This window comes from Miscanthus floridulus, chromosome 13, assembly GCF_019320115.1.
Source record: "Miscanthus floridulus cultivar M001 chromosome 13, ASM1932011v1, whole genome shotgun sequence".
Taxonomy (NCBI): domain Eukaryota; kingdom Viridiplantae; phylum Streptophyta; class Magnoliopsida; order Poales; family Poaceae; genus Miscanthus; species Miscanthus floridulus.
Window position 1 is genome coordinate 6130939 of NC_089592.1, and position 129572 is coordinate 6260510.

General features: G+C 46.3%; 4 protein-coding genes and 1 pseudogene across 9 annotated transcripts; 2 read left to right on the forward strand and 3 right to left on the reverse strand.

Moving 5' to 3' along the window:
• Positions 1 to 66489: 66489 nt before the first annotated feature.
• Positions 66490 to 72718, reverse strand: LOC136499195 (polyadenylate-binding protein-interacting protein 11-like). Of its 2 annotated transcripts, XM_066494893.1 has the most exons (10): positions 71759 to 72711; positions 71509 to 71643; positions 69046 to 69090; positions 68874 to 68946; positions 68676 to 68788; positions 68507 to 68566; positions 68383 to 68430; positions 68194 to 68262; positions 67110 to 67171; positions 66490 to 67019 (listed from the first exon to the last, which is right to left on the reverse strand). In XM_066494893.1, the coding sequence occupies exons 1-10, from the start codon at positions 72113 to 72115 to the stop codon at positions 66962 to 66964; spliced, it is 1020 nt and encodes a 339-aa protein (XP_066350990.1). In that variant the 5' UTR covers positions 72116 to 72711; the 3' UTR covers positions 66490 to 66961. The 2 variants fall into 2 exon arrangements, with proteins under 2 accessions (XP_066350990.1, XP_066350991.1); XM_066494894.1 differs by lacking the exons at positions 66490 to 67019; positions 67110 to 67171; positions 68383 to 68430 and having other exon boundaries at positions 68257 to 68293; positions 68478 to 68566; positions 71759 to 72718.
• Positions 72719 to 80015: 7297 nt separating this feature from the next.
• On the forward strand, positions 80016 to 82499 carry LOC136501507 (uncharacterized). Its single transcript, XM_066497035.1, has 5 exons — positions 80016 to 81301; positions 81399 to 81515; positions 81711 to 81814; positions 82081 to 82171; positions 82249 to 82499. Exon 1 carries the CDS (start codon positions 80175 to 80177, stop codon positions 81120 to 81122), a length of 948 nt encoding a protein of 315 aa, XP_066353132.1. The 5' UTR covers positions 80016 to 80174; the 3' UTR covers positions 81123 to 81301; positions 81399 to 81515; positions 81711 to 81814; positions 82081 to 82171; positions 82249 to 82499.
• A 1524-nt stretch (positions 82500 to 84023) lies between these two features.
• On the reverse strand, positions 84024 to 85268 carry LOC136499334 (uncharacterized; annotated as a pseudogene).
• Positions 85269 to 87236: 1968 nt separating this feature from the next.
• Positions 87237 to 88852, forward strand: LOC136501204 (large ribosomal subunit protein P1). Its single transcript, XM_066496705.1, has 4 exons — positions 87237 to 87333; positions 87443 to 87552; positions 87640 to 87763; positions 88430 to 88852. Exons 2-4 carry the CDS (start codon positions 87484 to 87486, stop codon positions 88564 to 88566), a joined length of 330 nt encoding a protein of 109 aa, XP_066352802.1. The 5' UTR covers positions 87237 to 87333; positions 87443 to 87483; the 3' UTR covers positions 88567 to 88852.
• Positions 88853 to 89410: 558 nt separating this feature from the next.
• LOC136500639 (intermembrane lipid transfer protein VPS13-like) lies at positions 89411 to 120915 on the reverse strand. 5 transcript variants are annotated; one of them, XM_066496042.1, is made up of 48 exons: positions 120529 to 120909; positions 120099 to 120176; positions 119895 to 120007; positions 119695 to 119788; positions 119019 to 119062; positions 118852 to 118920; positions 118231 to 118304; positions 116833 to 117013; positions 116622 to 116687; positions 116426 to 116505; positions 115825 to 115980; positions 115078 to 115141; positions 114499 to 114600; positions 109680 to 109856; positions 109475 to 109599; positions 108393 to 108543; positions 108219 to 108308; positions 108020 to 108121; positions 107549 to 107607; positions 107362 to 107464; positions 106691 to 106882; positions 106492 to 106608; positions 106055 to 106314; positions 104452 to 105971; positions 103207 to 104363; positions 102529 to 102657; positions 102301 to 102453; positions 100990 to 101580; positions 100840 to 100911; positions 100212 to 100673; positions 99942 to 100128; positions 99629 to 99863; positions 99167 to 99541; positions 95070 to 95186; positions 94421 to 94694; positions 94229 to 94342; positions 94069 to 94152; positions 93563 to 93613; positions 93303 to 93479; positions 92899 to 93209; positions 92502 to 92825; positions 92330 to 92411; positions 91579 to 91725; positions 91231 to 91335; positions 91034 to 91144; positions 90847 to 90951; positions 90569 to 90638; positions 89411 to 90497 (listed from the first exon to the last, which is right to left on the reverse strand). In XM_066496042.1, the coding sequence occupies exons 1-48, from the start codon at positions 120623 to 120625 to the stop codon at positions 89836 to 89838; spliced, it is 10209 nt and encodes a 3402-aa protein (XP_066352139.1). In that variant the 5' UTR covers positions 120626 to 120909; the 3' UTR covers positions 89411 to 89835. The 5 variants fall into 5 exon arrangements, with proteins under 5 accessions (XP_066352139.1, XP_066352138.1, XP_066352137.1 ...); XM_066496041.1 differs by having other exon boundaries at positions 114466 to 114600; XM_066496040.1 differs by having other exon boundaries at positions 108020 to 108145; positions 114466 to 114600.
• Positions 120916 to 129572: the final 8657 nt, after the last annotated feature.

Below are 129572 nucleotides of genomic sequence, written 5' to 3' on the forward strand. Positions count from 1 at the left end.
CTAATTCTAAATCTAACACTGTTTGTTTTTTTCAAAACTAACACTTTTGGACACGCCTATTGCCATGGCACGGCGAAACGCCTGTGCCGCGCCATGCATGGTGGCGCGGCGGGAGGCTGACGTGGCAACGACCGGGGCGCTGACCAGTCACGTGGCAGGATCTGTCGCGCCACCGATCTTGGCGCGGCAGTGACGCGCCATATCCCATGACGTGGTAGGACCAGATAAATCACGCCCACGAGCCAGCCTCCCTCCCGCCTGCCCGCGAGCCGCCCACCCTCCCTACCCGCAGCGCCCCCGCCGCCGCCGCCTCGCCTGGCGCCGCCCGCCATGCCTACCGCCGCTGTGCCTACACGCCGACCGCCACGTCTGTCGCGCCACGCACGCCGGCGCGACACAGACGCCCTCACTGCAGTTCAACCCTCATTGAGGTGAAATTTGGTGCCTATTTCTTCATAATCAAAATCCTCATGCCTTCACTACCCCTTTATATTAATCATTAGCCATTAGATTGAGAGATCCTTTTAAAATATACTTTAGCCGTTAATTTATCTTACATTGTATTATTATTTATATACTTTAATTGTTAAATTTCTTACAATGTAATATTAATTATAGCGAAAACAAATGTCTAATTAAAAGGCACGTGGAATATAAATCTATTTATGTGTTTTTTGTGCACTAGACATACATATATATAGCGACAAATTTGGTTGGTTGAGTTTTTATGATTTAAATTGTTATATGCTTGTTTTCTTACATGAAAATATTAATCCAAATGATCATTTTACTCAATCATATATTGAAAGCACTATAACCTCCAAAATCATGCACAACATCGTCGACATCGTACTGCTATGAGTCCATCATAGCATTGTGCGAAAAAAGTAGACAGCTTATATTTTTAAACATATTAGTATAGAGTATAGGACTAAGTATGACACACATGATAGTTCTCAATCAATTCATCTTATACTGGGCTACTCATCCCTAGGTTAAAATTATAATGAGCTGCTCTAGCAGATGCAGACAAGCTATTATAATAATTTAATAAGAAACATCCTTACATAGAAGTTGCTTCTTTTCCTAATGAAGTTGTTTAATATATCTGTTAATGTTACTTTGAATGTATACATGTGCTTTCATATTATATTCGTATTGCATAACAAGTAGTTCAAATTTAGCAATGCTACATAATGTTAATTTGAATACTCTAACCCTTTGTTTAACAATTTGTAATAGGATGGCCCCTCCCACGCAGCACCCGTTGTACCCTCTTTTTGAGGTGGAGTACGACGACCAGCACCGAACACACATCTTGAGTGACATTGACACACAGGTGGCCTTACCTCCTTTGAGGCCCCGCACGCACACCTGGGCGCACCAGTGGGACGACCGTTACGTGATGTACATACGGCGTGCCGGCTTTCTCGAGCTTGTCCGTGTTGTCAACTACGGTCTTCCGCCCCTTGACCCAGCACTACTTACTGCAGCTATAGACAGGTGTGAGTGCCTTCTTTGTACGTAAATATTCTTATAACAAATTTGAGACAACTAACAGTTGTTCTATTCTTATAACAGGTGGACGTCTGAGACCCACACATTCCACCTACCCTGCAGCGAGATGACTGTGGGGGTATGGCTCCTGGTATCCACAAGACAAGACATGGGCCATACCATCAGAGGTGGCCCAGCCCACAAGATCAAGGCATGCACGGCGCTGCTCGGCGTGCACCGTAAGCTATTGTATAATACCAAATAAAATACTTTCCTTGTAACCATGCCCCTCTAGAGTATATAATGAGAGGCAGGGGGTCCCCTAGTGGACCGATCGATACATCTCAATGCAATACATCAGAACATAGGATATAGGTATTACGTCATACTGACGTTCGAACATGTGTAAATCTTGTGTCTTGGTGCTTGTATTACCATCTCGCTCCTGATCTCGCTCACCTCTACGACAAATCTACCATTGTGGGATACCCCTCGGTGGACTGCCGAGCATCTTTTGTTGACAATGACCTTGACCATGCAGGACGTGAAGGCTATTTTTGGCCTTCGGTTGGGGGGACTTCCAGTGATAGGTATAGTTGATAACGATCACTGGAGGGAGCTGGTGGCTCAGTTCACTAGCTTTCTTCCACCGGACGACGAGATTTCCAAAAAAATAAGTGAGCAATTCAAGCCTATTTAATACTTGCATTGCTTTCTTGCAGCCATCGGGTCTCATTTTCTTTGGTGAATTTCAGGAAAAGTTACGGTGTTTCGTCATCCTGGATCACAGAGCGCTTTGATTACTTGGACCCACAGGCTGATGAGGCTGTGATCGACAGGTTCGCTAGAGTGTGGCTCTGGCACTTCCTTGGTGCTTTCCTCTTCCCAAACGCCTCGGACAACACCATCAGCTGGATCTTTCTTGACATACTGTGCCAGCCGTGGGATAACATAGCGGCGTACAGCTGGGGTAGCGCAATTCTGGCATGGACGTATCAATAGCTATGTGTTGTCTGCCGTTGCACTTCAGGGTATATGAACCTTGGGGGTTGCTCCTACCTACTCTAGGTTTGGTGTTGAGAATGATGGCCCGTTGGGAGGCCCCTTAAAACTGGTTTACCGGTAAGTACTTCGGTTCACTATATTCTTCAAGGCAGTTACATATGATGAAATTATTAATGGCTAATTCATTATCGTGTTCAATGCAGCAATGGAACGGACAGGATACACACTACTGGATTCAGACGCTTTGCCGAGTGCCTAATGCACTCGGCAAAGGCTACTTTGCCCTTGGCAAAGCCTTTGCCGAGTGCAGCACTCGGCAAACAGCCTCCGGTAAAAAATCCGTCGGCAAAGAATTCTTGGCCGAGTGCCTTTTATCAGGCACTCGGCAAAGTCTTTGACGAGTGCAATCTCGGCACTCAGTAAAGAAAAGTGACTATCACGGCGCTGGTTCCGTTAGCACATGCTTTGCCGAGTGCCATGTCAGAGGCGCACGGCAAAGATTTTTTTAATTTTTTTTCAAAATTTCTTTACCGAGCGCCCTTCCGGGGAGGCACTCGGCAAAGTTTTTTTTTAAATAATTTCTTTGCCGAGTGCCTTGCTAGGTAGGCACTCGGCAAAGATTTTTTTTATTTTTTTCGTAATTTCTTTGCCAAGTGCCCTGGCCCTAGCACTCGACAAAGCTAGGAATTCTACAAATGCAGAATTCCCAGCTTTGCCGAGTGCTAGGGCCAGGGCACTCGGCAAATAGGCTATTTTTTATTCTATATTCACAAACACAGCATATAACAGATATATATAACATCTGTGACATCACAAACACAATATAGCACATATATATCACATCCATCTCATCACAAAGGCAATACCACATATATATCACATGTCGATCACACAATATCTCACATACACGACATCACAAGCATAATAGGTCCAATATCCATCGAAACAAGTCGATAGTCGATTATAGTGCATCACATGTCCATCAAGCGGTGAAAAAGAGATACAAACTACAGGTGGGGAGGAAACTGAGTGCCTGGTGAAGGAAAAGTGTCATCGCCTGGTTGTGCCTGAGATGGGTTATTTGAACCCGCCGACAGAGGCTGCATAAAGGACAAGAGATTGCATCTGTTAGAGTGGTCATCTAATGAAAGCACTAGTCAAAGCAATTTGGTTTCATACTCATAGGACTAGCTATAACTGGTGACAGCGGTGGAGCGAACTGCGGCACAGCTACACCGTGCATTTGCCCAAAGTTCTGCAGGAACGTCGTAATCTCCGCTAGCTGCTTGGCCTGCCTTTCCCGCTCGGCCCGCTCGGCCTGTCTTTCCTGCTCGGCTTGCTCGGTCCTCGTCGCTAGGTCCCGCAGCTCCTGAGCCATCCTCTCGTTCTCGGCCAACAACATTTCAATCGAATGTTTCAATAATGCAAAGGTAACTAAGTTATTTAAAGATCAATGTATGAAGAGTTAAACAGGACTAACCTGGATTGCGTCGACCCACTGCTGTGAAGGGGACAGCCGTTGGCGTATGGCCGGGCCTCCACTCGGGGTCTGTGCTCGGATCTGGGAGAGGGAGGGAATCTCGCTGGGCTCGAGGGTGCCATCACCAATCCAGTATAGCCCATGCTTCTTGCCTTGTTCGAGCCTCATGACCATCATCCCATCGATGTCGTTGGTGCTCGGATCCCAGTCTGGCCCATGGACTGACCTTGCCTTCGATGCGTATGAACTGATGCGGGTGTGGACGCTTGGGTTGCTGTAGGACTCGGGCAGGTCATCCAGGGTGAAGGTGACAGTGGACATTGCCTTACCCTTGCGGGCCAGACCATATGCCATGAAATTGGAGATGGACTGGCCACCATGCGACGCCGACTGCGAGAAAGACAACAAGATGATTAGAAGAAACATGCAGAATGGAGCGTCAAAATACTAAAAATTCATGTACCCATGCTTGCTTGTACGCGTCGAGGCTGCGGCTGCCTTGATGGTGCGTGGGGCCTGTCGCTGCCATACGCTGCTCTCGCCCTGCCTCGTGGTCCTAGATATAACCCTCCATGAACCACCTGTCCACGATCATCACCCAGCAGTCCTGATACGACTCGCACCACCATGGAATCATCTACAAGTCATAAAGAATTTGAGATGTAAGAAGACCAAATTAAAGCTACTTAATCTCAAAACGAATCAGTATTATTCTTCTTCATTTACCTCAAGGTATTGTTCCCGAGTCAGCGTCCTCTGTCTTGCCTGTGTCTGGGTGATCTTCTCACCAAGGTGTGTGGTGTAGTACTTGATGATGCAAGTGAGGCGCTCCTCATAGTGCATGTCGGTGATTCATTTCCTGGCACTTTTCACCATCACCTTCTCCGCCCTGTCCTCCTGTCCCTCTTCACATCTAAAAAAAGTCTGCAAACAGACACAATGTATCAATTCATTATGTCAAAAAAAGTCAAATGAATGCAATGTATTGATCAATGTTGTGCGAGCGAGACTTACCCAGAACTCTCTCCTCACCCGCTCCTGCTTATCTCCACATGCGTCGGGGGCATCTTTGTAGTGGTCCCATGATTTGGCTGGCTCAGTGTTCCCCTTGTGCGTGACAATGCCGGGGTAAAAGTGCCTACACACAAGACCTAGGATGTGGTTGGGGTTGTGTAAGTCACCAGGCGACACAACCAGCCAGTGTCTGCACAAGTCATTAACAAACATTATTAGTTTCTCTGACAATTTTCAACAGGTTATATGAAGTAGCTATGATAAAATCTAAAGTTACTTACCTGTCCCCCTAGGGGCGGATCGCTGGGTGTAGGGGAAGAAGTGGAGGCCCAGGGAGTTTCGAGGGACCTCGCAAGTAGATCCTGGCCACAACAGAGGAGCCTGAACCAGCTGTGCCTCCAGCCTTGCTGCCCTGCTATGCCTCGTCTCCCTCATCGTCTGTCTGCCGAACTAGCTCCTCCTCGTCCAAGGAGTCCGGGGTACGGCGCTCCTCCTCTGGCACATCACGCGGCCTGACTAGAGGAGGTCTGCCCCTCCTACTGCCGCTGCCGCTACCGCTGCTCCTGGCCCTCTGCCTCCTCCTATCCGACGACCCCTCTTCTACATCCGGATCTGCATTGCGTGCCCTCATGAACCTCGAGTTCATGTTCCTTGGCCCACGACTACCCGCCATCTTTGTTCAATCACCTACAATTAAAAAGAAACATACAAGACATATTAGTACATGTGTTAAAAATAGATGCTAAATAAATAAACAAAACATGATTACAAAATAACATAGTATTACATGTATTAGAAGTAATCGTCATTATTGGGATTATCTGGATCATATGTCTTGTCATCATTATCAAAATTGTCCAAATAAACAACACTGCCCGAAGGTTCAATGTTGCCTTCATCGTCATCGTCTAAATGTAATCGCTCAAGCATTTCTATGTCCTTGGCATTTTTCACCTCATCTCCTTCTTCCTCATCATCGACCCTTTCATTGTCTACTTCCATTCTGATCGTCTCGGTTAAGTCTATCACCAACCTCCCTAGTAGCCCATCTTCTTGATAGAACTCTCCTTCATATGTGTTTGGGTTGAAGTTGTAATCTTCATCATTTGGGACATCTAGTCTACCATGTGGCGATACCTGGTGCACAATAGCCCAACCCTTAAGAGCCTTGTTGCCTTGGCACGCGTATGGCAAATAATAAACCTGCACGGCCTGGTGAGCCACAATAAAGATATCTTTTCCTTGATAGATGAAATCTTGTCGAATCTCAACTTGACCAATATTAGGGCTCCGTTTCGTTAGTCGAGGATTGAACCAGTGGCATTTGAACATGATGAGACGAAGAGGTTTCGAAGCATAAAATGAAAGTTCATATTTCTTCGATTATGCCATGATACTCGAGGCCATCAGTGCCAGGAGTACAAACTCCACTGTTTGTGGTTTTTCGATGGGCCCGAGCTCGCTCGTAGCTTGCTATGTGAAAGCGATATCCATTCACATCATAACCTGAATAAGCTTTCACCTTATTGTTGAAGCCATTTGCAACCTGTCTCAACTCTTCACTCATAGTTGCATCGGTTTGGGCCTGCAAGCTCAAGAATGAAAGATTGCCGAACTAAGTACGCGAAACTTGGAATCCCGAACTAGGTACAAGGTAAATTGGACAAAGCCTTTGTTTTGAACCAAGAAATCAAATCAGGCCTCCCTGCTCCCAGACCCTGTGAAAGAAGGGTATCGGTTTGCCGTGGGGTAGGACCCCTTGGTTGATGCCAGGATACATGAATAAATTTCCTGTCCAAACGATAAAGAATCAGTTGGATGCAGAATAGTGACGGCGTATTGAAACAAGTTCGTTGAGAACTTACTCAATGAACGGCTTCACCTCGGTTATGTTCTTCAACACATATAGCATGATACTGCGCCACTCTTCATTATCCAACCTCTTATTGGTCGATCCACTTGCGCTTCCGAGTTGCCCTTGGAAAAGGATGAGGTTGGATTCATTCTCGTCAGCATTGTAGCGAGGGAGTGGATTATGCACGCTAGGAAGGTTCGTTGTGTAGTATAGTTGTGTGAAGTTTGTCACCTCCTCCAGAATGGAAGCCTCTGCAATGGAAGCCTCAATTTTGGCTTTATTTCTACATTTTTTGCGAACAGCCTTCAGACATCTCTCGATTGGATAGCACCAATGGGCCTACATGGGCCCCCCCAAACGTGCCTCATACGGGAGGTGCACAATCAAATGCTGCATCGACAAGAAGAAGCCGGGTGGAAAGATCTTCTCCAACTTACAAAGCAACTCAGGTGCCACTTTCTCTAAGTTTGCAACCACGGTCCGAGATAGCTCCTTGGCACAAAGCTGGCAGAAGAAATAGCTCAACTCTGCAAGCACTAGCCAGACATGCTCAGGAACATAGCCTCATACCATCGACGGAAGAAGCTGCTCAATCCATATGTGGTAGTCATGACTCTTCATCCCGTTGACTCACATAGTGCCTAAGTTCACTCCCCTGCTCAGGTTCGCTGCATACCCATCAGGGAACATTAACGCCTTGATCCATCGTAGTACTTCCCTCCTTTGTTTGGGTTTCAAGACAAAATCAGCCTTAGGCCTTTTCTAGTTCTTGTCGTTTGTAGGAGGCCGCATCTCTTGCTGTGGTCTATCGCACAACATCGCCAGGTCCACTCTAGCCTTAGGGTTGTCCTTAGACTTGTCAGTGTCCATGAGTGTTGCCCAAAGTGCCTCAGCGATATTCTTTTCAGTGTGCATTACATCAATATTATGGGGCAGTAGGAGGTCATCAAAATAGGGGAGCCTCGTCAAGCTGGACTTATGAGTCCACATGTGTTGCTCACCATATCCCACAAAACCACCTTCTTCATTGGGCACGAGAGCATCTATCTGAGCATGAACCTCGGCACTAGTCTTCAAGTGCGGTCTAGGGTCCGTGACTGCGACACCTTTCCTAAAGTTCTTGGTGTCTTGTCGGAATGGATGGTTGGAATCTAGGAATTGACGATGTTGATCGAACGACGAATACTTGCCACCCTTCTTCAACCAAATAAACCTCATAGCTTCCTAGCATATTGGGCATGGGAACTTCCCCTGAACACGCCAGGCGCTGAATAACCCATATGCTAGGAACTCATGCATGGAGTATTGGTACCAAACGTACATTTTGAAGCTTTGCTTTGTAGCTCGGTCGTATGTCCATACCCCTTCATTCCAAGCTTTGATCAATTCATCAATCACAGGCTCCATGAACACACCCATATTCTTCCCCGGGTGTCCAGGAATTATCAACGTCAAGATCACATTATGTCGTTGAAAGGAGACGCCAGGGGGGAGATTGAGGGGGATAACAAACACGGGCCAACATGTGTAAGGGGCGGCCATCATGCCATAAGGATTAAACCCATCTGTTGCCAGCGTGACACATACATTACGAGCCTCATCAGATTTTAGACGATGTTTGTCATTAAAGCTGGTCCATGCTTCACCATCAGATGGATGTACCATCTTGTTAGGATTGTACCGTTTGCCATTCTTATGCCACGTCATCTGTTTCGCGGTTTCCTCGGTCATGAATAGCCTTTGAAGCCTCGGCACGAAGGGAAGGTGTTGTAAGACTCGGGCGGGTATCTTAAGCTGCCTCTTCTAGCCACCACCATCACCAGACTCTACCTCCAGGAACCTGGAGGCTTTACACTTCAGACAGTACTTTGCCTCCTTGTGTTCTTCCCGAAATAGGACACGCCCATTTGGACAAGCATGTATCTGCTCATACAGCATCTTCTGTGCTTTAAGGAGCTTATGTGCCTTGTACATGGTCTTCGGCAACATGTGGTCCTTTGGAAGCAGGGTGCCAACCATGGCCAACACCTTATCGAAGCCTTCTCGACTCATGTTCAAATCGGACTTCAACCCATCAAGCGACTAATGGCATCCAGCTGAGAGACCTCAGAATGAGCGTGAAGGGGTTTCGCCGCCGAGTCCATCATGTACTTGAATGCATCTACGGTTGTCTACATCTCCGCCTCCTCACGTCTTTCAGCAAACTGTGCTTGGTGAACGTCATCTACCATGTCTGCTACCCCGGCATCAGCATCAACAGCCTCGACGCGTGGTCTCACCACCTCCATACTCATACGATCAGCTTCACCATGGTGGACCCACCAGGTGTAGTTCAACGTAAACCCATTCTTGTGCAGATGTATACCCATGACTTCCTAGTTTTGCATTCTCCTGTTACCACACTTGCTACAGGGACACAAAGCCATTTTCGGGTATCTAGCGGCCTTGCCAAATGCATGTTTCAAGAAATGATCGGTCTTGTTCATCCATTCAATGCTGGCATCACCCTGACTTGTTCGGCCCGTGTACATCCATTGACGGTCCTCCATCCTCTAGCATATATAACATCTCCACAGGTGACCATCAATTGCATCTACGCGGTGTCCCTACTCTCTAATAGGTGAGGATAGGTCCTAATCTCACCCGCGGATGCGTAGATGAGGTTAGTTTCCATGCTCCGCTCCTATCCTAGATAGAATTTTGGCAGCACCACCTCGCTATTCTCCCAATACACGTCCTGTAAGGGACAGTGTGTATTTGGAGAACAACAGGGGGTGATGCCGAAACACCGTCTTGGACCAGAGCAGACCATGGAAAGTAACCCATCTACGCATCCGCGGGCTGTCCAAAAAATGTGGACAATCCAAAATAGATATGGTCGTAGATATGCAAAGATCTGCATACCTCCAAAGATATCTCTTTCGGACAGGAGACGCCTAACTAGGCTACACCGATCTACGACGACAGACAAGCGGAAAAAGAGGTGATTTATACCTAGGGTGTCAGTGAAGTCAGGCTAGCGGGGCAGTGGTGAGTCAACGCAGTGGCGAGGCGACGCAGTGCAGGTAGACCCGTGATGTCGACGAAGACGATCGGGGACCTCCGGGTCACCTCCAACAGGTCTTGCTCTGCAAAAGATGAAACACGACACTATAAGTTCAAAATTTCGGTAGCACCTTCCCTGCACGGGGAGGTTTCCAAAACCTACAAAAAACAATGGCACGAAGGCCGACAATCACAAATGGCACGAAGGCTAATAAGCACAGCGGCACGAAGGCCAACATCACAACGGCACAAAGGCCGATAAGCCGAGAAAGGGTGGATATACCATGCAAAAGCTCGTAGGCGGTTCGGTGACGGTAGGGGCGTCGGTGGGACGGGCATGCAGAGAAGATGGCCGAGGCACCTCCTCCCCTCCACCATGGCTTCCTCCCCCTCTCCCCTTCTCCACCTCCTTCCTCTCCTCCTCCTTCCTTTTTCTTCTCTTTTTTCCTTCTTCTTCTTCCTTTTCCTTCTCTTTCCTTCTCCTCTTTTTTCTTCATTCTTCTTCCTTCATCTCCTCCCTTCTTCTTCTTACTGCTGCTTCCTCCTCCTTCCAAGCTGGCGGCAACACCAGGGGAGCATGGGGCGTGCAGGGCCATCGCGTACAGGGGAGGACGGCCGCGCGCGCTGGCGGTGGCAACATGCGCGGACGGTGGCGGCGGGCCACGCTGACGGCGGTGGGCAGCGCCTGGGAGCCATGCGGTCGAGCGGCGTGGCCAGGCTGGGGGTGCTCGGGGGTAGGGGATGCAGGGGCGGGGGCGAGGGCTCGCCGACGTGGGCGCGCTGACGCGGCGGAGTGGGGGTGGCGGCAGCGCGCGCGTGTGCGAGCTTCGCGTGTGGGCGGCGCTACCGGGCGGCGCTTGCGCAGGCAGGCGGGCGGAGCGGCGTGGGCGGGCGGCCGGGCGGGCGGCGCTGGCAGGTCGGGGATGCGCGGCAGAGCAGCGGCGGCGCTGTGGCGGCAGCGGGCGTCGGGACCGAGCGGGCGGGCGGGCGCAAGGGAGAAGAGGGTTCTGGGGTGGGGGGAGATTTTGGGCTGGCGGCCCATTTTCTATTGGGCCTTTGCCGAGTGCTCCAGAAAGGGGCACTCAGCAAAGAATTTTTTTATTTTTTAAAAAAAATTCTTTGCTGAGTGCCACGTGCCCTAGCAGTCGGCAAAGAATTTTTTATTTTTTTTTTAATTCTTTGCCGAGTGCCACGAGCCCTGGCACTCGGCAAAGGCTTCTTTGCCGAGTGACAAGGGTGGCACTCAGCAAATTAATTTTTTTTGTTTTTTTTGCCCCATATTATCACATGCCTCCGCAAAAAAATATGGGGCCAAAAAAAACAAAAAAAAAATAATTTGCCGAGTGCCAGGGCATGTGGCACTCGGCAAAGAATTTTAAAAAAAATAAAAAAATTCTTTGCCGAGCGCCAAACGGCGAGGCGCTCAGCAAAGGCTGACGGCAGGTGGCCGCCGTCACGCCGGCCACCTTTGCCGACGATCGGAATTTGCCGAGCGCCCGGCTCTCGGCAAAGGCAATTTTTTGCCGACGGCCAATCTTTGCCGAGTGTCCGGCAGTCGACAAAGGCAGATTTGCCGACGGCATTTCTTTACCGAGGGCCGCTGGGTCTGACTCTCGGCAAAGACTGCCTTTGCCGAGTGCCCGATGGAATACACTCGGCAAACTATTTTGCACTCGGCAAAGTAGTTCTCTACGGTAGTGACACTCCCTAAAGCTCTGTATATCTAGACGAAAGCAGAGTTAGTTAGAGGGAATGCGAGGCGCAAGTACAGGGAGTACACGGACGGTCTCGATGTCCTGACACAGCACCAGGTTACGCTCTATTTACTATCATACATGTGTCTTGTTCGATGTACACTATATCACAACCTAACTCAATTACGAAATGTACACTATATCACGGACGGTCTCGACGTCCTAACACAGCGCTAGGGGTTCTCGAGGCTTTTACGGAGGTAAACATAAACTTGCCCGTTCCGAAAATGTATCTTTAGTGTATATGCATTTGGGAAATACACTAACTTTAACGTCTATTTATGTAGAAAGTGAAGCTAAGCTGCATGGACACTCCTTGGGTGAAACCGACAGTCCTAGCGCGGTTGGGTGGCACGTCTTCTAGCTCTTTGAGGACACCAGACGGCTCTTCTCAGCCGATGACAGGTGCCACTTCCGTAGTGTGGACACCACCACATCATAGCGCCGAAAAGGACCCTACAACCGAGGACGACGATGACGACGACGACAACCCTCGGGCTTCCGTAGACAGCACCACCAGTGGACGATTGGCCGTAGGACGAGATCGACATGTCTCAGCTAGGTGGTGCCCCACTTGGTACCCAAGGAGCCTCACAGGTAGTAACAAAGGTAGTTTCTTTAAATATGTAGGCTCCATGAACTAACGATCATAAAGATTATAAGTAATCATGCATATCATATACTTGCAGGGTACGAGCCATACGCACCGGCAACACGACCACATCGACGTTGGCTACACTCTCAATGTGTTGCCAACAAATCCGAAGAGACAGAGGCATCCGAGGGATCCTTACACTCCTGGGTCTTAGTTTGTTAGGTCGAACGAATATTGTTATCCAAAACTTGCAGGCTTAGTTGGTTATGTTATGTCGAACTTATGTCGAAGCAATGAAAATGTTATGTGGCAGCTTGTCAACTTGCGCACGGACTTCATTTATTTGCTTCATATTCGTTTCAATGCGTCGCGGCAGCACTGCCGGCGAGATTAACTAGCAACTAGTTCGGGAACCGGCAGTCCCAGCGTATCTCGTCGCCGGTGGCCGGCGTCTTGACCCTGATCCTCCCAAGCTTCGTCATCGCCGCCACGAAATCGTCGAAGAAGGCAACCTGGTTGGACGTGCGGTAGTCGACCGTGTTGCGCGACCTCATATCGGACTAGCCTAGAGCACCTGCTCGGAGCCCACCGGCGAGGGGTCGAGGAAGGCGAAGGCGAAGGCGTTGGGGTCGGAGCTACAGGTGCCGTTCAGCTGCGACGCGAAGTCGGGGTCTATGGTCGCATCGCTGCCTATCCTCACCGACAGCAGCCGATCTTCTGTCTGCGTTCAGGTCCTGCCGCGCCACGGTACTGGGCGCAGCAGTGCCGCGCCGTGGTTGGTGGCGTGGCAAACCCTACCACATCACCGGTCAGCAGCCATGGTCGTTGCCACGTCAGCCTCCCGCCGCGCCACCATGCATGGTGCGGCACAGGCCAAAAGTGTTAGTTTTGAAGAAAAAAACAAACAGTGTTAGATTTAAATTAGTTTACATAAAGTGTTAAAAAAATCTCGTGGTTCCGCCGCTTCTTTCTGCATCGCCCCTTCTTCATTCGTGGGCAGGCAAGGCCTCAGTCGTATGGTCCCCTCCCTCACTGTTTTCCCGGCCCCTCCCAGATTTGCGGCGTCCTCCACGAAGCAGCATCTCTAGCCATTCTGGATGTGGATGGATTTGAGGTGCTTTTGGAGGCCCAGGGGATGGATGTGGTGGAGCGGGCTGGACGCGGAGGGTGCCGACAGCGGGGGCGCTAGGGAGGCGATGCGGCAGGCGCAGTCGATGGTGCTGGTGCTCGACAACGACAACGCGCGCCTTGGAGGACCATGCGGAGCTGCTGCTTCTCGGTTACTCGCCATGGGGCAAGCGCATCACACATCTCATGACACGGATTGCCGAGGCCGCCACCGCGCTGCGCGACATGGGCAGCACAGTCGCCTTCACAGCTGCCGCCGTCGGGCTCAAGGGCTTCTGCATCGTGCTCTTCGTCTATGGCACAGAGCACGCCTACCATAGTCTCCACACCAAGTGAGGACGCTGCTTTGCTTTATATCTTGTTTCATTATATATTATTACAAATTTATCTTTTGCTGGAGTGAGGAGGACCTGGCCATGCCGCCATGGAGGAGAACGAGCTCCAGCCTCCAGCTGCTGTTGCCGCCACCAAGGGTAGGCAGAGGAGGAGGATCCTGCCGTGGCCGAGGGTACTCCGCCAGAACTAACCGCCAAGAGACTGCATGTTCCTCTAAGTGGACGAAGAGGATCCTACTCTGCATTTGCCAATTGAATCTTGGCCTGCTTTCTCTTCTCATTCGTGTGTGCATCAGTGCATGTGCCTTTGCGGAAACAAATCGTGATCAATAGAGATTGGTATCTTTTTCATTTGTACAAATAATTAGAAGAGATACTCTTCAATATTTGCAGTGGTAATAACTGAATGCCAGAACGGAGTATCTTAACACAGTAAGTAATTATTAAATTGGAATGCGTCAAAAGCAAGCCCAAATCGTTGTAGTTTTTTGGGCTGCATGCAGGCAAGCTCACAGTTGAGCTCAGCTCAGCTATGCTATGCTATGCTTTACACTCTCCCTCACTAACATACATGTTTTGGTTGGCATTAAAAACTAATTAATAAGCATCCATGTTACACACTACTGGAGGCCGCGGCTTTGCCGAGTGTTTTTACACTCGACAAAGAGCCCTTTGCACTCGGCAAAGGCTAAACTCCGCTCGGCAAAAATTTTCTCGACAAAGGGTCTTTGCCGAGTGCTTTTTATCCGGGCACTCGGCAAAATAAAAAAAAATTGTCGAGTGCTTGGGCGGCACTCGGCAAAATATTTTCGGCCGTTGCGGCGCCAGCCGTTAACAGTTATTTTGCAGAGTGCCCGACCCAGCACTCGGCAAAAAAAAAATTATTTTTTAAAAAAATACTTTGCCGAGTGCCCCAGCCCAGGCACTCGGCAAAGTTTTTTTTATTTTTTTAAAAAAGTACTTTGCCGAGTGCCCCTGCCCAGGCACTCGGCAAAGTTTTTTTTATTTTTTTTAAAAAGTACTTTGCCGAGTGCCCCTGCCCAGGCACTCAGCAAAGTTTTTTTTATTTTTTTTTTAAATTACTTTGCCGAGTGCCCCTGCCCAGGTACTCGGCAAAGTTTTTTTTTAAATAATTTTCTTGCCGAGTGCCCCTGTTTAGGCACTCGGCAAAGAATTTCTGAATTTTTAAAAAAATACTTTGCCGAGTGCCTAGGCAAGGCACTCGGCAAAGAAATTTTATTTTTTAAAAAAAAAATCTTTGCCGAGTGCCTTGCCCATGGCACTCGGCAAAGACCCCGAGAATTGCAAAAAAAATTACATTCCATCGTAACAGACAATATATATATATACACACACACACATCAATCATCACATCTATATCTCCAACATGCATTATATATCACAAGCACACGCATATTTAATAAATCCATCGAAAATCCATCACAAATGCACCAAAGTTCAACATCACAAGTTTATTATTACAAGTTCAACGTCACAAAGTTCAACATCCCTACTGCGGCGACGGAGACTGCAAGTGTGGCCCCCCGGACTGCGGTGAAGGACCGGACTACGACGAAGGTTGACGCGATCAGCCGCCGGTGACACGGTAGCGGGATTGTTTGAACCCGCCGACGAAGGCTGCACAAAAGAGAAGAGATTGCATGTGTTAGACTCAAAATTGAAAATTTCGGCAGCACCTCCTCTGCACGGGGAGGTTTCCAACCTGCAAGAAACAACGGCACGAAGGCCGACAATCACAATGGCACGAACGCATTAAACTTTCATACTCACAGGAGTGAAGTGTCGAACCAGAGCTGGAGCTGGCAACTGCACTTGGACACCCGATGCATGCCCGATGGTTTGCATGATCTGATACATGTCCGCCATCTGCTTCTTCGTGGCCTCCAGCTCTGCGGTCAAGTGCGCTTGCGTCTCCCTTATCTCTGCCAGCTCGGCTGTAGTGTTTCAATCACATGTTTCAGTATTGCAAATCTGATCAATGTGTGTAACGTTCAATGTACGACGAGTGAAACCGGAATTACCTGAAGTTCGTCGACCCGCGACAGTGTTGGACTAGGCTGTGCACGTATGGGAAGGCTTCTGGCCATGCTCCGTGCCCTCACATCGGAGAGAGAGGGTGTAGAACTCGAGGAGTCGGCGCCGTCTACAATCCACAACCGCCCGTGCTTTCTGCCTTGCCCCAGCCTCACGATCACCTCTGTCTCAAGGGGCTCAGTGCTCAGATTGTGATATGAGCCATGGAGCGCCCTAACCATCTCCGCATAGTCTCTGACCTTAGCGTGGATGCTCGGGTCAGAGTAAGCCTAGGCAGTGGCATCCAGGTTGAAGACGACACCGGATTTCACTGGGCCCATGTGGGACACAGCCCATGCCCCAAACTCCATCTCGGACCAGAGCAGACCATGGAAACTAACCCCTCTACGCATCCGCGGGCTATCCAAAAAACGTGGACAATCCGAAATAGAAACGCTCGTAGATATGCAAAGACATGCATAACTCCGACCATATCTCTTTCAGACAGGAGACGCCTAACTAGGATCAGCGACCTAAGACCATGATATGGATAGAGGGGTTATACCTAGGGTGCCGGTGAGGTCAGGCTAGCAGGGCTGTGGCGAGTCGGTGCAGTGGCGCCGTGACGCGGTGCAGGCAGACCCGCAACACTGACGAAGACAATTGGGGTCACCGAGGTCCCTCCGCCGGGTCTCCTCCTGCATAAAAAGGCAATACATTAGTGACAATTGAAAATTTCGGCAGAACCTCCCCTGCACGGGGAGGTTTCAAAAACCTGCAAAAAAGATCGGCACGAAGGCCAACATCCACAAACAACAGCTCGATGGTCGAAAACCACATACAACAACTATTACTACTAACAAGGGCTCGATGGCCGACATCCATTGCACGATTTGAATAGAAAGGGAAGGACGAACCTAGTGTGCTTGTCGACGGTGGGCGGAGTCGGGAGTGGGGCGCCGAGGGCACGGCACCGCCGCTAAAAAGGCGTGGACAGCTACTGGGGCTCCTCCTCCCTTCTTCCTCCTCCCTTCTCCTCTCCACCTCCGTTCTCCTTCTTCCTCCTCCCTTCTCCTCTCCTCCCTCCCTTCTCCCTTCTCCCTTCTTCCTCCTCTTCTCCCCTTCCCTTCTCTCCCTCCTCCCCTGCTCCTCCTACCTCCCCTGCTCCTACGGGCGGCACGACCAGGGAAGGCACGGCCGGGACACAGCCACCGCTGCCAGAAATGGCCGGCTGGCACCAGCCAGCCACCTCTGGGCGGCCAAGGCGAGGGGGGCCAGGCCGCGGGGAGCTGCCGGGGCAGGGCGCGGCCGGTGGCTGGGGCGGGGCGCGGCCAGCGATGGCAGCGGGCGTGGCCGGCGGTGGGCGCGGGCGCACGCGGGCGGGGCTCACCGGCGGTGGTGATTCGCCGATGAGGGCGCAGCAGCGGCGGGGGTGGACGCGGCGGCGGCTGGGGTGGGCTCGGGGGAGCGGGCGGGTGGCTAGGGACGTGACTTAGGGTTGGACCACGCGGGGTATGGGCCAGTGGGCTTTTAGTGCCTAGTTTTTTTTATTTCAACTTTGCTGAGTGCCCCCTGGGCCGGCACTCGGCAAAGCCCACTTTACCGAGTGCCTCCATGGCACTCGGCAAAAAAAAATTATTATTTTGGGCCCAAATTTTTCTCTTGGGGCCTTGTGACAGTATTTCAAACTCCATTTTCAAATTTGGGGCAATTTTGACTTTTTTGATATATTTCATTAGTTTATTTCGTTTTGTCGAATTTTTGGGATATTTCAAATTTGAACTGCATGTACATGGAATAATGGACTTTGGTCATCCAAAAATTGATACTCATAATATTTAGGGTATGTTTAGGCCGTATCCAGGAACTCACAAGAAATCTCGAGCATCTCGTTGACGTAACATGTCGAGGTACTTGCCGGAAATGTGATTTTAAATTATATAAAATGCAAACGAAGTTCAAAAATCACGAAACTTGTTGAGGCGTCGTGTTATCGCATGTGGAGGCTATGGTAAAAAATTGAGAAGGTTTTGAGCAAGTTGTGACGTCGGATGCCAAAAACATAGACATCTCCACATGTTCGACGAGTTTCATTATTTTCGGACTTCGTTTGCATTTTATATAATTTAAAATCACATTTCCGGCAAGTACCTCGACATGTTACGTCAACGAGATGCTCGAGATTTCATGTGAGTTCTAGGATACGGCCTAAACATACCCTAAATATCATGAGTATCAATTTTTGGATGACCAAAGTCCATTATTCCATATACCTGCAGTTCAAATTTGAAATATCCCAAAAAATTCGACGAAACGAAATAAACTAATGAAATATATCAAAAAAAGTCAAAATTGCCCCAAATTTTAAAATAGACTTTGAAATACTGTCACAAGGCCCCAGAAAAAAATTTGGGCCCAAAAGCAAAAAAAAATATTTTGCCGAGTGCCATGGGGGGCACTCGGCAAAGTGGGCTTTGCCGAGTGCCGGCCCTGGAGGCACTCGGCCAAATATGATTTTCAAAAATAAAAAAAAATATCGAGTGCCTGGCGCTGGCACTCGGCAAAATAAGTTTTAAAAAATTAAAAAAAATTGCCGAGTGCCCAAGGCTTACACTAGGCAAAATATGTTTTTTAAAAAGAATTTGCCGAATGCCTATCTCAGGCACTCGGCAAAATATTTTTTTAAAAAAATTGCCGAGTGCCATGGGCAGGCACTCGGAAAAATATGTTTTTAAAAAAATTGCCGAGTGCCATGGGCTGGCACTCGGCAAAATAAATTTTTAAAAATAAAAAAAAATTGTCGAGTGCCAGCCGTTAGGCACTCGGTAAAATCTGACGGCAGGTGGCCACCGTCACGAGCTAGCCACCTTTTGCCGAGTGGGATCTTTGTCGAGTGCCGCGGCACTCGGCAAAGCCCAGTTTTGCCGAGAGCCAGGCTTTACCGAGTGCTAGCACTCGGCAAAGCCACCTTTACCGAGTGCTTTATTTTGCCGAGTGCGGCACTCGGCAAAATATTACTTTGCCGAGTGCCCCAATAAAAGGCACTCGGCAAAGTCCAGTTTTCCGGTGGTGACACTGCATCACTGTGTGTGGACAATCTGAGGCCAATTTATTTGCAAGCAACAAGGAGCTCCCAGTTGACTTGTGCTTTATGCTAAGTTTATATGTAGTTTTTCATTCTCTAAGAATTCATACACAGTTAGAAAAAAAAAACTAAATGCCTTAGCCTAGAAGTTTTCTGTGGATTCGTGTACATTATTTCATTCAGCGACACGAATAGCACTTCACTGCCGGTTCAAAATACCCCATCATTGCCAGATTTTGAACCGGCACAACCATACCGGTAGTGATGAGGGTAAGCTATCACTGTCGGTTCTTACAAACCGGCAGTGTTCTTCAACTTCACTGCCGGTTCTTTACACAACCGGTAGTGTTCATTTCCACCAACACTGCCGGTTTATAAAACCACCCGGTAGAGTTCAGTTCCAACAACACTGTCGGTTTGTGTTTCAACCGGCAGTGTTGTAGTAAGAATCACTGTCGGTTTGTGACAAGAACCGGCAATGATGGCTAAGCCAACGCTGCCGGTTTGTGGCTCTACCCGGCAGTGCCATCACTGTCGGTTTTGTTGCTAACCGACAGTGATGTTTACGACAACACTGTCGGTTTTCTGATAACCAGCAGTGATGTCACGTTCGCATTTTATTGTTTTATAATTGGTTTTAATTTATATTTTTTCATAAAATCGGGTTTCACTTTATATACGCTACATAGACGACAGGTCCATCAATATTAAACATTACAAATGTTACGGTTACAATTCAAATATTCTTATCCAGATCTCGATCCCTCAAAATAAAAAAGAAATGTTCTTAGACTTCACAGATTGTGCAATGCTTCTCGGACTTCTTACAATAATCTGGCGAGCTGCTCTGGGCCATACTGGTCCTTATACTTCACGGATTGTGCAATGGAAAATACTCTATCCTTTTCCAATACCTCGGCTAAGATGAATTTTGCCAGCTCCAATTGCAGTACGACGATCTCCATGTCTAACAGCCTTTCGTGGTTATATTTCTTGCGCTGTCATTCAAAAAAGATGATATCCAAAGAGGAACAGGAAATTATTTTGTTGAATTATTAACAGACATAAATGAAGTGGGGATTATACACACCAACTTATCGGCTTCTTCCGATTTCCCACCGATGTAGCGAAGCATTGCCCACATTACATAAAAACTCGCATTCATTGTTTCCCGCCGGTTGTGGTAGGTACTTCCCGTCCATTTCGACAACCTTGAATGGGACCGGCGTCACACCGACATGTCTTCTTCGGACACTGAGCAAAATTAAAGGGGGAAACATTAGAAAGCGGTATGTGTGATTAGAAAATAATATGTTATTAGGATTGCTTACTAATTCAGCACTGCCACCAGTGCATCCAGATGATGAAATGGTATTTTCATCGAGTCCCACACCTCGATCAGATTTTTGGCAAGATTAACACAAATCAAGATGAAATGGTTGCTGCAATCATAGAATCCTAATTATCGAATAATCTTAACGAAAAAAGAAGCATAAAATTAAAAGCCAAGAACACATACTCGCAGTTGTAGGCTACAAGTATGTGGGTTTTGTTCTTCATCGTGAATTCATCGAAAACAACAATCAATCTCTGTTTTAGGTCTTCCACGTCACATCCATGGAGGCCTAGACATATCCTCTCATTGACTCACAAGGGGTCCAAGAAGTCTATGTAATCCTATTTGCTTTTTAGAATGCAAAATTTTGCTATACACCTACATAAAATCATGGGAAGTGCTCAAAAGTTAACAATTTGTGTCTTGAGAGAGTAGTTAATTGTAATATCGTGCGTGTAGGGAACTTACATAGTCCACAGCGTCAACATTTGAACATTGAGAGAATGTTTCTGGTATAGCTAGAACAAGCACTCTCACTCGACATCGAACTTCTCTTCTTCAGGATAATGGAAAACATGTGGCGAACGAATAATAACCTCGAAACCAAAATCATCCGTCTCTGTTGCTTGAGCCATGTAATATTCATGTAACTGGCACATATATGTTGTCAGATTTTTATACTCATGATCTGGAACCAAAGTATTGCCCCTTTCATACTTTATTGCCGGTGTTCCCATCCCTTGTACATCATAATAGATGTTTGCGGCCTCTTCCATGGTTAATCATGGGTTGTCTTTGACGTATTTCTATATGTTCCTTAAATCTTTATTGTGTATTTCTTCGTCTCTTGTTGTAGCGTATTTATTCTGTGTTTGCCTTTTGAATTCGGACTTCAACAAAAATGATGGCAGTGAGGCACAGAGATTGAAGAAACTAACACAATCTTCCTTCAAGATGTGTGCTGTAAATTTTTCTTTCATCAAGGTGGAAACGCTGCCACTGAATGACCTTTTTCTTTTTTGTTGGTCCACTTTGGGAGCATTAGCGACTGAATCCAAGGACCTTTTCTACGACTGCGAGGATGTCCTTGATCTTGTTTTGGGCTGAGGTGGAGGAGGAGGATGACGATGAGAATTCAGTTTTCCCAGCGCTGATAAAGACGGAGGAGGATGAGGAGTCTCTTCTCTTGGGGCTAATGAAGATAGAGTTGGACGAGGAGGAATAGAATGAGACCACTGTCTTCTCGGGGGTGATGGCTCCGGATGAGGAGGCGAGTGATCTCTATTCGAAGATGGTGAGTGATCATCATGGGTGGGCAAAGACTCATAGTCGTCCTCATCATCAGAGGACAATTGATGGTCAAGCTTAATGAAGCACTTGCGCCAGGCCACTTGAGAGCCCTTGTTTTGACCAAGTTTTGGCCTATCTTCCGCTATGAGGTACTCAATGGGTATCTTGTTATACTTCTTATCAAGTATTCTGTCAATGGTGACGCGGGCGTACCCCTATGGAATTGGGCGGCCATTAATTGTCCCGTCTCCTATAGGCCAGGCCTGGCCAAATGCCACCTTATCCTTTGTCTATTCCTGATGGATGTACAACTTGACATTGATGGGTTCAGTGGTGCCATCCACCAGATGAGGCACATTCGTCTCTTCTTCATCAAGTGGGGTCGATCTGTAGCTGCTGCGACCCCTAAATTATGGGCTAAAGGCAGTAGGAGTAGGGATTTGTGGTACTCCTGAGCCCTTGGATAGCAAAATTTGCTTGACTAGCGCTTCAATAGTCGCCTCAATCCGTGCTTCTATTCTGTCTTCCATCTCTTTTAGTCGCCTCAAATACTCTACCTCCTATTCCGCTCTACCCCTCGAGCGGCTTCGGTAAGTGTTAGATTCTTGGGGGAATGCTAGTTTCCAAGGAACAACATCGGTTCCTCTAGTGCGACCAGGGTGCTCCTTAGTTCCAAGTACTTGGGTGAGCACGTCTTTCTCCCTATTAGAACTGTGAGTTCCTTGCCTCACCTCCTCAGTTACCTAGGAGATTCTCTGGATGAGTTCGCTCATGGGTTGATTTGTGGAGCTAAAACTCCCATCCTCAGCATGTCGTACATTCCTCCCCATATAATATATGATAGATCTGAGCTCCCAATCAGCGGTCTCAACCTAAACACCTTCCTCAGCAAGGCGATCCATCTTTTGAAGTTCTACTTCAAATTCTGACATCTTTTTGGCGTAGCCATGAGAGCCAAGATGATGAGGATTCATCACTTTCTATGAGTTCTCCTTATTCTTCCTGCTCAGTCCTAAGTACTCCTCGGATAACCTATATTCCTTGAAATCCTGCCAAAAGTCCTTCTGCTTGCTAAACTGTCCACCATCAAAATCTGGCTCTTTATTTTGGAGGACAAAATTCTTGTACAATGTCCCCTTGAAATTCTTGAAGCATGACCCCATGATTTCTTTTGCTTTTTTCTTGACTAAGTCCCTGTCATACTTCATTGGGAAAGTGAAATACTCTAGGATCTTGACATCCCATATGAAATCCTTCTCACTTTCAGGAACCCTCCATGGGTCATCATCTTTCCCAATCCACTTCCTGTACCTAATTGGGATGAAGTCCCTAACAAGTCACCCAAGGACAGTCTTGTATTTAGTCAAAGCTATAGGCGGTGAGAGTGGATACCTGAATTCATCAAACTCAGTAATGTGCTAGTGTGCATTCCTACCAACAGGAATCTTTGACACGCCTCGCTTGGATCTGGACTTCCTGCTACCCAAACCCTCTAGCTCCTCGACCAATGGGGGCTCCTGCTAGAGACACCAAGTAAGCTATGACCCTCTCAATTGATTAGCATGTGTGGCTACATAGTCACATGATACCAAAGTTACCTAGCCATCTTGGTCATTTTGACCCAGATCGAGCAGGTCGGACGGGTCCATGGCTACTCGTTCTCACCATCCTGATTGACACCATCACCATTTGTCAGATCATGCGGCTCTCCCATCCTAGCGATATCATCCGTGTCTTGTTGTTGATCTATTCTTCAGCGATGGGGTAACAGGCGACAATGAATCATGGTTGTGACACGATCGTGGTTAGTTTTGGCTGTGGACAACTACTAATAGCATGTGTTCATTTATATATACATATATATATAATATGTTTAATGCAAAGTCTAATAATAAGTCCACATACAACAAAGTCAAATAATAGCATATGTTCACCTAGAACAAATTCATTGTTTGATTGACCACAAAAACAAAGTCCACCTACTGTTCTACAAAACTAAGCCTACATCAACTTTCAAATAAGAAAAGCAATGACCATAGCCATAAATAAAAGCATGATATATTTCCAAGACCAAGGAGCAATTCTCCTAATCTTCACATCTCCAATGGCTGGCTTCTCTTCAATCTCCAATGCCAGCGGATGGCCATGGTTTGCATTCATTGGACCATAGTAGGCCAGTTGCCCATGGTTTGCAAGGTAGGCCGGATGACTATAGTAGGGCCTCAAAGCTTCAGCTTCTGTGTTGTACTTTTTGTGCAAATTACCAGGGTAGCGATTGACTTGAGCATATCAATCTTCCCAGGTTCGATAAATCCAAGGTATGTGACCAAGATGCACTACATACCATGCCATGGTTGTCTATACATTTAAGTAAATTAGGCATGTGGTAAGTGGTAATAGTAACTCACTAAACTAGGGAAGCTTAAGAGTAAGAACTTTGTTCGACAATACATTGTCAGTATTGCTCATGTGCAAGATGAATAACCAAATTCTTCATTGCTCCCAATAGTCATATTATACCGATTGGTTTATGAATTTTGGAGGAAGTTAAAATTGACTTATATAGTCATATCTTAATAAAATCCACTTATTCAGGTGTCACCTATCTATGTCATGTTTTACATTGCCATTAGTATCTAAAAAACCTCTCATTGATGCATTGGTAATCCACACACTATTATATCGAAATCTCCATGAAACATGAGGCTATGGATACCACTGCTCTAATGAACAATATTTGTAGGTATGTCAATGGGGCTTTTGCCGTAAAAGGGTTGATGAACAAATAATAGAAAACCACATCTTCCAGGAAATTAAAAAATCAACTAGATGCATTTTTGGGATGCTGGTGCATGTCTGTGCCATTGAAATGTATCATTTCTTCTCCTGACTGACTGAGAGGCGAGAGCACACAAATTTGTACTTTAACATCAAATACGTAGCTACAGTGATTTTATCAAGAGCACACAATACATCATTATCAGTAATCATCTAAAATCTGCTAGAAAAGACTATCTTAGTAAGGATGCTAGAAAGCTCATAAAAACCCAGCAAATGCTCTCCGAAGTCACAAGGCAGTTTTTTATTTTTCGTTCCCTGAACTAATGGTGCAAAAATTGAGGGATGACTCAAATGTTTGGTCGGTGTACTAAGGCATGACAGTCGTGATGAGTTTGGTCGGCGTCCGAGCCCTGGCCAGACAGCTTAATCTAGTCCTAGACATTTAAAATTGGATGCCTGGGATTCTTGCCTGAACAAACAAACATACCCTAACAGCATCATCAATGTGGGCATACACTATCAATTGTCTTAAAAAAACTATAATACACATAGGAGTGGATGTATTAGAACTAATTTTTCCTAACACGGTGTATATTTGTCACTTTCTTCTTGTCCCAACCACTCCATGTTATGCCATCTTGTGACTCGGGCACTTTACTCATCCCGTGCTCTCAAGAAAATGCATGCTAAGCCACAATGCATAGCTCCATATGTGTTTCTGTGATTTGTCAGGTGAGGCACCGACTTCTTCTGCAAGATACTCTATCTAGCAATCCACAAAGCCACCGAGGTCCCTGCTTTTTTCCTTTACCTAGCATCTGAGCCTACGTGGTCTAAGGACACCACTAATACTCATGGAAGATGGAGTTGAGATGACCATGATTATACGTGTGATGTGGGTGATACAAAAAAATCAGCAATGTTACTAGCCATAGGTGGTGGAAGGTAGGAACTAGGAGGGAGAAGCGCTACTATGAGGCGCTAACATCGTGGGGCATTTCATCAAACAAACAGCGGGCAGCGAGCCACTCACTCACCGTGGGGGAGGGAAAGCAGCTGTCCACGAGCTCCTGAAGGCCTCGGCGGTGGGAGTGCTCCTGAATGCACTCACCGGGAAGGAGGAGGGGCACAGCTAGCGTCGTGGACGATGAACGAGGGCATGGACGGTGTGGTGCTTCGGCTTGGGGCAGCGAATGGTGTGGGGTGGTGGACGGCGTGGGGTGGAGCTCCGGCACAGGGTGGTCCTCCGGCGGCACAAGTGGAGGTGTTGGCGCGGGGTTGAAATGATTTTGGATAATTTCAACCCGCGCCTCTTTTATACCAGTATCTCATCACTGCCGGTTGTAAGTCAAAACCGACAGTGATGGGGGTGCATCACTGCCGGGTCACTCCCCAAACCGACAGTGATGGGTGTACATCACTGCTGGCTCATTCCCTAAACCGGCAATGATGTGGTTTAGCAGTTAGGTCTTAAGTAGGATAACTTTTCATTTTCTTTCGAACTCCTCCGAATGTCTCAACGGTTAAAACCCTTCAACCAAGCCCCCAAGACCCGTGTTCGAGTCCCAGGCGGCCTAATTTTTTTTGTTTTTTATAAATTATTTAATTACTTCAAAAAATAGCTCATCACTGCTAGTTCTCAATATAAACCGACAGTGATGAGGGTACATCATGACTGATCATTCCCCAAATCGGCAGTGATGTGGTGTAGCAGTTTTTTTTGAAAAAAATATAGCAGTTAAGTGTTAAGTAGGATAACTTTTCATTTTTTGGAACTCCTCTAACTGGCTCAATGGTTAACACCCCTCAACCTAGCCCTCGAGACCCATGTTTGAGTCCCAGGCGGCCCATATTTTTTTGTTCAATTTTATAAATTATCTATTTAATTCAGAAAATAGCTTATCACTGTCGGTTCGCATTATAAACCGACAGTGATGAGGGTACTTCACTACTAGTTCATTCCCCAAATCAGCAGTGATATTGTGTAGCAGTTTTTTTTTGAAAATGTAGCATTGTACTGTGTTTTTTTTATAAACTAAATAAATAGAAGCATATGTATTCCTATGTCGAAATGGCTTGAATTTTTTTTGGCAAACTTGTAAACCCAAATTAAGACCCCACATAGGATTTGAGGTTTTTTTGATCATTTTTTTATTTATTATATTTTTCTCTGTGTCGAATAAGACAAAAGAGGGTGAATTTCATCTTGGACCCAATAGATTTTGTCATCCACCTCCACAAAATTCTTATCTCTAGGGCACATTAGAGCCTGTGCAAAAAGTTTAGCACCATTCTGGATCTTTTCATGGGTAGACTCAGTTCAACCTATAATTAAACGGTGTCATCGCATGGAAATTCAATTAAACCTCAAAAAGTAGCAAACCATCTCCGAAAAATCCCAAACTTGGTGTTCCTTTACACATGGCATGTGCAAGCCTAAGAAAAAGTTTGAGATGAATACGACACCGGAATGCCTATGAACCAAAGAAATCTTGATAACATGTGTATAGTCATAGTTCGATGAAAAGGCATATGTACCTCTGTGAAGCATGTACACCCAAATTAAGACCCCACACAGGATCTGAGGTCTTTCTGATCATTTTTTTTATTTATTATATTTTTCTCTGTGCCGAATGAGATAAAAGAGGGTGAATTTCATCTTGGACCCAGTAGATTTTGTCATCCACCTCCACAAAATTCTTGTCCCTGGAGCACATTAGAGCCTGTGTAAAAGTTTAGCACCATTCCGAATCTTTTCGAGGGTAGATTCAGTTCAACCTATAATTAAATGTGTCGTCGCGCGGAAATTCAATTAAACCTCAAAAAGTAGCAAACCATCTCCGGAAAATCCCAAACTTGGTGTTTCCTTCACACGTGGCACATGCAAACCTAAGAAAAAGTTTGAGATGAATACAACACTGGAATGTATATTTCTAGTTGCCCAATAAATGTTACACGAATTACATGCATGATAATAATTAAACACACAAAGTCGTACAAATTAAAATTAGAACTCAATTAAACTACGACCTTGAAAACAACCTAATAAACATTAATTACTATTAGAATCACAGCCGGGTTCGATCGGGTCACGCACACTAACATGCCTCTGTTGCCATATATGGTAATTGATGTCATGGATTATGTATCTGCTTGTATCGATGAAGTCCAATGCCCGTATGAGTGCACTCTCTCGTGACTCACAGTACCAAAAGAATGGTTGGCTATAGATGTAACCTACTGAATGACCACTGCCCCTGTTAGTAATCCTTATGCAGTACTGGCATCCTTCTACAGTGAGCTGGCCGAGGTTAACATTGCAAAAGTCACAATCGTACCCGACTTGCTCCGTAGCTTGGTCTAGAACGGCCCACAAGACACATGCAGCATAGGTAAGGTCCTGGAGCGCAATCTGCATGCGGAGAAAAAGAAAAAAAATAGAGAATGTTATTACAATAATAAACAACAAATAACCATGACTCAGGTATAAGTGACCATTTTACCACATCCGCACGGTTGTAGCTCGCAAACCATTTGCTTGCTTGCGGGACGGGAATATCACCAGCATTCAAAGCAAGTGCCTTGAAGTGCGAGAAATCAGGCACATCATAGCAAATACGTCGAAGTGCCTCTAAACAGATGCGTACGGCACTGAATTTGGTGCTTATCATGTTCGGGCTCTGTCTTCCCGTCTCATAGATATGGTTCCGATGATTTGCACCCCTCAAAGGGATGGAAAAACTGAGTTCACACGTCCATAGCCGACCACTTGCATTAGATGTCGTGTCCTCGACGATGTCCAAGATAAAGAACCAGCTAAGTGTTGTTCGCAGCCAATCTATTGGGGATATAGTCTGCGACATATATGTATGCGACAATGATATTAAACTAATTACACTTATTTGTTAGCATAAAAAACAAAAGATGTTGGAAAATATTTCATACAATAGCTAGAACAAGGAACCGTGGAATGGCCATATTAGGAGCGAATGGCTCATCGCCACGGTGGAAACCTGGTTCTTGCGGTATGGGAGGTCCGTTGTTCATACCACCTGATCGATAAAATACCAAAAAAATATGAACATAAAATATATGCACAAAAAAATCTTCCATGTAAAATATGGCAACATAATTAAATATAGATCGAATGCAAGGAATAAGAATATATATAAATGTAGAATGCAAAGAAACATGAATGTAAATATAGATCAAATGAATATAGATAGAATATTGGAGAAGAAAACATATCAATACCATTGAAAAATGCAGGAGCCATGACCAAATCATGTCGAGAGAGAGTGGATTTCTTGAGAAGTGAGAGTGAAACTTGAGAAATGAGACTGTGAGAGTTCGTGGGTGGGTGGGATCGATGTATGTGGACGGTGGTTTGTTTTATATAGGGGGGCATGGACATCACTGTCGGTTTTTAAGTAGAACCGACAGTGAAAGTTAATATCACTGTCGGTTTGTAAGTAGAACCGACAATGAAGGTGCATATATGTAAAGGATATATTTATTTAGATAGTACAGTGAGATAGTTTTAACAACAACGATATATTTATTTAGATAGTAATGAAATACATCAAAAAATAACAAAAATATTAGAAATAAATTACATATACGATAACAAAGACCTTACACTAAAATTCCATATACGATAACAAAGACCTATTTATGTACAGGTCAATGTTACAATCAATGTGTATCAACACATTATAATGTAACCATCTTAGTAGCATTCTTCTGGCACCACAACTAGGGTCAAACAGCAGCACCGAGGTGGTATACGAGCTCTATTGGTTGGAGATGACAAGGTGGCATCGATGAATCCGCCTTGTCTGTACATGGCCTTTTTTCAGATGCACACCGCAGCGGATGGCTCTGTGAACCCCATGGCATCTCCAATCTTTGGCGTTGCTCTATCTTCAGTAGCATTCTTCTAGTACCTCTTGTGTGCACCATTTTGGTGGCGCATAACGATATATATGGTTTGTTGTGAGAGAAAAACATTGTATCATGGCTGATAAGGCCTAGCTGAAATCAACATGCATGGAGAGGCTAGCTCCTGGCCGAGGGCCATTTTATAGGGGCTAGCAGTCATGGTACATTTTTATTTATGAACTAAAGTTGTCAGGGTAGGTGGGAGCAGTGTTCCAACTGTTGTGGTCAGTGGGAGCACTATTGACATGTGAGGAGCATCTACACATCACTGTCGATTTTAGTTTAAAAATCGATTTTAGTTTAAAAATCGACAGTGAATGGAGCCTTCTGTGTCAGTTTGAGCAACCGAAAGTGATAGAAGCTATCACTGTCGGTTTTAAAACCAAAACCGATAGTGATTTGGTGTAGCAGCTTTTTTGAAAAATATAGCAGTTAGGTGTTAAGTAGGACAACTTTTCATTTTCTTTCGAACTCCACCGACTAGCTCAATGGTTAAGACCCCTCAACCTAGTCCCTGAGACCCGTGTTCGAGTTCCTAGGCTGCCCAAATTTTTTTTGTTCAATTTTATAAATTATTTAATTAATTCAGGAAATAGCTCATCACTGCCGGTTCTCATTATAAACCGATAGTGATGAGGGTACATCACTGCCAGTTCATTCCCCAAACCGACAGTGATGTGGTGTAGCAGTTTTTTTTTTTTGAAAAATGTAGCAGTTAGGTGTTAAGTAGGATAACTTTTCATTTTCTTTCGAACTCCTCTGACTAGCTCAACGGTTAAGACCCCTCAACCTAGCACCCGAGACCCGTGTTCGAGTCTCAGGCTGTCCAAATTTTTTTTGTTCAATTTTATAAATTATTTAATTAATTCAGGAAATAGCTCATCACTATCGGTTCTCATTATAAACCGACAGTGATGAGGGTACATCACTGCCGGTTCATTCCCCAAACCGACAGTGATGTGGTGTAGCAGTTTTTTTTTGAAAAATGTAGCAGTTAGGTGTTAAGTAGGATAACTTTTCATTTTCTGTCGAACTCCTCCGAGGCTCCGACTGGCTCAATGGTTAAGACCCCTCAACCTAGCACCCGAGACCCGTGTTCGAGTCCCAGGCTGTCCAAAATTTTTTTGTTCAATTTTATAAATTATTTAATTAATTCAGGAAATAGCTCATCACTGTCAGTTCTCATTATAAACCGACAGTGATGAGGGTACATCAGTGCCGGTTCATTCCCCAAACCGGTAGTGATCCGGTGTAGCAGTTTTTGTTTTTTTGAAAATGTAGCAGTTCGGTGTTAAGTATGATAACTTTTCATTTTCTTTCGAACTCCTCCTACTGGCTCAATGGTTAAGACACCTCAACTTAGCCTCCGAGACCCATGTTCGAGCCCCAGGCGACCCAAAATTTTTGTTTCAATTTTATAAATTATTAAATGAATAGTACACACATAAAGTAAATGGATCACTCAACAGTCAACACACAAGCCATAGGCATTCCCATTCACATCTCCAGGAGCACATACATCAATGATTAACGAAGGTTGGAGCTACTACACCTTTGCTCAATGCCTACTGTGGGCTGGGCTCCTTCGAGTATTGCGAGCAGGGACTATAAACTGGTTGGGGACCAGTGGCGCCGAGGAGCTGTGGATCTCTCACTACTAGTAGTAGCTCGGAAGAGAATGGCCGCCCCAATGTTCTTCTATCGGAAGTCTAGACATATATATTTATATTTATATTTAGCCGGTGTTCAAATTCAAAGAGTAAAGTTTAGAAATGTTATGCCCGGTGTCTAACCGAGTGTTTGAATAGTAATAAGGTCAGTCTCAATGGTAGTTTTAAATAACTTTCATTCTCATTAATTGCTATGATACATCGGCATATTTGCTGAGTTGGCAGAGTATTAACGAGGAGGAGAGAGGAGATGAGAGTTTCATCAGGATCAAACATCCTTCACGGTTATGTGCATAATGATTATATAGTTAACAATAATCTAACTATCTTTACGTGCATCAACAATGAGGGACTCATTGTGATCAAGCCGTACGTAAGCAGGTTCGTCACCCACTTGAAGGATAGGTAGGGGTATGTTCGCCCCGAATGGAGGCATTTCCTGATAGCCCCTGTAGTCTTCTTCGTCCATCACTCCATCGACACCGACAATCTTCCTTTTCCCTTCTAAGACTACTTTTAGCCTTCCTTTTGTCTTGTTGTCCCTTGCATAGAAGACATGCATAACATCTCTTGCAAGGACGAAGGGGTCATCTCTGTATGCGGTCTTAGTGAGATCAACGGTAGTGAACCCATCGTTGTCAGTGTTGATTCTCTCAAGCCAGACCCACTGGCAGCAAAAAAGAGCTGCCTTCAATAGACCATAGGCTAGCTCCCATATCTCCTCTATGAAACCATAGTATGTCGCCTGCACGTTGCTGTTTTCGTTGTGAGCATCAAAACGAACACCACAATTTTGGTATGTGCTCTTTCCATCTTGCTTTTTTGTGTAAAATGTGAATCTATTGATCTCATACCCTTGGTACTTAAGATATGTACTCGAAGGTCCCTTGGCTAAGGCATCCAGTTGATTACCTAACTTTATTCCAAGCAAGCGACGTCGCAACCAGTTGACAAATTCCTCCTTATGTTTTTTTTATCCAGCCAAGCCTGTGACCTGCTCAGATACAGAGTTTGCAGCGATTGCCTAAACTCGTCAATGTATGGCATCACACCCTCGGCTTGCTAGAGAATAGCGAACTGTGCCTGTCTAAAAGAAATAGGGTCGTCTACTGTAACAGATTTCTCCCCCAATCATTCCTTTGCCACGTAGCCTTCCCACGTGACGAGATTCTAGAACTCTGACCCTTTTGATGTCTAGATAATATGTGCAGAACTCAATGGCCTCCTCCGTTGACCATCCTTCAACCATGCCCTCTTTTGGCCTGAATGTGTTCCTAACATACCTCCTGAAAACTTTCATCAATCATTCGAAAGGGAACATTTGATGCAGGTACATTGGGCCAAGGGCTCTAATTTGGTCAACAAGATGAATGAGCAGATGCAATGAGATGTCAAAGTAAGTCGGCGAGAAATGCATCTCAAGCCTAACGAGAGTTTCGGCTATGTCCCGCTGTAGCTGCTCTAGCATGGACACATCAATGACCTTTTTTGAGATCGCGTTGAAGAATGAGCAAAGCTTTATGATTGGGGTGCGGACCTTTGGGGGGAGGATACCACATAGGGCAACAGGGAGCAGCTAAGTCATAATGACATGACAGTCATGGGCCTTCATAGGGCCATAGTTGAACTTGAGTTCTCTCATATTCAATAGCCTCTTTGGGTTCGCACAGTAGCCTGTCAGGACTTTGAGTTCATTGAAGAAAAAAATAAGTGCACGCTTTTCTTCCTTCTTCAATGTCCATGACGCAACCGAAAGTTCGAACTGGCCATTCTGTAGCTCCACGGGATGCAGCTCCTTCCTGATTCCCAAGTGTTGCATGTCCAGGCGTGTGGCTAGTGAATCCTTTGATGTCCCCCCGGTGTCCATCAAGGTGTTAAGAGTGTTAGCGCACATGTTTTCAGTGATGTGCATGGGATCAAGACAGTGGCATACACTCAGAAATGTCCAGTAAGGTAGTTTCTAGAAAACCGATTTTTTCTTCCAAACGCTCCCATCGGGCACTCCTACTGCATTGTCCCCCTTCCCAAGGACAACCTCTAGTTTGTTGAGTTCTCAAAGTATCACAGGCCCATCTCGATATTTTGGAGCTAAGCGTTTCTCAATAGTATCGTTGAAATCTTTTCTATTCCTGCGGTAAGGGTGATCCTTAGGTAGGAACCTACGGTGTCCCATATAAACTATCTTTGAGTTATTTGGTAGATTTACCGCATCGGTGTCATCCAAGCACTCGACACATCCAGTATAGCCTTTTGTCTTCTCTACGGACAACGAATCTCGACCTGGCAGGTCGGTGATTGTAGCGATAAGTACTCCCTTGATCGTGACATGTTCCTTTTTGTACTCGTCCCAAACATCCGACACACCCTTTTTAAACATCTCCACTAGTTCATCGATCACTAGTTTTAGAAACACATCGATGTCATTCCCAGGTTGTCTTGGCCCTTGGATCAGTAGTAGCATCTAGATGTATGACCGCTTCATACAGATCCAAGGTAGAAGGTTGTACATACAGAGCGTCACTGGCCAAGTGCTATGATTGCTTCTAACCTGGTCAAAAGGATTCATCCCATCTATGCTCAAAGCAAACCAAAGGTGCCTTACCTCTCCACCGATGTCCTTATAGAACATAGTATTGACAGTCCTCCAGTCATGCCCATCGGCAGGGTGCCTCATCATTGTCTCTTTCTTACGCTCTTCGTCATGCCAGCGCAACAGCTTGGCTGACTTTACACATGCAAACAACATATGCACCCGGGGAGCTATAGGGAAATACCAAACGACCTTTATGGGACCTCCTCTAGTCTTGGTACCCTCATCTGATAGCCCTTTCTTGTACCGTGGAGCTTCACACTTGGGGCACTTGTCCAAGTCTTTGTATTTTTCTCCATGATACAATATGCAATCATTGGAACACGCGTGGATTTTTTTCAACCTCGAGGTCGATGGGGCAGATCATTTGCTTGGCCAAGTATGTCTTTTCTAGCAACTCATTTTTTCTAGGAGCATTTTCCTTATTATACCTAATAACTGATCGAAGCCTTTATCGCTCAATCCATTTGTCGATTTGAACTCTAACAGCATGATGTCGGCTTCCAGTTTGCTCATTGGACAATCCCTATACAATGGTATTTTGCCATCTTGTCTCATTTCCTCTAGCTTTCTCAGCTGTCTTTCACTAAGACATCCGGTCTCTACAATACGTAGCAGCTGAGAAATGCCATCATTATCCTCGGTGTCATCAGCTAGCGTGTTTCTAAACACATTATTAACTACGGCCATAGGTTCTGTGTTGACACCGAGTTCCTCATCAGCATCGTGGATGGCTACGTCAGGCATGTCCACATCATCATCGTTTTCCTAGAGAACATTCACACCAACCTCACCATGCATAGTCCATATCGTATAGTTTGGCATGAACCCCCTGGTAATCAAGTGCGATCATATAGACTCAATTTGACGAAAGTTCCTATGATTCTTGCAATCTTTGCATGGGCAGAAGATAGGGTTTCCATTCCCAGCATGGGCTTTGGCATCGGTGATAAACTGGCCGACGCCATGCATGTACCGCTTGTCCATTCGGGACAGATGCATCCACTCTCGATCCATCTCTGCACAAAAAAATATTGAGACAGTAATTACAAAGAATTAATAAGAAATCGAGCTTCATGAACAATAATTGTAGCTCGAAAGTACCATTTTTGAAAAAGATTATTGTACACTAATTATTGGAAAATTGAAATTGGTAGCCCCGGCCCTGTAAATTGAAAATCATAGTAAAAAAACAATTATTGCGCAATAATGAAGAACATCTATTCTACTCTACTTCTAAGTACTAATTATAGCATCACATACTAACAATAATGATCTTGACCACCATGGAATAATTAGCTAGGAATTTAAATGTGTTCATAGACACCAACCGTTTGGACGATGGATTCACCACAATTTGAGCCTTGCACAAATGTCCAATTGGAAAAGTGTTCTCTAGAATGGAGAAAGAACTAGAATGAGAATCAAGCAATGTAGCCATCAAAATGAAGCTAATTAAGCAACAAAATCAAAGGAGTGGATGTTTGTTACTAACCTTAAAGCAAAAAGATCAAGCCATTCTTCAAAATCCAAGCACTAGCTTCATGGTGAAGAGCTGCCGCAACAATAGAGGGAAGGGTCCAAACGCGCGCCTCTGTTCTCGGGATGGAAGAGAAGAGGAAGGAGAGGACGGCTGCAGCATTTTTGTGTTATAGGCTTATCACCATCGGTTCTTGGCTAGAACCGACAGTGATAGAACCTAATCATTGTCGGCTCTTGGCTTAAACCGGCAGTGATGAGTGGCCGCCAAAACACTGGCAGTTCAAGCCACAAACCGGCAGTGATGTGGTCTTTCACTGCCGGTTTTAGCCCAACCTCAATCATTTTTTCATTTTCAAACTCATAACCGGCAGTGAAGGTACATCACTGCCGGTTCTTACAAATCCGGTAGTGATGTGCAAATCTGGCGTGGTGTGAGAGACCCCATGATTGTTTTGTTTGTGATCACACATGGGCACTCTCATATTTACTTCTTTGCTTTGTTGCAAATACCAAATAATTATGCTCTATGGAAATTCTTACATGGATTCTATTACCTTTATGAATACAGTGGCTTCCTCTGTTAAAGCAAGGACTCTGTTGTTCAACACTTGACTCTTATTTCCAGGCTACACCACTACAGCGAGCAGGGGTGGATCCAGCGGAGGGGCGGGGGGGGCTCAAGCCCCCCCTACCCAAACCGAATCAGTGCAAATTACTGTAGAGCCCCTATGAATTTTTAGGCAAAGTTCTATAGTGTAGGGAGGCTGAGACTTAAGATCGAGCAGCAGTATTGTTCAGTCCCCCCTAAAATATTTCCTAGATCCGCCGCTGACAGCGAGGAACATTCTCTCAGCTGAAATGCAGAACCTCTAAGTTTTGAGGATGGATCTATGGATGGCTCACTGCTCATATCTGCGTAGTGAGGGTTAGAAAAATCTTGAATTGCTAGAATCTTGCAAATTATTTTTTTACTTGTGGATTAGTAAAATAAGTAGCAAGTAGGCTATCATGCTTTCAGAAATAGAAAGCAGAAGAACTACTCCAGTTACTAAATGTATTCATAAAACAAAGGAAATTCGATCAAGTTAGCTGCAGCCTTGCATAATGTTGTCATGTTTGTAAGAGCACAAGAAAGTAGCACATATCTAACATGAGATGACCTCTTATCATATTGTATCCGTGATTACTATTGTTATGTTTTTTTCACAAATTTAGCCGGTTTGTTGCAAGAAAAGCCATTCTTGACGGAATTTGTTTGGCCATTGATATTAATAGAAAGATGGTTCTGCACTCGGAAATGGCATGGTCAAATGTCAGAACATTCCTGTTGTGAAATGTTGGTTGGGTTTGAATTGAAAAAGAAAAGCAAGTTAAATATGATGGGCTTTCCGGATTTGAGTCGGCATTGGTAAGCTAGAAGCCTATATATACTGATGTGCCTCTCTTATGGTCCGTCTTTGTAAGCTGGTATGCTAGAAGCAAACTACATAACTCAGTGTTGTCCTAAGTTTCGGTTATACTTAGATATCTTTTTATTGCTTTACAGGTAATATGCTTTGGCTCTCCTGCTCTACATCATTTTGGGATCACAAGCTTCAAGGTAGTATTGATAAAGAGAAGATGTCTGAACCCAGTAAACATGGACACCTTAATTGAGCTCCTTTTAATGTATTATCTTTTAGTGAACTGGGCTGACTAAAAGCTACACTCGCTGCACTAAATTTGTTTAAATAACCACATTGTGGTGGTAAATAATGTGTTCACATGAGCGCTTGTAAATAATGTGTTCGCATGAGCTTGACAGCTTTATGTATGTATATCCAGTATGGAGTTTTGCTATGAGGCAGAGGACCTTTCATTGAGTTGTAGCTGCAATATAAAAAGTTGGGAATTATATGTGTGAAATTATGTTAGTTTGTCAGAAAAGTGTCTATATGAAAGTTGTTACATGAATTCGATCGTGTTTTGGGTTTTACCGTGACCTTAGCACGGGCATCCTACTGGTAGTACCTAGGGCTGTACACTGGCACCATGGCCTCAACCGATTTGACTTTGCAGGAATGTAGTGGTTGGCCCGTTGCGTCATGCATGCACGCATGCTTATCCCTCTGCAGGTTGCAGCCTCTTTTTTCTTCAATTTACCCAGCTGATAATCGCCACGGCACCTAATTGGAAACTGATGAAAGTCACGCATGCATATATATGTGCCACTGCACATTGATGATGGATATATATCTCTATCTGTCGATCAGATAGCAGTTTGTTATCACCAGCACTGGATCTGACAGTACATCCATTCATTCATTCAGATGCACGAACCGTGTGTGGTTTGGTCATCGGCCGGATGGATCACTTTCATTCACTGCACACCGGGTTGTTGCCACAGGGAAATAAAAGCTCACGGCACCTGCATTCACTATTTGGCCGTGCACGCACGACACACACACACACACACACACACACACACACACAGATATATATATATATATGACTATGTGTGTGTGTGTGTTTTTTATTGCGACCTTAATTAGCATATATAATATGGTTCATTCGGGGCTGTTGCTTAGAGGTTATAATATGAAATCCGTGGTGCATATGCATGGGAGAAATGGTCATTCATGATGTGCACTTGCTATCTAGAACAGGTAGCGACCGATGCAAATAAGCTTGTGAGGCCAAGATGGAAATGCATGGCACTGTAGAGGGTACCGGTTGTTGGAGCTGAGAAGGCGTCGGCAATTCGCCACGTGATCCACACAAGCTAGTGTCAAGTTAGTGGTAGTGATCGAGTACAGGTAATTAAGCAGTAAGCACCACGTGGTTATCGATCAGCATGCCATGTAGAATATGTATACATATATATAAAGCAGCGGCTAGAATTGACAGGCAGACCTATGCATCCATTCATCAAGCTTAGTGGTGTATCCTTCTCGAAGGAAAAAAAAAAACAAAAGAAAAAAGGGGGGAAAAGGCTAAGTGATGCATTGCATGCGTATCTCATGAACACCATGCAGCTAGCTATAGCTAGTAGCTATAGCAGGGTGCGTGCCTGCAAAAAAGGTGGCCGGATCATCCTGTCGATATGGCGATGCGCACCAGGGGGCAGGCCACATATATACATCGCACGATCGACGACAGATCCATCTATGGATGGGATGGACGTACGTGTACACGTACGCATCATGTGCCGATTGGACAAGCATGCATGCGACCATGCATTGTTGACACTAGATCGTGCATGGGTGATATGATGGGCCATTATTTCCACTTCCAGTTGGCCCCAGAGAGAACTGGAGTGTTTACCATTTTGTTTCCTAAAAGCTTCATTTCATTTACTTTAACGTCTCGTTATGCATGATTCATGGCAGCTCGATTCATGGATATAATCATTGCCGAAAAGCATCGACGTTGATTTCGTCCAACATACCTATACCGATAGAGCGCTAGATCGTCCTGTACATGCGTACACGGCCTAGATACACGGCGAAGGGTGCCCTAGACGACGAGGCCGACTAGTATGTTGACGAGACCAATTTGACACTCGACAAGACCGATTTGACACTCGTTCTTCTTCGTCCTAAAAATCCACGAACGCCTCTCATGAAGACATATCGGGGAGATGCAAAGCGAAAGTGTCCTAAGATCGGCAAAGCCATCTAAAATGCCACCAAATCTCGTCAAGAGAAGTGCTGCACAGCACGAAGTTAGAAGAGCTTAAGGTAGAATATATAAAAAGTAAAGATCGATTGATTTTGATGACTGGATAGATGGATTTCTCAATCGGCCATGATGCTCTCATATAAATAGAGGTGAGTAGTCATATATCCCAGTAGAAAACTTATTCCACATGCAATATACAAGTTTTCCACGAGATCGGATCAGTTTCCAAAGAAAATCACGAGTTAGCTTGGAATCTGCAAAAACCAGCTCAGGACGGTATGTAAAACCGGACATAGACCGGTTTTTTCAAGTCGCCACAGACCTCTTTGGCCAATTTATTATACAGCTAGGGCCACTTTCCTGGGCCGGTTCTTGCAGGGACCACGCAAATTTGCTCAATTTCATCTAAATTCAATTCTTCTTGCTTCTGTGTGATTTTACAGTCCATCTTCAATATTCCGACCCCTTTTGGCTGTCAACGGCATCCATTTATGCATGCATGCAACCTTGGATTACTGACACATAACAGGAGTAGCTTTTGGTGTGGGCAAGGCAACGCTGGCCAGACGATGTCGATGGACCTTGCTGTCGGTTCATGCGGAGTACTCGTCAGTAACTAGTACTCCCTACCCACAAAGAATGCAATTATGAGATTCATAACTGGTGTAAGGCCTTGTTTAGATGTCATCCAAATTCCAAAGTTTTTTACCCTCTCTTCGTCACATCAATTTTTAGCCGCTTACATGGAGTATTAAATGTAGGTAAAAAAATAACTAATTACACAGTTTAGTTGGAAATCACGAGATGAATCTTTTGAGCCTAGTTGGTCCATGATTGGACAATATTTGCCAAATAAGACGAAAATGGTACTATTCATCGGGTTCAAAAAATTTGCAAAGTGAACAAGGCCTAAGTTTAATCAAGTTTATGGTAAATAATATTATTATTTATATCTCAAAATAAACTATTTATTAAAATATATTATGTACCTAATATAATAGTACTTATTTTGTATTATGAATGTTAGTATTTTTTTTATAGAAATTTAGTCAAAATTTATACTATTTGACTTCTCGGAAAACAAGAATTGCATTTTTTCGTGGAGGGAAGGAGTACTACCTAATTCCAGGTTAGTCTAGACTTTAGAGTGATGACGAAATAGTACACAGATCTACCTGAAACTGAAAGGGTCGTTGTCGGTATAGAAAGTGACCAACTAGTGAATATTTATAGTTTTGCGTACGTTGTGATCGGAGGTGGCCTAGCACTCAATGACACAGGGTTTATACTGATTCAGGCAACGTGCCCTACGTCCAGTTTGAGTTGGTTGGTGACTTTATTCCTGAGCCCAGATGCTTGAAGTCTGCAGTGGGGTTACAAACGAGAAGAAGAAAGATGGGGTGTACGAGAGGTCCGGTCGGAAGGGCCGAGAGCGACAGGAGCTCCGCTATGAGCTAAGTGTTCAAGCATGTGCTTGAGATCCAAACCTAGCGGTTCTGTGGTTGTGAGCTAGTGAACTTGATCGATCTAATGAATCTAAAGGGACTGAGCTTGAATCAACTTGGGTTAACTTGGTCTATTGGGAGAGAGCACATCCCCTTTTATAGATGAAGGGGATGGCCTTACAAGTGAGAGGGAGAGAGTACGAATGCTTCTAAGCCTTGTTGCCCACGCCGACGGGTGCAGGATAATGGTAGGCGCCCACAACACTGTTGATGTCACTGCAGAATGTCAGATGCATGTGGGAGGTTATGTCGTCTTGTTCGGGTATGACAGATATCGGTATCTGCTATACTGTTGATGCCTAGAGGCATGTGAGGGGTTTTCACCATGTTTACTCAGCATGGTAATTCCAGCGCCCACAACACTGTCGATGCCCAGGGGCATATGGGGGTCCTTACCGTATGGGAGTCAATGGCGCCCACAACACTATAGAGGAAAAATGTCGGCGCCTATAATACTGTTCATGTCAGGGCGGTTACGGAGTACTGTTCCGTGCAGGGTATGGTCCCTGGTATAGTGATTTTGACTTGTGAGCCTTGCCTTGCTTTTCTCCGCACGTCTCCTGGTCCCTACCTAGCGGGCGTCCCCGGTCGGATGGCTCCAGTCGGCTCTGAGTGCGTCAGTCGAAGAAGAGCGATGAGCAGGGTTTCCGCGAACCCCTGGTCGGAGACATGGGGTCAGAGTCGAAAGTAGTGCTTGGGCCAGGCCTTCCGATCGGAGAGGCCGTACGGAGGCGGCTGGAGTCTGAGCTGAGCGCTCTGGTCGGAGAGGTGGGCCGAAGTAGTCAACGAGCGGGCGTTGTTCCTCTTTGGCCAGACCTCCTGGTCGGTGACCGAACCGCCCTTTTGGCCTTTTGTTTTAGACTCTTGGGTCAGCCCATGTGTTGTGTGCTGTCTGCTCAGGCCGAGCTTTGGCATGGAAGCCGGTCCCCGAGGGACCCCGGGTTTATGAACCCGACAGGAGCCCCCGGGCGATTCGGGCAGAATCATCCGGGGGATTTTTATCTTCACAGTGGGTGTGCGCAAGCGCACCCGCGGGTGTAACCCCCGAGCCCCGAGCAGTTCGGGTAGAACCGTCTGGGGGTTTCCCGTGTCATCAGCAGGAGAGGGTTTTTTTATTTCGTCGGTGGGTGCGCGTGAGCGCACCCACGGGTGTAGCCCCCGAGCCCCTAGGCGATTCGGGTAGAACCGTCTGGGGTGTTTGGTAGCGAGCGTGTGTGCGTGTTTTTAGTTGAGATGGTGTTTGTCAACCAGGGCGTCGTTGCGTAGCCATGGTTTTTAGTCGTTTTAGATATTTGGGTGAGATGGAGTCTACGGATCCTGGCACCGATGCGCGCCTGCGGGATCGAGTGAGGCAGTTGGTTTAGTTAGTTTGGGATCGGGCGAGCCAAAGCTCGTAGATCCTGATGGGGCGAGATCGGGGTCATAGACCCTTGGTTTGTTTTTGGAGCGTAGTCGGAGCGTAGTCGGATGGGGCGAGATCGAGGTCGTAGACCCGGGCGTTTGGAGCATAGTCAGAAGTGTAGCCAGATGGGGCGAGATCGGGGTCACAGACCTAGGCGTTTGGAGCACAGTTGGAGCATAGCCGGATGGGGCGAGATTGGGGTTGCAGACCTGGGCGTTTGGAGCGCAGTCGGAAGGGTAGCCGAATGGGGCGAGATCAGGGTCACAGACCCAGGCGTTTGGAGCATAGTCGGAGCGTAGCTAGATGGGGCGAGATCAGGGTCACAGACTCAGGCGTTTGGAGCGCAGTCGAAGCATAGCCGGATGGGGCGAGATCGGGGTCACAGACCCGGGCGTTTGGAGCATAGTCGGAAGTGTAGCCAGATGGGGCAACATCGGTGTCGCAGACCTAGGCGTTTGGAGCGTCGTCAAAGGGGGCGAGTTCGGGGTCGCCGACCCGGGCTTTTTATGCCTTGAGCCCTTGAGCCTTGCTGGGACTTAGTAGGGGTCGGTGTGAGTTTTGTGCGTTACCCCATCCTTGGTTCCTCACAACTGGAGGGGCTGAGTTTTGTCACTTGTCCCGATTGCTCGAGCTCTAGTGACGTGCTCGGTGAGTTCGCTAACGGGTATGATCGAGCGGAATCCAGGTCCGTCGTTCATGACAGGGTCGGCATAGCCCTCTTGTGACATTCCACTGCTCTTTTACCTTCAACTCGATAGATGCCTGGGTCGTTCTGGAGACCAACCCGGTGGCCTAACGGCCTCCCCTCGATGGAGATTTTGTGGGCTTGGCGAGAGGTTCAGGATCGAACGAGAAGGTTGAGATGACCCTGTCTGCCAGACTGGGCGAGGGCTGCATGGGGCTCATCTGCATTTTTCTCCCATGGCTCTATTGGTTGCTTATGTCGAATGGGGCAACAACAGCTTCGTGATGCAACATGGAGCGTTGTGATGCATTTTGCTGCACGTGTAATGCTTAGTTCCCGAGCCCCCGGGCGGTTCAGGGCCTAAATCGTCCGGGAGGCACGGGCGTATGGAATGAATGCGCGTATGGATGTATGAGATGATTTATAAAGAAATACAGGGGGTTGGTAGTTTTTACCTTGATGACTCGAGTGATGGGGTTTGGAGAGCTCCAGTTGGAAATGTCCGACCGGGACCCGTGCTCGTCGTTCGTGACAGAGTCGGCATGGCCTATATGGGGCCTCCCTTTGCTCCTTACCTATCTCTCGGTGTTTATCTTGAGCGATTCGATCGATTTAGGGGGACCCAATGGTCTCTCCCGGTAGAGATCTCGTTTGGGCTTTTCTAGGTCTACCCTAGGGAAGCAGGGAGCCACCCACGTGCGGTGGCGCTTTGGTTCTTGTGCCCAGCACGCGGTAGTGGTTGGTCGTGCGGTAGTGGTGGGCCATGCCAAGGCCACGTCCTATCTGATCAGGAGCCGTTCCGTCGAGTAGGGCACGTCTCATCGGTCAGGGTGCGTCTTATCTGCATTAAATGGGAAAGAGAGAGAGAGAGAGAGAGAGAGTTTCTTGCTCTGTCATTTTGCCTTCCCCGATCGGCGCGCCCTTCCCTAACTGTTATTCCCTTTTCCTTAAGTAGTAGAAGGGGGAGGGTTTTTTCCCGTTCTTTTGCCTATTCCTCATCTGCCGCCTCTTTTCCTCTTCCTTCTTGTCATGAGCGTTCCTGAGAGCCGCGGTGGTTTCTAAGAAAGAAAGGGGAGAGAGTGAGGGAGGAGGGAAGAACTCACCAATCCTTTTGCGATCTCAGAGTGAAATGTCAGAATGGAGGTCGTCCACCTTGAGGGAGTCGGTGTTGAAAGCCTTCGTTGGGAAGGGGTTCATGCCGCCGAAGGAGGTGGCATACTAGAGGGTTCTTGGGAGGGAGGAGTTCCCGCAACCTCGGCCTGGTGAGGTGGTGTCCTTTCTTACCTTCCATGAGCGCGGGTTAGGGTACCCCGCGCACTGGTTCCTACGTGGGCTCCTCAATGAGTGGGGTCTGGAGCTATAGCACCTTAATCCAATGGGGGTGCTACACATCGCCGGCTTCATCACCGTCTGCGAGGCTTTCCTCGGGATGGAACTGCATGTGGATTTCTTCTGGCGGCTGTTCTCTGGGAGAGCCATAATGATGGGGAATCTAGCCGAGATCACGTCGGTGGGGGGTTTCGCCCTGTAGAGGAAACCGAGCGTGGGTGGCTCGTATCCCGCGTACCTCCCTTGCGACTCCAACTGGGGGTGGCATGGGGAGTGGTTTTACATCAGGAATCCAGTGGAGGCGCTGTTCCCGGCATTCACCGGTGAGCGACTAGAGAAGCAGGAAAGTTGGTCGTGGGGTTGCGCCCGCAAGGAGAGGAAGAAGGTGGAGGTCATCGAGGAGGAGCTCCAAAAGCTTGTGCGGTATGGTCTTGATGGGGTGCGGGTGTTCCACACCCTCTACCGCCACCGTGTTGCGCCGTTGGTGTAGAGGACGCGGCCGATGTGGTTGTACAGCGGCCCATCAGACCTGGACCGCATGTCGTCGGAGGATCTATCGGACGATGAGGTCTAGAGTTGCCTTGGCCGAGTGCTGTAGCTAAAGCCTAATGAGAGGGTCTAAGGGAAGCCCGCGTCCTTCAACTCCACGATCATGTCTAGACTGGTATACTCCCTTCTCCTTAGCCCATACTTCTTCCTCTGCTTTTCCTATTTTTTGATTTGGAGCCACACATCCTATAGGGGCTTAGAATTTATAGGTCCCGGCCGTACCTTTCCAAGGGTCCAGAGGGTGTGGCCCGATAGGCCGCTCAGAACGAGGCGGCAGACGCCAGGAAGAAGAAGAAGGCCAAGGTGCTTCATCAGAAGTACAAGAAGAAGACACCGGGAAGAATAAGAAGGCTGAGGTTGCCCAGCGTGTGAAGGCCGAGGAGAGGAAGAGCGACGTCGAGTCCGAGCTCAAGTCGGAGGATCCCACGGATGTGGACGACATGGTTTTCTCTGAGGAGGAAGAAAGCCGAGAGGTTGTTGTGACCTCGGTGGAGCGTTGTGACCCTGTGGCGACGTCAGCTGGTGATGAGCAGGTGGCCGCACGGTGCGCGGTGGTTCCCACGCTGAGGAAGCATGCAGCGAGCACGGACGCCATCGGTGGACGGGAGGCAAAGCGGATGCGGTCACCGTGCCCCTTGGTGGCGTCGTCGGTCCCGTCCCCGCCTGCCGCGGACGTGGCCGAGCAAACCGGGTGGTTCGAGGAGCGGACTGGCACAAGTGCATCACCAGGTGCGGTGCCAGCACGTGACTCACAACCGGAGGATGCCTCGCCTGCTGCGGATGCAGCTGAGCATGCCGGGCGGTCTGAGGAGCGGACTGGCAATAGTGCGTCGTGTGACTCGTAGCCAGAGGGTGCTCCGCCCACAGCTCTGGTCGGGGAGTCCTGAACCGAGGGTCACGGCGACCGACAGGTCGGGCAGGAGCCGGTTAGGAGGACTCTGCCCCTGGTAGAAGTGAGGGGGCGCGGGTCATAGCCTATGAGCGGTCCTAGCCCTGTAGGCCCATTGACATCGGGTCCTGCCTTTAGAGTCATGCCGCTCACCTCCCGGTATGTTTTCCTTTGTCTCTTTTCAATCTTTTATTGTTGAGTCTTTTGGAGCGTGACTTATCTGCGCCCTCTGTTAGTGGCCGGGCAATGACGGGGTTGAGCATCGCCCCAACTCCCATGTAGGAGGCATGGAGGCCCACCCTACAGCATGTTGTGGCGAGCGGCTAGGGGAACAGGGTGGCAGCGGCGAGCCCTTCCCTTTCGGTGGTGGTTGTTGCTATAGTGACAGCGGCAGCGGTGGCATTAGCGGTGATTTTGGTGCTGACGGCGGAGGTCGCATCGGAGGTAGCCCTTGCGGCCCCTCCTCCGTCGGCTGCGGCGGAAGAGGAGAGGGAGACCGAGCTCCCTGCCTCGCCGGGTGGAGAGCTGCATGGCTCACCTTCATGGTTGGAGCAGAAGGCGCCGAGGGGAGACGTGGTCAGGGTAGAGTCAGAATGCCCGGCGGTGGCCCGCGCAACCATGGTGGTGGACATCCCGTCCGACGACGAGGCTGACGACATGGAGGAGCCGCTGGTGTCGTCGCGGGAGCTGGCGATGGTTCCATCAGAGGCTGGGCCCTCCAGCATGCTGCCGGAGGGTGACTTGGAGTGGCCCTACCCTGAGGACCTGGCAAAGGTGCGGTTTGTCCTTTGGGATTCGCAGGAGCGTCAGCTCTAGGATATCCTTGGGGAGCAAGGACATGCCACGGTGTCCGAACTTGCCAACCTATCCACAAAGCTCGGAGACGCCCAGGAGCGGGTTAAGTCTGCCCAGTAGTTAGTCGAGGTCGACCTGCAGCTTGCTGTGGAGGTGAGTTTCTCATACTTGTTCTTGACCTCTGCATCTTTTGTTGGTTGTCTTAGCATGCTTGTTTTTTCATAGAGTCTGAAGGGGATGTCGTCCCGCTTCCTCCGAATGGAGCACGCCCGGGTGGCTGAGCTTGAGCATCAGCTAAAGTCCGCTCACCATGAGTCTTAGGACCGGGTGGCCGAGGCAACCGTGGCGTGGGCAGAGGGGCAGCGTGTAGCAGAGCGGGCGACCACCGTCGAGCGAGGTCTCGAGGCAGCGAAGGCCCGTTAGGCGGAGACCGAGGCGGGGTTGCGGATGTCCCTGGTGGACACCAAGGCGACGCTCCAAGAGTCCATGGTGGCCCTCGAGTCAGAGCAGAGTGCTTTGGTGTCAGAGCGGAGCGCCCTGGAGTTGACGCAGAAGGCCCTGGAGTCGAAGCGGAAGGCCCGGTCAGAGGCAGACCAGGAGGTGCTCGTGCTTCGGGGCCGGGTGATGGGGACGGAGGAGGTGAGTGCTTAGCTACGCGAGCAGGTGGCCTGGCAGGCAGAGGAATTCTCCACCCTTGAGAACTTCCACATTGGTACATACCTTTTCTATTTTTTGTCGTGTTGGTTTTTCCTTCAGCCTAATTCTGAGCTTGTCGTCCTTCTTTCAGAGCTGGGTGGAAGGGTGAAGACACTGGAGCGGGACCTAGAGATGATCAAGGCGACCTTCAGCCGAAATGCGGAGGAGCTAGCCAAGTCCCATGAAGAGTGACGTACTCTCAAGGGGGGACCTTGACCAGATCTGCAATGTTGTCCAGCTCATCATCTCGGAAGTCTTTGGGTCAGTGCCAAGTACTAGCGCGCCCACCGTCCAGCTGGCGGAGGTCCCAGATGCGGTCCGGGGCCTTATCAGGAGCGGGTTGTTCTACAGAGCGTTGGGGGTGCTAACTTCGGTGGCGATGCACCACCCAAACCTGGACTTCACTACTATCTGCAGTGGGTATGCTGAAGGCTTGAGCTTGGAGGACATCCAATCGATCGGGGAGGGCTTGCTGCCATACACAAGGTCGGTGGTAGAGCAAATCTCTGCCCAGTGGGTGATGGACGCCCGCCGTGAAGACATGGCCAGAAGCATGCGTGGGGAGGACGCTGCCCAGCCTGTGGGTGGCACAGAGCCTGGGTTGGAGGTGGATGTCGCCCCGGTTTCGACCGAGCCAAATGTCGTGCCGCTAGGAAGTGAGCAGCCCGCGCCTTCATCGGTCGCACCGACAGCAGATGCCGCTGAGCCGGTCCAATAGCTTGTAGAATATAAGTAGTTTAGTGAACGTAAAAAGTTTTAAGTTCGTGGGGGAGCCCCTGTGTAAATGTTCCTGTGTGCTTAATGACTACGGTTGGTTTCGTTTTCTATGATAGAGTCATTCCATTCGGGGAAGCTTGTTCCCCTTTTGTTCCTTTTAATTCTCCTTAGCATATTTTGTTTTTTATTCTCTCCTTCCCGTACTTGCCCATTTGTCTCGTAGGCTGTGACCTTGGGAGCCTAGAGCATGGCCCGTGAGGCTCGGCTGCTCATAACCGTAGGGAGAGGCGGGGTGCGGTCGGTCAGAATGTTTTAAAGCAAAGTTACGTAAGGCAAATTAAAGGGACAAACTACCCTTTTGGTTGGGTAGGAAGAAATTTCACCATATGATAGTAAACAAAACAGAGAGGTAGTAGTGTACCCTAGTGGAGCCCCCGAGCGCCTCGAGCCAAAAAGTGTTCAGGTTGGGGTGCTTTTATAGGGGCATATGCTAAGTAAATAATGGTAAGACTGAAACTTAGGGGATGAAAAACGACATAGTTGTTCCAAGCATTTGGAGAGAATGTCATCGTTGTTGTGCTTCAGCCGGTAGGCATCCGATCAGATCACTTCATCCTTTAGTCGTCTAGATCCTTGCCCGCTACGCCCCCTTTCTCGGTTGCTGCTTCTTCGCCTTTCTCTTCCTTTGGCCTGCCGGCCTGCCGCAGAAGGCGCTTGAGGAGCTGGTAGTCCTTGTAGAGGTGTTTGACGGGGTAGTCGTGGTTGGTGCACGGGCTCTCCATGAGTTTGTGGAAGTGGCCCGGAGGGTCCTGCTGGGGCTGCGTGCCCACGTGATCAGCCATGGTGTCCAACGTGAAGTTGGGTGGTCGGTGGCGGTCCTTTCTGTTCTTTTTTCCCCTCTGTGTGGAGGGGCCCTCGTCCTGATCCTGGCGCTTGGCCTTTCCTCTAGCCTAGCCTTCGTTGGAGCGCGGCGGGAGCGGCGCTCGCTAGAGATTTTGGACATAGGTCCACGGTCCCGGGCCATCAGGGCTGGGATTCCAGTTGTTGCTGCGTGTGTCTTGGTTTGGCCTGAGCCACGCGTAAATAGGCGGTCGGTACGGAGCGGTTGTCAAGTCAAGGCGAGGTGCCAATGTGGCCTCCTATGCCGCGCTCGGCGGCCGCCGTGGTGATTGGGTGGAGCGACCCATCTGCTGCATCCCCATTCCTCTAGTGGGGAGTGAGGTCGTGAGTTGGCATCGTGATACGGAGCTCTCCGCTTGTTGCACGGCGGCGGTCTCCACTAGTGCCTAGAGATTCCGGTGGATCGCTTGTTCATGAGGGTCGTTCGGCTCGGACAGGCTATGCAGAAGCATTGCCGCGGCGGTGATGTTCTGACTGGCCTGAGCGAACTGTGGGGGATTGGTCCCCCTATCCATGGTGTTGCGTTGGACCTGACGGGCGTGACCTCGGGCGCCGCTCGCTGGTTTATGCGCACGGGGCATAGTGTAGTGCGCCGAGCGTGCTGGTGCAGTCGGTGGTTGATGCAGCCACTGTTGTTGCAGTGCCTCGTCGTGCTCCCATGTGAGCTCGAGGGTCTCTGCACGAGAGTCTAGTGAGGTGTGAGTCCGTGAGGACTCTGCTTCCGTCGGTGGGTGTCTTGGAGCGTCCGCCATGGCACACTCCCGGGACGGACGGTGGCTAGGCGCCATGTCGCCGATGCTGGAGCCATCACTCTCGCCATCGTCATCCATGAGGTCGAGGAAATAGGTGGGAGCATAGTTCGCCATTCCCATGAATTCGGATGCAAGAGGGGGCAGCGCTGGCATCCTTCGGAGCCTCTGGGCGTATGTGTCCACGGAAGACGCGAGGCTGTGGGGAACCGATCGTATGGCAGTCGCGTCGGGGACAACGGGGTTCCTCCGAGTAATTGGCAGAAGATAGAGAAAAGCAAGTAAATAACAACATGTACATTACTTACAGCGGGGTTTGAGCAGAGAGTTTGCTCGGAATGAAGCACAGATGCCGCGTAGTCGAAGTCGTGCGTCCTGAAGTTGATGGAGGGCGCCTCTCCGATGGGTGCCAGGATGTGAGCCTCCTCGCGGAGGTGTAGTACACCGAGCCGGTCGGCGACGAAGTCCAGGCTTCCAAAGAGGAAGGTCTGGGATGGCTCAAAGATGGGTGGAACCCACATCCCAACAGGTGAGAGTGCGGGAAACTCCAGTGAGCCAAAGCGAATTGTATCGCCAGAGCCCACCACGGCGAGGGTGGTAGAAAAGTGGGCCATCCAATGACCAAAAAATGTTGAACGTACAGCGTCTTTCCCACGGACGGCGCCAACTGTCGGTACAGAAAGTGACCAACTAGTGAATATTTATAGTTTTGCCGTATGTTGTGATCGGAGGTGGCCTAGCACTCAATGACACAGGGTTTATACTAGTTCAGGCAACGTGCCCTATGTCTAGTTTGAGTCGGTTGGTGACTTTATTCCTGAGCCTAGGTGCTCGAAGTCTGCAGTGAGGTTATAAATGAGAAGGAGAAAGATGGGGTGTACGAGAGGTCCAGTCGGCTCTGGTCGGAAGGGCCGAGAGCGACAGGGCTCCGCTATGAGCTAAGTGTTCAAGCGTGTGCTTGATATTCGAACCTGACGGTTCTGTAGTTGTGAGCTAGTGAACTTGATCGATCTAATGAATCTGAAGGGACTAAGCTTGAATCAACTTGGGTTAACTTGGTCTATTGGGAGAGAGCACATCCCCATTTATAGATGAAGGGGATGGCCTTACAAGTGAGAGGGAGAGAGTACGAATGCTTCTAAGCCTTGTTGCCCACGCCGACGGGTGCAGGATAATGGTAGGCGCTCACAACACTGTTGATGTTACTATAGAATGTCAGATGCATGTGGGAATTTATGTCGTCTTGTTCGGGTATGATAGATACCGGTATCTGCTATACTGTTGATGCCTAGAGGCATGTGAGGGGTTTTCACCATGTTTACTCGGTACGGTAATTCTGGCGCCCACAACACTGTCAATGCCCAGGGGCATGTGGGGGCCTTACCGTATGGGAGTCAATGGCGCTCACAACACTGTAGAGGAAAATATCGGCGCCTACAATATTGTTCGTGTCAGGGCGGTTATGGAGTACTATTCCGTGCAGGGTATGGTCCTGGTACAGTGGTTTTGACTTGTGAGCCCTGCCTTGCTTTTCTCCGCACGTCTCCTGATCCCTACCGAGCGGGCGTCCCCGATCGGATGGCTCCAGTCGGCTCTGAGTGCGCCGGTCGGAGAAGAGCGGTGAGCAGGGTTTCCACGAACCCCCGGTCGGAGACGCGGGGTCGGAGTCGAAAGTAGTGCTTGGGCCAAGCCTTCTGATCGGAGAGGTCATCCGGAGGCGGCTGGAGTCCGAAGTGAGCGCTCCGGTCGGAGGGGTGCGCCGAAGTAGTGAACGAGCGGGCGTTGTGACCAGACCGCCCTTTCGGCCTTTTGTTTTAGCATCTTGGGTCAGCCCATGAGCTGCGTGTTGTCTGCTCGGACCGAGCTTTGACGTGGAAGCCGGTCCCCGAGGGACCCCGAATTTATGAACCCAGTCGTGGTCGTTGACAGCTTTTGCTTTGCACGCATGCAGTACGTGTGGCCCAAATCCAAATGGGAACCGGGGTAGATTCCGTTGACAAACAAACGTACGCACGTACGCGCCCGCCTGCATGTGCTCGCTTCATTCTTCTTCACCTTCCCAGTCCCAGATATCTAGTGCCAGGTGTCGCCAAGAACAAACACCAAAGATAGCTCGCGGATAGGGTACCAGATAGATATGGAGCAACTACAGCAGCATGGTCTGCAGCAGTAGAGGGATGGAGAGCGAGTGGAGGACGACGACGATGACACCGATGGATCGATAGTCATCAGCGATCGTCCGGCTTTAGAACAAGGCTAATCTTTTTTCTACACCTAAAAAGACTCTAACATCATCATCTAATGATACCAAATTTTGATCCCTATTCACCCTTCCATGTCCGATACGTCATCCTCCACTCAAAGCTCACGCGTTTGCGTCTGAGTACTAAGGTTTAGTTCAAAAATCGTAACCCCGGTGCAACGCACGGGCATATATCTAGTAATATATAGCCGCTTGGATCACAGCTCGATTATTATAATCTAGATTATGCATGAGAGAATATTATAATCAGGATTATAGTAACCAGAGTGTTTGGGTCTTATATATTATATTATGGTGATTGATTATGGTTGGTTAAAGTGAGAAATTCCTATTTCATCTTTTACAATTTGGCAAGTTGGATAATCAATGGGGGGCAAGGTGGACCTTCAGCACCCATAATCCCTTGTGACCTGGTCTCACCTGAATTATTGGATTACAATAATCAAGAGTTTTAATCTATACCGAATAATAAAGAGACAAAAATTTCTACCACAATTTTTTTTCGTCCAACTTTGACCTCTATTCGGATTCTAGTTTTTTGTCCGGTAATCATCTTTTCAAAATCCTGTTCAGTTTAGATCTTATTTCTATCTATCTACACATAAAACATATCTTCAAACCGTGCTCGATCAAATCAGAAAAAGGACGGAGCCTGGCTACTACTTTGCACGACCAACAGGCAACACGTCGGGATTTGCCAATGGGCAATAGGGCATGCAGCAGCTATTAAAAAAGAAAAGGCAGAAAATCAAGGAGCGGGCCAGAAATTGAAAACTGTGTGTAAAGAAGAAAATGTCTTTTTATAGAAAACTAAAACTCTACTAATTAAAATCATTCCTCTTTAATAACTAATATATAAAAATTCAGAAAAGCAAAAAAAAATCTACACATAAAAAATCACACAAACTAAACTAAAGGCCCGCTGATACTAAAAAAAACGCACGACCAGTATGCCAAGGCGGCCGAAGCCAAGAGGATGCACGCACGCAAGGCCAGCCATGCATGTTCGCCCCCTACCACTCACGCTGGGCGGGGCGGCGACATCAATGCTAGCCAGATCAAGCAATGCCGGCACCGGTGCCGGCGCAAATGACCATTGTGTACGGAGGGCATGCAACAACGTCCTGGCAGACAAGACGACTATCAAGTTATTAATTATTTTTTTCCCCGTTGCAATGTAGGGCCATGATTCTATCTTCAATAATTTTCCTTTCCTTGGTTTGTGTCACCACCTCCAACGTGATGGACTCCCATACGAATTCAATAGGAGAAATCGAATACAATATAGCAACTCAATAAATAAATTAAAATTAAGCACCAATTATTAAACCATATAAGCAAGGCACCATATCGCGCAGGCTAGCCTGCACAAAAAGATATTGAGGTCGAAACGACGATGGCGCGAGGAGCGGAGACGACGGCGTGATCAGGCAATGGAGGGGCAACCTGACGAGACGACGACATGAGCGAGACCAAGACGAGAAGGCAAGGTCGAGGAGAAAGGAGACGGCAATGTGGGCGTGGCTGCCAAGTCATTGGGGGCGTGCGGCCGCCGGTGACGCCGTCGCGTGGTGCTGCCGGGGCATGGTCACGTCGGGGCTCCGTGTGGTTGACAGAACGTTGTGACCGTCAACCCACCAGGGCTCCATGGCCACCTTGGCAAGGCTTCAGACAAACGAAGTTGAAGCCTTGGAGGCCTCGGGTTCGAGGATGAGGCCTCGTGACTCCGAGTCCGAGCTAGGAGATAAGATGAGAAAGAAGAGAAAAAATAAAAAGAAAGAAGAAAAAAGAAAAAAGAAAGAAAATAGAAGATAGAGTAGTATCGACATTTTACAGTTTTCATCTACCATAAGGAGCTGTTTAATCAAATGTTTCACCAAAACAGCTTCATCTCCATAGCTTAAGCTGCTTGTGAAGCTAAAGTCAAAAAAAAGATGCTTCACTAGTGATATTCCTCATTGATTAATTGTATGCTATTGGTCTCGACTTTAACAAAAATTGCACAATAAAGTGTTTATAAACTATGTAAATTCACCGGTATGCAGTATGTTCCGTTACATTTGTTGATTCTTTGATGCTATAATTGGAAGTGGAAGTAAAAATGTGCGCCCCTGGCCCTTCGTGCTTATAAGAGTCCCTGCGCTGTAGCATAGATGCAATTGATTACTTAAGTAGAAGAAAATATATTGAGTCAAAATTATTTATATATATGTTTTTAGCATAATGTCGAGTGCAATAAAAATATAATGATGTAAATAAAAAACTATTGCTTTCAAGACAAAACAAGACATAGATGCTAAAACTTTGGATGACGCTATACCTTTCCTCCCATTGCAACGCACGGGCAATTTTGCTAGTTATAATAATCCATGATATAATCAATCATGTTTGGATCAAAATTTAACTATATATAATCTGATTATTATAATCAGAGAGGTATCCAAACAAGGACTTATTATATATATAGTACTTCTACTTGGTTTTCATCTATGATCTATCTTTTTTCTTGACTACCGTTTTTCTCCTATATATCTCCTTCACCTCAGCGTAAAATCCTACCGTCAGGGAAACATCGGCGTCCATTCCATGCACGCACGGCCGGCGTGGAAACAAGCGAGGTCCCGACAGCGCCTAGTGCGTGTATTTCGTTTCATCCTTTCTCGTCGACGATCGGGTTCGTTCGCAATCACGCTTTATATGAGCTCTGTCGAGTGTGGCGATAAGTCAAAGCATGGACCAATAATCCACGGATGGATGGAGCGGAGCAACTAATCCCCGTCCCAACCGAAAACTAAACCAGACCAAACCAAACCCCTGGAGATAGATTTGCCGGCCGGCCGGCCGGCCGGTCCAGCTATCCCCATGCCATGCACGCATTAGTCTTCGTTATTCATGTTGCTGACAGCGACCACGCCGACGGCGACGACGACACGAGCTGCAGCCATGGACGGACGGACGGACGTCCCAACCGTCATGATGTACGCGCGCGGCCTTACGTATGTAGCATATATGTACAGTTCCTTTGATTTTCACACATTAGAGATCGACACAGCTCCGCAGGTATAGGTAGGTGTTCACAAATTACTAGGCTATAATACTAGCTCGTACTATACGTACTACATATGTCCGATCGATCCTCCTATTCCGGCGCCGGCGACCACGCCCAGCGGCCGGCGGCGCACCCGTCGAGAATAAGGCGGGCGACGTCGCCGTCGCCATCGCCCACGTCGCCTGCGGCCCTGCTGCTACGGACGGCGGCCAGCGCGCGGAACTCGCTGGCGCGCATGCGCACGGTGACCCGCTGGCCCGGCGGCACCTCGGGCGGCGTCCAGGGGTGCACCGCCGCCGCGCCCTGATGCCCCCGCCTCGCCGTCGTCGCTGTGGCCTGCAGCACCTTCTTCGTCATCCAGCACCAGTCGCAGGACTTGGATGCACAGCTCCCCATGGACGATGAGAGCACACCACCGTCCGTCCCCAATTAGCGTAGCTGGTCTTGTACGTGACATGTACTACATGAATCTGTTTCTGTGTATATATAGCGTGGCATGTGGATGAAGATTTGTCGTTGTTGCTGGTCGGAATCGCCGGCACGCAGACGCAGTGAGTAGTCGCAGAAGCAACGCCAGCAGCAAGCAAGGCAAGCAGCAACAGATAGATTGAGCAGCAGAACAGAAGTGCATGAGGTTGGACAAGCGTCAAGAGATTAGTCACACGCACTGACATGTACACACTACACAAGTTGATTGATGGGTCATGGGTGGGTGCAGACGGCAAGAAACACACGACAAGCTAGCTAGCCAAGCTCTGTAGACTGTGTGACTGCTTGCAAGGAATCGACGCACATATCTAGCATAAATCTAGGAATAGAGTGTGCTTAGCATAAGCAAAGTAATACCCTCTCAAGTCAAAGCTGTAGATCGATTCATTAAGCAAGAGATGATGAGAACGTGATCACACGAGCTAGCTTATGGTGGTGGTGGTGCCAGTGCATGTGTGTGTTGCTAGCTGCATCCACAAGGCATTTGTTGGTTGGTGGTATAGGGCCATGCTGAACCAGGATTTGGGCGGCATCAATACTTACTATTGTTTTGTTCAGCAGCTGCATGCTGTTCTGTTGGCCTTCAAGTGCAATGCAACTGCCTGGGAGAGGAGCAAGCAATGCAAGGCGTTGTGTGCAAGCAATGCAAACCTCTGATCTGAAACGCCGGGCAGGCAGCCGGCCTGAGGATATGGGTGATGGCCTGATGGGCCACATTGCTTTTGCCAGGTTTGTGGGATGGCTGTATGGCGACATACGCGTGAGCACATTATCCCCTCCCCTGTTTGCAATTTGCGTTCAGATTGATGGTCCATACATACATATACACCTACCTGTAGGGATCAGTTAAAGCTGGGGTCACTCTTACTTTGGCATGCTTTCAAGAAGGAAGGAAAAAAACTCACTTTTGCACTAGCATGGGGTTTTTTCATTTAAAAGAATCTACTACCTCCGCCCTAAAAAGGACAAAATGAGTCGGACTAAATTTGTAGAAAATAAATAATAACAAATATTTATGATTCAAAATAGATATACTAAAGAAATATAAGTCATAAATAATGACTGTAATAATATTTATTTACTACCGTTGATATAATGTCCGTTTATATTAAAAGAGTTCAGATTTAAGATGTTTTATCATACTCCAGTAAGTACTATTATAGAGTTGCATCCATATTTTCTTGAAGCGCATAGCTGGTTTCTTAGGTCCTCTTTGGCAGCGCTCTTGCGTGCTCCGGGCCTGTCACTGTTCACACACTGTAGCTGGAGCCGCAGAGGTCAGAAGGATGAGCTCCGCCGGCTTCGGTGAACAGTGATCCGTGAATAGTGAGACAGAAAAGTAGGAGAGAGATAAATGCCTTTTAACAAACAGTGTTGCTACAGTGTAACAGAGAGAAAACGGCTCCATGAACCGTGCCGGTGTCAGTGGAAGCCGGAACCGCGGGAGCCGAAACAAACGGGACCTTAGTCCTAGTTATTAGGGAGCTGGTAGCTAGAGCCCTGAGCGTTTGAAGCAGGGTAACTTGTTTTCGTGTGTAGGTGTTTGTTTGTTCGGAAATGCTGTAGGCAGGATATTCGTCTGCCTGGATGCTCCTTTATGGACTTGCGTCCTAGCCCAATAAACCTTCCGCGTCTCTCATTTTTGTTGACCCTGTTGCTTGCCCCTGCTCCGCCGCCTGCCCGGCTCCTCTTGCTCCTGTTCCGCGTGCTGCTCCTATTGCTACTCCGGCTCCGCCGCCCAACCTGCTGCTCCTACCGTTGCTCCTGTTCCTGTTCCGCGCGCTCGCCAAGCTGTTGCTGCTCCTAACGTTACTCTTGCTCTGCCGCCCACCCCGCCCCACGACATTGACAGGCGCCGCCAGCGCAAGGTGAAGCATCAAGCCTGGCGCAGAAGCCCTCTGGCCTCGACTCCTGCTACGGTTGCGGCGCACCGGCACCCCGATGAAGATGGCAGAGGAAGCCGCACCGGGATACGATGCATGTTGCAAATGTACAATTCAAAATGTTTTAGAAGTTTGAGAGGTATGTTGCAAGCGTTGTATATCGATGATGCAAAAGTAAATCAGGATGCTGCACATGTTGTAATGGCTATACACGTATGTTTCAAGTGTATATCATAAATGTTTCATTTGTTTCAGACGAATGTTGCAAGCGGTTTATTTGGATGTTGCAAAACTAGATCTGGATGTTACATATACATGCATGTTGCAAGCATATGTTTCAAGTATTTTCAGGTGTTTCGTACATATGTTTTTGCAAGTGTTTCATCTGAATGTTGTATATGTTTGCAATGGTTTTCAAATATTTTTAGGTATTTTCGTAAGTGTTTCAGACGCTTGTTCAAGTGTTTCATCCCATATGATGCATACGCGTGGGAAGCAGCTGATGGTGCGGACGACGTTCAGGGCGGCATGGGCGATGTTCGGAGCGACGTGGGCCCACTGCTAGTTCGCTCGCCGACGAGCCCGACGCACTAGGCTCTCGCTCGCTCCCTGTACGAGCCACGTCCGGAAGCTAGTGCTCAGGACCGCTAGCAAGTCCGTTGTTTGTTGGGTTTTTTTTCCTCTGCTAATAATAATATAACACGGCAATCCTCCTGCCATTTTTTTATAATGGAGGGTGTATTTGGAAGAAAAGCTTTATATATTATTACTAGCAGATTGAGTGATGTATGTACTGAGAGCATCTCCAGCCATAGCCCCCAAATCAAGGGCCCTATTTTAGATTTGGGTGCTGTCATGTTCAAACAAGTGTACACGAGGCGCCATAGGGCCCGTGACATGCGCCGAGCCCAGGAACGCGCTGCTGCACGCATGGCAAGCACGCAGGGCACGGCCTCCAGCAGTGGCTAGGAGGGAAAGTAGGAGATCTTTTAGCTATTTTTGGTTAGTCCTTAATTAGTGGAGTTTGTTACTCTTTTTGTTGAGCCGGAGGCTATAGATATGCTGTAATCAAACGCTTGGCAATTAAGAAAGATATTACCATCTAATCCCCTCTCTTCTTCTACCTAAGCCGGCGGCAGGGGGAATAACCCACCGACGAAGAACGGCGGCAAGGGGGTATAACCCGGCCGGCCATCACGGGCAGCGGCTACGATCTACGTAGCCGAGGTCCCCCTACCCTCGGGCTCACTGCCCTTGACAACCTGGTATCTCAGTCTTGTCGATCCTCTCCCACCACCTCCACCCAATCTTCCACCGTAGCCTCACCACCATCCCAGCCGCCGCCTCCATCTCCTTCCTCTTCGCCCACGGCAACGTCCGCACCGTCAACCATGGCCGATGGCGATCAACCAACCATGGCCGATGTGATGCAGATGCTCCAGTCCCTGACCACCGACATGTCAAAGATGCAGATCGACATGGCGGGCATGAAGGAAAAGGTCGGCTCGTCAACCGACTCCAGCACCCACCACGACGGCCAGCACCACACGGATCGCCCCCCCGTGGTTCCAGAAGATGGACTTCCCGCGTTTCGACGGCAAGTTCAACCCACTGATTTTCATCAATCGGTGTGAGTCGTATTTCCGCCAGCAACGCACCATGCCGGAGGAGAAGGTGTGGATGGCGTCGTACAACCTGGAGGATGTGGCCCAACTGTGGTTCATCCAACTTCAGGAGGACGAGGGCACGCCGCCATGGGGGCGCTTCAAGGAACTCCTAAACCTACGTTTCGGCCCGGTGCTGTGGTCCGCCCCGCTGTTCGAGCTCTCCGAGTGCCGCCGCACGGGGACGGTCGAGGAGTACTCCAACCGCTTCCAGGCGCTTTCCCCTCGCGCGGGCCGGCTCGAGGAAGGCCAGCGGGTGCAGCTCTACACCGGCGGCTTGCTACCCCCGCTCAGCCACCAGGTGCGCATCCACGCGCCGGAGACCCTCGCGACAGCCATGAGTCTGGCATGGGCGTTGGAACTGGTCGAGCTCGACCGTCTCAACTCCACCCCCGGCAAGGCGGCGCAGCGCGCGCTCGGGCTACCGCCCGCTCCACGTCCAGGCGTCTTGGCGGCCCTCCCTGCGCCCATCCGGCCGGCACCCACGGTCCAGGCGCTGCCAGCACCCCAGGCGCAGCCCCTGGCACTACCGGCGCCACCACCACCACCAAGCAGCGGGGGCAAGCGCCTCTCGACGGAGGAGCAGGCGGAACGGCGCCGCCTCGGCCTCTGTTATAACTACAACGAGCCATACTCACGCGGCCACAACAAAGTCTGCCGCCGCATCTTCTACATCGATGGCGTCGAGCTGGCTGAGGACGCGCCCGCTGAGGAGGCACCCATCTACTCCCTCCATGCAGTCACCGGCGTTCCAGTGTGTGGTACTCTCCAACTCGAGGTGCAGGTGGGCGCGGCCACGTTGATCGCCCTCATCGACACGGGCTCCACCCACTGCTTCATCGGCGAGGTGGCCGCACAGCGGGCTGGCCTGGCCGTCGAGCCTCGGCCCCGGCTGACTATGACCGTGGCCAACGGGGAACGGATCGCCTGCCCGGGCGTTCTGCGCCAGGCGCCCATCGTCATCGACAGCCGGCCGTTCGCGGTCGACTTGTACATCATGCCCCTGGGCGGATATGACCTGGTGCTAGGCAATCAATGGCTAGCTACCTTGGGTGATATTGTCTGGAACGTGGCCACCGGGACCATGGAGTTTAGGGTGGCGGACCAGCAGATCTGCTGGCGCAGCGTCACACCGCCAACACCGTCGCGCATCCACTCTGCCTCGGTGGCGGAGCCCCTCCTCGACGAGCTGCTTGCCTCCTTCGCCGATGTTTTCGCCGAGCCGAAGGGGCTGCCTCCCGCGCGTGGCCGAGCGCACCGCATTATCCTCAAGCCAGACACCGCGCCAATGGCAGTGCGGCCCTACAGATATCCGGCCGCCCACAAGACTGAGCTGGAAAAGCAGTGCGAGACCATGATCGAGAATGGCATCGTCCGGCGCAGCGACTCCGCATTCTCCTCACCGGTCCTTCTCGTCAAGAAACCAGACGGCTCGTGGAGATTCTGCGTCGACTACCGCGCCCTCAACGCGATGACGGTCAAGGATGCATTTCCGATCCCCGTCGTCGACGAGCTCTTGGATGAGCTCCATGGCACCAAGTACTTCACCAAGCTCGACTTGCGCTCGGGATACCACCAAGTGCGCATGAGACCGGAGGATGTTCACAAGACGGCGTTCCGTACACACGACGGCCTCTACAAATTCCTGGTTATGCCGTTCGGACTTTGCAACGCCCCGGCCACATTTCAGGCGCTCATGAACGACGTCTTGCGCCCGTTTCTTCGCCGGTTTGTACTTGTTTTCTTTGACGACATCTTGATCTACAGCAAGTCATGGGCCGACCACCTGCGTCACCTCCGCGCCGTCCTCAGCGCGCTTCGTTGGCACACCCTCTTCGTCAAGCGCTCCAAGTGTGCGTTCAGGGTCGCCTCTGTCGCCTACCTCGGCCACACGATCTCGGAGGCGGGGGTGGCCATGGACTCCGCCAAGGTGCAGGCCATTCACGACTGGCCGGTACCTCGTTCGGCGCGGGCGGTGCGTGGCTTCCTTGGGCTCGCGGGATACTACCGCAAGTTCATCCACAACTATAGCTCCATCGCCGCGCCGCTCACCGCGCTACTCAAGAAGGAGGGCTTCGCATGGGGTCCTGAGGCTGCCTCGGCCTTCCTCACCCTCAAGGAGGCGGTCACCTCGGCACCGGTGCTCGCTATGCCGGACTTCGACAAGCCCTTTGTCGTCGAGTGCGACGCGTCGTCCCACGGGTTTGGTGCTGTCCTCATCCAGGAGGGGCATCCGATCGCCTTTTTCAGTCGACCGGTGGTGCCTCGACATCAAGCCCTAGCAGCCTACGAGCGTGAGCTCATTGGCTTGGTCCAGGCGGTGCGCCACTGGTGGCCATACCTCTGGGGGCGCCGTTTCACCATCAAGACGGATCACTACAGCTTGAAGTACCTGCTGGACCAGCGCTTGGCCACCATTCCGCAGCACCACTGGGTTGGCAAGCTGCTGGGCTTCGACTTCTCCGTCGAGTACAAGCCAGGCGCGACGAACGCCGTCGCCGACACGCTGTCCAGGCGCGACACCGTGGAGGGAGAGCTCCTTGCCCTCTCTGCTCCGTGCTTCGACTTCATCGCCAAGCTCCGGCAGGCCCAGCTAGACCACCCAGCCCTTGTTGCTCTCCATGGCGAGATCACAGCGGGCACCCGACCAACTCCCTGGGCGCGGGTGGATGGCATGGTGCAATTTTCCGGGCGGCTGTACATCCCGGCCGACTCCCCGCTGCTACAAGAAATTATGGGGGCCATCCATGAGGACGGACACGAAGGCGTACAGCGGACGCTCCACCGGCTGCGTCGTGACTTCCATTTTCCTAACATGAAGCAAGTTGTGCAGGAACGGGTGCGCACGTGTGAAGTCTACCAACGCTACAAGTCCGAGCACCAGCATCCTGCGGGTCTCCTTCTTCCACTGCCGGTTCCACAGGGCGTGTGGACTGATGTCGTGCTAGACTTTGTGGAGGCGCTGCCACGGGTCCACGGCAAGTCGGTGATCCTCACCGTGATGGATCGGTTCAGCAAGTACTGCCATTTCATCCCATTGGCACACCCGTACTCCGCTGAATCTGTCGCCCAGGCTTTCTTCAACGACATTGTCTGCCTCCACGGTGTTCCACAGTCCATGGTCTCCGACCGGGACACGGTGTTCACGTCGACGTTCTGGCAGGAGTTGATGCGGCTAATGGGGACCAAGCTGTAGATGACCACGGCGTTTCACCCCCAGTCCGACGGGCAGTCCGAGTCGGCCAACCGCGTCATCCTCATGTACCTGCGGTGCTTGGCAGGAGACAGGCCGCGCGAGTGGCTCCGGTGGCTTCCGTGGGCGGAGTTCCTTTTCAACACGGCCTACCAGACGTCCCTGCGGGACACCCCCTTCCGCGTGGTCTACGGGCGTGATCCTCCTTCCATCCGGTCCTATGAACCCGGGGAAACCAGGGTGCCGGCCGTCGCCAAGAGCATGGAGGAGCGCGCGGAGTTCCTGGAGGACATCCGCTACCGTCTGGAGCAGGCACAGGCGTACCAAAAGCGCCACTACGACCGTGCGCACCGCGACGTCACCTATCAGGTCGGTGATTGGGTGCTGCTTCGCCTACGTCAGCGCGCAGCGTCGTCTCTTCCTCAGGCTGTGGGCGGCAAACTGAAGCCGCGCTTCTTCGGGCCGTACCGCGTCGTCGAACTCATCAACGAGGTCATCGTCCGGCTGGAGCTTCCTTCCCGCGCCCGCATCCACAATGTGTTCCATGTGGGGCTGCTCAAGAAGTATCACGGGCCGCCGCCAACCGCGCCTCCACCATTGCCGCTCCTGCATCATGGCGCCATTAGCCCAGAACCCGAGCGCGCGGTGCAGTACCGCCTGGCTCGCGGCGTACATCAGGTGCTCATCCAATGGAAGGGCACGTCGGCAGCATCAGCAACCTGGGAAGACGTCGCGCCGTTCCGCACCAAGTTCCCCCAATTCCAGCTCGAGGACGAGCTGGCTCTCGACGGGGAGGGAGATGTCATGTTCAAACAAGTGTACACGAGGCGCCATAGGGCCCGTGACATGCGCCGAGCCCAGGAACGCGCTGCTGCACGCATGGCAAGCACGCAGGGCACGGCCTCCAGCAGTGGCTAGGAGGGAAAGTAGGAGATCTTTTAGCTATTTTTGGTTAGTCCTTAATTAGTGGAGTTTGTTACTCTTTTTGTTGAGCCGGAGGCTATAGATATGCTGTAATCAAACGCTTGGCAATTAAGAAAGATATTACCATCTAATCCCCTCTCTTCTTCTACCTAAGCCGGCGGCAGGGGGAATAACCCACCGACGAAGAACGGCGGCAAGGGGGTATAACCCGGCCGGCCATCACGGGCAGCGGCTACGATCTACGTAGCCGAGGTCCCCCTACCCTCGGGCTCACTGCCCTTGACAGGTGCCCGCACCCATTTGTGTTGGGCCAACAAATTTCTTCCACTACAACAACAGTACCCAAACAAAACCCCCAAAATCCATATCAGCGGACAATGACATGGGGGACCCACGCGTCATTGAGGCAGACCTTTCTTCCTCTCCACACAGGGCAGGAGGCCGAGCGGAGCAAGCAGGGTGGCGAGCGGGCCGGCGCTGCTCCCGCACGGCGGAGGGAGGTGGAGGGAGTAGCGAGCAGGTGCCGCTGCGTCCGTGAGCCATCGGGAAGGGAGCAGGCGCCGCCGTGTCCGCGAACCATCGGGATGGGAGCAGGTGTGGCCGCGTCCGCAAACAAGGATTTGCGCCGCTAGCCATCAGGTAGGAGCTGCCGCGCCCGCATGGGCCCTATGCCACCGGAGGGAGGGGTAGAGCAACGTGTGCACGATGGAGGAGCAGCGCGTGTGCATCGGATAGGGGCCGGCCCCCACCATAGGAATGGGGTCTGGAGTGTGGATCTGGGTTCCCACCCTAAATTGGGGGCTCTAATAAAGGTTCTGCTGGAGCTGTGTTTTTTTTTGTTAGGCATTCATATTTAGCTATAGGGATTCAAGTAGTGACCCTGCTGAAATTGCTCTAAGAAGTAAGAACAGTAGCACAGTACTATGTGAGCACAGAAGCAAAGCGTATCGTGTTTACCTTGTGACTGACGGTTAATTAACTGTGAGCTAGCTAGTAGTGTTTTACTGTTGGCAGGGCAGGGGTAGTGGGCGGTAAAACTGTCTCCAACAAGAACATTTATATGGGCATCAAATCTAAAATGGGTAACAAGATCTAAAATTAATTTCCAACAGACTGTCTATACATAGACCCATTTTGAATTACCTGATACACATAACCCAAATATAAACATCCTCTTTTCTGCAAATCCATTTGTAGAAAAGATCATTTTTAGGTCCTATGGTTGAATAAGATGTCGAATAAGTTTTGAACCTTTTGACTGTAACATTACTCATGCATTAAATAGATCTTGTATTTTGGGTGTCCCGTAAGGGCAGGCGTGCAGCTGGGTCTGGGCCTCGGAGCCTGGGAGCGTGGGCTGGCCCCGCGCGTGCCTGCCATTGCTCGAGTGCTGCTACGCCCCACCTGAGGTGACACGCAGGACCAGCAGTACGTACGAGCAAATCTAGCAACCAAAAAGAAGGGATTCATCCTCACCCTCTGTTCTTCCTCATCTCTCACCTGCAGTCACAGAACAAAAGTCAAAAGGGTAGGGCAGTGCAAAAGGAAAGGGAAGAAAAGAAAGAAAGATGATGGACAGTCAGGCAATCAGGCGAGACGACGAGGAGGAAGAAAACAAGCAAGATCATCGTCGCCTCACCTGTGTTTTTTATTTTTACTGCGTGCGTACTTTGACATGCACAAGAGTTTCAGAGTGCCCAACGTCCTAGCATGCACGAGCCATTTCCTTTCAGCTTTTGGATTATTACTGGTACTCCCTCTGTGTTAAAAAAAAATCTATACTTAAAAGTCAAACTTTTTCGGTTTAACTAAGTCTACAGAAAATAATATAATATTTATGTCTCTAATAAATAACTTTACTATGAAAATATGTTCCATAACTAATTGAGTGATATTAATTTTGTATCATTAGTTTTAGTAGTTTTCACATAAATTTGGTTAAACTTTTGACTTCTCGAAAAGTACTTCCTCCATCACTCAAAGAATGCAATTGTGGAACAGTGTCACGTGTTAGTATATCAATCAACTTTGACCAATTATAAATAAAAAAGGATAAATATTTATAATATCAAATAAATATTATTAGATTAATTACGAAATGTATTTTTATAATAAATTAATCTGGAGTCATAAATGTGAATACTATTTACTAGAAACTTGGTCAAACTTAAACCACTATACGTACGTAACCCATAGTTGCACTCTTTTTGGGACGGAGTTAGTAAGAAGGGAATTGCTAAAGCACATGCGTCTGTTTTTAAGTTTTTTTTTCAAGTGACGTATCAGGGACCGTTAGATTTAGATCGGAGGGTTGTTGTTCATCTTCAACCTTGAGTAATTGCACCATTTCTATTTCACGTGCTCACGTTCTGAAACCAGGCATCTGAGAGAGAGCCGTATAGGATGTGTAGTAGATTTTTTTTTTTACGGTGGGAGTACATTATCAACCAAAAAAAAATGAAGGAGACGAGAGAGACCAAAAGCTGAGTCCATCGTCCGATCAGTCTGCACAAAGCTGTGGCTGCCCCCCGGGCGTTCCTTTTTTTTTTTTTTTTTACTTCCCCCGGGCGTTCTGTGGTGGCGACCTGGCATGTGGCATGGGACAGACAGCGAGGCGCTGTGCCTGGCCGCCTGGCCCTGCGAACGTGAGGATGCTCATGCTCCTGCTCCTGCTCCCCCACCGCGTACAGTACGTACCTTACCTGACATAGACATCCGTGTCTGTCGTCTCATCCCGTCGCGGGTCCCATGTCAAACCTCCCTGCCGTGTCTCCGGTAGGTAAGTAGTCGTTGCATTGCATTGCACCCACGCGGATACACCGCCGCAGGTCATCGCGGTCCAGTATACATAGACGCCGGCAGCGGCGGCGAAGATTCCACAGACGCCTGGTAGAGGTTCTGCCGAGGTGTGTGTTCATTCGGTCGAGCTAGGCTCGGGTGGAAGCAGAGCCAGGTGTGCTCGCTGCCGGCGTGAGTTCGATTCCCTGAATCCACTCATGTTTCTCACCGGAATTTATTCGCTACGTCCGTCGTCTATAGAGACATGGATGATCCCGATGATCTCAAAAAGGACACGGTCTTCTAATCTACGTGTTATGGAGCCATGGATGATCTCAATGATCTCAAAAAAGACACGATCTTCTAACCTACGTGTAGAGACATGGATGATCCCGATGATCTCAAAAAGGACACGGTCTTCTAATCTACGTGTTATGGAGCCATGGATGATCTCAATGATCTCAAAAAAGACACGATCTTCTAACCTACGTGTAGTTGTAGATCTAGTTGTATACGTGTGAGGGTGTGCGTGAGTGGTGTGGACCCGTGTGTTCGTGCATGAAGTGTTCGTGTACTATAGCTGTACCCTTCGTGCACTATAGCTGTACCCAGACGAGAGTCTTTAAAGACGTCCCTGACCGGTGGCCGGTGGGCACACGATCCAGATGGATACACGCCAGGCTCTGCTCACTACTCCTACATGTTTATGTACCACCACTGGTCCAGTGCCAAAAGCTGAGCCAATGCAACCCCCGTCCCCGTGCAGGTGCAGGACGCGGCTGGGACTACTATGGACCCGCTCCACCGTGCTGCTGCTACCAGGGTCAAGGTGAGACAGAGACACTCGCTATGACGCTGACAGGGCTGACAGCTGCACGCTGTACCGTGCCACTCTCTACAGCTCCAAGCTATGCAGCCAGAGTCCTGAGTCCTGACAGAACGTCAAGCTTAGGCCAATGATCGAATGAACCAGATGCAGCACTTCAGATTCAAGTTTTTTTTTTCCTTTTCCAAAATATAAATGGCAGGAGCACTAACACCAGGTCCAGGTGGAATTCGGATTCAGGTTCTAGGCGACCGGTGCATGCAAGCATGGTTGCACTTGCGGTTGGTAACAGAGGAGGGCCAGACCTAAAACAGGGCAAGATTAAGAGCAGGTTACCAGAGACCCACAAACTGCTTCTACAATTCTGCAACTGGGAGGATGCAAACTGTATCAACCAACTGGCATCAACTTTGTCCTTTCTCACCACCTCATGTCGTACAGTACAGGTCTGCACCATAAGATGTACTCCTACAAACTACACAACCTATGGCAGCAGCCAGCAGAAACACCACATGATCAGGTCTCAAAACTACTACAAACAACACTGCACATAGACAAAGCCAGGAACATGGAAGATGGAACCAGCCACCACAGAGGGATCGGAAAAACACAACAGCATGCGCCACAAGAACAAGAAAACATAGTAACATGTAAGCAACCAAAAGGTATGTAGAGCATATAACGGTAAGCGTTCATAGTCTCCAATACCCAAGTTTTTTGTTTTTTTTTTTCAGTAGCAACCAGGACACAGCAAACAACTGAACACAGGGTAAAAGTCCAGGAGTTTCGCCTTTGTTGCATCAAGGACAAGAGCATCAGGCAGACCGACCCCTGCTTCCTTCTAGTAAGATAAGAAGCTCTCCTCTATGTGCAAGGTAAAAAAAAGGACCCAGCCTCGACCCGGGATTTCCCCATCTCTCTGGCTCCGGGCATAGGCACTTTACTCACGGTGGAACGGTGAAGCAAGAAAAAAAAAAAGGCCGAGCCCATAACTTAAAAACAAAAGACACATGTCGCGACTTCTTTCCTCCCCTTTTCATATATGTCTATCTCTATTATATATAAGCAGTGCCATCAGCACCTCCTGTACCTACGATATCTAGTGCATCAGCTGGCGAGGCGAGCGGGGACGCACGGGAGTCTTCGACGGGCTCACCCTGAAAATAAAATACCACAGTAGACAAGCTCTGTTATCCACTCCCAGCTCCTCTATATCACTGCAAAGCGTCAAAAGATTAGAGTTTTACCTTATTGGCAAGGATCCCAGTATCACACCACTGCAGTTGAGCGCAGCAGTAGCGCTTTCAGCCTGGAAATTATAAAACAAATGGATCTTATTGAGATGGGGGTTTATTTCTTGAAAAAAGAGGAGAAACAACAATTACTCCTATGTTACAACAAAAGCACCATCTAAAGGACCCAGCTTTTACAAATATATTGAATTAAGCATTGCCTTCAACAAATAATCAGCACGAGAAGGCTCGAGAAAGTAAGGCAGTGCAAAGGAACAGATCAGTTATATACTAGCACAGAGTAGTGATGATATCTCAAAATAATAATAAGAAAAAAAAACAGGTCACGAGCGCTGAACAAAACATGATGACAAGGCGCAGGTATTAACAGTTCTACTAGAGTTAGGACCCACTTATAGTACTCAAAGTCTCAGTCTTAAACAGTCAGCGTAGATTAGCACGCAAAATTACACATTTGAACAGCAGACCTTAACTCGGAGGCACTGACCAATCAAATCACTCAAACCAGCAACAAGTAAAGCTTTGTTTGAGAAAACAAAGATCCAACGCTTGGCTGATAAGCCATGGTTGAAAGTGTTGTTGGCTGATTTGTTGTGAGAGAAAAATATTGTTCGTTGGCTGAAAAGTACGGCTTATAAGCCAAGCGAACAGAGCACAAATTCATTGTTCTAATGTTCTCCAGTTTTGGCTCAAAAATGATAGGTTGTGAAACTGTTCTCTACCTAATTAATTTGGGTGATGAGAGCTAAGCTCAGTACATAGGACAAATCCACTTGCACATCCATTTCCACCTCAATTAATTTGGGTTTCTAAAGCTGAAACACTACCTGTCTAGAAACTAAAATCAGTGATGCAAATTTCTTCTTTGTGAACAGCACAGGAATATTCTACTGCAATGAAACTTACTTGCATGCTTCTCAAGCATATTCTTAGCATTTTAGTATTTGGAGACGATATAATGTGTCCTCACCCATCAAACAATGCTAAAAACATATTTAAAATGCACACTGCAGGCAATTTTTGCGCAAAATATTTCCCTAAAAAATTGCACAAATATGAAGAAGGTATGTTAGCTAACCATCACAAATTCCACAAAAGCGATGCGAGTAGAATGATGGTAGTCACCAAGCAACCTCAGTCGAAAGACCTGTAGCAGTCATTGCAATGAGTCAATGATACTGTGCTGGTTGAATTGTCATTTCTGCAAACATTTAGCAACACAAACTGTACAGAAGGGAAATTATGTTTGAAGTAAAGAATGACCAACCTCTCCACATATAGACTCAAAGAATAATTTCAGATCTGCCTGAGTGACCTGCAGTAAGTGCATATATTAAAATAGAACAATGACAGAATGAATACCTAGTGGTAGCATGAGTGTAGGTAGCAACCTTCTTGTCAATGTTTGTGCAGTAAATAGTCCTTGCACACATTTCACGTTCATCATCAGACTGCGGATAACAGAAAAATGGCAAACTTTTTAGAGACCATACCAGATACAAGCATGAACCTTGAGCCATGAACTTAAGACAAGCATGTTAATTCCTGAAGGTTGCATACCCTGGGTAGGAATGTTGGGTTGACTGGTGCAATGGCAGTTTTAGATGGCAGAACCCTGACAGGATAATATCCAAGTACAGTTCCTGACAGATTCAGAGCAGCCCTTGCACCCTCTGGAACACGGATGTTGATCACCCAATGAACAGTAGATTCATTACACAAAGCAAACTGAAATATGGTTGGATATGGATATATTACCCTCATCAGTGAACTCTATGAAAGCAAACCGAAGGACTGAATTTGGGTCCCCACATATGCGACAGTCCACAACCTTCAGAGAGCATATCCAAGATTATGCACAATTGCATCAAAATAAAATGGGGAACTAAATATATGTAAGGGGGTTTACAACTGTAACATAAATTTGTACCTGTCCGCAATTTATAAATAGTGCTGCCAGGTTTTCTTCAGTAACCTGAACAACAAAAGAGAAATTAGCACCAGAACTACATATAATTGCTAGCAACTCAAACATTATGTATCACACTACAACCATCAATATAGTGTACTACAGAAGCTAACATATAGAATACAACAGTTAGATAAAGATTGCCCTGATACATCACCCAACTTTTTGAACTTCGACTGGCAAAAAAGTAACACTATCAGGTACTGAAAAGAAAGAAAAGGGCACAGCCATACAAAGCTATGGCAACAACTACATGTATTAAGAAACGTTAACTATTCACAATTACTTTCTATTTTACATGAATCAGCAGTATAATTAACTACATCAGCAAACAATATCTTAGTAGCCATAGCAGTGGGCCACACTTAAATATGTGCATTGCAATTTTGCAAAAGGTTTCTGTGTTTTGCATCTACAACAACGTCAAAAGCCTTTTGTCCCAAACTCCCAATCCAAGGTAGGGTAGGCCTCTTCCTTTTCCATATTAAGAAAGAACAGGGCATATGCTTGTTAACGCTTTACACCAGGAGCAATACCGTGGGTTGAAAACTAAAGACAAGACATGGTCTTGATCATTTAAGTGGCCCCTTGGACCCAAGGGAAACAAGAAATCAATATACTATTAGGCCTTAACAATGACTTCAAAACAGCATTAGAGAACCAGAATTTGCATCAGGTACAAACTAAAGCTCAAGCAAAGCTACGAACAGGTTGTAGAAAACAAGACAGTACTGTTTCCATACATCGTGAAGCAACAGGGGATGGTGAACACAGGGCATGCCATGCTAGTACCAAACAACTTTTGTCCAACATAATCACAACCAAATACAGCCTAGTCATGACAATGAAGAAGACAATCACTTATACCAACTTGCATTGTATACATTTTTCTCAACAGAATTAATTTAAGACTGAAATGGTCACCATGCTTCAGCAAAGTTGCTGCATGTGTACAATGGAGTATGTAACAACTGACAGCTATTCTGATAATGCAAATCCATTGTACACATGCAATACTGCATTGTACACAGCTATTCTGATAATACAAAATTACTTCGCGCGGTGTTGCACTTGCTGTACTGTAATGCCAAAGAGAAAGTAAGTTTATTTGGTCTATAGAAACTACCACGCATATGCCAGATTGCATTCTGCAATATAGAAGTGCTGCTGTTCTAGAACATACATGCACCAAAGACCATGACACTGCATCTATACCTTGCAACAGCAATACTCATGCACAACTAAGCATATAGACATTCCTTCCCAACACGCAAATACTAAATGTTCACTCAAAGCTTATGACTGTAAGCACTGATGCCAACTACAAATAGTCAAACAGATATAAAGTGTACAACGACAAGCAGGAGTGTCAACATGACTGGCATACTTGTAAAGTCAAGACCACCCCCCCCCCCCCCCCCCCCCCCCAATAGCATACATGAAAGGAATGGAGACAAATGTGCGTGGAGTTTGACAGGAATCAACCAAACATGGTCCCCTAGGTATTTCACAAAATAGAACTTGTTCTTTGCAATCAAGGATGTATGGAATTCTGAGATAAATTAAGGAATTCAGAAAGCAGAGGCACAGGCACCTAGTATTTCTAGCAGTCTCTACAGCAGAGCATGGGACAGCTACTGATTGTCCTTTCCTGGTGGCACTCCACAAAAGGAACATCAAAACAGAGCTCTTCAAGGTCACACTTCCTAGTAAAGAACCCTTGCTACATAGGTGATCAGACAGTACATAAACATCTTAAGACAAAACCAGCAACATGATATTATAGATCCTAATCTAACAAGAGATGTCATGACACAAACCACATGAACAAAAGCAGATATGCCACACTGCCGCAGACAGAAGCACATGGCAAGTGAAATGCAACAAAGAAAGATGAACCACATCATCAGAGAAGAACAATACTAAAGGCTCGCTGCAGCACACACAGGGCAGCCAAGCACATAAAAGGCAAAACAGAACAGAGCATACAGCTTTCTAGATTCCGCACGGAACAAATAGCCAAGCAGCAGCGAGAGATAAACTAGCAGAAAGTGGCATCCAAATCTACCAAAGCAGCAGCACAAAAAGGATGGTTCATACTCGGGGGCAGCAACGCCTACGCCTCTACTGCGTAGTGGCGTATCCTACATCCCAACCTGTGCTCCCCGAGTGATCCCGCTCATGAGTCGTAACAAAACATCATCCGATCTCGTGATATCACCATTTTGCCCAGGAGCACGCACGGACAGAACCCAAAATCTAACCGAGTAATCATCACAGATAGTGCGACGAACAAGAAAATAACAAATTGGCATCGGAAGTCGATCGATCGAGAGATATCGGTAGGTAGGCCGCTAGTGGAAGAGGAAAAATTCCCAATTGGCGCGACTAGACGCCGAAATGGGAGGAAGGAATGGATCGGACCTGATGATCGATGTCGGAGACGTATACGGTGCGGCGGATGACCTCGTCGCGCTGCGCCATGCTGGTGCGGCTGTTGGTCCGCCGCCTGCCGGGGTGGCCGTGGCCGCCGAACCCTCCACCGGCTCCTCCCTTCTTCTGCACAGCAGCGAGAAGACCGGATCACGACGATCATCATCAGCGGGAGACATCGGAAATGGAATCGATGCAAGCAGGGGGGGCAGAGGAGAGGCCAATTAAGGACGATCCTTACCCTGCCGCGTCCGGCGTGAGTGGCGTCGGCGACGGCCGGGAAGCCGACGACGCCGCGGTGGCCCGCCGGCGAGGCAACCGCGAAGCCGGCGTTGGCCGGGTAGAAGCCGTAGGCGGCGGGTGAGAGCGGCGCGGGCGTGAGGGGCCCCGGCCCGGGCCCGGCGCCGGCGGGGATGGCGACGGGGGAGGCGAGGGAGGGCGGGACGAACTCCTCGGCCATGGGGTTGAGCTTGGAGAGGAGGTCCTCCAGATCCCGCATCTCGCGCTCCCCGGCGGCGGCGCCGGCGCCCGGCGCCTCCTCCTCCTCCTGGCGCGGCGGCGCCGCGTGGTCCACGGCGGCGGCCTCGACGACTGCCATCGGAGTCGTCGGTCGGGGAGGGGAGCGGAGGAGGAGAGTGGAGGTGAGGAGGAGGGTTCTGGAAGGTTCTGTGGCGGGGTCGGAGAAGACGAGGCGGGGGCTGGCGGGCGTATATATAGAGGCAGGCGTCCCAGCGGAGGTGGATCGGGGGCAGGGGTGGTGCGCAGCAGAAGAACCGGGAGGGAGAGGGGATGCAGGGATGCAGCAGCGGGTGGGTGGTGGGTCGTCGCGGGGATGATGCCTAGGCGCGCATCGGCGGGTTGTTGGTGGCGCGCCTCCGACAGCAGCAGCAGCGGCAGAGCGGAGCAGAGCCGACCGGCGCAGAGCAGCAGCAGGGGGGACGGCCGGGCGGCAAGGGGAGGGGGAGATGCGCGCCTGCGCCTCTCTCTCCTCTCTCCTCTTCCTCTTCCTCGGTCTCTCTCTCTACGGAGACGGACAGGCAGGCTCCCCTTTGCCTTTTTTGGGCGCTGCCCCCCCTTCCGGTACGGTGGTGGTGCACTGTGCTGCCTTTCTTCTCTCTCCCGTGCGTGCACCTGTTCCCTTCCGCCCGCCGGGCTGCCTCTTTCGCCAAAAGCCCCTCGTCAGTCGTCACACCTCCATTTCTGATTTCTCACAACGCCTACCAACGGCCACGGCTTCCTTGCGAGCGATTAATGCCCGCTAATCCAGTCCAGCCAGTAGTAGCGTCACGTCGGTGTCTCGTGGATAATCTTAACGTGTGTGCTTAACTTTGTTTTTTCGGTGTGATTTGCCAATCTTTATCGGATAATAATAAGGTCATAAAGGAAAGGAAAACCATTTTCTCGGATATGGATCATATCTCCTGCTAGCTAGCTAGGAAACGGCTGTTGCGACGGTGATGATAGAATTATTATAAAAAGAAATGGATCACGGTTTATTTGGACATGTATCTCCTGCGAGGAAAGCACGTTTGTGTAAGCCATTTTTTTGGTGTTATTAATTAGTGAACCTTATTGGTGGCGGTGACGATAAAGTTTTATAGAAAGAAATTAAGATTTATCTGAAAACGGACTGTATCTCGTGCGAGGGAGGCAAGCGTTAATGTTTTCCTCCTGGTGAGTCGTTGCGGAGTTTGTCGATGTTGCAAAACAATTCCCCCCGTCTTAATGAAATACGGGTACATGTACCTGTTCGTGAAAAAAAAATTGTGAGTCACGACGACATGCGGCCTTTAGTGCATACCAAACTTATATATATATATATATATATATTAAGAAGTTACTATAATCTCGTAAATTAATATAGTAATTATCGTAACTCAAAGTGGCTATAAAATATAAAATATGTTATTTTATAGCCAGCTACACGATAGTAGTTATATAGGGAGAGGCTATTCAGTAGCCGGCTACAAAATAAGTTATTCTGTAGCCACCTCCATTTACCATAATTTTATATACTAATGTACCATAATGTCAATACATATTTACGATAGTTGGGTTACTATAACATATGGGGATATTTACCATAACGTTATAGTAAACTACTTTGTAAGGAGTTACTATAATCTCGTAAATTAACATAGTAATTATTGTAACTCAAAGTGGCTACAGAATAAGTTATTTTGTAGCCAGCTATAGGATAGTAGTTCTATATATATATATATATATATATATATATATATATATATATATATAATGGAGGCCTATCTTGTCCGTTGTAAGAAACTATAAATGTCTTGTACATTGCCTTATCCTGACCTATTATGTCTACGTGTAACGCTTTGTTCGCTTTAACTTATCAGCCCGACTTATCGGTCATGGTACAGTGTTTTTCTCTAACAACAAAACAACATCAACCGACTTATCAGCTGTAAAAATCTTCAGCCGAACAGCTATATATGATATATCCCACATCACCGAAAAGGATAATATAAGAATATTGCATTTAATTCGTATTATCTATAGTAAAGGACTAAAGGTGTCACGAGATTAGTGGGCATTTAACTTCTTGCCAATGTGAGGGATCACGCTTAATTAGCCCCTCTTGTATTCACCCATGTTACAAAAGTGGCAAATCATTTGCCACTCGTCCTTTCATAAATGGCAATAAGTTAACTATTATGTTTTAGTCTAACGTCACATTGTCTCTTTGTTGTAGTGATGAATCTAGCCCTCGGTAAGCACTTTAAGTGCAGCATGTGGTTAGACTCTCGGAATGCATAATATAACGTGCGGGCTATTATTCCAAGTGTGACTTTGTAGTTTTACTCTTATTGTCAACACAGGCGATGCATGGTAAACTCAAAACGTGAAGACGCCCTACCTTTTGACGATAAGAAACCATTAATGCTCACCCTATGATTGCCTCGATACAAATGTGAGTTTAGAATGTATGCCATATTGCCATACATGGGGCATAAATGTTTCTTATTGTAAGTTTCCTTGTGACGACATTTGTTGCATCAACGACTAAATTGATCGGACATGTCTTCTATATCTATATCTAATAATAAAGAGGCAAAATTTCTTCTATAATTTTTCTCGTCCAACTCCGATCTCTACTCGAATTCTGATTTCTTGTCCGATAATCCTCTTTTCAAAGTGTCATTCAGTTTGGATCTAATCTTTAATAATTTTTCTATCCATAATTTTTCTTTCCTTGATTTGTGTCCCCACCTCCAACGTGATGGACTCCCTATTTGAATCCAATAGGAGAAATCGAGTACAGTACAATGACTCAATAAATATATATATATATATATATATATATATATATATATATATATATATATATATATATATATACACGGATGCAATAGGAGAAATCGAATACAATTAAACAACTCAATAAATAAACTTAATACAAATGGGGTTAAATTGAACACCAATTAAACCAAATATGCGAGGCACCGTATCAGCGCAAACGAGGTGGCTCGAAAAGATGCTGAGACCGAAACGACAATGGCGTGAGGTCTGGAGACTATGTCTTGGGCAACGGAGGGGCAACCTAACGAGACAAGGATGTGAGCAAGACCGAGGCGAGGATGGGAGACGACGCAGGGTGAGGTCGAGGAGAGAGGAGACTGCGACGCGGGCGAGGCTACCAAGTTGTTGGGACCTGCGGCCACTGGGGCTCCGTCGCATGCTGCCAGGGTGTGGGGACTTTGCTCCGGTTTGGTTTCTATTTTCGTGCTTGGACTTTGCTTGATATCTTGGGTCTTCTCTTGTGCTTCTAGGGTCTTGCTTACGGTGTTGATCATCGGATCATCACGTTGCCTTCGTCCAAGTCACGTCTTGCACCCTATTGTACTACAAAATAATCACTTGCAAATTCATTAGTCTAATTTAGTTGTGTTGGACATCAAACACCAAAATCCAAAGTAAATGGGCCTAGGGTCCATTTTCCTTACAGTTACAAGACCCGAAAGTATGTTACCTTATTTTTGTTTGGGTAACTATATGGCCCTATTTGGATATCCGTGATTATGACAATATGTAATCAAATTTGTATCCAAACATGATTAATTATGTGATGGATTACTATAATCAAAACCCCGTATTACCATGAATCCCATAATCCATGTGAGATCAGGTTTTAGATGATTATGTATGCTGAAAGTCTAACTTGCCCCCTAATCGATTGTCCAACCTGCCAAACTAAATGATAAGATAGAAATTTCTCACTTTAACCAACTATAATGAAGAATCATAATCTAGGGAAGACTCTAATTCTAATAATTATAATCTTGATTACAATAATCCTATGGATAATCCAGATTATAACAATCCAGTTATGAACTTATGATTTAAACGGGTGCTGAAATGCCCACCTACATGCACGGGATAGCTCTCTCTCGTGGGTGTCGTCTTTTGCTCGAGGAGAAGATAATGTGCGCGCAGCCGATTTCGATTTGTATTCCATTTTCATCCTTAGAAGGTACCACTGATGTTTGCAATTTGAAAAGAATTTTGTACACGTTATTTGGACGCGCTGATGCTTGCAATGAATCGAGTGGAGCGAGCGAGAAAGAATTGGGACACGGAACGTTTCGGTTTCGGGTGGAACATATGCATATTCGCTGGGTCGTACTCGTACTGCTGCCATGGCTTATCTTGTCCAGGTCCAGCTTTCTGCTTTCGGTTGCTGGGGTGTGAGCCCTGACGACGCGAAAAGGCTCTTTTCCTCTGCCGGGGAACTGGGGAAGGGCACGGGCAGGCAGGCGTCGTACGAATTTTTTTAAATAATATTTTTAATGATTCATTTCAAATGTAGCATTTGATTAAAAAGAATTACAAGTCCTATTGGCTTTTGGAGTGCCGACATACCCCTATCGGCAGTCCAGGAGCCGGCAAGGCTCCGGAGCGGGCTGCGTTGGGCAACCTTATGAGACAACGATGTGAGCAAGACCGAGGCGAGGATGGGCGATGACGCGGGGCGAGGTTGAGGAGAGAGGAGACTGCAACGTGGGCGAGGCTGCCAAGTTGTTGGGGCCTGCGGCCACTGGGGCTCCGTCGCATGCTGCCAGGCTGTGGGGATGCCGTCACGTGGAGCTACCGGGGCATGGCCGCATTGGGGCTCCGTGGCCGCCGGGGTGCTGTGTCCGTCAGCCCGTCAGGGCTCCATGGCCGCCTTGGCAAGGTTTCAGCCAGACGAAGTTGGAGGCCTCGGGGTGTGAATGGATGGGGCCACGTGACTCCAACTCTGAGCTAGCAGATAATGATGACGAAGAAGAGAAAAAGAAAGAAGAGAAAAAAATAAAAAGAAAGAAAAGAAAAGATAGGTTACTATGTTTTCCATTGATTAATTATGTGCTATTGGTCTTGACTTTAACAAAATTTGCACGATGAAGTGTATGCACTATATATTTTACTGGTATGCAGTACTCTCCATTATATTTGTTGATCTTTGATGGTATAATTGGAAGTGGAAGTGATTCGTGATCTCCTTGCGCTATGGCATAGATGCAATTGATTACTTAAGTAGAAGAAAACATATTGAGTCAAAATTATGTATATACGTTTTTAGCATAACGTCGAGTGCAATAAAAATATAATGATGTAAATGAAAAACTATAGCTTTTGAGACAAAACAACACATAGATATCAAAACTTCAGATGACGCTATACCTTTCCTACTGTTGCAATGTACGGGCACTTTTGCTAGTCTATATATAAAAAATAAATAAGAGTATGGCACTCTATTATCATTATTGTCTCTGGAAAAAAGTTATCATGTGTCAATAATATGTTACGTGCATGGAAAATGGACAAACAAAGCTATTGCCTCATTTTGCCATGCTTGCAATTTTAGACATTGCTAAATCTAGGCATCGCGTGTTTTAGATTTTTTATAAATTCTCATCCACTTCATATGAATCGCATGATTCATCCGAGAGGAAGTAAACTGTTTGCGCCCAAGCAAAGTTACAAACTACTTGGCAGGCTTGGTGACAACCAAACCTTAAGACATATCTCCTTGGTCTTAAAATAGTTGCATACCTTGTTTCAAAAAAATTAAAAAGTTTTGAACTCAGAAAGTTTTTCCAAGACATGCATGCTAAAAATCGTTTCAATCTCTCACCAAAACAGATAAGAAGTATATCACTGGAAATTACTATCCAGCCATATGGGTATATAAAGAGCGCAAATTCCTTTATACCCCACTCATTTAGAATTAGGGGAAATAAAACATACATGTAGAAAGTTCTCATCGTAAGATCAGCCAATAGTAGAAAAAAGGAGCCAACTATTTTTTAAAAAATAAGTAGATTTATATAAAAATTACTTTATTTGTATCTTCTAAAGTTTTAATATATTTAATAAAAATATATTTCTATTAATAATGGTACTTATTATCCACGTAAATATCAGTATATTCTTTATATTGTACTACCTCCGTCCTCAAATAAACGCAATTCTAGCACAGTGTCACGTTTTATTACCTTAATTTTGACCAATTATATATAAAAAAGTATTCATATTTATGATACCAAATAAATATCATCAGATTAATTACGAAATGTATTTTTATAATAACTTAATTTAAAGATACCTACGAAGATCTCGTGTCATAGGTGTATCAGAAGAGCAGCACAGAGGCGTTCAGTGCAAAAACAAGATGCCACAAGGCCCTTTCTTTACACGAAAGAAAAGATGACGACGAACGTTGTTGCGTTCCGTTCCCAGTTCCACGCGTGGTCTGACGGGCTCTCGTTCTATCCATCCATCAGCAGCAGCAGCCAGCAGCACAGTTTGTTGGTTGGTTCGCCTGGCCTGGCCCGCGCCCTCACGCCGGCGGCCCAAAACCAGATGACGCACGCAAGCACAGAAGGACTCGGCCCTGCGTGGACCGTGGTCGCGACGGCCACGCTCTCCCACGTCGTGTTCCCCGGCGCACGTAGACCCGGAGCGTGGGCGCACGGATGGGTGGCCGTGCCATGCTGGCCGACGCGTGGCGGGGACACGTGGAATGTTTTTTTGGAGCGTTTGTGCGGGTAATTAGGTGTGTATGTGTGTGGTGGGGGATCCGTTTTTTGAATTTCAACTATTTTTTTCCGAACGGGAGAGCTTTATTGGAAGAACACTATGGTACCTGATAAAAGGAGCGTTACTGTAGGGGACCGTGACGCCTAAAAGGGAGGTAAATTAGATAACTTAAAGTTCGACTCTAAACTATGGCCTCTTTTTCTACCCTTAGCAAAACATATGCAAAAGATAAACTATCTAAATATGCAACTATGGTTTTGCTAGTGTGTTGCTATCTCTACCGTAAAAAGAAGTAAGACAAATAATGTAAATGCGGAAGCTAAAGAGCAAGATAGAGATATGTAAACTCCCGTCGACGACTCCGATATTTTTACCGATGTATCGAGAAGCGCGTAAGCTTTCCCCTTGTCCTCGTTGGAGCCCCTCGTAAGGGCAAGCTTCCGATCGGGTAACTCCGTGGATAACTCCGGGCATTCCCCACGCGCAAGCGGGTCTCCGATTAAGCCACTCGTGGCAAAGCCTCTCCCGGACCGCTCTCCGCCATCTTCACTATCAAGCTTTCGGTCGAGACACCACGGGTCTTGTTCCCTCCGGTACACGGTGTGATCTCGCAAGACTACAAGCCCCTCCGATGTACAACAATGGTGTGCGCAAGCACCGAGTGGTAAGAGGTATGCAAATCTCACTAAACACTAGGCCTAAATCTAGAGCAAGCGTATAACAGTGGTTTAATCAACCTAAGCACTTCGAAAAGCACCTATGCTAATTACCTAATTAATCACATATTTTTGAACAGGTAAACTCTTCCTACATTTTCATCATTACATGTTGAAAATCTTGTTTCTACTTTCCAGTGTGTTTGTCCCTCTTTTTCTTGATGGACTTTGATTCTCGAGCAATTTGAATTTGGGATACCTTTTATGTGCTTGCAATAGAATTTTGACATTCTTATATCAGATTATTAAAGTGCTCTTGTGAATATGAGGTCCAAAAACACAAACTAGGAATAGGATTCAATACACAAGTTTATTCATGGACGTAATTGGAAGCTTTCCTCAGAATTCTAAATATATTTAGACGGATCAGGAGTTAACTGAAGGGTGATAATTTTTTGCTCATCTTGCATCACCTACCCTCATTGTCAATTATAACATAATGCTATAGAGAAACTAGATGATAGGCAAGTTAATTTCTGGGACAGATGCAAAGGGTTTGACCATTTTATGTATAATAATACTGTGGTAACAGTGGAACTTAACCTTGTTATTTTTAGTTCACTTACAGAGGCATGTATAATGCTGTGGTAACAGTGGAACCTAACCTTTGTTATTTTTAGTTCACTGTCTCCAACCAACGGACCTAAAAACGAGAGGCATACCGAGGTTTGGTACAGCCCAGCGAAGGATCACGGACCCCCCCCCCCCCCCCCCCCCCCCCCACACACACAAAAAAAAAATGACCTTTTCCAACAGCCGACGCAAACGAGAAAAGCTCCCGTCGCCTCATCTTGCCGGAGCCGAGCTGTCCGCCCGGCCAGCCCGCGGCCGGAAGCGCTGCAAGCTCCCCATCCCCTCTTGGATCTCGCCGCGTGCTCGAAGGCAAGCGGGGCCGCGATGCCTGCGGCGGCCGTTCCCGGAGGCGTCGGCGAGCTGTTCCGCACCAAGCGCATCCCAGAGATTCGCGCGGCTGAGGGCGCCACCCGACGCGAGATCTCCGCCAAGGAGGAGGAGCTCCGGCAGCTCGTCGGGCGCAGCTACCGCGACCTGCTCGACTCCGCGGACTCCATCCTCCTCATCAAGCAGTCCTCTGATGCCATATCCGACAACCTCGCCCGCATCTCCGGCTCCTTGTCGTCGCTCTCGCCGCCCCCTGAACCCTCTCCCACCGTAAGCGCCGCCTCGCCGTCCCCATCAGCTGGAGGGCGCGCGAGGCTGTACGCGCTGTCCGCGCGCGCCAAGTACCTGGTTGACACTCCGGAGCACATCTGGGGCCGGCTCGACGAGGGCCTGCTCCTGGAGGCGGCGGGTCGGTACCTGCGGGCTCAGGTCGTGCACGGGCGGCTCTCCCGCGACGCAGTGGCCGCCGACGCCCTGTGCCCAAGCACCACCCGCGCTCGCCATCAACAGTCGCCGGAGCCGGGCACCACCAGGGCTGCTGCCAGTCGCCGAGCTCTGCTCTCCCTCTGTTCCGCCCTCTCTTCCCCGCGCTCTCTCTCTGAATCCGCTCTGCCCTCGCACTGGAGCCGAGCGCAGCTAGCAGCCGAGGGCCCGCCGCGCCGAAGCCCCTTCCTCGGCCGGTGGCGCTACGGCGAGCGCGCCCCCTGGCGGCGGCCCTGGGCGAGCGCCCCCTCCCCTGGCGCGGCGGCGCCCACCACCACGGGCGCAAGAGCGGACGCCAGACGAGCGCACGCGGCGCCCGAGAGCGGACGAGCGGGGCCGGCGGCGCGGCCGGTGCGGGAGCGGGCCACCTCGGACGCGAGCGGTGCCGACGCGAGCGAGCGTGGACGATTTGCGCAGCGAGCAGAGAGCGATGCTTTTTTTGCGTATCGTTCGGTGCGGTAGGCAAAATGCGTCACATGTTTGGGTCAGCCGTTGGAGGTTGTTAGCACCGTGGGAGACGTATTTTGGGTTTGCGTCTCGACGTTGGAGACAGTCTTACAGAGGCATTTTGCATAGCCATTCTAGAAACAGCAAGCTGTGGACTGTTGACAGTGAGCACTAGAGTTGGCGGTGTCCCTGAGGTATGCTGTTATGAGCTCAAGTTTCCCTTCTACAGAAAATCCCAACCTTGGTTAGATGATTTTCGAGTTTCATGCAATTCATTATTTCTTTTTACAGGTTCTTCCAGATGACGTGATAGTGCTTGCAGAACCAGCTCCTGGAGATATGGTAAGAGCTGTCAAGAAAGCCATTGACATGCTACCTGGCATAGACCCGCAAATTATGCATCTTCGGGTGAGCCTGAACTCTCAACATTCCACAGCTTATTTGAACTCAGGATTAGACCCTTTCTATTGACATTCCACACCTTATTTGAACTTAGGATTGGACCCTTTCTATTGTGTTCATTTTTCATTAGCTTCTATTTAGTTTCAGTTTCGTATGCAAGCTCCTTGGTCTTGATTCAGCTTCTTCTGTTTTGCATCCTAGATGAAAAAACTTTATAGTTGGGATGATGTGGCCAAAAGAGCTGAGATTGTTTATGATTGTGCAATGCAGTCTCCAACAACAAATTTACTAAATTGCCTTCCCCGGTGAGTAAACATAAGACGTTGACAACTCATCTTGTTTCTTCAGTAGATTTTGTTAATGAAACAATGCATATCTGATTTTTTTGTCTATCATTTACTATAGCAAAATTTATTTCATCATCCTCTCATGTTCTTGTGCTAAATCAATTTATACATTATTTGTGCCAGATAATGTTTAGATCTTAGTCAATTTATGATCAATGTCTCCACATTTTCACCGACATCCAAATTGAAATACATTAGTTCATTTGGTGCCTCTGCTGATGTAGATATCTTACTTGCGGATCTTGGGCTCGAAAACTGTTTTGCCTAGTTATGATCATCAACTACCTACTATGGCGCCTTTTAGAATTCATACAGGTATGTGTATCAATGCATTCTCTCTCCTTTTACCTGCTTTGAGATTGAATGGACTCCTTACACCAGTTCTCCCTCAGCCTGCTGAAGGTATTGAAGAAGTCCCAGAGACCCAGATATAGGGCCACTGCATGCTCATTTTGGTTCAAGCAATGGTTTGTGTGAAGCTCAAGAGAAGTGAATTTTAGATTTTTGACAGTTTTGAAATGGTTGTGTCAGCATTCGTTCTTATCCACATACAGGGTATACCACAGCATTTTCTCTGGAAGCTTCCTGTTTCTGAACTGTAATGGCAACTGATAGAGTGGAGCGCCCCTGTTTTCCAAGTCTCTGTCATTCTAGATTGTAATGCTTATTATTTAATTAATTTCACAAAATACAGTAAGACGCATAAGTTAGACAGTTTTTTATAAAAAAAATCTAACACCTCTTTGCAGGACACGTTGCTGGCCACACACCAGAAAGCAGAATGGTGAAAAGGAAATAGCAGAAATAGCACAAAGCCGCAGCGATTGGAATAGGTCCGACAACATAGGCATTGAGACAGACACCGGATCACATCATGGCACAAGACACCACAATGTATCATGGCAACATGCCACCAAGGAACAGTACAGGTCAAAACCGAGATTTGTGGATGAGAACACTCCAATCTGGTGACAAAAGAGAGTACCATTGCTCCAGTGGATACTTTGTTTGTTGATTAGTGGGCCGGAGACCATGACACGGCCCATCAACTCACTACGCAGAGAGAAAAACGAAAGAGCTGGCAATGATGTGATCCGGTGTCTGTCTCTCATGTCGCAGCAGCAGTGCCTATGTTGTCGGACCTATTCCAATCGCTGCGGCTTTGTGCTATTTCCTTTTCACCATTCTGCTTTTCTGGTGTGTGGCCAGCAACGTGTCCTGCAAAGAGGTGTTAGATTTTTTTATAAAAAACTGTCTAACTTATGCGTCTTACTGTATTTTGTGAAATTAATTAAATAATAAGCATTACAATCTAGAATGATAAAAAATCTGTCTAACTTATGCGTCTTACTGTCTTGGAGATGCTGGTGCAGATCAGAACCCAATTTTTATTTGAAGATACGGAAAAGACAATTATTTCACAAAATCTAAAAAACAGTGTGAGTATGACTACCTTGGGGCTTATTTGGCACGGCTCTTGCTCCGGCAGCAGCTTTTTCCAGAGGAGACATATCAAACGCTTTAGGAGGAGCTGTTTTCTGGTGAGGAGTTAGACCCTTTAGGAGGAGCAAAAAAAAAAAAAGGTCCTCAAGCGAGCTTCTCTAAAGGAGCACTTGAGAATGAGCCCTGCCAGGTGTTGCTCATTGGCAACTCTGATATGGGAAAGTCACCTAGAGCTTGTTTGGATAGCAACCTGACAACTCCGATATAGGAAAGTCACCTAGGACTTGTTTGGATAGCGGGGCTTGCCGGCCAAACAGCGATTCCAGCTGCCAAGCGCTTAAAATCAACGGCCTAGAAAGCCGCCTGGCCAGGCAACCTTGCACGGGTGCTAAACCAAACAACCCCCCTACTCTCCTACCTCAGCGAGGACTTTATGTACTGTGAACGCGGAATTTTTTTCCTATATATGAACTTAGATTATAATTTTTCTTGAGTGCAATAATATTTATTCTAATTAACACTGCTTGGTGCCTGAATGCCTCAGCTCTTGGCCACTCCCGTCTGCTGTGCGGAGGGCAAGTACATTAATATAGTATCATAACAATTGCCACGTAATAATAAAATGATCAAATAACTAACTCATATAATGGGTTGTCTTATAGTAATTCAATTTAATTGAGTTAAATACATGGACGGCCCTTGAACTTGTGACTCTATGCTACAACCTCTCAAAATCAAAATTTGCCTCCCTGAACTTATTTAGTCGTTCACCGGAGGTCCATACCCCTTCGGAGGACGCTGATTAAGATAAAATTTTATAAAAACCACCCTGTAGTCATCTACAACTTCCCTCCCGTGCCTAATAAGCTCTGGTCGTGGTGCTGCTGCTGCAATTGCTCCAGGGCCGGCACCGTGTCGGCCATCGACGGCCGATGGCTCGGATTGTCCCCGACGCATGCGGCCGTCAGCAACACCACAGCTGCCACCTCGTGGGCGTCGTATCGGCATCCCAGCCTCCGGTCCACGAGCTTGCCGACCACGTCACGCGGCGACGACGGTGCGCCATCCACGGTGGTCGGGGCACAGTCCCCTGCATCACCACCAGCAACTTCCCCACCGCCTCCAGCGCGGAAGCCACGGCCTTCCGCATCCTCCGATCCTGCTGCCCGCGCAACAGGACAGCCACAGCGCCACCATGGCAGTCTCCCGCTCTGCCGGCCCCATCCGGGTCATCCGCCCCATCACGGCGGCTGGCACCTCGGCGGCGTCGGCCACGATGGCCGCCATGCCATCGCCACAGCCTGTGGTCTTTGCCAGCAGCCGCAGCGCGGGCTTCGTGGCGGCCGTGGGCGTGACCGCCATGGCCAGCGCCATCGACGCGTGCGTCGGGCGGCTGCGGACCTGCACTACGGCGCGGGCATGCAACGGATGGCTACCAGCAACGCGGCATCCCCGAGGATCCGCACGAGGTCTGGGAATAGCTCCGTCCTATCGGTGATGTTGGTCTTAGTGTCCGCGTCCGCCACGGGCGACGTCAGGATCGCCTCAAGGACGTACCGCGTCGCCGTTCGCGCCCACGCCGAGTAGCGTCATCACGACGCGGCCAAGATCCTCGGCGACAAGGGCAAGGATAAGGGCCTCCCTGGCCACTTCTGTGATCCCTTCCGGGGACCAAGCACGGCGCGCGGAGGCCAGCTCGTGTCCAGCAACACGTTGGATGCCTTCACGTCGCCGTGCAGCCGCTTGTGTAGCCGTGTAGGTTCCCGTTTGGCGTGAACTCCAGCACCGCCTTCGTCACAGAACGCGAGGAGGCGGACGATGTGGGGTTGGCACCTTGGCGGACGCGGAGGAGCGCGTCGAGCTCCTGGCGGCACAAGTGGTAGAGGCGCTCGGCGAGGCGGGCGAGGGAGAAGGTGCTGAAGCTGCCCTCATCGACGACGGCCGACGTGAAGCCTCCACCTATGCCCATGATAGCTGCCTCGCGCTCGCTGCCGTACGTCGTCGTGGCAGCAGCGACACCGGTGTCGGTGCCGGCAGCGCTCTTGGTGTCGGGTGGCTGACCTGTCTCCCGAAAAGGCCGGCTCGGGAATGCATCAGACGGCGATGGGATACGGATCTCCTCCTTAGGAAGGACTGCTGTAGGTAGAAAATGATTACAGAGGGTGTTTTTTGTAAAAATTTATCCTAGTCAGCGTTTTTTCCGAATGGTATGGACCTCCAGTGAACGACTTAATAAGTTCGCGGGGGGGGGGGGGGGGGGGGGGGGGGGGGGGGGTCAAATTTCGATTTCGAGGGTTCGTGGACCTAAGTGGCACAGAGCTACAAGTTTAAGCACCGCCCATGTATTTAACTCAATTTAATCTGTGCGTCAACAAAGAAAATTTATGAGTTGCATAGCAACATTAAATCGTACAATAGTGATTTTTTTTTTGCGCATGACTCATAAGGTGGTTGCTTCATGAAACAACTATCTCTTTCTCTGTCTCCTCTACGTTATTAAAAATCTTATGTGGCATTATATGAGACGAGCCTGTAATGTATCTGTCCTGTGGCACTGACGGCTGGGCAATTGCCCGTTTGCGTTAATAGCAAGTCCCCGGATGCACCGCATGTTGAGTCGATTTTGTCGAGCATCACATGCATTCCATGAGCTTGGATGATTTGGACATCACCTTCAAGTCTAAGCTGGTTTTTTTTTCCAATTCCCCACTTTAATTTCTAGCATGTCGATAGACGATACGAGATGTATACGAGGTGAGAAAAGATACAAGATCGATTTATTTGTGATCATGTCTTTTAATTTTGGGTACGGGATGTATGACAAGAGGTGAGAATAGATACAAGATTGATTTATTCGTGATTGTGGCTTTTAATTTTGGAGCTGTCAAGTTAGCATTTGGTCTCTGTTACAATTATTAGGTCATAAGAATATTGCAACATTTTCCATCAAAACTTCTTTGCTTTAAGCATTCAAACAGAACTCCAGCTAATTTTACCATAAGCGTTCTAAAAAATCCAACTTCAAGACTAGCCTATTCTTGTTTCCAAATACTTGGCACTTAATTTGATGGGTGGCAATGAAATGCCCTAACTATTATATTAGGGAGGGGTAGAACTATTATGCTGGATTCTATTTTGCGCAACATGCCAACTTATGCTATGTCCATGCATTTTATGAAACACTATTTTAATATTGTTATACATCTTACAATTGTGCGAATTGCGGATGGGCTACACGGCTTGCAGTGGAACACAGCGGCTAGCCCAGCTTAGCAGCGGCCTACTCGGTGTGGGACATCGTCGGCAACGATAGCGCAAGTGATGACGAGGGCGATTTTATCTTGATGGCTTTGTCTTTCAGGAGGTGGCGGCGTAGTGTAGTGACCGGTTTGTGGTGGTTTAGCGGCGGTGAAGCGTGTGTCCCATTCTGACCGGCCATAGTTATTTTTTCCTTCTTTGTGTTGGAGTTTCGGTGCGTGTTGAGGTCCCAATCCAACCGATCGGAGTTGTATCTGTTTATTTTTTGCCCAGTCTAGGCTTCATCTGCTTTTTAATACAATCGGCTGCTCTCCTGATTCGTTAAAAAAAACACTTGAAAGATAAATCTATGATGGCATTTTGGTCATCTTATATCCTATAGAAAATGAATTGCCTTGGCAACCATTAGTCAGTAAAGTGGCACAACATTTTTTTTAGAAAGCGGCAAAGAATTTAGACAGAAGTATTATGTATATAGTGTTATTTATTATATTAATATATTTTGGTATTTTTTTGAAACGAGGTTTTGGTAGTTTTAGATTTTGATAAAATAAAAAACTTTGAAAAATTGAAAGTGCTGTAGTCAGTCGAACCCAAAGAGCGATGACGACGCAGGGAACAAAGCCCACGATAAGGCCCAGTCCGGCCCAGACTTCTGCGGGCGAAACCCTAACAACCCAGCCCCTATATAAACCGCACCCACGCCACCTCCTTCCGAACCCTAGAAGCCCCCTGCCTCCTGCGCCTCCGCCCTCGTCGCCGCCTCTCTCCCTCTGGTACGTGCCGTCGCCTTGACCTCTGATTCGCGCCGTCTCTTGCCGCCGCCGCTGCTGCTTCCGAGACTAACCTCTCTCTCTCTCTCTCTCTCGTGTTTTCTCTTCGCAGAGACCGCAGATCCATCCGGTGAGAGGAAGCCGCCTGCACCCATGGCCTCCGGTGAGCTCGCCTGCACCTACGCCGCCCTCATCCTCAGCGACGATGGCATCGCCATCACCGTGCGTTCTTCTCCCTCGCTGTCGGCTCTTTTAATCTCAACGGTTTTTTGAGCGGTTGAGTGATTCCGTGATGGTTCTTCTTGGCAGGCCGAGAAGATCGCCACGATCGTGAAGGCGGCCAACATCAAGGTTGAGTCCTACTGGCCGGCGCTCTTCGCCAAGCTCCTGGAGAAGCGCAACGTTGAGGACCTCATCCTCTCCGTTGGATCTGGTATACACCCCCCCCCCCCCCCCCCCCCCCCCCCTTTGCTCTCAAGATACTTTTGTATGTTCATGCCCGTGGTTTCGAATATGTGGATAGCTGCATGGTGGCAATTGTTGTAGATTTAGCTAGCCTTTTTTTTATCTTGAAAGTTGATCGAGATGTCTTAAATATTCTTTGTTTCATTATCCAACCCTGTGATATGGTCAGTTCTAGAAATTCTACTTGACTGATTAGTACATTATAAGTTGTCACCTTCACTGTAATTGAACCTTTCGGTGGACGATGGACTCGATTGGACCGTACTGTATTAATTGAGTATTAAGTATCTGCCTGTTTACTTAAATTGAATCTTAGGTTTTCAATGTTTAATTTGACACTATTTGACACCAATGTTTCAATCTTAATTATGTTAGTGAAACGGAGATACATTGACATGAGTATTTACAGGATGCATGGGTTTGTGCCAGAATTACGTTGGGTGCATGAAAGAGTTTCTTTGTCTATACTAATTCCTTAGGTGCACCAAAGAGTTTCTGTGCATGTTTATACTGGAATTGGATGCTAGATCGTCTTGAATTTTTCACCCTTTGTGTTTATAGTCTTGAATTTGTGCATAATAATTTCCAGTTATATTCTTGGTCTAATCATTGGTGTATTGAAATTTGTTTGTAGGTGGTGGTGCTGCTCCAGTTGCTGCTGCTGCCCCTGCTGGTGGTGCTGCGGCAGCTGCTGCCCCAGCTGCCGAGGAGAAGAAGGAAGAGGTTAAGGAGGAGTCTGATGACGACATGGGCTTCAGCCTGTTCGACTGAGGAGCCCCCATCACCCAGCCATTAGCAAATTCGCTTATGCTGTCCAAGACTATCTTATGTTATGTCTCTAGGGTTTTATTACAAGTAATCAAGTTTTGTGTTTTTTTGAGGCTATGTGATGATGAACCTCAAACCATCTTATTAGAGTGAAACTTGTTTCTATATTATTGTACCAAGTTCCTTAGCCTCAAAGTTAATGCTCTGGTTGATGGGCTGATCACGAGGTTGAATTGCTTTTCGTTCAGCCTTTTTAATCAATCAAAGTTAATGCTCTGGTTGATGTGCTGATCTCGCGGTTGAATTGCTTTTTGTTCAGCCTTTTTAATCAAGAATTCAACCGATTCTTGAATTGTTCTTCTGAAACGTGCGTTGTTTATGCATCGCTTGTCGCTTGCATTTTAGGCCATTGCATTCTTTTCTTTTTTTGAAAGAAAAGGCCATTGCATTCTAGTTTAGCTCGTTAGCAGTACTCCCTTAATCCTGGAAAGAATGCAATTAAATTATCCTTTTTGAGTATATACGGTTTTACGTTTGGACGATATCTATGTAATAAAAGTACAACATTTTTTAATATCAAATGGAACGTATTTTCAAAATGATAACAATAATTTAGAGTAATGAATGTTAATAATTTTTTCTTTAAACTTGAGTCAAACTCAGAATTGCATTTTTTTTTGTGACTGCTGTACCAAGTTTATTTGAGCAGGCTGTGGTATTTATGATGTGCTGTTTGAAGACCTTAACTTCATTGATTAAAGTTCGTTTGGCTACTCTAGCCAATGGCTGTTGACCTGTTGTTTCGGTGCGTTTGGTTGGGCGTATCCCCTACCTCTGCTAAATTCCCTATGGTGAAATCAGAAATATCCATAGCCCAAGATTGGCGAAGTTTGTAAACACAGCCCAAGAATGGGAAAGCACATAAAAGAGCAGAAAAAAATATTTGCTGCCAAAATCTTTACAATGGTGTTGCTACACATAGCCCCTCACCCTTCATTTACAAGAGCCGTCGACAGAACTTCTAGAAGCTACAAGTGTACACCTAGACTGCAAAAAACCGAAGCACGTCCAATGGCTTCACGGTGATCACCTATGGAACACTGCGTTATTCACACTACCTCCTCCATCATGTCCATCATGTATGCTGGTATCTGCTCTGCCTTTAGCTATACAAAGTCGCATGCTCACAAGTTACAATGTCTTGTGCCGCAACCAAAACTTTTCTTTAAGCTAATGCTCATATAACCTCGACTAATGTTGCTTGTAAAAACCTCAACTGATGTTGCTTCGGTGTAGGATCTTCTTGTCCCACCTCCGTGCCTTCCCCTTCTCGATGAGTGCCTGTAGGACCTGCACCGTCCCTTCTGCATCCTCATCATTTGGGAGCTCGATGCTGAGGTGAAACAGGGGGACAAAGGCCGAGCTCATGACCCTGTTTCTCGTGCCACCTCTTTTGTCCCTAGGTGAAGTCTGTCCACTGCTCCCAACAATGTTCACTACCTCCTGAGACCTGTCCAGATGAACAACGCTCTTGAGGTGCATCTCTGTGTCGATTGACCACTGTGGGTCAGGAGGAACACCAACAAACTGAGGTGATCCTAGATCCACTAAATATGGACTTGAGACTAGTAGAAGCAGCTTCTCAGTTAGCACAAGGAACTTCCCAGCCCCCTTGAGTGTCTTGCACATGACAAATGTCTCCTCCTTCAGTCTACCACACTCAGCTTGGGCAAGCAACGATACACCGATGGCTTCATCCCAGGAGTATGGGAGCAAAGGGTGATCTCTGGCAACAGGCCTGGGGAAACGGACTCGCAAGTAGTTGGATTCATGAGGGTTGCTTCGGTTTCTTATGCTCTGGGCAGTTCTGCCTGTGGCTTCAAGAATGCTAGCCATAGGCCGTGCCACAAGGCCAGCTGTTCCCATTGCTAAACCTGTAGGAACAGATATGCTGTTGGTCAAATGGGAATAAACTGAATATAAATGCTTAATAGAATGGTTGTACCTGAGATGACCCCGGGAAGACCATGTTTCTCAGCTCCCCTGATCGGTGATTGAAGGAGCCCAGTCAGACCCTGGAGAAAATCATTACAGCGCAGAACACACATTATGCTTAGATAAATGTCCAGCAAGATTTATGGTGAAAAATGAAAAAAAAAAATCCCCACATGTTTATCCCAAGGCTGAACTCATATATTATTTAGTTTTAAAGTGTAAATAAGCATATGCTGAAAATTTGTTGAAATCAGATGGCAATGCACAATCAAGAGAGATGACTTTTACCTCTAGAAAACCATTCAGTACTCCTTCCCCATGCAAACCTAGCTGTCTTTCCCGTTCTTCCATCTTCGAAGCAGCTTGCTCATCATATGTAAAGGCAACAAGGCCCTGGATAATGGAATTTCTCCTTAGCAGTGATTTCAGGAAACATATATTCTTCAATGATCAAACAGGTCATCAGCATAAATACCTTATAAGCAGTTTTACTGAAGTGAGAAGTGGCGCTGCTGACTGCATAAACTGTACTTCCAATAAGAGTTTTTGAACCTTGTGCTATACCGTTTAATAGTTCAACTGGGCTCTGTAAAAAGAGCAACCCATAGATCTTGAGTTCAAACTGGAAGGTTAAAGAGTGGACATTCCTGCTAAGACTTCACATTTACAAACCTGCAATTTCCCTTTTCTTGAAGCAGATATGAAGTCCTTTAGACCAAACCCAACATTCCTAGCAAAACCCATAGGATTTCCTATAACGCCAGCAGAACCCAAAACCTGCATTAAACAGTCGAACATAATTTCACAAACCTAACAATGTTGAGCTAATAGTCGCAAATCCTTTTGTGCCCATTTCAGAAACCAACACTATTTTGGATTACACTCGTAAAACTACAACTTTGTGGTCATTCCCCTTTCATGGTCAGTTGGCCCCACATATAAGTGACATTCAATAGCTCAAGATATTGGTAGGTTTGTAAAATGCATTCTAGTCAGTTCATTTGGGATGCTACCATTTACCTTATAAAGTTCATGGAGGATTTGCCTGCTATAATGCCTCACAAGAATGTCCTGAACAGATTGCCAGCTGGCCATAAGATTTTCCGCAATAATTTCTCCAAGGTAAACTGGTACTCCTTCAACATCTAAGAGGGCCATAAGACCTCTCTGCAACCAAAATGGAAACATTCAGGGGCAAAAGATACAATACAATCTAACATATATATGCAGATCATACATACTACCAACAGATCAAACAAATATCTAAAAGCATTTTTTTTTCTCAAACATGCAGGAGAACTGTGTATTGTCTAAAAGCAAGTGTATGGGGAAAACACAAAAAGAACCACTGAAAATTATCTATACTTATACTAGAAAATATGTTGGTAAGCAACCTTATAAGTGCAGACTGTAACATTGGAAACATGTGCCTATCCAAGCTAAGAATCTTAGCTACTTGAGTAGATGCTGTTCAGGCCGTTCCATGTGTGTTGGGTGGGTGGTTGAGACAGGGGAAGGGGTTCTCCCAGGGCGGGGTGCCACCATATTTCTTAAGTTGACATTGAAATTTTCCTTTTGGGGAATGCAATCATTATCGTGCCATTCTTAGTTCTCGTAAAGAAGTTGCAATACAGAATGAAGTCACAACTGCATGGAAAGATAACTTCTATGTTGTACAAGCAATTGTGAGGACAGATTAAATAACTCTATAAAAACAGAAAATGTTCATAAAAAGAAATAAATTTATTTGTTAAGGGATATGTATCTGCACCTGGATTGCAGTAGTGTTGTTGAAACCTATGCTGGGGTCTGAACCACCTTCATTCCTATTGAGCCAAGGTGTGCTCGTAAAACTACAATGTAAAACATAGTTGCCAGTGGTAAGTTAATAATATATATACATTTCCTGCAGTCATAACCACAAAACATTAGAGAAGAATAACCTGAAAGTCAACTTGACAGGAGTCAACTGAAACAACTCAATGTACACCTTTTTCTGCTTTCTGGCTAAAAGGTGTATCTGTTGCCATGGAGCACCAACTGGGACAACAGAAGGCAACAATTCACTGTCTTGCACCAGGAGCTTGTCTGATATATTCTTTGAGATTTTTTCATATTCTCTTAACATGTCCGTAGCACCACCTAAAATACTTAGCTCAAGACTTTTCTCTAAGTGCCCAATATTTATTCTAGAGGAAACAGATCTAAAAAATTCAATCATGCTCAAGACAAGTCGTTCTTCAAGTTCAAGGCGAACAGGAGCTACGCTGCCAACCAACAAACAAAAAGTGTCACCACAAGTTCACATATGACGAATTATCAACAAAGAGTAACGAGTACCTTATGTTTATATATTGGTAGGAAACAAATGATACATCTCTGGTTCTCCATTTAGCTGCAGCAAATTGCAGCACAGGCTCTGTAGTATTGGAAAGAATGTCATTTGCTGATTTCAGCTTAGTATCTTTACTCTTAAAAAAGTTCATGGATTTTCCCTTATGACTGCCCTCAAATGACAACATGACAGGGTGTGGGCTATCAGGGAACTGATTATCAATTTGCATAGATTGTATTTGAACCGTAAATCTCTGCTGATCTAAACTCTGCATGGCAACAACTGTCATCTCCTTGGCAGAAGCAAACAACAATTCCTGTCAAACAAACTTAAGTATAGTAAACAAACTTCACTTAAGTTGTAAGTGATGAGAAACATAAGTATAGTAAAACAGACATAGTCAGTTCACCTGTGGAGAAGAACTTATTAGAGATATCCCGATGAATGGTAAGTGTATTTTGATAACTTCAGCAAAATTCATATCAAGCTCCAGTTTGTGATCAGCAACTTTAGGTTCCTTTGATCCCAGAAAATTCTTTTCTTTTGTTTCCGTATTGTGGCAATTTGAATCAAGAACACTTAGCACCTACATATTATGATTGTAAATCAAATATTGACAAAAGAAATGAATCAGACAGTTCTAGGGCAGATAGTGGGCCGGAAACTGACCTTAATCGCTCCTTCCGCATGTATTGAGATGCAGAATTGTCTTTCAGCTTTCTGTAAAAGATATGTATCACATACATAACAGGAAGGAAAACAATGCAAAATATAAGCAATCGCTGATAATGAAAATCAGTTAAAGAATGCGATATGTAAGGACAAGCACCGATCAAGCCTTCTCCCTTTCTTTGATGTCGTTGTCTAGTGCTTCCATGTGAAATTGGACCAAGTCATTCCCAAAAACATCTGGACAGGAAACTAAAGATTTCTAAACTCTAATCACACAGGGCAAGTAACCATAAACATCCTGACAATGTACTATGGACATTTATACACCTAAGTAGGCACATACACAATGTGTCTATCTTTCTCAAACAAAAAACAGGGGAAAAACAAAAGCAACAAGAAACAAAACCGAAGAGTAGACTTTTACTTGCCTGGACTCAGCAAGGACACAACCTATAAAATCTCACTACACTAAATGCTAGTCAAATTTAAAGGCAATCATTTACCTCGGATGTAGAAGGTAGCGACACATGAACATCATCATTGAGAATGTCCAGATTGAATGTACCCAAACTTCGTTCTCCAGGAATCTGTACATAGTATGGGGGAGAAACAATGTTGCGTAATTGTTTAAGACAAGCTAAAATTCATAAAGAGCTAATATACCTCAACAATAAGGCGATGAGGATAGCAAGGCTCATCCCAAGCATATTGACAGGATGTGTAGGGATAAACAATTGTTTCAATAGATTCACATCTCTGTTGATATATCCGCAGTTTCTGAATTTATTGAAAGAGTAATCGTAAGAATGATAATCATTAAGTTTTCAAACAAAGCCAGGCAGCACAACTAGTTACCTCCATTGAAAAATTGTCGATCCTGTAAGGTACAAAACCAGTCTTATCATCAGATAGCAGAATCAGTACTGTACCAGTATTGACATTATTTTTTCCAGAAAATCTCTTGCTGTATACGTCTAGATCGGCATTTTGCACTTCAACTCGAACCATATATGATAAACCTGAGGCACTATTCCGGATTTTCAATTGAGCATCTCCCAGGTGGTCAGGGAAAAAACTTCCTGACCATTGCCATCCTGGGCCATCAAACCGAACGGAGACCAGCAACTCTCTAAAAACAAGGTTGTTCAGCCCAAACAGTAAAATATATGGAGGATGCACAAACAACAAAAATGAACATAGCACTCTGGTAAGAATGAGATTTAGTTCCCTTCATATTTTAAATATGAGTCAAGAATAAGGTTTATTCCCTTTTCACATTTTTAAAATACAAGTCACATCAGTATGGCTCTGTTCGGCTGCTCGTAAAGCCGCTTGTGCTGATTTGTACGGCTGATTTGTTGGGAGAGAAAAATACTGTACCAGGTTTCTGCAGTATGCATGCCTAAACTGTAAAAATCCTTTCTTTTTTTGTGCTATTAAGAATTTCATATATTCAAACAAAGCAGGCTGTCAAGGTATACAGGGTAGTAATGATGCAAATCACCTTGCTGTATCAGACCAGTGAAGGAAAGAGTGTTGCCCAGAACGTAAGTGCTTAGAAAATCGTGTTCCTTTTTGTCGAAAGAACAAATCATTGCTGCATGCATTACATATGACATATCTGCAAAATAGTAGGGACAGAGGACAAAAGTAGATATTAGGCAGGCGAACAAAGAATGGAATGAAATTGTACAAGTAAAAGAAGCTAGAAGTGTAAACATAAGGAAAAGTTTTAATGGCAGAAACTATAAATCCAAGAGACCAAGATATACATTCTGCACACATTAGAACACTCACAACAAAGAAAACAAGAATTTTGTTATATTAGTTTTATACTACATCTAAATTTTTGACCAATGGAGGCCTCCAGGGGCACCGATTGAGATGGTTTGGCCATATCCTACAGAGGACTCCACAGGCACCAGCGCATAGCAGCATATCCTGTGGGATCCCGAATTACTGATAATGTAAGAAGAGGCAGGGGGGTAGAACAAACCTGGTATGGGAAGAGGGCAGTAGAGACCTGAGAGAACGGATATACTATCTTTAGAAAGGACCTATAGGAATCAGCAACTGATGTGCCCGAACAAATACTATTATCATACTACTATGATTACTTTTAGTCACTGGTGGACCCATGGCCCGATGAGACCCTTGGCCTCTGCCCGGACTCCTGAGCGTTCAACTCCACTAGGCCTAATTATTGTGTAGCCCATGTCTAGAGAAGATTAGGCCTGCTCTGCTGCTTAGCCCACTAAACCGTCCAGGCTTCTAGAAAGCTTTGGGTCTGCTACTGCTTTTAGTAGTACTTATTTATGCTCTTACCTGTGTCTTTTTGTCAGGTTTTGTCTCTAATCTAACATAACTTGCTTGGGACCAAACATTAGATAAAAAGTGGCACAAGGGCAGGGAAATAAGACACACCTTGAGCCCCGGCCAAAACTTCCAAAACCTCCTCTAAAATCAGAGACACAACACCAGTCAGGGAGGAGGAAACACCGTCAAAAACACACAGATTGTGGTGAGTCCAGATAGCCCATACTCCTAGGATGATGAATGAATTTAAACCTTTACGGGACCTGGCCATTGACTCTATCATTAACAGCAACCCAAATTCATTCTCCATTTTAATAAGTTCTAATAACCATGTTGCTCAAGAGATTTCTTTTATGGTACCATCACAAAATATGCAGAGCTATTGTAACAAGACTCATTTCACATATAACCTGGTATGAGCAATTTGGGTTTACAGTAGCAAAGGAAATCATGCCCATGTCAAAGAACAAGTAAAGCTCCATTTTGCTCTTGGTATTGGAGGGCTAGGAATCTCCAACCTTCAAAATCTGAACTGGGCCCTGTTAGAGTATATTAGGCAACTCCGGATATGGTTAGTTTAGGATTGATTGTAATCCTGGGATAACCTTCCTTATCTCTAGGAGAGGCTACTTGCCCTCCAAGCCATGTACTCCTATATAATCAGCCCAAGGGGCTCAAGCAATACATCCACGCATTATACACCAATCTTACATGGTATCACGAGTCTAGGTTCTAACCCTAGGCTTCCGGCTTCCGCTGCCCTCGCGCCACCCCCAGGGAGATCAATCTCCACTGGGGGCAGCGCCCTCGTAGGATGCGCGATCGATCCTTCTGATCCGCCGCGCCGTCGTGGTCAACCAACAACATAAGGACCTACCTCTCCCATCGCTGACAGGATCCGCCGCGAGTGCCGCCGTCTTCACCGCCCCTGTCGAGCGTCGATCTCCCCGGGGGCGGCACGTTGGCGGGTTGCTGCGCCGTGGGGGCTTCGCCCCATCTCGCTGCCCCCTGCTGCTCGGCCACTGGACGGCCGGTTCCTCCTGTCACTGATTTCTATTCCCCTTTGTCCGTGTTGACCTGGAAAGAGATAAGGGAGGGGATGGGGCACTGCTAGGGGCATCCGAGATTGTACCCCAAGGTTCGTCTTGCTGCTGCTGTTTTTTTTCTTTTTCCCGATCAGAGATCGGGTTGCGTCGCCCTGCCGTTCGTCATCGCTTCATCCTCGACACTCCCGAAGACGAGGTTGTTGTTGTGCCCTTCAGGCTGCTGCGGCAACGCTCGTGATCCAGCCATCCTCGCCGGCGACACCGCCTTTTCAGGCGGTGGCGCCACCCATGCTGCTGGTCCTCGTCACGCTGGCTCTCGGTCCGAGTCCGCGTCTATTGCCGCACGCTCGCGGACACCGCCGCCGATATTGTTGAAGGAAGATGCAGTTGCGCTCTCTAGCTGCACCATCTACCATCGCAATCGGCCTATCATCCTGCTGACCCTGTCGGCAAGAAGCTGCTGATTTTGTGTATTTGGGCGCCTTCGCTGACGCTTCGGACCCGCGCCCTCCTCCACGGCTTCGATCACGTCCACCTCGACCTCGGCTACTTCGGCACTAAGGGGCTACCATCTGCTTGACAAGCCTCTTCGGCTCCCATTCCAGCCACCACATCTGCGGCACATCGACGGTTGCGACTGCGGGGGGATGTCATCTCTTCGGCTTATTCTCGAGTCTCATCGTCTGCGCGCTCCCGTTGTGACTGCGGGGGGATGTTAGAGTATATTAGGCAACTCCGGATATGGTTAGTTTAGGATTGATTGTAATCCTGGGATAACCTTCCTTATCTCTAGGAGAGGCTACTTGCCCTCCAAGCCATGTACTCCTATATAATCAGCCCAAGGGGCTCAAGCAATACATCCACGCATTATACACCAATCTTACAGGCCCTAAAGATGAGATGGATTTGGCTGCAAAAGACTGAGGCTAACCACCCTGGTCTGCATTCACAATTCAAGTTCATGGTTGTGTCTGGGCCTTATATTCCATGGCAGATTGGCAGTAGTGTCAGAAGTTGGCAATGTCACTTCCACTTTATTTTGGACTGATAGATGGCTGCACGGACAGTGTATTGCAGATCTCACACCCCAGCTGTTTTCACTTGTGCCGAAGAGGAGAGCTTATAAGAGGACTGTCCAAGAGGCCCATATGAATTATTGTTAGGTGTCTGACATCAAAGGTGCTAGTGTTGAAGTGATAGTTGAGTATTTTGATCTCTGGGACGTGCTTGGTCAGGTGGTTTTAGAACCTGAAGTAGAGGACTCTCACATTTGGTGCCTCTCTACTTCCGGCAAATACTGCGCCAAGTCGGCCTATGAAGGAATGTTCGTGGGTGCTATTCCTTTCAGACCAAGGGAGAGGATTTGAAAGTCATGGGCTCCAGGAAAAAGTCGTTTTTTCATGTGGTAGGTGACTCATAACAGGTGCTGGACTGCCGATAGTTTAGCACAGCGAGGTCTACCACATGCTCCTCGCTGTCCACTTTGCAATAAAAGGAAGAATTGATCAATCACTTGCTCTGTGCTTGCCCCTTCTCACAGGAATTCTGGTTTCTGCTGCTGCAAAAGCTCGGCCTGCAGGCTCTAACCCCGCAGATCGACGATGTCTGTTTCGATGATTGGTGGGAGAGGACAGAATCCTTGATTGATAATCAAACCCGAAGAGGACTCAACTCTAGTATAATCCTAGGAGCTTGGATAATTTCGGCACACAGGAATCGCTGATGGGCATCTCCAAATTTAGCTGGAACTTTATTGCTCGCTAAAGAGGAGCTGCTGAAATGATCTTTGGCCGGGCCTAAAGGAATTACCCACCTTCTTGGCATTGTGCCGGAACAGTAGCCGGCTTAGGCTTGGTAGGGTCATGATTGTGTTGGTCATCGGCGGTCTGTGCAGCCTTTTGTAAAGGCAAGTAAACTGAACTGCTTTGTGTGTTTTTTGTGTTTGGTGTGTTGTGTGTGTTTGTAAGGGTTCTTGTCCCTTTTCTTCTTAATGCAAAGAAATGCAGCTCTCCTATGTTTTCAAGAATTTTTATTTTTGCTCTTGGTACACAACCAAACTGTTATTTTGTTGCTTTACTTTCTAGTGACTGGAGTTGTTTCCTTAAATAAAAGTGCTCTGACACATTTTATACATGAGAAATCCACACTCTTTATACGGCTGTGGCAGATAAGGATGACTGCTTAAAAACAATTTGTTGCCACAACAGTTGGCAGATGAAAATGGAAACCTTTCAATTACCTTGGCCTGAAAGCAATAGCCCTTGTCCTCCCAAAAAGTTCTGTTGAAACAGGTATAGATGCCACTGCAACTAAGAAGGCACCAGAAGTAGATGACTGGGGAATAGTAACATTTGTTGAACCACTGGCAGGGACAAGGAGGAATGTATTTGACCAATTTCGCCGAGTTGTTTCAGTTCCATTATTAGGCGGAGAAGCATTCAACTTAACTGAAAGTTCAGTTGCTGGAGTGTGCCCATCAGGAGCAAACATATAAGCTTTAACACCATTGTCAAAATCTTTCTTTACAGACTCACTGTTACTGGTGCAGCTTATCTCTGAAGAAGAGCAGCGTCCATCAATCAAATCTAACTGGGGCATTTTGCCTGTAAAGCACCTGCAGGAGAAATACAAACACAAAAGTGTTAGAGCATATATAGAAACAGATAAGAAGTGAATTTCTAAAGGACAGAAAGACACTTACTGTACAGATGGATCAACAAGAGAAAGACCACTTTTTTCAAGCAAATGTCTTGCATGTCCATCCAACTCAAAACTAGGAGGAATCACAAGGGTGGACCCACTCCTCTCAGAGCTGCTTTCAGTGACAGTAAGCAATAGATCTGTGCAATTGTACAACAAGAATGGAACAGAAAGATACAACTCCCTTGCACCAGAACGAGCATCCATTGATTTTTCCAGCATAACATTAAGAGGAGCTGCAGAACAAATTAACATCAGAACTTTATTACGGTGGGCTTAAGTTTTTTTTTTAAAAAAAAGCCCAAAGTACATACAATTCGACAAATTCGAGTAGAAAGTAATCGACTCTGTTATGGAGAATTTGAAGCCATTTGACTTCGCTGCAGTAGAGAATGATTCAGCCCGGGGAAACTTTATGTTCAAGGACCTATAATCTTGGATATCAATTGTAATTCCAAGATGGTTGGAGGGATCAACAAAAAAAATAGAGGCAGACCCTACCTGTGAATACAATTCAGTCACAAATTTGAAATGAAAAACCAAACCGGCTGAGGTAAGATATATGCATGGCACCAGAAGCTTACCTCCTTTAGTGAAACTACACGTGCAGACCCACCATTATCTATTGCCAAGGAAATGCAAACAGGGAGATAGTTCTTTATGAGAAGCGGAGTATTAAGCTTGACATGCCGTATAAAATGTGTCCTTGTCAAATTTTGCTTAAAAATATTTGGAGTAGAACTTCCAGAAACTTGTGTGTTCAATCTTTCACTGCACAACTGGCCTTTCTGGGTACTAACGGATGAAGGGACATTGTATTCTTCAACAGATACACAACAACGAAATGGATCATTACTAGGGTGAGAAGGATAGCAAACAGATGATTTCATGAACCCAACCCTGCTTTCACGTGAAAGTAAACTTGACAAGGAACGCGTTTCACTCCACAAGTATGTTCTGCCAACAGGATGCCACCTAATCTGGCCAGCTTCAGACAAATGAACCGGCAGTGGAATTTCTTTGTTTGGAGGAATGGGCCCTATTACCTGCAGAATAAAGTTTCTTGAGAAATCTCATATTTGGTTCTTTTGGTGGAAACTATTTACCTTGTATAGAGGTGAAAAATTTAAAGGCATAGAAGTGCAACTACTGACTTCCTAATAATAATTTCATCTGAATTTTGAAATGGTTACGATGTCGAAGATTATGTACCTTTGATGTAAGACCAAATGGTATATCGAACCTCAATTCGAGGGGCATTGATGTTGCATTGTATAGTATTACCTAGAAAAGGAGGCCATTAATCTGTGTATGCATCCAATGGTGTAGTAACTGACTACTGAAATGGGCATTAGTCATTACCGTTGAGTAAACTCGTATACGTTTGCTGTAGTTCTGTAAGGAAACATCGAGCACCACAGGCACAATTAACCCATCGTTGCCTTTTCCATTAGACGAAAATGCTCCAAAACTTTCTTCGCCGAGAATTGGCTTTTTACTTGAAGAGAAATTTACTTCAAAGAAGTAAATGCCCACAAGGTCCATTGACATTGGCTTTGAAGGGCCTGATGTTCCATCAAACTCTATGGAGATCATATAGTGTGATACAGCACTCATTCGTTTCTCGATGAGATGGTCTGACGATCGCGCTTCTCTGTGTTGGAAGAAAAAATCATCAAGAGTTTCTTTGACGTAAATTGGGACAGCATACCCTGCCGGTACAGAGTTTTCATCTATTACAGAGAAACTGTCAACACCATCTGAATTAACAGCACCACGGTACACCTTGAACCTAAAGGGCAATGATGTGTCATTCGAGAGAATGTATGGCACATATCTTCTGGTACGAACATCATCATGGCTTAATCTCAAGATTCCAGGATCTTCCCGAAGACCACTACCATTACTTGGATCAAGAGAATCTGTAATCATCTGGCTAAGTCTGAGGATAGCCTACACATGCAAATGAAGAGTTCAAAACAATAAATTAAAAAATTGTGTCTCATAGGTAAATTCTAAATTCTAAGTGTTCCTCAACTGATTCAAGTGACCCAAATCCCGAAAGGCCCAAATTCTGCTCCTACCTCTCATTTTCCTTAAAACCAGATATGTAGCAGATATAATCCAAATGGGAAAAGCTTTGCATACAACCATTTGAGTACAAGTACAAAGATGCATCTAATCGTCCAAAACACTTATGACCTTTTTTTTTCTAGCAATGCTTTATTGTATTAAGAAAAAAAAGTGGGGATTTAGGAACCCCTTACAAAACACACGCACACATACACACTCCTAGGAATGTGATTTCATCCAAGTGATTTCAAATGTTGGATCTTGAGTTGTACTCTGACTATAGTCATTACAGAGTCTACTATCCTGATTGTTGAATCGAGTTTTTTACTGGCAGTTAAATTACCAATAATATCATTAGGATTTATAACAGAATACTCTCACTGTTCCACATTAAGCTGTTTTGGCTTTTCTAGATACACAATTCTTACTATGTATCTAGACATAGCGTACATCTAGGTTCATAGCAAAAGCCGCATTCCTAGAAAAGCCAAAACGACTTACAATTTGGAACAGAGGGAGTACGCCATTTGCTATATGGCAAGAGAAATTTTCTTTTCTTGAACAACGCATGGCAAGAGAAAAAAAATCACATTCACATACCTCAATTAAAGGTTCTGATATATTCAGATTAAGCTGCTTGCTTGAACTTAAACACACATCAGTACTGGGTGATATATCCAGTCCACAATCACCACATTTTCTTAGCATATGTAACTGAAATCTTGAGGGTTCTACAAAAGGTTCCCACATAACCTATAAATATATAAGTTGTTATTTCAGCGCTATCATAGCGAAAATTTAAGAGGCAGGAACATTGTAGTATTTTACCTTGTCAATGTTATTGTAATTTACTAAAAGGTCAACAAAAGCAGAAATTTCTGTCCTATCCTTCATTTGACTAAACTGCACAGTTAAATTCTTCAATAAGGTCTCTATTACAGGTCCATGACTGCTCCACTGTCAAAAGCATTGCCAAGAAAAATAAAGAGCAGGTTAGAGCTTGAATGGAACTTATGTAACTCAGCATATTGATGTATAAAAAGCTCAGGAGAACATATACAAATCTGTTTTATTTACTGAATTCAAGATGCTTCAAACCTATCTAATATCATCAATTAATGAAGCAAACATAAACATAATTATCCGTGCTGTGCCTGATCCCGTCTGATGGTCCAAATTCTTCTTTGGGTCAAAACATATCAGCACCATGCTGCTCTATGAGCTAAAAAATTATATAATGATCTCCGATTACAAAATTAGCCATATATTCTAATATCTTATAATAGCTAGTACTAGTTAGTTTCCATTTTGTGGTATTCACAATATTACATTATGCGCTTTTCTCAAAGTCAATATCATTGAATTGTTTTTTTATCTTCTGAATGTTGGCGTAAGATCAACTTCCAATAATATTAATGCACATACCAGAACCAAACATTCCCAGCATTTAACAAGCACCTAGTTTATGTTTAGTAAAGGAACAAGCAGCACAGTTACAGAGCTTACCCTTCCATCATTTAGCAGAAGAGACCCTTTCCTCAATCCTGCCTTGAATGCCATGGAATAAAAAGAGGATGCAGATGATGCAGCAGGAAATTTGAGTTCCATATTATGCCAGAAGTTAAATATCTGGTGTGAAAAACTAACATCCATGTATTCAGCTTGTAGGTCAACAGAAAGATGTTCCAAATTCCTTTCTGATTGATGAACATAACCAGAAGATTTAACCTTAGATATATGCACAAATGGAACGGAGGTACCCTTATTCTCTTGAATCATTTCCAGCATTACCTTCAATCTCTCTAAATCACATTTAAAATTCATGCAGCTATCACCTGACATCATCACAAAATGTTTACTCTCAAAAGTTAAGGTGACAAACTTGCAAACTTTTGGTTCACAATATTGAATATCATCTGCCTCATGATGAGTGCCCACTTCCATTGGAAAAGGAGTCACACCCATGTGATTGCTTGTGTGATTTTCTTCTTTCCCCCAGATAGGTATATGGAGTACACCAGCAATAGTTTCACATGTTAGCACTAAGTTGAAGTCATCTGGCGAACCAAATTCTGATGCAATAAGTGGTGATGATGCCGTTTCTGGAAACTGAGACAAAGCAGCTGCATGCTCCACAGGCGTACTGTTTACGTCTGTTTTCACATATGAATGGGAATGATTGATAATCGTATTCCAATCCTGTAAATATAACCAGACCTCGAAAAGGGGTACACTTAGTAATATCTCATCTTGTCCAGCATGGTGCTTTGTAAACTTGACGAAAACAGGAGATAATGGCCCATCGGAAACAATGGAGATGAGAGTGTAACCACCGGATGACTGCAGCGTTAAAGAAACAACATCAAAGTTCATGTGCTCTGGTTTTTCACCAACTAGTACAGCAGAAACATCAAACTCCATGTTTGCAGTGGCAATCCTCTCCAGTGCTACTTTATCTTTAGACTGACCCAAGAGAATCATCAGATCCTTGATCGAAATAGTGAGATTGGTACACTCATTAGGGTCAGGGTTGCCCTTGTAGAAACTTCTATGATCTAAAAACTGCAAGGCATTGCCTTTGTACATTTTACTTTCATTGCCGATTGAAATCAACTGGTCAACAACACCAATAACTGTCTCCATCCCATTTATAAAATATAGATCTGCATAAGATTTGACAAAGTTAAAGCTAATATTACAAAAAAATACATTTGAAGAAGTTGAAAAACAAGTTCAATGATGATCTGGTACCTTCGGCAATCAAGTTGCATCGTGATATTTTGCTCATAATTGAGGTGGGTAAAGTAGGCTGCTGGGAGTATGGTATATCTTTGCAAGGAACCTGAATCCATATGCCAGCATCAAGTTTTTCAATAAGAGAATGGATTCTCTTAGGAATGCTCTCATCAAGCTTCAGCATAAAATCTGTATGGTCGCTGACAATTAGAAGTGATATGGATGCATTTCTTGCATATATGCAGATGACATCAACTCTTCTGGAAACTATGCACTCCGAACTGAAGAATTCTTTGGGGATACGCTTTGCAAATTCTACAGAGCTTCCAGTCGCAATGAACTCACAGAAAAAATGTGGAACCTCCAGCTTTAGACAAAAGAAATCTTGCTCTTTCACAGGAAAAATTACAACACAATCACTGATCTCAAATTTGTATGTTACACAGTCATGTGATTCTCCCAAGCACTCAAGATTGTTACCTGCCACAGGGAATTCCTGTTCTGCAATAGGATTCCAATCATCCAACAAAAAGAATCCAACAAACATAGCCAGTAACTTGGATGGCAATACACAACAAACATTTTGAATTCCAACACATACTTCGGTTGACAGTGCAGGTAAGTCCTTTTTAACTCGAACATTAAGTGCACTAGCATTGCGATGTGAAGATGTGCCCCAGAGCAGCTCATGGATATTTGGTGGAGTCCATGGTGAAGCAAGAGTCAAATTTTTAGCAGACAGTAGTAAATCCCATGAGCTTGCATCAAAATAAGTGAGTGCTGATATAGATTCAGGAATGGTTATTGTTGCTAAAGTACCACATGATTCAGGAAAATGTACTCTAACAGAAATAAGTGATAGATCCAGAACAGTTCTGCTGGCATTCTTGGGGTCATTTGATGAGGTGGATGAACAATTTGAATGCTGGGTTTTACCGTGTGTATTGCTGGCAAGATCTGATGCATGATAACCATTCACACCTGAAGTGTCATGACATTGCTCATTCTTTGAGTATAAACTTTCTTGTGCTTCAACATCTTGAGCTCCTAAGCACCCAAAACTATATCCACAACAGTAATCTGCAACTAAAAAGGGGAAGTGGTCAACAGAAACTCCTGCGAATACTGTGCCATCTGCACCACATAAATTTGACAAGGAAAACTTGGGAAGTATGCCATTAGTTGCCCCGGATTTCATGGAACTCTGACCAATCATTGTGGATTCAGCATCACTGCCAACTGAAGGTCCTGAATCAAGTTTTCTCAAAAACGTCTGTATCTGACCAATAACAGATGGGTTAACATGCAGATCAACATCACATAAATTCAGCTGGTATAAATGATGCATTTGATCATCATGCTTATGAGTTCTATAATGCAGATTCAAGCAAGTTTCAACAGAATTTTCAGGACATCGTGTTAAGTTCCCAGATAAGCATAGCACATGTGAATCTGATTCATCCTTCCGATAATTGGAAGTAACATTGACCATCTTCATGGCAAGAGAAAGGTCTGACAATTCGCAGATAGCATACCTAGAAATCACAGCAGCAACTCACATAAAAGAACAGAAAATAGTCATGATTCAAGGTTGAAAAATTAGTAGCCAATTATTAACCTGATATCAATGTCTTCAATGCCAACAATGAGACCTGAACTTTCCTCACAATTACCATCAAGGTCAACCTGTAAACCCAACTTGGCTAGCTTCAGAGACACAGACACATTTAAGGCCGATTTCTTGTGTCCATGTGTCTTGGGATTATCAAACACACTGTTCTTGACAAGGTTAGTTTCTTTCATTCTAGGCAAATTAACAATGGCACTGTACATTGTCTGAGAGAGGTATACATCAATAAATGGCACAATAAAACCGACCTGCCAAAACGATAGTTCAGAAATACAGAAACTTACATTGGCAGAGAATAACGTAAGCAGACAAATCACATTGCAAAAACTAGGGTGAACAAACTTTATTATACACTTATATAGCTATTACCAAAAATAGATCATTAATTAAAGACATAATGAGTCACCGTCCTTCAAAAATCTTACCTCCAATTGTTTTAGCACTGGTTCATCTAGGAATACACACAATCGAAGTGCAATGGAAGCATCAAGCTTAACCAGTGTAGAGGAAAAATTATGTTTGTCAGGCAGCAATACCTTCACCTGCAATCATTCATTTACTGTTGTTTCATATAGTTATTGAATAACCAAAAAACGGAACAATAAACCATGCACAATGTCTGACCTGAAACCCAGTAAGGCCAACCTCAAACTGGTTATAAAGCTCATCCAACTGGATACCAAGTAACAGATCATCAGAAAAATAACTAGGAAGGCTTTTTGATATGTGGTCAAGAAAGGAATTGCTTTCTTGTGTTCGAGAAATATCCTCAATTGTATCTTTAGACTGAATGAATACATCCCCAACATCAACAACCTGCAATTACAATAATTGCACAATGATAAAAGAAAATAGCTACTGAATCAACCAATTGAAGTTAAATAGAGACGGTACAATAATTAAGACCCATTAGAATAATCTTTTCTTCTGAAAACATTAAGCCAGTGCATCATTTAATTTTGTATTTTTGTAGGAGCCTGAGATTTTGAAACAATATTACAGGAAAATGGGGCCTTATATTATCAAAATGATAATATATTTCTTGCATCCTCCAACTTTGCTTACTTACATGATTTATTTACAAACATATCAAATGTCAAATTTGAATTTCAAACTTGAAATAAATTAAACAAGGCCAGTTTATCAAGTTCCGGTTGGGTCCAGGGAAAATTGGTATCCATCAGTTTCAAACATGAATTTGGGAACTTAATCTGTAGAATTTATGTGCACATAAATATCATGGTATTGACGTGAGCAAAAAATGCAAGGCAATGTTATTCAGCATTAGAACATACCATGGCAAGTTCTTTCCTTTCACAATTCTGTGATGGTAGCCTAATGACGAAGTGATGAATCCTCAAATCCCAATTAAGTTTTTTACGATTAGCAGACATGTACCTTGAATTATGATCAAAATGTTACTCAACTTGTACAAGCATAGTGCAGTGTGAACAGAAAAGGAAAGGGGAGATGAGGAGATACTTCAGTTTGGAGACAAGTCTTGTTCCCAAATTATCGAACCGATTTAGAGAAGAAACCACCTGCATTAATCAGGATAGCAATCCATAACATTTCTCCCAGGAAGATTTGCATGAAATATGCCAGGTCTCTCTACCCAGCATACAGTATAGTTAAGTATTTCGATGGCCCAATAAGGAAATAATAAATGAGCTAATGTCAGGTCCAGGGAAACAAAAAACATTATATGACTGAAGGCAGGCGTCACAAGGTAGCTGATCTAATAATCTTATAGAAGTAAAGAGGAACTGAATTTACATTTTTCCAAACGAACAAAAAAATTACAGAGGGTTATGGTAACAACAGCAAGCATTCTAAATTCTATTCTACTACCAAACCTTTTCAAAAAGTCTCACTTGAGAAATCATTTGCATTATTGGCTATTGTATCCATCTCTTTCTTCATTACCAATGTTAGCAGTATTTAAATACTTACCCTATCATGCTGAAATTGGAAAGAGGAAAACAGATCATAGATGTGCAGGGCATTAACAAAGAATTCTGGTTCATAGATGGCACTGATTTCCTGGACAACGACCTGAAATGAAACACGACAACATACCTATAATCAACATTTATGAATACCACATATGCAATAAATTTCTCTTTTAACTGAATAGAAAGAACATAAGTACTCTTGTTGAAGCTTCCGATCTTTCGTTTGACTTGGGAAAATCAACTTGGATACTGATAACAGGTGCCCCAAGACCATCACCAGTGCTACACTAAAATATATATCAATCAATTTAATAAATATAACCAACCCACAAGAGGGGACAAAAAGATCTGAGGATTAAACTGTGGTGTACCTTTTCAGCCCGTAAGATTTTTGTTTCATTCAGTGGGTTGATAACCTGAAGAGAATCAAGCCAAGCAAGAATAGTTGCTGAATCATCCCATATTTTACATTCCATGCCAAGCCCAGAAAACATTGTATCTACAAGCTTCATGCCAAACCCCCTAGACCATCAATGCGGGTAGAAAAGTTAGTCGATAACAAAGGGCCCCTCATCCCTCTTTAAGTATTTTTAGGGAAAACAGTAGGGGAAGCCCCTACTATTGTAAATATTTATTTATATATATAAGAAAAGCAAAAAAGGAAACACGTCTCGCTTGAGAAAATAAAAGAAGAGCTAAAGAAAGGCCCAGAAGACCCAGGTTTCTCCAGCCTCCAGCAAAGAGGAAAGAGGAAAAGGCAGGAAGCAAGAACAACTAAACAAGTGAACTTTACGCAGCAAAAGAAATCTTGACCATTGGATGCTAAATATAGTATATGCATATGATAAAAAGAACAAAATAACCAGAAGTAAAACAGCATTTATTCAAGCTCAAAGTAAAAGCATTTCTGTATACTTTACTATCTTATCTTGGTTCCTGTGTGTCTTATTGGGTTTCAATCTTAGCTACCACAAGTTTGCTTTGGCCTAAAGGATTTTGGTTAAGCTAAGGATAACTAGATAAGGGGCGTTTTGGGCACCCTTACAAAATAACTGAACACAGCCTGAGTTATCCAGTACATGAAAAAATGGGCTTTATGATGGCAGTTTTCGTGCGAGTTGTCAGAACTCTCAATTAGGCCAGAAAGAATTCTACGAAGACTTAACACATCAGTATTTCACAAAGCTGCTTGTAGAGTTCAATTGCCACAGCGATGCATCTTTTAAATTGATGTATTTTCCTCCCTCGCAAGTTGTTATAACTCTTATAAAGACCAAGTGTCAACCACATCTTTATAGCTGTAATAGAAATAATTACTGGATGTGTCAAACTTTTTGAGTAATTGGCTTTACTCAGTGCTTTTGAAGAACATGACAGCATGCCATATTCACTAAATTAGTTACATTATTAGTCGTGGAGGGGGCCAGAAAAGAAAACAAACTGCAGCACTTGCCTGGAGGTGACAGTCGTGACTATCCGAGAAATAGATAGTCTAACAAACAAAGAATAGTAGTTTTCTTTCTTCAAACAATTTTCAGCAGAAGAAACTGGATGAAATTCCGTTCCCTCATATATATCCTGAAAATGGAAAACAAAGATTTTAGAACGGCCTGCTCCTACTGCAGATTGCACAAAATTGGTTAACCACATAATATAACCTTAATAATGTCTTCAGAAATAACACCAGCAAATGAGCTACTGTCAGCTGTTCCACCAACACCAAGCATTCCAAGAGAAAGCCAGTTTAGCCATCCCTGGCTTGCCCCTGTCAACTGTTCATTGCTTCGAGGACTTCCTGGACTATGAGTATCTTTGGAAGATTTCACCAATGATTCCTGCCAATGATCAGTGAAGTGTTACCATAGATAGCACCCAAAAAACAAGGCAAATACATTCTTATTAAACAAGAATAAAGGACTATGTCATCATGGTTATGCTGAAAATGTGAAGGCTGAGCAACTAAAGATATATACCTTCCAATATTGCATGCATTAGATAAATATGATGTTAAGTTACTTTCTACACCCAAAAATGTTATGATACCCCTGGTTCAGTCTCACTTTAAGGAACATATACACGACATGCAATTTGATAGGCCTTAAAGGCAAGTGCCTTCAATCAGTTTTTTTTAAGCAGCTCACAGCAGTTGCCTTCCAACAGTGTGTGATAGATATATTAGGCAAGTGTATATATTAGGCAAGTATATAATAGGCAACCACACAATCAGTGTGATTAGCGCCTGCTATGTAAAGCATGTACACGCATGTACATCCTGCCATATTGGCTATATATATATGAAGGTCACCCCCCCCCCCATGGGGGTGTGTGGTGTTTCCTTATCTCTCTGTTCTATTCTACATGGTATCACAGACCGCGTGATCAATCAGATCCCGGCCTTCTGCTTCCGCTCCTCTCTCCTCTCCACCTTTCCCCGGCGGCTGAACTCCGACGCCGCCGTCCACCCTTCTCCCGTCGGTGCGCCACACCACCTGGTCGACATGTCTGTCACCGCCGACGGCTCCGCTGCCGCGGCACCGCAGGCTGTGCTCGTCCACCCCTACACCGCCGTCAACGTGAAGACTCACATCCCGGTGACTCTGGAGATGAAGCATCCCAACTTCACCAAGTGAGCTTCCTTCTTCAAGGCTCTGTGTGGGAAATTCAGTCTCCTCCCACACATCAGCGAGTCTGCTGCTCCCCCTGCTGATGATCCATCGTGGCCAATTGCCGAGTGCACTGTCCGCGGTTGGATCCTGAACACCGTCGACGACTCGGTTCTTGATCTGGCCATCACCGATGAGAACCAGACCGCCCGCGAGCTGTGGGTGGCAATCGAAGCCCTGTTCCGCTCCAATCGCGCACCCCGGGCCGTCTTCCTGCTTGAGGGTTTTCACTCCCTAAAGCAGGGCGACTCGACGATCGACGAATACTGCCAGACGCTCAAGGTCAAGGCTGCTGCCCTCCGGGACGTCGGCGAAACCATCGACGACAAGCAGCTCGTCCTCAGTCTCCTCCGCGGCCTCAATCCGCGCTTCAGCGCCACCGCCGACGACATCGCCAACGCCACCGTGCTGCCCTCCTTCTCCAGGGCGCGCGACATGCTCTCCCTCAAGGAACTGCACCTCGCCAACGACGAGAAGACCACGGCGGGTTCCGCTATGGTCGCCGCCTCCGGCTCTAGCTGCACATCTGCCGAGTGCCATTCCTCCACTTCCGGCGCTCCTTCTGGTGCCCCTTCCAAGGGTTCAGGGGGAGGCAAGGGCGGCAAGAAGGGTTCCTGGCGTGGCCAGGGTGGCTGGCAGCAGGGCGGCGGCGGCAGCTGGCAACAGGGCGGCGGAGGCGGCTGGCAGCAGGGCGGCGGTGGCGGTCAACAGCACGGGGAAACCGCCCCATGGTGCCCTGGTTCTGCTACACCCCGTGGCCCCCCCAGGGCGGTGCTCCTCCTCCAAATGGCGACTGGCAGCAGGGCCCTCGCCCTGGCGGCGGCTGGCAGCACCCCAATGCCCAGGGCGGGCGCCACCAGGGGCTTATGGGTGCTAACCCGCAGGCCCACTTCGCTGCCCCTCCACCGCCACCGATGTGGGATCAGGCCGGCCTAATTGCCGCCTTGAACCAGATGGCGCTCCAGAACTCCGGCTGGGTCATGGACTCCGACGCCACCTCCCACATGCACAACTCGGATGGTATACTTCTATCTCGTCATCCCTCCTCCTCTCCTTCCATCACTGTTGGCAACGGGCATCAATTGCCTGTGTCCTGTTCTGGTCACTCCCATTTACCTGGCCGCACCTCCCCTTTCTCTCTTCGCAATGTTCTTGTTGTCCCCTCCCTAGTGCGCAACTTACTTTCAGTTCGCCAATTCACTCGTGACAACCATTGCACTATCGAATTTGACGCGTTTGGTTTTTCTGTTAAGGACTTGCAGACCAGACGCGTGATTCTTCGCTCCAATAGCTCCGACGGCCTCTACACCGTCCCCGCCATGCCACAGGCCAACCTCGCCACCTCCACCGACCTATGGCACCATCGTCTTGGTCATCCAGGAGCTGCCACTCTAGATTTGCTTAGGCACAATAATTCCATTTCATGCATAAATCAGCTCATACTCTATGTCACCCGTGTCAACTTGGCAAGCATGTGCGGCTGCCTTTTGGTAATTCCAGCTCACTTTCATCTCTCCCTTTTGAGCTTGTACACTGTGATGTTTGGACGTCCCCAGTCGCTAGCATTTCTGGTGCGCAGTACTATCTTGTCATCCTAGATGATTTCACCCACTTTTGTTGGACGTTCCCACTCGTCCGCAAGTCCGAGGTAGCCACTCACATCATTAACTTTTGCGCCTTCGTCCACACACAGTTCAGCCTTCTTGTCAAGGCTGTACAGGCTGATAATGGCACTGAGTTCGTCAATAATGCCCTCACCACCTTCTTTGCCTCCAGCGGCAATCACCTACGACTCTCTTGCCCTTACACCTCCTCTCAAAACGGCAAGGCTGAACGCATCATCCGTTCTCTGAACGATATATGCTGCACCCTCATCCACGCTCACATGCCACCCAAATACTGGGCCGAGGCGCTCACCACAGCCACCTATCTCCTCAATAGGCGCCCCAGCTCAGCCATTCACCATAGAGTTCCCTATGAGCAACTCTACCAGCAGCCACCAGATTACGCCATTCTTCGTGTCTTCGGTTGTCTATGCTATCCCAACCTCACCGCTACCATTCAGCCCCGTCGTCAAGCCTACCACCATTCGGGTCGTCCTCAGCATCGCGGCCTCTCGTCAGTGGCCTATCCATCAGCTGGACGTGAAGAATGCCTTTCTTCATGGCCACCTGCATGAGACGGTATATTGTCAGCAGCCCCCCGGCTTCGTCGACCCGGCACGACCCGACGCCGTCTGCCTCCTCCAGCGCTCCCTCTACGGCCTCAAGCAGGCCCCTCGGGCGTGGCACCAACGCTTCGCCACGTTTCTCCGACAGCTCGGCTTCGTCGCCTCTGCCACCGACGCCTCCCTCTTCATCTACACCGAGGGCGGCTCCTCCGCCTACTTGCTGCTGTACGTCGACGACATCGTTCTCACGGCTTCCTCGGCCGCTCTGCTTCGACGCATCATCGACCGCCTTCACTCTGAGTTCGCCATGACGGACCTAGGGGAACTACATCACTTCCTGGGTATATCCGTCACTCGCTCCTCCGACGGCCTTTTCCTCAGCCAGCAGCAGTACGCCGTGGACCTTCTTCAGAAGGCGGGCATAGCCGAGTGTCACTCGACGTCGACACCTGTTGACTCTCGTGCCAAGCTCTCTGCCTTGGCGGGCGCTCCTGTCGCTGATCCCGCTGCGTACCGGAGTCTCGCCGGCTCTCTCCAGTACCTGACGCTCACTCGCCCCGACCTGGCCTATGCTGTACAGCAAGTGTGCCTCTTCATGCATGACCCGCGCGAAGCTCACCTCGCGCTGATCAAGCGCATCCTTCGGTATGTGAAGGGCACCCTGTCGGCTGGCCTCCACATCGGCACTGGGCCTATCAACAAGCTGATTGCATACTCTCCGATGCTGACTGGGCAGGGTGCCCAGACTCCCGCCGCTCTACATCAGGCTTCTGCGTCTTCCTCGGCGACAGTCTGGTGTCCTGGTCGTCCAAACGGCAGACCACGGTGTCCCGGTCCAGTGCGGAGGCTGAGTACCGGGCTGTTGCTCACGTGGTTGCAGAGTGCTGTTGGCTTCGCCAACTCCTTCAGGAACTTCATGTTCCCTTGAAGGCCGCCACAGTTGTCTACTTTGACAACGTCAGCGCTGTCTACATGACAGCTAACCCGGTCCACCACCGCCGTACCAAGCACATCGAGATTGACATCCACTTCGTCCGTGAGAAGGTGGCTCTCGGTGAGGTTCGAGTTCTCCATGTGCCGTCACGGTTTCAGTTCGCTGACATCATGACAAAGGGTTTGCCGGTTCAGCTGTTTGACGATTTTCGGTCCAGTCTCTGCATCCGGAATCCTGACGCTTCGACTGCGGGAGGCTGATAGATATATTAGGCAAGTGTATATTAGGCAAGTATATAATAGGCAACCACACAATCAGTGTGATTAGCACCTGCTATGTAAAGCATGTACACGCATGTACATCCTGCCATATTGGCTATATATATATGAAGGTCACCCCCCCCCATGGGGGTGTGTGGTGTTTCCTTATCTCTCTGTTCTATTCTACAGTGTGTACTAACAGGAAACTAAAGCCCCTTTGGAGAGCAAATATTTGCTTAGTTACAAGGATAACAAAAGTTCAAACACCATCAAACCATCTTAAATAGGTACTGCCCAGGACAAGTGCTGTACCAATCATGAATCATTGATGTCATATATGGATGTACAGTGGTAAAAATGCTTAGGTAAAGACATTTTCAACATGACTAAACTGAATGAAATGTAATTCACAATCACCCTCAACGTTCTTCTAATAGAATCATCAACAACCTGCAGTTGTTGCTCTGCAATTGTTCTGTAGTTAAGTATGTCATCTATATCACATTCTCTGTCCATATTTTCCAACACTTGTAGAATGTCTTCAGTAACAATCTGAAAAATGGTGAACATTAAACAATGAAAAAATCATGAGAAGAATGATATGCAGAAACCATATTTATACGCACTAGGGAACAATCTACTGATTCAACAAAATCTAATTGACAAAATTCTCTAGAGAGAATTTCATCCATAAAGTTTTGTTTACTTCGAATAGGGAAATAATATCTACAGCATAATGAACTGAAAGAAGCCTGAAAAGGGGTTTTATAGTGAGTGCGACCAAAATTCCAAATTAGATAAGGTGGTTTCAATGTCAGAATCAGGTCTTTCAGCCAAACACAGCAGGGACAAATGACAAGCTCATGTGCATATGACTTATGCGTAAACTTTAAAAATGTGGGAATCAGCAAGCGAAATTACAGCTACCCAGCCTTAAGCTCATTGTACACTTGCACTAAACTACAGCAAATGTTCATTGAGTTTACTTCGGAAACTTGAAAAATTTAAAGTTTACCAGGAAAAGGATACCTGTCCTTTCTGCAAAAGCTCCAATTTCATTCTATACAATTTGACATATCTTAGTAGGTGATTCCTGTCAAACATATAGAAAAGACACAACTAAAGGCTTCCATATAAATGTGTGTTATAATCCAATAACAAGGAAAGTGGTAGAAAAAACAATGCTGTATAAGCAAAAGACTAAGTGTTGGTTCTACCTTAAGAAAGACCCAAAACAACAAAGTGGCAGTGTAACACAGCAACAGGAACAAAATGAGAGTACAAACAAGTGAACATGAATCATAAATTGAAAGTTTCTCACAATTGTAATAAATCTAATTAAAAGTTGTATGCTTATTTATAATTTTTATTTAAGGTCTTTTCTTCTGCTGATGGACTCAAATCAAGAGTGGTGTTTCTAGGGTTACAAAAGGAAAACAGGCCATCAATTTCAAACATCATCTATGAGAACTTTGGTTTGATATTCCTATCTGTCAGCAGATAGCTTTCATGCTTTGTTTTAGTCTCCCCTGATGCTTGCTAACAGAAAAAGGGAAACTAAAACATATTCATCAAATAATTTAGTGCATTTACTGTGATTGACAACCTAACCTTGACACAAAAGAAGATCATAAACCATATATTTTTCTTTATTGCTGTAACGAACAACTTCCAAGATCAATTTCATCATGCCAACATTACGCCATTCAACTAATACAGTATTTCTTCTCATTTCAAATGTCAGTGATCAAATTGAACATGGAAAATCAAGCTTACAGTCGCTGCTTCAAATAACGCCATTGCCATGAAGTTTTCTTCAGTCTTCTGCGAACATCTGCTAATACAGAATTCTGAGCATATTGCCACCACATTCTCTGCCAACCTTTACATCTCTTAGATATAGAGCTTTGAGATGGACGGTAACGACCATATCTGTGAAGTTATGGAATATTGTTAGACTTTGTTTGCTAAATCAGCAATTATGGGTAACTCAAAATCAATCCAATATTGACATTCAACAAATCAGAAACCCAATGAGTTCCAGATATTCAAAACGTGAGTCCCATTGTAAAAATACTGTTGTCAGAAACCTTTTCTTGGATGGTTACTCAGATGGTAGTATCTGCTACAAATTACATACCCTCATTTGCTGGCTATATCGTGGCAATTCTAACATATAAAAATAACAATCATATCCATTCAAAGGTAGAAGGATCAAGGGTGAGTGGAACAGAGAATGTCTTCAAGGCAGGAATAGTATCTTTTATGAAGAACAAAAGCAAAAGAAACTCATGATTTCCGTATAAAAATAAATGGTAATGCATTTAATAAGAAAATAGGATAGGGGCTTTTAGCCATCTAAATTAGAATAGCTTACTTTGTTCGCAAAGCACAGATAGCGAAGTAATCACAAAGATTTAAGATTTGTTGGAGCTGGATTTCATCAACAGATAGGGCCTACAGAAACAAGATGAAAATATAAGCAGGTGATACTGAAGTTCTTCACTGATGATAAAATAAAATGTGCTGCTTATAAAATTACACATCTAGAGGAAGTTATAAAAAAAACAAACCAATGCAGTTAGCTCTGCAGTCATGTCATACTGAGGGGTACCATCAAGCTTGGCAGCTTTGTTAGCCTACAATGAAGACATTATTGCATTAGATCAGGCTGGTCATATTCATTCAGCAAAAAGGTAACTAAATAAATATGAGTAGTTAGAAAGCAGTGGAAGCCTTATGAAGAAAACTGATGACAGTATCAACGTTGAAGAATGCGCTTACAAGCACAGATACAGTCACACAAAATGGATTTACAAGATAATCATCCCTTGAGTGGCCATTTTCAAGAGCACCAACATGGCATAGGTCCTGTTGTTCTTCCAACTGATGACAATAAATCCCAACATCTGATATCTCTATTATCTTATTTACTTCATCTTGTCTTGACCTAGCCATCAATGAACTGCACAGAAAGACAATGAACATTAACATATTTAATAGAAAATCAAATATGTTTGAATGAACTGCATGAAATGCTAAAATGTCTAAGCATACAAAGTATGTGGCAAGAATGTTTCTTGAAAATATGCAAGAGCAAATTTTAACGGCTTTGTAAGAACTTCCTAACAGATTTCAGTGTATTGCAAACCAGAAACATAAGTCTATTCATGCAGCTTTATCCGTAAATAAAATCAGGTATCTTAAGTGCTCCATAAGCGAATTTAGAGCACCACAGGAACTCCAAAGGCAGAACTTTTGAGTTAAAAGTAAATTATTCTCATGCAGTTTTGGGCTCCTTCAAGAGTGGAGGCATTCATGTGAAATGATAGTTTCTTCAGTATGCTTCCATATTTAATTTAAGCTGGTAAAGTGGCAATATTTCCCAATGCATTGCAACACTAAGGCATCTTCACATAACTGCAAGCATTTCTCATTTTCCATTATTTCTTAGTAATCGCATATGAGAACCGAGCAATAGCTCGGTTGGTAGAGTCTCCTGTCAAGGAGGCCACCCACCAGGGCTCAAACCAGGGTGCTAGTGAAATATAGGTACCTTCATGAAAACTGGTTTCAGTCAGCTTCCAGCTAGAGTTTGGCATTTGCATTTCCATGGCGTCAACTCTTGTAACACAAATCTGGATCCCTAAACTTGTTAAGCGTGTCACCCGAGGTCCAAATCACCATAATCATCACAAACTTAACCTATGAGTGAGGCATGCAAACATGACACCTGATTGCACTATACATGACAATAATAACTAACGACGGCCATTAACACATAGTAAAGCATGGAACATCTCAGGCTCCATGCAAGAGTGCCACATATGTTATTTCTTGCTGATTGAGGTTATGGGCCTAGATCTGTATTTTAAAAGCACATAGGACAACGCTGGACAAGTGTAAGGACCACCAGTGCACTTTTCTCTTTCAAAAATATTTTTTCTAAGCAAAACATGTCCTTCTAATCCTAACCTTCAGTGACAAATGATGACAAATAAGTTGTATAAACAGAAGAATGGATTTTTATCTAGAATAGTTGAAGTGTTTGTTTTTTTCTCTTGAAAACGCAGGAGAACTGCGCTTCATTATATTTAGAAGATAGTAGAAGTGTTTGTTCTCAATATATTGCTTCACTGCAGCTTCTAGAATAAAAGGAATGGAATGATTGGATGAACTCACATAGTAAAACTTTGCTTCTGGGTATCTGTTTGTATTGAGAGACTTGAGAATTCCAAACCAAATACGAAGTTCCCCTATTAACATTTCACCAAGAAAATAGGCATAAGTCAGAGTAGTTGACGCCTCAACGGAATAAAAAGACAAAAAAAGGATAACACATAAGGTCAGAATGTTAGATGTAGAAAATAGATGTGAAGTCTACTAAAACTAGGTTGCCGACAGATGTTATTTGAATTTTTTTTTATTTCAAGCAACCCAATTACAATTTCAGAGATAGAGATAGATAGAGAGAGAGAGAGAGAGAGATTTTGGATCCACTAGATCTATGAAGACTTGAGAGGGGTGCATGAAAAAGAAAATCAAAGGGACCTCTAACGCTAAGGTAATACAAATTAAATTCCGCAGTCATTGTGACATCAATGAAAAATGAGCTTGGGTATTTTTTGACCACCTTCATGGTAAAATTTTTTTTTAGAAAAAAGGTTGAGATATCATTTTGAGGAAATAATAAAACCAAACTTGGACGACAACTGAAATAAAACCATGCACAACACTAAATAACAAAACGAAATTATACAGGCACTAAATAGCAGAAATTGGAAAAATAAAAAAGAGATATACTTGAACGTTGTGGGTATCCATGTACACAATATGAACATTTCGCATAGAAACTTGGATACTGTCCAGTATCTGCCATCATAAATCAAACAAAAGTGATAAAATAACCTATGTTTCGGCACAACCTTCAAAACTACTGATCTTTAAATGAAATAATGCAAGTTTGTTACCTTTGCTGATATGTAGGACAAAAACGACTGTCCCGTTTGGTTATCTAGAAGTCAAAATAATAGGGAACACCATGAATAGTGTAAACTGCATAACTCTTCTGAACACACATGAGATGAGACTTGCAGCAATTATGTTACATTATGATAAGTTCGAGTACAAGAAACATGTTAGCAAGTGATCACATAGAGTATATCATGGGAAATCTTCAAATCATTTTTTATGAAGGTTCTTTGATAAACACATCTTACACACATACTTAGTATATATAACATGAAAACTTGTGAGGCTTTGTCTAAGCTACAAGTTCAGTGACAAGGTATTCAACAGAATATAAAAGACACGTGGTAAAACAAAATAAATCAAAATAAAAAATGGTGACAACACGAAACCTAAAGACACCACTAGAAGACACAACTGAAGTTGTTGAGCTAGCAGTGAAGTAAATTATAAAGATAAAGTGACCTTTGAGATTTATTAAACCAACAAAAGGGTACTTAGATTGAGGATATAGAGACGGCTCAAGAGTTAGGATACAAAGGAAGGTTAATCCTAACCCTTCATGTTTTTTAGTCGACGGTTAGAACTACCCCACTGACATATCCCAGCCCTAACCCCCTACCACTAATCAATAAATTCAAAAAGCCTGTAAGGAACATGGGTATGCAGGCTGCTGACCTGTAACTCTTCTAGAAAATTTAGCAAGCTCAATGGCATTAAGTTTGGCCAACTTTCCAGCTAGTTCTCTCTTGTCCAGAGAATCTGAGCTCCACTGATAAAGAACCAAAGAATGTATTTGGTCAGAAGGGTGGAAACACATATATTTGATATGACAAAGTGAATTGAGCACTGTACTATGACCAAATTCAATGACATGCCTCAGAATCCTCCCTTGGGCATGCGCAAACAAAGACATCTTCTATGACAATAATGATAGGGTCCCATCCAAGCTTTTTCCAAGGAATCCGGATGCTTAGCTTCCCAATTCGTCCTGTAAAGCAGTAGAACAGAACTAAAAGTTTACAACCATGCAATGGTTAACAGACAGGAAAATCAGTACAGTTGGATTAAAAAATCGATACCATTCTTGAGCGCAAATGGCAGCTGCAGGTAGTCAAAGGCTTCCAGAATCAGCTCTACATTTTCGAGCAGTATTTCTTCTGCAGATCAGTGGGTATACCAGAAACATAATCACAATCAGATAGACAGTAGATTCCGCATGAGTATTAACACTACGAGTAATTACTTAGCAATTCAAAGCATAACATCCAGTAGTAACGGAAAGCCAAAATAACCGTGACACTTAACAATGCGCAAACTGACACATAAAACCCAAAACTACACTGATCAGGCAGGAGTACTACACTGATGAAAAGCCCAAAAGAGAGCAGCAACGCACGCAGCCACAGAATTCCAAAACTAATGCTGCGGAAACAGGACAGGCACGAATTACAGCGCGGCGGTTGGGCAAAAGCGGCGCTAGAGAGGAGGGGGAGGGAATCGAGGACTGACCCTTCCAGATGCCGATCTTAAGCTGCTCCTTCTGGATGCCCTTGACATAGCGGCGGAGGAGGCCATCGAGCACCTGGCTCACCACCCCCTCGAACATGGCGGCGGCGGTCGAGACACCCTAGGGAGCCCGCGCTCCCATGTAGCTGGAGTAGGTTGGACACGGGGGGAGGATGGAGCAGAGCGTAGGGTGACGACCAGACGGGAGGAGGCCGGAGGGGCAAGGGGAGGAGGTGACCGGTGGATGGAGAGGGAGGTCGGGTGGCGCCGCCGGGGCGGGCCTTTTTTCAGTTCCGTTTGCTTGGAGAAGGAGGCGGACGCCGGAGGCGACGGCGATTCGTGTCGCCCCTGGCCTCTGCTGCTTGGCCTCCGTGGACGAGTCGTGGTGCCACGTGTGTGAGTACACCGACATGTACCGTATTTTCGTATTCGTGATAATTTGATTTGATTCATTTGTGATGACATATTTCAATGTATATCTCTCTGTGGCTGCACATGTACTCGTATTCAGCCGTCATCATGTATTTCCATCTAAAACAGATGTACTCAGCTGGTGTGTCCGCAATTTTGTTTCAACACAGATGGGGAAAAAAAAACTCAACGTCATGTATACTTTACTTGAGAAAAAGTTGTGATCGAAAAAAGAAACACACATTGGAGCTACGTATTCTGGTAGAATTTTAGAAAGCTTTCCATTTCTCTTCTTTTCCGTGAGAAACCTGATACTCCACTCAGAATCACAGACAAATCTGACAGAGCGAATTCTTCAGAGATCAACCAGTTCACGACAAGCATCCAGTGAGGTATCATCTTCAGTTATTAGAGACTCAATGGCAGATTGTACTCCTAATGTTCTACCCCAATTTCCGCACGCAAACTGAACAGGAAACAATGGCATTGCTGCACATCTGAAAAAACTGAGCCATTGCATACAGGTTCATCTCCGCATATTACTTACAGGGCCCTACAGCAAAAAAAAAATGGTGCGACAATGATCCGCCAACTATTGGCTATCAAAAGTCAAAACTGTGCGTGCCCTTCGGCTCCAAGGCCTTCCCAACATCGTCGGTGCACCTCTGTCATCCTCTCCACCGGATTGCAGATGCCAGTGCAGTTCCAGTCGAAGGACGCCGCACATGGGTTCCCGGCCTGCGCTTTCCATTCGCAGTCTGCAAGATCATCACAGATGGGACATGACATTTGTGCAGATTATAGTGAGAAGTGAGAACAATTAGCTGAAGAGGTTAGCGGCATATTTATGAAAGGTAAATAGGTGTTTAAACACTCATGCGTTCATAAGGTTCCCTTCAAGGTGCATCTGGAAGCATGCATATAAATGATCAGAGCTGGCAGTGATGATTGATCAGGTACAGAGAGTACATTCATAGAGGAAGAATAGTACCAATTACAGCAACAGTGAAGTGAAAAGGACAGAACCATGACATCGAGAGACCGACAGACAAGAAGCTCATTGCTTTAGAAGGTCAACAAGGAGTACACCAATGTTTTCATATCGTATTATCGAGGCTAGTCGTATGACCACCGATCAGACGACTAATCGCGATTAGTCGTCGATAAGGGTCGATTAGTCGGTCCTAATCAGTCTAATCGGCTAGTCGGACATTTAGTCGTCCTTGTGCCTAGATGGCCTGAAAGGCTATGTTGGTGGTTGGTGGTTGGTGGTGGTGCCTAGATGGCCTGATCGACAATGTATATACTATATATATGATGTAAATATATGTAAACATGGCCATAATAAATAGGTAAATGTTAGAGGCAAGCAACCAAGCACAGTTTGGCATGTAATCATGTTTGCAATGAATCATCATCATGGTGATTTGGCCACTTACCTGTAACTGCTGCTTGCTAATGCCTGATGGTGAGTGCTGACAGCTGACCTTCAGAGGAGGCAGAGTGGTGGGACTGGTGGCTCATCTTGATGCTTGAGGCCTCCCGTGTCCGTCCTCCAGGCGTCGAGGAAGGAGCCTCAGAGGCGGGCAGAGCTACTGGGTCCCGGCAGGGGAGGAGACAGGAGCGAGCGGAGGTGGAGGCGCGGGCGGAGCTGCGGACGGAGCTGCGGGCGGAGCTGCGGACACCGGTGAGGGGCACGGACGGAGCTGCGGACGCCGGCGAGTGAGATCCAGAGGCAGGCCGCCGCCAGCTGCGAGGCAGAGGAGAGGCCAATTAAGGACGATCCTTACCCTGCCGCGTCCGGCGTGAGTGGCGTCGGCGACGGCCGGGAAGCCGACGACGCCGCGGTGGCCCGCCGGCGAGGCAACCGCGAAGCCGGCGTTGGCCGGGTAGAAGCCGTAGGCGGCGGGTGAGAGCGGCGCGGGCGTGAGGGGCCCCGGCCCGGGCCCGGCGCCGGCGGGGATGGCGACGGGGGAGGCGAGGGAGGGCGGGACGAACTCCTCGGCCATGGGGTTGAGCTTGGAGAGGAGGTCCTCCAGATCCCGCATCTCGCGCTCCCCGGCGGCGGCGCCGGCGCCCGGCGCCTCCTCCTCCTCCTGGCGCGGCGGCGCCGCGTGGTCCACGGCGGCGGCCTCGACGACTGCCATCGGAGTCGTCGGTCGGGGAGGGGAGCGGAGGAGGAGAGTGGAGGTGAGGAGGAGGGTTCTGGAAGGTTCTGTGGCGGGGTCGGAGAAGACGAGGCGGGGGCTGGCGGGCGTATATATAGAGGCAGGCGTCCCAGCGGAGGTGGATCGGGGGCAGGGGTGGTGCGCAGCAGAAGAACCGGGAGGGAGAGGGGATGCAGGGATGCAGCAGCGGGTGGGTGGTGGGTCGTCGCGGGGATGATGCCTAGGCGCGCATCGGCGGGTTGTTGGTGGCGCGCCTCCGACAGCAGCAGCAGCGGCAGAGCGGAGCAGAGCCGACCGGCGCAGAGCAGCAGCAGGGGGGACGGCCGGGCGGCAAGGGGAGGGGGAGATGCGCGCCTGCGCCTCTCTCTCCTCTCTCCTCTTCCTCTTCCTCGGTCTCTCTCTCTACGGAGACGGACAGGCAGGCTCCCCTTTGCCTTTTTTGGGCGCTGCCCCCCCTTCCGGTACGGTGGTGGTGCACTGTGCTGCCTTTCTTCTCTCTCCCGTGCGTGCACCTGTTCCCTTCCGCCCGCCGGGCTGCCTCTTTCGCCAAAAGCCCCTCGTCAGTCGTCACACCTCCATTTCTGATTTCTCACAACGCCTACCAACGGCCACGGCTTCCTTGCGAGCGATTAATGCCCGCTAATCCAGTCCAGCCAGTAGTAGCGTCACGTCGGTGTCTCGTGGATAATCTTAACGTGTGTGCTTAACTTTGTTTTTTCGGTGTGATTTGCCAATCTTTATCGGATAATAATAAGGTCATAAAGGAAAGGAAAACCATTTTCTCGGATATGGATCATATCTCCTGCTAGCTAGCTAGGAAACGGCTGTTGCGACGGTGATGATAGAATTATTATAAAAAGAAATGGATCACGGTTTATTTGGACATGTATCTCCTGCGAGGAAAGCACGTTTGTGTAAGCCATTTTTTTGGTGTTATTAATTAGTGAACCTTATTGGTGGCGGTGACGATAAAGTTTTATAGAAAGAAATTAAGATTTATCTGAAAACGGACTGTATCTCGTGCGAGGGAGGCAAGCGTTAATGTTTTCCTCCTGGTGAGTCGTTGCGGAGTTTGTCGATGTTGCAAAACAATTCCCCCCGTCTTAATGAAATACGGGTACATGTACCTGTTCGTGAAAAAAAAATTGTGAGTCACGACGACATGCGGCCTTTAGTGCATACCAAACTTATATATATATATATATATATATTAAGAAGTTACTATAATCTCGTAAATTAATATAGTAATTATCGTAACTCAAAGTGGCTATAAAATATAAAATATGTTATTTTATAGCCAGCTACACGATAGTAGTTATATAGGGAGAGGCTATTCAGTAGCCGGCTACAAAATAAGTTATTCTGTAGCCACCTCCATTTACCATAATTTTATATACTAATGTACCATAATGTCAATACATATTTACGATAGTTGGGTTACTATAACATATGGGGATATTTACCATAACGTTATAGTAAACTACTTTGTAAGGAGTTACTATAATCTCGTAAATTAACATAGTAATTATTGTAACTCAAAGTGGCTACAGAATAAGTTATTTTGTAGCCAGCTATAGGATAGTAGTTCTATATATATATATATATATATATATATATATATATATATATATATAATGGAGGCCTATCTTGTCCGTTGTAAGAAACTATAAATGTCTTGTACATTGCCTTATCCTGACCTATTATGTCTACGTGTAACGCTTTGTTCGCTTTAACTTATCAGCCCGACTTATCGGTCATGGTACAGTGTTTTTCTCTAACAACAAAACAACATCAACCGACTTATCAGCTGTAAAAATCTTCAGCCGAACAGCTATATATGATATATCCCACATCACCGAAAAGGATAATATAAGAATATTGCATTTAATTCGTATTATCTATAGTAAAGGACTAAAGGTGTCACGAGATTAGTGGGCATTTAACTTCTTGCCAATGTGAGGGATCACGCTTAATTAGCCCCTCTTGTATTCACCCATGTTACAAAAGTGGCAAATCATTTGCCACTCGTCCTTTCATAAATGGCAATAAGTTAACTATTATGTTTTAGTCTAACGTCACATTGTCTCTTTGTTGTAGTGATGAATCTAGCCCTCGGTAAGCACTTTAAGTGCAGCATGTGGTTAGACTCTCGGAATGCATAATATAACGTGCGGGCTATTATTCCAAGTGTGACTTTGTAGTTTTACTCTTATTGTCAACACAGGCGATGCATGGTAAACTCAAAACGTGAAGACGCCCTACCTTTTGACGATAAGAAACCATTAATGCTCACCCTATGATTGCCTCGATACAAATGTGAGTTTAGAATGTATGCCATATTGCCATACATGGGGCATAAATGTTTCTTATTGTAAGTTTCCTTGTGACGACATTTGTTGCATCAACGACTAAATTGATCGGACATGTCTTCTATATCTATATCTAATAATAAAGAGGCAAAATTTCTTCTATAATTTTTCTCGTCCAACTCCGATCTCTACTCGAATTCTGATTTCTTGTCCGATAATCCTCTTTTCAAAGTGTCATTCAGTTTGGATCTAATCTTTAATAATTTTTCTATCCATAATTTTTCTTTCCTTGATTTGTGTCCCCACCTCCAACGTGATGGACTCCCTATTTGAATCCAATAGGAGAAATCGAGTACAGTACAATGACTCAATAAATATATATATATATATATATATATATATATATATATATATATATATATATATATATATATACACGGATGCAATAGGAGAAATCGAATACAATTAAACAACTCAATAAATAAACTTAATACAAATGGGGTTAAATTGAACACCAATTAAACCAAATATGCGAGGCACCGTATCAGCGCAAACGAGGTGGCTCGAAAAGATGCTGAGACCGAAACGACAATGGCGTGAGGTCTGGAGACTATGTCTTGGGCAACGGAGGGGCAACCTAACGAGACAAGGATGTGAGCAAGACCGAGGCGAGGATGGGAGACGACGCAGGGTGAGGTCGAGGAGAGAGGAGACTGCGACGCGGGCGAGGCTACCAAGTTGTTGGGACCTGCGGCCACTGGGGCTCCGTCGCATGCTGCCAGGGTGTGGGGACTTTGCTCCGGTTTGGTTTCTATTTTCGTGCTTGGACTTTGCTTGATATCTTGGGTCTTCTCTTGTGCTTCTAGGGTCTTGCTTACGGTGTTGATCATCGGATCATCACGTTGCCTTCGTCCAAGTCACGTCTTGCACCCTATTGTACTACAAAATAATCACTTGCAAATTCATTAGTCTAATTTAGTTGTGTTGGACATCAAACACCAAAATCCAAAGTAAATGGGCCTAGGGTCCATTTTCCTTACAGTTACAAGACCCGAAAGTATGTTACCTTATTTTTGTTTGGGTAACTATATGGCCCTATTTGGATATCCGTGATTATGACAATATGTAATCAAATTTGTATCCAAACATGATTAATTATGTGATGGATTACTATAATCAAAACCCCGTATTACCATGAATCCCATAATCCATGTGAGATCAGGTTTTAGATGATTATGTATGCTGAAAGTCTAACTTGCCCCCTAATCGATTGTCCAACCTGCCAAACTAAATGATAAGATAGAAATTTCTCACTTTAACCAACTATAATGAAGAATCATAATCTAGGGAAGACTCTAATTCTAATAATTATAATCTTGATTACAATAATCCTATGGATAATCCAGATTATAACAATCCAGTTATGAACTTATGATTTAAACGGGTGCTGAAATGCCCACCTACATGCACGGGATAGCTCTCTCTCGTGGGTGTCGTCTTTTGCTCGAGGAGAAGATAATGTGCGCGCAGCCGATTTCGATTTGTATTCCATTTTCATCCTTAGAAGGTACCACTGATGTTTGCAATTTGAAAAGAATTTTGTACACGTTATTTGGACGCGCTGATGCTTGCAATGAATCGAGTGGAGCGAGCGAGAAAGAATTGGGACACGGAACGTTTCGGTTTCGGGTGGAACATATGCATATTCGCTGGGTCGTACTCGTACTGCTGCCATGGCTTATCTTGTCCAGGTCCAGCTTTCTGCTTTCGGTTGCTGGGGTGTGAGCCCTGACGACGCGAAAAGGCTCTTTTCCTCTGCCGGGGAACTGGGGAAGGGCACGGGCAGGCAGGCGTCGTACGAATTTTTTTAAATAATATTTTTAATGATTCATTTCAAATGTAGCATTTGATTAAAAAGAATTACAAGTCCTATTGGCTTTTGGAGTGCCGACATACCCCTATCGGCAGTCCAGGAGCCGGCAAGGCTCCGGAGCGGGCTGCGTTGGGCAACCTTATGAGACAACGATGTGAGCAAGACCGAGGCGAGGATGGGCGATGACGCGGGGCGAGGTTGAGGAGAGAGGAGACTGCAACGTGGGCGAGGCTGCCAAGTTGTTGGGGCCTGCGGCCACTGGGGCTCCGTCGCATGCTGCCAGGCTGTGGGGATGCCGTCACGTGGAGCTACCGGGGCATGGCCGCATTGGGGCTCCGTGGCCGCCGGGGTGCTGTGTCCGTCAGCCCGTCAGGGCTCCATGGCCGCCTTGGCAAGGTTTCAGCCAGACGAAGTTGGAGGCCTCGGGGTGTGAATGGATGGGGCCACGTGACTCCAACTCTGAGCTAGCAGATAATGATGACGAAGAAGAGAAAAAGAAAGAAGAGAAAAAAATAAAAAGAAAGAAAAGAAAAGATAGGTTACTATGTTTTCCATTGATTAATTATGTGCTATTGGTCTTGACTTTAACAAAATTTGCACGATGAAGTGTATGCACTATATATTTTACTGGTATGCAGTACTCTCCATTATATTTGTTGATCTTTGATGGTATAATTGGAAGTGGAAGTGATTCGTGATCTCCTTGCGCTATGGCATAGATGCAATTGATTACTTAAGTAGAAGAAAACATATTGAGTCAAAATTATGTATATACGTTTTTAGCATAACGTCGAGTGCAATAAAAATATAATGATGTAAATGAAAAACTATAGCTTTTGAGACAAAACAACACATAGATATCAAAACTTCAGATGACGCTATACCTTTCCTACTGTTGCAATGTACGGGCACTTTTGCTAGTCTATATATAAAAAATAAATAAGAGTATGGCACTCTATTATCATTATTGTCTCTGGAAAAAAGTTATCATGTGTCAATAATATGTTACGTGCATGGAAAATGGACAAACAAAGCTATTGCCTCATTTTGCCATGCTTGCAATTTTAGACATTGCTAAATCTAGGCATCGCGTGTTTTAGATTTTTTATAAATTCTCATCCACTTCATATGAATCGCATGATTCATCCGAGAGGAAGTAAACTGTTTGCGCCCAAGCAAAGTTACAAACTACTTGGCAGGCTTGGTGACAACCAAACCTTAAGACATATCTCCTTGGTCTTAAAATAGTTGCATACCTTGTTTCAAAAAAATTAAAAAGTTTTGAACTCAGAAAGTTTTTCCAAGACATGCATGCTAAAAATCGTTTCAATCTCTCACCAAAACAGATAAGAAGTATATCACTGGAAATTACTATCCAGCCATATGGGTATATAAAGAGCGCAAATTCCTTTATACCCCACTCATTTAGAATTAGGGGAAATAAAACATACATGTAGAAAGTTCTCATCGTAAGATCAGCCAATAGTAGAAAAAAGGAGCCAACTATTTTTTAAAAAATAAGTAGATTTATATAAAAATTACTTTATTTGTATCTTCTAAAGTTTTAATATATTTAATAAAAATATATTTCTATTAATAATGGTACTTATTATCCACGTAAATATCAGTATATTCTTTATATTGTACTACCTCCGTCCTCAAATAAACGCAATTCTAGCACAGTGTCACGTTTTATTACCTTAATTTTGACCAATTATATATAAAAAAGTATTCATATTTATGATACCAAATAAATATCATCAGATTAATTACGAAATGTATTTTTATAATAACTTAATTTAAAGATACCTACGAAGATCTCGTGTCATAGGTGTATCAGAAGAGCAGCACAGAGGCGTTCAGTGCAAAAACAAGATGCCACAAGGCCCTTTCTTTACACGAAAGAAAAGATGACGACGAACGTTGTTGCGTTCCGTTCCCAGTTCCACGCGTGGTCTGACGGGCTCTCGTTCTATCCATCCATCAGCAGCAGCAGCCAGCAGCACAGTTTGTTGGTTGGTTCGCCTGGCCTGGCCCGCGCCCTCACGCCGGCGGCCCAAAACCAGATGACGCACGCAAGCACAGAAGGACTCGGCCCTGCGTGGACCGTGGTCGCGACGGCCACGCTCTCCCACGTCGTGTTCCCCGGCGCACGTAGACCCGGAGCGTGGGCGCACGGATGGGTGGCCGTGCCATGCTGGCCGACGCGTGGCGGGGACACGTGGAATGTTTTTTTGGAGCGTTTGTGCGGGTAATTAGGTGTGTATGTGTGTGGTGGGGGATCCG

Excerpts from the sequence above, each read along its gene's own strand:
- LOC136499195 (XM_066494893.1), bottom strand. The coding sequence starts at position 72,115 with ATGGCAGTCGTCGAGGCCGCCGCCGTGGACCACGCGGCGCCGCCGCGC. Across the intron at positions 69,091-71,508 it reads TCTCCGACATCGATCATCAG|GTTACTGAAGAAAACCTGGC; the intron begins GTCCGATCCATT and ends TTTGTTGTTCAG. Across the intron at positions 67,172-68,193 it reads CTTTTGTGGAATTTGTGATG|GCTGAAAGCGCTACTGCTGC; the intron begins GTTAGCTAACAT and ends TATAATTTCCAG.
- LOC136501507 (XM_066497035.1), top strand. The coding sequence starts at position 80,175 with ATGCCTGCGGCGGCCGTTCCCGGAGGCGTCGGCGAGCTGTTCCGCACC.
- LOC136501204 (XM_066496705.1), top strand. The coding sequence starts at position 87,484 with ATGGCCTCCGGTGAGCTCGCCTGCACCTACGCCGCCCTCATCCTCAGC. Across the intron at positions 87,553-87,639 it reads ACGATGGCATCGCCATCACC|GCCGAGAAGATCGCCACGAT; the intron begins GTGCGTTCTTCT and ends TCTTCTTGGCAG. Across the intron at positions 87,764-88,429 it reads CATCCTCTCCGTTGGATCTG|GTGGTGGTGCTGCTCCAGTT; the intron begins GTATACACCCCC and ends ATTTGTTTGTAG.
- LOC136500639 (XM_066496040.1), bottom strand. The coding sequence starts at position 120,625 with ATGTTCGAGGGGGTGGTGAGCCAGGTGCTCGATGGCCTCCTCCGCCGC. Across the intron at positions 106,609-106,690 it reads TTGGCCTTACTGGGTTTCAG|GTGAAGGTATTGCTGCCTGA; the intron begins GTCAGACATTGT and ends GAATGATTGCAG. Across the intron at positions 105,972-106,054 it reads ATTGAAGACATTGATATCAG|GTATGCTATCTGCGAATTGT; the intron begins GTTAATAATTGG and ends TGTGATTTCTAG.